The sequence below is a fragment of the Carassius carassius genome, chromosome 13 (assembly GCF_963082965.1).
Source record: "Carassius carassius chromosome 13, fCarCar2.1, whole genome shotgun sequence".
In the NCBI taxonomy this organism is placed as follows: domain Eukaryota; kingdom Metazoa; phylum Chordata; class Actinopteri; order Cypriniformes; family Cyprinidae; genus Carassius; species Carassius carassius.
Window position 1 is genome coordinate 26,262,920 of NC_081767.1, and position 128,206 is coordinate 26,391,125.

The window sequence follows — 128,206 nt, forward strand, 5'->3', positions numbered from 1 at the left end:
CCAAATTTGCCCCTTGGCCTCTGCCCATCATGGCCTCCTAATCATCCCCATATTGGCTTCATCACTTTAATTATTTAATATTTAATTACACTTGAATTATTATTAAAGTAAATCCCGTTAATATATTTTTTTCCCAAGAAGATTGTTTTAAAGCTTAATTAGTCACATATGTACAGATTGATGGGGAAATGTGTGTGTGGGGGAGAGAGAGAGAGAGTGTGTGTGTGTGTGTGTGTGTGTGTGTGTGAATGGATATAAGCTTTGAATAGAGGGTTTTGATTAGTTTTGCTTTCCACAGGTCTTATTGTGTAAATTGATTATTAACCATATTGCCCTCTTGTGTATCAGACACGGGATATTGCTGCGAGGACTGAACCACTACCGTGGCGAGGTCTTCGCCTACCCAATGTTTTTACAGAGGGAATTGTCAGAGAGGGCCAATGTCACTTTCTTCTGCATGGATGTTGTCTGCAGGTAATTTTTCTATTATCATATTGAAACTCGATCAACCTACTGTACATTAAATGACAAATGCCTGTTTTTTTTTTCACTCGTTTTATATTGATGGCCAGGCAAAGTTTTAGTTAATGCCTACTAATGCTGTGCTTCTTTTTAGGTACTGGCCATACCTAAGCAAAGTGACTGAAGAATCATCAGATCTTCAACCGCTGATGGAAATGAGGCCATTTCTCAGTGTGATGCATGCCAAAGCTCATACAGCAAAATGCGAGGTACCTCAAATTGATACTGAAATTCAGATGCGAAAAGTTGAGCAATGATTATTTTTTATTATTTTAACCTGGTATTAGTGGCAATATACTAAATTGTAAGTCTGTGATTATGATATTTTATGTAGTATATTTTGCAGATAAAATATGACACCTTTAATGTGAAAGTGGTTTTAATGTGCACATAATTCATGATTGCATAACATTAGATTTTTAAAGTTATGGTATGAAATTAATCCAACACTATGCTGCAGGTGAGATGGGGTGGCAGGAATCAGGATGGAGCAGAGAACACTGTTGGAGAGGAAGTTGAACAAGTATGTTATTACCGACATTAATTGTAACTATGTAGATATAGGAGACTTCACTGATACATTTATGTGAGAGACAAGCAGAGTGTGAAGGATAAAGTACATCAGGGTATCAAACAAAGATCCATGCTTGCTCGGATGACCATCAGATCACTATCTGAACTGTAGTTGCAACACACATTATGTCTGAGTAAAAAGTGAAGTCAGCAGTGGTGGTTTATGCATGATGCATCACTATTTCAAGCTTCTTTCCCTCTGAGCTGCACTATTTAATTATATACACTCTTTTGATCCTGTTAGGGAAATTCAGTCTCTGCATTTAACCTATCCGTGAATTAGAGACGCACATACACAGCACACAGTGAGGTGGCACAGACTATCTCCTAACCACTTAAAAGCAGTGGTGGACAGTCAGCTGCTGCGGCGCCCGGTGAGCAGTGAAGGGATTAGTGTCTTGCTCAAGGGAATCTTAGCCGTGGATGTGGACGGGACTGCGATGTTCAACAACTTTCCCCACCAACTTTCACTTTTTACACAACCACTTTCCTCTTGGTCGGCATTCGAACAAGTCGAACGCCCAAGGCACTAACCAGTAGGCCATGGTTGACTTTCCAACCTTTCATGGGATTCTATGAAAATGCCGACTGTCACAGCTCTGGCATGCCATTGTGAGGTTTTAAAATGTAGACCCAATTGGCAAGATCCAGCATTGCTCCCAACTTTGAAAAATTGGGCTCGATCTTTCCAATTTGATGTCTATGGCTATGGCTGAAAGGGTGTGGTTGTTTTAGTTTGCATGGCATTCTAAGGTGGAGAGCTAGTTGACGATAAGATATTACTTAAATATTAAGTATGGCTACATGTTCACATATACATATGTTTTGGTTTATTTGTTGTTTGATTTTTTGGTAATGTTATATAGAAATGCATTCATTTCTTTATTGTTTATCTAGGTAAACAGCTTTCTCTCCAGGGCAGCTCTTGTCACAAAGTACATGACAAAGGCAGGTTGGTATGACACATTACAAACCATACGCTGTGATGAGGTATTTCTGACTTCTAAAATGTCATTTTCCTGTTCTCCTTGCACTAAAGTAATTGTTGTGTTAGGTCGTGTCTAACTGCAATGGTCTTTCTCATGTAAATTGATCCAATCACGCATGCAGATTTATTTTTTTAATCAGGGAGAGAGAATATGCTCACTCAACAGGCCATGGGGTGGAACAGAAAAAAGACAGAGAATCTTCACAAAGTCTTGGCCTGCAGATACATCAAAGTAAGGACATTTCCTAATGGTCCTCTTGCCTGACACAACATACATTTTAACAACAAACAGCAGAGCTGTAGTCCATCCATCTGTAATGAGCTCATTCATCCATTCATTTATAAACTGTAGGTGAAGGAATTTCTTGATCCTGGTATTGGCTGAAAGCTTGCATGATATTTTTTTTTATTTTTGTGTGATTTAAAGATCTCCGAGAGGGCAAAGCTGGAAGTTGCCAGCTTCAGTGATTTCCGCCAGAAGAATAACATCACTGAACAAACAGCAAAGCAGTGGGTGTGTGATGTTCAGCAGTGGGCACTCACAGGTAAATCATGCATAGTGCTCAGACTTTACACAAATACAACTGTTAATTACTTTGTTCAAATATGAACTACATAAGGTGATCAGAATTTTTTAAATGAAACAATTGCTTAATTGTGTTACCAATTTAGAGCCAGGGAGCACAACAGAACAGGGAGCAACAGAGGACCTCAGGGCTGAGATAGAGAGCATCATAGTGGCCCTGCTACGCAAGAAGCAGGACCTCTATCGTCAGCATGGTTGGTTGACTGATATTCAAATGGTACATTGCAAATGCAAACAAACAAAAACAGTTTTCCTGATAGTTTTCTTATTTCACTTTGCAGATAGCAACCAGACAAGACAGAGAAAAAGAAGAAAAAGAAGAGAATTAAAAAAAAAATGAAACAAAAGATCCTGCTGTACAATGCTAGTGCAGAGGACACAATTGACGAGGAGTTGGCCTCAAATTTGACAGAGGACTACATCCTGCCTTGGGAGAGACGTGAGGATGGTATGGTAGTCCTGACATGTTCTCTAAAATGTATGCCTGAACATAAACAAAAAAAAAATAACAGTGAAGTGCGCACACTGCATGCTAGATAGATTTATTAAAAGCACAACGTTTCGACCATCAGGTCTTAATCAGGTGCAAATGATGCAACATTTGCACCTGATTAAGACCTGATGGTCGAAATGTAAATCTATCTAGCATGCAGTGTGCGCACTTCACTGGTTTTTTTTTTTTTTTTTTTTTTTTTTGTTATTTTGATGTCCTGCACCTGAGCCCAATTTTGGTGTTTGGGATGTCCATACCAGTTTTGTAATTTTGGGCTTATAACTTAATCATCATAAATACTAAATAACTTTTTCATATTTCCATCAATTCCCTCTACCTAAAGGTCACTCCTTCAGGTTAAAACGGTCTCTTTTTGACCAAATGATGCTTATTAGACGCCTTGAGGAGGAGCAGAGCATCCTGGTGAAGGAGATGTCTCAACACATCACGTCTCTCCGTAAGGAGATAAAGGGAGTGGAGAAACTGAAAGAGAACATCAGAATGGGCTGTAAGTCAAATTTGGATTTTTTTTTTTTCTCACTAACATATGTATAGTCCCTTTTCTACAGACTGGTACCAGTTCACCTCACCACAACACGACTCTACTCGGTTTGGTTTCAAACATTTCGTTTTCCACTGCATGAAAGTACCATTTCATGTAACTGGTTCTTTTAAGTAAACTATCCTAGCATCACCAACGTGGAAAAGATGGTAACAGCAATCACTACAGCAGAACAGATCAAATCAAAAGTATTCTGAATTCATCACAATACACATTTTTGGGGAGATGGCAATATTTACTCTATCAGCGTCCTGTCATGCTAACACTGAGCTGTTGCTGAGGGCATGCTCAGAACGTTAACATTACGATGCTAGCGATAACAATGACCACAGAGCTATCTCCAATATTTACACATCATTGTTGGAACTTCAACAGAAGTGGAACCAAAAGTGCTTGGTACCAGAGTCAAGTGGAGCTGGTACCAGTAGCTATATGCATATGACAATAAAATGGCCTTGAATTCCGTGTTTAAGTTTTCTTGCAACAAATAAACAAAAAACAAAACAAGAAATTGAGTAACATCTTTCTGTCATGTGTGGTTCTACATGCTATAATTTTGGAACAATACTTGTAATTCTTATGTTTATGTATGTTACAGATTTTGGTGACATGTCAGAGGATGCTGCAGCTGGTTTGAAAAGTGTCCTCATGCGGAGGTCCTCTGCACTGGAGAGTTTATGCCAACAAGCTGTGAGCACGTATAGTGCTATAGTTGATGACCTCCAGTTACAGGACACAGAATGCAGAACGGACACTGATGATGAATATGACCTTAGTAGTCCAGAGTCAGAAGAAGATTAGAAAGGAGACCATTCTGTTTTGTTTTTTGTTTTGTTTTGTTTTTAAAATCTGTAAACTTTACATTATCTCTCACCCTCCCTAAATCATAACAACTCCTACCCAGAACAGTGCTTGTTCATTCTTCACACATCAGGCAAAAGATACAGAGGCATCACTAGCAGGAACATTATGATTCAGGGATAGTACCTACCCCAGGTTGCGTGGCCCCGCCTTCCTATGCACATCCGCTCGATTATCATCTCCCTACAGTACTAGTTTGGATTTGATTCTGATTCCATTGAGCTGGGCTGAGTTTCCCGATAACGTTGTCTCTTAGCGCGCTACGAAAACTCTTAAGGTATAACTTAACTGAAAAGGTATACCATTTCTAGGCGTGTTCCCCGAACTATGCCTTAGGAAGCTGTTTAAGATATACCTTCTTACGTGCGACGTTACCCGGCTCTGTCCGTGTCGATGGTGCTGAATCTGCTGATATCGATGCCTCGAGAATCAATTATTCTCTCGTGCAGAGGCTGTTTATGTGAGAAAGCGGTGTTCTTTATAAAAGAAGCACTTCAGAAATAGTTGAAATTGCAATTATTAGGGCTCATGGGATATTATAAAAAATAACCCAAACTATAATAGCCTATTATAGCCAAGCCTACATATTTTAAATAGTATCATGTATTGCTGCCATAATAACCATTTCAATTATTTATGTGCTTTCTTCTCTTTCCCATTTTTGTTCGCTGAGGTGGAGCTGTGGTGAAATATTGTTCTTGTAAATACTTTCCAGCATTTCAGTAATAAAAGTTTAAATCTAACGTAGCCTACGGTGCTCGGCAGTGATCAAAAATGATTTAAACAGTGGATTTTGAATCTCTTCTTGTAAACTCGGACATGTGGATTCAGACGGCAATTAAATTAACGTACGACCTGTTTGTCAAAAAAACAGTAGGTACTAATTTGGCCAGGGTTTTTTACGCGGGTTGGGTGAGGAAAAAACACTGATATTATGGATTATAATAACCGACTTACTGTACGAGACCATGAGAAACAATATTAGCGTCCGAATAGGACTTAACTGACAGTAGCCTATGCTTTCACTGGCCTTTAAAAGTGCTCTTTAATTAAAATAAATGTATAGAATTTTATTATATATAATAATATAATTAAAATTCTATTAACAATCAGTGTAATGACAATTTTATTCTTTGCATGAAAACACTTGAATTAGCCTAATTGAACACTGTCTGGGTGTATTAAAACTTCAGAATTATATTCATATAGACCCACAACAGTGATAAGGTAAAGCTAAGATTGGTCCAGACCAACCTTACGGAAGTATGACTTACAGAAGGTATGCTTAACTAAGAACGTTTCGGGAAACACGTATTAACGATAAGGTACAGCTTAATGTGTAACTTAAGAACGACGTAGCGTTAAGAAGGTTTCGGGAAACCCAGCCCTGGTTGTCTCCGGTGGAAAGGAGTTGTGAACGCTGATTTAGAATGCTATCAGTCAAGGGATGATCCTATCTTTTTAAACTTCAACACCTCCAGCAAGCAATAATTCATCGCTACCGAATGGCCAGACCCAGGCTACCTTTTATTACCAGGCTACCCCCCAGGCTGTCAGACACGTAAATATGCACTAACCCTATGATAATTCAGTTATCAACATTAGGTTTTGTTAAATGTGAAACTATTTTGCACTGCAACTACATGTACTACAATCATGAGTGTGTACACTATATCAATGCAATATCTACTGAATGGATTGGCCCTCTGCATGGACTGTTGGACATGGACTGTTTTATGCATTCTGGACTGTGACTTTTCAACCTCAACTTCAGCACTTAAAGGACAATATGGAGCTCATTAATGCTCTATTGAATTTTCTTGTGTTGGATGTGTGTTGTGGTACATGTGAGCACACAAAGAGAGATTTCTTTCAACTGTGGAAATGGCTACAATAAACTTGAATGTGAATTTGTAAATGTCATAAGTTATTTGTGATTGTAATTGAAGTGCATAAAGTACATAATTGCCTAGTAGTCTTCATTGAAAATCTACATTTTACAGTATACTGTCACATAATAAAAACTCTTCAGGATGCTGAAGTGGCACTGGTGAAATACATCAAAATCATTAATTGTCCATGGGACCTGGTGTCACTTGGCAGTATTTAACACGCTGTGATGGACTTGACAGGTTAGAGCTTTGATAAAAAGCCATGAATCTGTTATTCATATATTCAAAACAAATGTATTTAAGCAGGATAGTATTCAAATTAATATGAAAAAAGTGAACCTTTCATTAAGGGTGCTGATAGGTTCAGAGTTGGAAACAGGACAAGATCGTAGCCAGTGTCTGAAAGTATAATAAAGCTGCATGCCAGATGTCCACCACCACTGTTGTCACTCATGGATCCCTATCAGTTTGCTTACAAGGCTGTGGAAAATACCATCAACCTAGCTGTTTACTCTGCTACGAGTCAATTAACACCTATGCATGCATAACTTAGCATAGAACATGATAGATCCTCTCAATCTGTTCTCCAGCCTGCAAGTCATGAGCAGCAATATAGCTCTGTGTCACTTGATACTTGACTATCAGAGGAATATAATTTAATCAATTTTAACAATACGGAAGCATGCCCTCAACACGGATAGGCCACCACAAGGCTGTAAGGAGGCAGTAGGAGCGAAAACTGTATTCTACTGTCGCTGGTGGCTGGTGCCACTCACCTACTGTCCTGTACACTGTCCTGCGCCACTCACTTATTGTCCTGTGCCACTGGTTTATGGTCCCGCACCACTGTCCCGTGAGACTTACAAATTGTTAAAAACCTAACCCTGAACCCTAAACCTAATCCTAGGACAGTGACAAATGACTAGGGACAGTAGGCACATCAGACGAGACGGGACATTGGGTGAGTGCCATGTGAGAGTAGGCAAGTGTCACAAAACAGCATGAGTTGTGTAGGACAGTGCATGGGACAGCAAGTCAGTGGCACAGTGCACAGGACAGGTGGCATAAGACAGTTGATGAGTGGCGCAGCACAGGTCACGAGGCAGTGGATCAGTGGTGCAAACTACCAGCAACTATTGCTCCTACTGCTGGAGGAGAAACGACCAAGATCAAGTTTGCAGGTGATACCCCCATCATCAGTCCCATCAGAGATGAGTCTAAGTGCTCCATGGAGGTGAATTGGGATGTAGAATGGAGTACCAACAGCAAATTTCATCTTGAGAAGGATGCCAAAGTCCCAGTTATTATAGTTGACTATCCCATAACCCTGATACTCTCTGATACTCCCCCTGATGTCTCACATCAGACATAATTAATTGAATTGAAATGGGATATTAACATCCCACCTTATGAACAGGCACAGAAAAAAAAAAACACATTAAACACAACAAACTCTTCTAAAGCCATATATCTTATTCATCACTGCCTGGTATGGAAGGTCTGACAGACAGTCACACTGAATGGAAATGAGAGAGGATTGACACAAAAGTCCCTGTATTTAGAAATAATGTATATATGCATAATTTCCAGTGAATAAAATAAAATTATGAAAGGATATTTAAAGGTCTTCTTGTTGTAACCCCCCTTCCCCCCTAATTAAGTCTAATTTCATTATATATTATTTTGACCCAGCCCTTCCCTGGATACACATCAGCTTAACCACTATCATGCAAGGACAAATTTAATATTTTGGCAGCATTTACACTACCCATGTTAAAGTGTAGATTTGTCTTTGTGTTTTCTATAAAGATGGTCTGCTCAACATCAAGAGAAAAAAGGACATTACACCTGTGACTGAGCAGTAATAACTACCACTATGATGGGGAAACTGATGGGAGTCATGGGACAGGACAGTGAGGACACTGTAGGAAGGATGAATAAGAACCTGGTCACTGTAAAGGATATACACTATTGTCCATGAGGCAGATTCTGTCCATTATGACTGGTATTAGCAAACATCACTATTTAACAAATGAATGGAGGACATAATCCATATTAATCACATCTAGAGTGCATTCACCTCTAGCAACTACTATAGTGTATTATGGTTAGGAATTAATAGGAAGATTCATTGTATACAACAGCCTGCTTTGTCTTAGTAGATTACTGTAGCCTATGACATTTCATCACATGACCTGGAGCATTTTGCTTTGTTGTTTAAAGTTATTGCAATTCAGCAATGACTGACTGTCATTGAGCTGAGCCCCATTTCATACATAACTTGAACCATGTTTGAGAGACAATGAGCCCTATTTTAACGATCTGAAACGCAAGTATCAAACGTGTAATGCAAGTAACTCTGGGATCTTGGGCGCTATTGCTATTATACCAGCGGGACTCTTGCACCCGACGCAAATCTAAAATGTGTTGGTCTGAAGTAGCTACATTATTCATAGGTGTGGTTTGGGCGTAACGTGAAATAAACCAATCAGAGCGACATCTCACATTCCCTTTAAGAGCAGGCGCGCTTGTTCCATTGATTATAACGGCGGATTTGCCAGACGCGCGCCAGGAGCGGTTCACAGCCGAGGAGACCGACGTTCTCGTCAGGGCCGTAAAAGACGTGACTTTGGGGATGGAGAACACACAGGCGTTTAAACAGGCGTATAAAAATTTGGGTAAATGTGTAAGCTAGATTATGCCTATTTTTTCTCATATTCATGGACACAACAATGATTCCCCTTGTATGTGAATATTTTTTTCTTGTAATAATGTATGGTTTTCTAAAAATGAGAACTGCTGCGTCTGTGTGTAGGCTAGATGAGATAAGCAAAGTGTGCGCGTTGTGCACACTCTACATTGATTGCATTGATGCGCAACGCGCCACTGATTTTAGAACATGTTTTTTTCCTAGTCAGTGGCGAAATTGTTTTCTAAACCTGCATAATAGAACCAGGGAACGTTCGCACCGAAACACGCCTCCTCTTTGCGCTGAACCGCCCCAGGGAGCGCAAGTTCATTCCCTAATTTACCGACGTGCGTCTGTGGAGGAAAAGTCCACTGTGCGCGGGTGCAAAATAGTAATGATACATGTGTCGGTGACGGTGTACAGTCAATTGCGCTGGGTGCAAGATAGGGCCCCGAGTGTCACTTTCTGTCAACTGCCCACAGCCTGGTTGCAGTGTTCTTTTTTTACCTGGCAAAAGAACCGGCCCCCAAGTTCCCATTTTAGAGAATAAAGTAAACGTTTGCTACTTAACAGCCCAGACTCTTCAGCAATGTAACCATTGGTACCACAATGAAGACGTGTGCAAGGTGTGCAACTTGAAAGGGACTATAGTGTGTACCAGTCTTTGACAGCAAGAGGAAGGAATTAAATGAAAAGTAGTTCCAGTACTGACTAAAGACACAGTAGAAATGATCAACATACAAGAGATTAGAAAAAACTAGCATGTGTAATACAAATGGGTCCCCAGTACTATTTACCAACAAGCCCAAATTATGTTAGTATGATGCCTACTAAAGGAAAAGCTTAGTATATTCATTCAAGTCTTCATGTACATCCTAGTATACAAATGACAACAATCTTTGCTAGGTATCACTTACAGTACATGAGTGTGAGTGATGTCTGTTAGACATGACATGGAAAAGCTTAGTAAATACAAATCTTTATTAAATCCATAAAAAACTTACCAAAAATGAACAAATAACATAAAAAACAAAACTTAACATTGTATTTGTGTGTGGGCGTGAGCACCACAGAAATGTTTGTTTTTTTGACAGAAATGTGTGTCTGAACGTTTTCCGAGAGCATGTGAGAAGGACACTTGTGAGGATCAATTAACATATAAGAGCACTGCACTTTTGTGTAGATTTTATGACAGAGCGACAGAGTGTACGCGTCTGAAAGTATCAATCAGTTTCCCAGGTTGGAGGCCAGGTTTTCCCGCTGAAAAATGACAAGAGATAGGTGGTTAGTGAAAAAGGTATGAATAATGACTTCACATTCAATGCTGTAACGTCTACACTAGTAAACTACACTGCTGTAATACTATTACACAATATTAGAGTATTCAATAGGAGTGATTCTAAGATTAACCATAGGCCTAAAAAAATGAAAATAGCATCTAGAGTTTTCAATAAACAAAGGAAAATATCTAGACAACACCGTTTACAACTGGTAACTGTTTACTCATAATCTAATAAAATTAAGATAGTAGTATAGAGTATACAGTAGTATACAGTAGATTGCAAAGACTTGAGAGTGAGAGTAGGGTTGGTAACGAATAGTATAGAATATAGAGTATAGAATAAAATTATAAGCATCATAATCACAGGCTACGGCTATAGGTCAATAGATGTTATTCAGCAGTTCCCCTTGAATCTAAATGTCAAAGTACACTTGAGACATGTTTATTTTCCTTTGATTTGTTTTTTGGCTCAATGTCATCTGTCAAACACAGTAGTTCTAACCAACTGGTTTAGTTGCCATGCAACGTGATTTCTTTGAAGTTGCTGGAAGGTTTGTGTTGTGTCAATGTAAAAAATGGGGTATAGTAAGGGTGAAATGTCCAAGCGAGGGTACCATACCATAGATCGCAGGGCATCCAATCATACAGGAGTTCGGTCTTCCCCTGTGGAAGGCAAAAAAAGACATGGAAATGTGCTACATGAAATATTGCACACAGACTTACAATGCAAACTTAAATTGAATGATTTGCAGTGACATTAGGTGATCAGTTTTCAAATAATTTCAGTAATTTAAAATTTATTGTAAGAGGAAAACCCCTTGAGATGTGACATCTAGTTTTCGAGGGGGCCTCTGATGCATGATTGTTTTAGAGCACAAATAAAAATGTGTTTCCCTCCCTACACAAACAATTTCACACTCACTTTTTAATAATCTAAAAATTATTACATTATTACATTTTGTTTTACTTATTTGGAAATGAGACATTTGTACCACTCACTCTGAGACATTTTAAATTATACTAAACATAATACTCAATGATAATCATTCACATTAAACCATATGTATTCTTGTGTGACTTTTTGGTGTGTATGAGAGAGAGAATTAAATGTAGATTAGGTGAGACTGCATGAGGGGGAGGTCAAATGTTAATTTCCAGCAAGATCCTTTGTCTTATTGAGCAGTGGTCGTTCTTCAACCAGTTTTTCAATTTTTTTTGTCTTACACGATTAAAGATAATAGGAACATGAATATTCCCCAGAACAACACCAATCAGGTCCATATTCTGATTACTTGCAAGCAATAGTCTGTCAGGATAGCAACCATCATATAGTTAACAGGGAAGAGGGTTCCCACCCTTTCTAAGCATCAAATTTAAGGACCTTTCAAGGATAATTCTACACTTTTAAAATGAAAATGTTTAGAGACATAGAGACAAGGCGTAATCTTATCGAAGTGACAACAAATAATTCTCTGGTGATACAATTGGCACTATTGCTATGGACATGCATTCGAAATTTAGCAATAGGACACACTCCACTGTGACTACAGGAGATTCAGTGGTTAGCTTTGCTGACATCTAAGCAGATGATGCGGGTCCCACCAATTATGGTTCGCTTTAGTTTAATTTATGATGCTGAGTAACTTATCACTTATCCCGCTGGGGTACCTGGGCCTTGAGTAGTGTGCCCAAGAAGGCAGTTTTAGGGCGGGCTGAAAGAGAAAACGGTGCATTCCAGCGCGTAACATACATCACGACCAAGCAGTAGCGATTGGTTGAAGCAGAAAGTATCTACCTACCGGGAAGCAAATATCCCAATGGATAGGTTCCAGGCGCTTTGCACAAAGTGAAATAATGTGAAAGCGTTTGGTGCATCAGGCTAAGAATGGACATCATAAGATGGTCAAACCACCAACTAAACCATCAAATCTCATGCAAAAACATGAACTGGTAAAAAAAAATGGCTGATCAAACCAGCTTCAAAACATGCTTAGGCTAGCCAAGATGTATTTTCTGTAGGGAAGGCATCATATCAGATAACACAATCTAACTACCTCTCCAATCCTACCTTTCTCTGCCTTGTCCGGATTATGCCACGGTATGGGTGCACATCCCGATTGTTGTGGGGGCAATCTTTCTGTTTTGTTCTCACTGTACAACATAAGTACATAGAGTAGTGAATGATAAATGATAATCCAAATGCAAATGTAGCCTTGAAAAATACTTGATACTTGAAAAACTTTACGTATCTACAACATGAAGACTGCATACAATTCATAAGGAAATTAATTAAACCAATAATATTAGGAAGACCTGCACAACAAATCAATTCATACTCTGTGTTGATAAGGTAAAAAAGGGCAGAATATCAGATGTCAGATTTTAATTCACCTTTCTTTCTCTGATTTTGTCTTGTCCCTATATAAACAAATAGACTTGGTTCAGTACAGTACAGATATTTGAAGCTTAAGCATATTCTTTCAAAGATAAAGAACAGAAATAAAGCTGAAGAGCTTAAGACCTTGTGCTGTAGGAGGTTGGTTAAAATCCTGTTCCTGATCAGCCATAGTCCCAGCCCCCTGGTCCATGCATATGGTGGCTACTGAATCTGAGGATGAGTGGAGAGATAGTGTTGTCTATCATAATATACAATTAAGTCATAACAGAGATCTGAGAAAAAAGAGCTTAAAGCGATACTCCAGAGTACATCCAATCATAGCCCTGTTGTTTAAGCTTCCCAAGTGCTGTTGGTAGGAAGAAGAATGTGATAATTTGGTACAACATAGACCACATAGAAAACCATCTGTTTACGCTAATACAATGACACTATGAGCTCACTTTCAGTTTATTTTCTCATGGTACCATTCAGAGTAAACTTCCTGTTCTCTGTTTGGTCTATGTTGTACCAAATTCTCTCGTTCTTGTTCCTACTGACAACATACAGTGAGCTAAAATAAGAGGGCTATGGTTGGAGGTTCTCTGGACACTGTAACACCTTGTCCTGTAGGAGGAGGGCTAAGATTCAATTCTGGACCATCCTCAGTTTCAGCCCCCAGGTCCAAATTCATGCTGGCTGTCAAATCTGAGGATGAGAATGAGTGGAAAGAAGATGTTGTCTCTCAAAAGTGTATACACAGATTACATAATATATAGTACAATTAGGGGCTGTATTCACAAAGAATCTTAGGGATGAAAGTATCTCAACATTTTTGGAGAAAATTTAGTGCTAAAACTTGCCTTAGTGAGGAAATTTTAACGTCATTTAGGAATTCTCTTTGTGCTAAAATTAAATTCTTTGTGAATACGGCCCCAGGTCAAAATAGAGATTTGCTGCTAAAGGACATCTCACAAGGATGTAAAGAACAGAAATAAAGCTGAAGAGCTTAAGACCTTGTGCTGTAGGAGGTTGGTTAAAATCCTGTTCCTGATCAGCCATAGTCCCAGCCCCCTGGTCCATGCATATGGTGGCTACTGAATCTGAGGATGAGTGGAGAGATAGTGTTGTCTATCATAATATACAATTAAGTCATAACAGAGATCTGAGAAAAAAGAGCTTAAAGCGATACTCCAGAGTACATCCAATCATAGCCCTGTTGTTTAAGCTTCCCAAGTGCTGTTGTTAGGAAAAAGAATGTGATAATTTGGTACAACATAGACCACATAGAAAACCATCTGTTTACGCTAATACAATGACACTATGAGCTCACTTTCAGTTTATTTTCACATGGTACCATTCAGAGTAAACTTCCTGTTCTCTATTTGCTCTATGTTGTACCAAATTCTCTCGTTCTTGTTCCTACTGACAACATACAGTGAGCTAAAATAGCAGGGCTATGGTTGGAGGTTAGCCTGGGAAAACCCAGACAAACTTCCCGGCAAATTTAGATTTGCTCTGCAAGTAGTCTGGCAAAGAGCTCATTCAAGCCCATTTGTAATTCGTCAAATCGAGGCACCAATCAGAAACATTGAGGTGTGCTTTACACGATGACGATCACTCTGATTGGTTTTAGGTCTAGCCTATCCAATTGCGCCCAGAGGCATTTGAGCGACCTCCGTTGGTGAAGTGCACCAACTTTTAAATGCATTATTATATTCAAATTGCAAACACATGAGGACAGTCTCCATGAAAGACCCACTGGCAGATGAACGTGCTGCTACATTTCTCTCAGAAACGGTAGGAAATTAAATTAGATTTAATAGAGGATTTTAACTGTGACGAGATGATTGACAGGGCAGTTTACGTGACAGGACGCACGTGACAGATCCGTCCGATAAAGATGAAGTAGTATGTCCCAAAGCTTGCCTACTTTTTTCTACACATTCAAAAGTAAATACCTTTCCTTCACAAAAATAGTACATACTTTTATGGCGTAGTGTAACTTAGGCGAATTGGGACGCAGCATATGGCTTTACACATGACGATCGCTCTGATTGGTTTTAGGTCTATCCAATCACGCCCAGAGGCATTTGAGCGCATCCGTTGGTGATGCCCCTTTGAAAATGAGTTATTAATGAAGCTTTGCCAGACCAAAACTCAGTTACTACTGAGAATGGTCTGGTTTTAACCAGGCTAGTTGGAGGTACTCTGGACACTGTAACACCTTGTCCTGTAGGAGGAGGGCTAAGATTCAATTCTGGACCATCCTCAGTTTCAGCCCCCCGGTCCAAATTCATGCTGGCTGTCAAATCTGAGGATGAGAATGAGTGGAAAGAAGATGTTGTCTCTCAAAAGTGTATACACAGATTACACAATATATAGTACAATTAGGGGCTGTATTCACAAAGAATCTTAGGGATGAAAGTATCTCAACATTTTAGGGGAAAATTTAGCGCTAAAATTTGCCTTAGTGAGTAAATTTTAACGTCATTTAGGAATTCTCTTTGTGCTAAAATTAAACTCTTTGTGAATACGGCCCCAGGTCAAAATAGAGATTTGCTGCTAAAGGACATCTCACAAGGATGTAAAGAACAGAAATAAAGCTAAAGAGCTTAAGACCTTGTGCTGTAGGAGGTTGGTTAAAATCCTGTTCCTGATCAGCCATAGTCCCAGCCCCCTGGTCCATGCATATGGTGGCTACTGAATCTGAGGATGAGTGGAGAGATAGCATTGTGCCTCATAAAAGTTTAGTTAGGTGCAGTGAAAAGACATCTGCTGCTAAAGCACATTCTCACAAAAATCTCAAGGAGAACACAAAGCGAAGGCACCAAATCTGGGCCAAACGCACCTTGTACTCCTGTTGATGGGTTGGCTATTGTCTCAAAATGCAGAGTGACAGTAGCCTCCTCAGACTCATGGCTACTGTCTGTTGCCTGGTTTGTATTTGCTAGAAGAGTACAAATACAAAAACATTTACAATATGCAATTAGGTCAAAATGTGAAAGCTAAGGCAAAATAAAACAACACCCACAAGCCTCAGATACTCAGAGAAGCAAAGTTGCCCTTACTATTTCCAGTAATTACTCAACACCATCTACCCCTACATACATAATAATCTAAAAAAAATACACAGATAAATTGTATAGTATACAAATATAATCTTACCTTCAACCATCATTTTAAAAATCTCATGTATGTTTTGCACACACGTCTGTGCATTCTTGCCCAACACCAGATCTTTAGGCAAGATCATTTTGGCCTTCTTGTGTGGATATTCCAGAAGGAGCAAAGGCCTCCAGCCGACTGAGTGCAGCTTCTCTATCTAAAGATGGAAAAAAACAAAAAACAATTACAAGTACTTTGGTGTGGGTGTATATGGATCTTTGTCTGCTTATCAGAATATCACAAAGCTGGGACACAAATGCAGGTCAACACGAAATACTTAGGGTCAAGGCATACTTTTGGAACATTACAAGGAATAGTTGTATTCAAGATCCCAGAAGATCCCAGAAGCCCTTTGCATGGCTGACTAAACAAGCTTGTTCGACTTGGCTGGCTGGCTAGGTGGGTGGGACTTTTTTCGTTGGGCAAAAGTGATATTGCTGAATTTGCATGGGCTTTTGCCCAACAAGTCTCACCCACTTAGCCAGCCAGCCAGCCAAGTCGAACAAGCCCTGCCAGATCTTCTGTGATCTTAAATGCAGCTAGTATATTGACAAATCACAATGACAGAGCAGTGGACAAAGGAAACCCAAGGAAACCCAAGCACATGACAAAACTACAAGACAAGAACAAAAGACCAAAATAGTAAGAGTATGCACATGCATGTGTCGTGTTCATCCTTCATAAACGTGTAAGTTAGCCTGGATGCCAGCCGAACTTAGCCCGGTCCACAAAATTTTTAGGTTGGGAAGTTCGGTCTGGACTCGATCCGTTGAGGAGCTATTATGCTCGAACAAAAATTGTTCTGACCAATCAAATGGTCAGGGCGGGCTTTATACGATGATGGACAGATGAGCAACGTAATCATCCACGTCATCTAAGAGCGCTTGGGTTGAATTCGTTTACAACAAAGATGACTGCCTCTGAAGAATTGTTATTTCACGAGTTCACACTTACAAATAAGTCAGATAGAATAAATGCATGTTTGGCATGCTATCCGAGGAGAGGTTCCGGGCTCGGTATTCGGCCCGAACCCAAAGTACTCCCCCCGTATTCCAGGCTGTGGAAGAACAAACCGAGAGTGAGTGGAGGCATGCTGAAAAATGTCAAGGAATGTTAGGTGAGTTGACTGAGTGAATAAATATATGCTTCCTCTCATGCTGATAGTGTAGACCGTAGACGGTCATTGTTTGATGACAAGTTGATTGGATTGATTATTTGAACGTACTCCTCTCGAACTTTGTTTATAAAACATTATGTGTAGATTCCGCCATCGCGACAGTTATAGATGATATCGACAGCGCATTCGTTTTAAAAAAGAGGAACAGAGAACCACGATCAAGGCATTTGTAGATCAGAAACATGAATGAAAAACATACGTCACTTACTCCGTTGCTCTGATTGGTTGTAGGCAGAGCCGTTGACTATCCAATTGAGTGGAGAGGCATTTTCCTTCCTGGTTCAGTTGAAACGCCCCATAATCAAAGCTCAGTGGAGCAGTATCAGACTCTGAGTATGACGACGTCAGGCAAGTAGCCTGTAGCAATGTAAGTAGCAATGTCGCTTCATATCAAGAACAGTGTTAGTAGTATTACTTTTGGTGAAAACTAAATGCCATTTCGTATGAAATGCAGTCTCACTCACTAACAAGGTCAGATGGTAGCACCATTAGATTTCAGTCTGATATCTAATGCACCTGTGTCTTATTGGCCAAGTTCAGTTCACGTGTCAAATAGCTCACAAAATGTGATGTCAACAGAGCGCCATGTGCTTACATACTGGTGCTTGTTGTGCAAAGGGGAAAGTCAAATGTTCTTCATATGAAGAGCACTGTGAAACATCTTACAGTACTGCAGTGCAGGCTATGACCAAAGTGATCCTGAGAGTCTTTGGTCTGTTTGCAATGTTTTTCAATGACAGTAGAGTAGTTAAGATGCTGAAACTGTTGAATAAATAGCCCACATAAAGATGTTAATGCATTATCTTGTCTAAGAATCAGAAAGTCCCCTCAAGTACCCCAAATAACTGGACTATGGTGACATAGAACAACAAAAGTTACTTACCAAAATGACGGCATCGTCCCATAAGTGTGAGGTCACCTGGTTTTTTTTAGTGTTGGCAACCCATGTCTTTTTTTTTTGCTCAAATTTTTCAATCTTTTTTTTTAGGCGCACATTTTTAGGCTGTGGGGCCTTGCAAATAGGGCACATTTTGAAGCCATTAAAAATTTTATTGTTGCATGCTGTGCAGGTCTTCTTGAGCCCTCCACTTTTTGACATGTTTTGATTCTGTAAACCAGACAGAAGGCATAATGTCTGTTACCATTGTAGAAAACTACAAATTCCTTTATAGTCCAGTAATTTTAAGCCAAAATGGGGGTCAACCTTGAACAAATTGCAACAGAAGCAAACTCAACTGATTTTGTATCCTCAATATGTCCTGAGTAAGGAAAAAAAAACGAAGAATCCCATTAGGGGAAAGTTTAGAAAAAGACCCAAATATACCCTATTCATACGCCTATGCATTTTTTTTCTCACGTGAATAGGGTAACATTTTTAACCTTTAGATATCACCATGAAAATTACTGAGTTGATTACTTATATCAAGACAAACAAAAAATGTGTTAGAAGTTTTTATTATTGTTTGTTAACATGGACAAACGGTGCATAATCTAATTACATATGTGCTAATTTGCATAAATAGCAACAGATCTAAACATTGGGTATAGTTATAGGTGAAAATGTCTTGTTGGATCTTGTTGACATATAACAGTAAAATACTTAATGTTAAGGTCTGAATGGAACCCATTTAGGCTACCCATGAGCATTAATACATAGAGGCAGGAAGAAGTACTTTAGAAACCAGCCTTTATTAATTATTATTGCAGAGATGGGGTTTGGGGCTGGGTCCGTGGGACTGTTTCTGGGGATTCACTTTTTATTTTACTTACCTTTTGTCTTCTGCATTCTCCTTACCATTGTCTCCTGTTCTTCCCTCAGACTCGTCCCCCAGAAACAATCCCCCAAACCCAATCTCTTAAAAATTAATAAAGGCTGGTTTCTAAAGTACTTCTTCCTGCCTCTATGTATTAATGTTCATGGGTAGCCTAAATGGGTTCCATTCAGACCTTCACATTAAGTATTTTACTGTTTTAAGTCAACAAGACATTTTCACCTGGCTTCACCCAATGTTTAGATATATTGTGGTATTTATGCAAATTAGCACATACAGGCCTTCGTAATTAGATTATGCACCGTTTGTCCATGTTAACAAACAATTAAAAAAAAACTAATACATTTAATACATTTTTTGTTTGTCTTGATTTAAGTAATCAACTCAGTAATTTCCATGGTGATATCTAAAGGTTAAAAATTCTACTCTATTCACGTGAGAGAAAGAATGAATAGGCGTATGAATAGGGTATATTTGGGTCTTTTTCGAAACTTTCCCCTAATGGGATTCTTCGGGACTTTTTTTCCCTTACTCAGGACATATTGAGGATACAAAATCAGTTGAGTTTGCTTTTGTTGCAATTTGTTCAACCTTTTTTCATAAAATGACTGGACTATTTTAAGACATTTTAACTAAAAGTTTTAATTTCTGCCCGTTGAGAAACCATTTCATCCTAACCAATAAACATGTGTTTTACAATCCACTTTTGAAACAGTAACGTTGAAACAGTAACGTTAGCCAAAGTTTGCATTATTGCAATTGCAGTGCGGGAATAAACAATAAAGGTGATTTAAATAAATACGTAACGCAGGCTTGATATACATACCGATCTGTAGAGGTGATCCTCGCAATGGCTGTAAAAACCGCGAAATTCTAGGATGCGCGTACGGAAGTGTGACGTGTCGCCGTCATGGCAACAGACTCATCTGATTTAACATTCATTTATTATTAATCTTTATCGTGTTTTGTTGTTTGTATATGCCTATCTGTCAATTCCGTGAACAGTAAAAAAAATAATAATAATAATAATAATAATAATAATAGTAAATTAGTCCAAATAGTATTTAAACTAAGGCTAAGGGGTGGCTGATGGGTGGAGAGGTGGGGAGTTTGATTGATCAAGCCTGCCTCTAGTGATCCGGTTATCCGTGTGTCCACCACGGAATAATCAGTGGTGCCATCACAGAATTTCACAATATGCAAAAGGCTATACAAACTGATCAGGGGGGGATAAGAGGTTCACAGTTTAATTGGGCTACATTGCATCGCAAACACAGACAACTTGAATAGCCTACTTAAAGTGTCAAAATCAGCAATAGGCAATATCGTCCAGTGAAGGTGAAACAATCTACTGCATATTCCGTGGTACCGTCACGGAATGTGGTGACCAGAAGCTATCATAGCGATTAAACGACGACAGAACAATGTAATATCAAGTTAAAATCCCTTTTAAACTAAACATTTAAACTGAAGTACTTTAAGTAAACTCAGAATATTTAAAGCCATACGTTTCCGAATTATAAAACGACGTCAATTGGGGGAGCGCAAGTGATCCGGTTATCCGTGTGTCCACCACGGAATAATCCGTGGTGCCATCACAGAATTTCACAATATGCAAAAGGCTATACAAACTGATCAGGGGGGATAAGAGGTTCACAGTTTAATTGGGCTACATTGCATCGCAAACACAGACAACTTGAATAGCCTACTTAAAGTGTCAAAATCAGCAATAGGCAATATCGTCCAGTGAAGGTGAAACAATCTACTGCATATTCCGTGGTACCGTCACGGAACAGGGTGACCAGAAGTTATCCTAGCGATCAAACGACGACAGAACAATGCAATATCAAGTTAAAATCACTTTAAAACCAAATATTTAAAGTGAAGTACTTTAAGTAAACTCAGAATATTTAAAGCGATACGTTTCCAAATTATAAAACGACGTCAACCGGGGGAGCGCAATTGTTGGAACAGGGAATCCGTGTGTGGACCACGGATGCTGCCTGTCATTGACTTACATAGGGATCACTTCCGTGGGCACATCACGGAATTTTCGGCGATTCCGTGAAACTGTCACGGACTTTGAGTTAAGGGGCCGTGTTCATTTCACGGAATTCTGTGAGACCAGGTTGGCTCTCTCACATCTAGGATTTGAACTTGTACTGCCAGTTCTAACAGGTTTTAAGTGCCGACTTGACGTTGTGCAGCGAAACTAAAGTAAAGTGAAAAAGTAAATATGTTGTAAACAATTTGTGTGTCAATTTCTTTGTGTGAATGTAATTTTACACATTTGTAACTATTAATCTACAACTTCCAATTCAAAACAAGGGTGTTTTGATCATTGTCTGTATGTGCAAATTGAAAGATTCAGCTTTTCACATCAGAGCTGTGAGTGTAAATTTCAACTTGCAAATACAAATATTAATATGACAAGTTCTCACATTCAGATTTCCAACCTCTCAAGTTTAGCTACTGTTTTACCTCCATACACTTCTGCCAGATGCCATGTGTGGAAGAGGATGAATAAATTCTTCAACAAAGTATAACACAGCTCATCTTGATAAAGGGAAGATGCCAGTCACATATAAAAGGATAATTTAAAACAAGATTTATTTGAAATGATTACTTGAATCGAATGTTCAATTCACATTTATTTTTTTCTCATTTAAACTACGTTTAGAAATGTGTGCACATGCAACAGAGAGTGAGGCAGAAAATCACACCATCATGCTGATTGTCAGCTTTTTCCAGCAAGTGTTTGATGTCATTTTTCTTCTCCAAAGATGTTATTACCTTGAGCTTTGGAATTATGGTCGCTTTCCATTTCCGGATGAACAAGTCTTCTTTTCCATCTGTGAGCTTGGAAAATTCGATGTCCATCTTCAATGCAAACCAAAAACAAAACAAAAAACAAACAAAGAAATATTAATATAACATTTATGAAGTACAAGTATGTGTAAAGTTCTCTATTAGCTGAACATGTATATTACCAAGGCTGGCATGTCAAGAAATCTATGATATTCTTGAAGATTTCAGTAACATTTGGGGATTTTGTCGTTGTCCATCTCCCATACTAACTGAAGGTTTGGTCAACTGCAGACTTTATTCATGATGAATTCTCTGATGATGGTTGCATCCTCTTTATTGGGGTCAACCACTCACTTGGCATAGTTTCATCTGGACTTGACAAAGAATGTTGCTGTGTACAATGACGATGTTTCAAACTGTTCTATAAATCCACTGTGTGATGGCCCATCAAAAAAAAAATGCTCCTGACATGGAGAAATGCAGAAATTGAACCAAGTTGGAGTTAAGTATACTTGAGCAGGTTATATACATATTGACAAGTAATTCATTTTATAATGTAAAAACATACGTACTGTACGTGTCCCTCATTTTCACCAAAGGGCACTTGAATCCTTAAAGAGGGGAACAATTAAAAAATCTTCTTTGCTAGTGCCAGCTTTTCTGTACCAGAAGGATAGCTGAAAAAAGGGGGGGAAAATAATTCAATAAAATACAGTTGCAGAAATGGCTCTTACACAAATATTGACAAACAAATGAAAAACTTAACACTAGTACTTTAGACTGTTATTTTTATTTATCGAATTAACTGAAATTATTTATAACTATTTTATTAACTGTGTCATTTATATAAATGCATAACTTTAAATATAATGTCATTTAATTTAAGTTGCAAACAAATACAGCTTACATCTTCTAAACAACCACATATCACAATCCATGTTTCTCCATGAGGTCACTGACAGCAGCTTTAAACAGAAACTTTCTTGAGGAAATCTCTCCGTGTTCTTTCAGGATTGTATTCAAGCTAGTTGTGGTGCCAGTCCGAGTTGCATTTGTTGAATGACACTAAGAAATGACAAAATCATTTTATTTATTTAAATGTTTACTTTGACCACTAGTAATATAAAGATTTAAAGACATTAATAGTTTACCTACAATGGTTGAACATTTCCTTCTAATAAAATCCTGGTTGCTGCTTTTTAATATACTATATTTGAGTTTTGTCAAGCTCCCTCACTCCTGCCTTCACATCAGTGTAAAATGGTTAGATTAACTGTATGTTAATCTATATATATATCTATATATATATAATCTATATAACTGTATGTATGTTAACAATTTGTTCCTCAACACCCATCATCTAAATAAAAGGGGAAAAAATGTCTGTATATACACTGCACAATGAGAAAACAAACAGTGTAACGTTATAACAAAAAAATTTACATTTTAAATAGTAAGTGACTAGTCAGGTAGCACAAAATGGCACACAAGGTTGATTACATTGCGTGCGCTTTGTACATTACATAATAATTGTAAAGGTACGGAAACGTTAATGGGTTCATGCTTAAAGTGCAATACATATTTAAGTCTTTCGCTTAATATGTATTATTAACCATTCTGCCAACACAGTTTTACAAAAACCATGCCAAATGCACTAGCTTGGGGGCCCATAGACGACATTTAGTTAAAAGGCCACCCATGTATTTGGTGTACAAAACAAGGAGACAACATAATAAAAGTAAAAAAAAAACAAAACAAAAAAAACTTCTTTGGCAAATAACACAAAACAATCTTAAGCAAGATGGAATTTTTTTTTAACTATTATAGATGTATTTCAATTATTTTCACTCACCTGAGGCAGAGAGCAGCATTACCTGACAGGGCTATCAGAGCGGCAGTTGAAAAAGAACACCATGGTGCAGACTGGCGCGCCATGCACACAGAAGCTCACAGCACGTACATTTTCGCAATCCAGTATTTTCACCCCACGCATTCAAATGCTTATTTTATATTGGCAACATGATAGATAAACTACATAAATAAAGTAGACAATGCCCTTTGACTACAGTCAAAAGAAATATGCATTTTATTTCAATATGTACTGCTTAAATGTGTTTAACACAGACATTGTGTAAACAGTTAAGCACAATATTTATACACAATCGGCCTCATTCATGAAACACAAGCTGAACAATAGATTACTGTCATAACCCTGGTTCTCTGAAACAGAGAACCACCTATGGGAAGGGCATCCATACCTGACCTCTGCAGAAGCATTCAATTGCACCAAGTCTGGCTTGACAGACAGAAGCGTGCAGCCAATGGCAAGCAACGCCCCACCCTTTACCTGAGATCATATAAGGTCTGCACGCACTGCTATTCTCCAGTAAGTATATTTGCTTCTCATGTGGCAACCAGGGAAAAGCTGGTGGATCTCTCCACTCTATGTTTCAGAGAACAGAGGTTACGACAGTAACCTATTGTTCTCTTTTATCTTCTCGTGTTCGAGATCCACCTATGGGAGAAACATGGACAGCACCCTGATTGCCAAATACACTCACAGTGAGGTTCTGTAAGCCAGAGAAGGAAGACGGTCTACCCATGGGGCGGTGCCTGGCATGTCCCATAATCATATATATGGTAACCCTGATGCACACACATAACTACTGTGCGCATGCAGGAAATGAAACAAGTATATGGCATGCATGTAATAACCAAGAACACAAATATTAACACCCAGGCAGGAATGAAGATGCATGCTTGGTGACATGAATGCGAAAGGCCTGTTGGCACATTCACCCTTAGTACATTTACTACGATGTGTAAATGGGAAGGGAGAAAAGGAAATAATAAGGAGGGGTTATGAAGACTTCACCCCTAAAACGGAATTTGCTTCCGAGGTTTTGGTGACATCCAGTCAATAGTAACGCACAAACGAATGGGGAGGAGCCTAGCTGGCAGCAGAGCAAATGTCCTGTAGTGACACTCCCCTGAACAAGGCCCAAGAGGTGGCTAAGACCCTTGTGGAATGAGCTCTGTTATTTCCTGGGGGCTGCACTCCCTTTGATTCGTATCCCAAAGATATAGCTTCTACAAGCCAATGTGAGAGGCATTGCTTAGATATGGGACTACCCACGAGCACAAGATGTCCTTGCAGGCGAGGCAGAAAACAATTCAGAGCTTTCCATATGATCAAGAGCTCTAAATAATTTGTGTGAGCTGAACGTAGTTTGGTCTGCTACAAACCATTCACCGTTCTGCCCTCCTGGGTGGCACCCCAGCCTGTCAAGGACTCATCTGTCGTCACAACTTTCCGCAACATCACCATCCCTAACGGGGATCCACACCATCCCTGTGAGTAAAAGTCCACACTCCTCCAGTGGCACAGAGCTGCCATACAAATGCATCACTGTAATAGAGAGGCAGAGATTTCTTAGCGGGCTGCAATGAGGAGACAAAACCCATTTCATGAACCCTCTCATTCTCAGAAGTCCCAGAGGCAAAACCTGGATAGATGAAGCCATAAAGGCCCCGATATACTTCAAACGAAGTTTGTTTTTCGTTCTTCATTTTGGGGGATTTTGAAAAGGCGGAGCGACGGTAAACTGTTAACAAACTTTCAAACACCCCCACACTGAAGGTGGAGTGTAAATTAATGTAAACATGTGTCACAATTCATGTCACAGCATGTATCCCATAAATAAAACAACGCCAAAATGAAGTGTAGGCAATCTATGGGTGAGGCAGGCATCAATGGTCAGAATATTATAGACAAAAGAATAATGATTAGCAGCAGTTCAGAGTCAAGTCATGTTTGCAATACAAAAGAACCATTCCCTAATCAGTCCTTTATGGGAAATGTGAATGTTTCATAGTCTGGAAACTTTAGCATGATGTGGGAAAAAATATTGGAATCAGATTGTTGCTTCATTTTATTATTGCTAATTTATTTTATTAAAATGGATAAATTGTATTGATAAAAACAAAGGTTTATTATTGTATATTCGTTTGGCATTTCATTCAAAAAGTTAAACTTTTATATTATATTCATTCATTACACACAGACTGATATATTTCAAATGTTTATTTCTTTTAATTTTGATGATTATAAATAACAACTAAGGAAAATCCCAAATTCAGTATCTCAGAAAATTATAATATTGTGAAAGGGTTCAATATTGAAGACACCTGGTGCCACACTCTAATCAGCTAATTAACTTAAAACACCTGCAAAGGCCGTTAAATGGTTTCTCAGTCTAGTTCTTTAGGCTACACAATCATGGGGAAAGCTACCGACTTGACAGTTGTCCAAAAGATGACCATTGACACCATGCACACGGAGGGCAAGACACAAAAGGTCATTGTAAAAGAGGCTGGCTGTTCACAGAGCTCTGTGTCCAAGCACATTAATAGAGAGGTGAATGGAAGGAAAATATGTGGTTGAAAAAAGTGTAAAAGCAATAGGGATAACCGCACCCTGGAGAGGATTGTGAAACAAAACCCATTCAAAAATGTGGGGGAGATTCACAAAGAGTGGACTGCAGCTGGAGTCAGTGCTTCAAGAACCACTACACACAGACATATGCAAGGTTTCAGCTGTCGCATTCCTTGTATCAAGCCACTCTTGAACAACAGACAGTGTCAGAAGCGTCTAAAGGACTGGACTGCTGCTGAGTGGTCCAAAGTTATGTTCTCTGATGAAAGTAAATTTAGCATTTCCTTTGGAAATCAGGGTCCCAGAGTCTGGAGGAAGAGAGGAGAGGCACACAATCCATGTTGCTTGAGATCCAGTGTAAAGTTTCAACATCAGTGATGGTTTGGGGTGCCATGTCATCTGCTGGTGTTGGTCCACTGTGTTTTCTGAGGTCCAAGGTCAACACAGCAGTATACCAGGAAGTTTTAGAGCACTCCATGCTTCCTGCTGCTGACCAACTTTATGGAGATGCAGATTTCATTTTCCAACAGGACTTGTAACCCCCACACAGTGCCAAAGCTACCAGTACCTCGTTTAAGGACCATGGTATCCCTGCCGGAAAAGGGTAGCATTTCCCCTTCAGGTTGGTGGAGAGCCCCTGCCTCAAGTGGAGGAGTTCAAGTATCTCGGGGTCTTGTTCACGAGTGAGGGAAGGATGGAGCGGGAGATTGACAGGTGGATAGGTGCAGCTTCTGCAGTAATGCGGTCAATGTACCTGTCTGTCGTGGTGAAGAAGGAGCTGAGCTGCAAGGCAAAGCTCTCGATTTACCGAACAATCTACGTTCCTACTCTCACCTATGGTCATGAGCTTTGGGTCAGGACCGAAGGAACAAGATCCCAGATACAGGCGGCCAAAATTAGCTTTCTCCGTAGGGTGGCTGGGTGCTCCCTTAGAGATAGGGTGAGGAGCTCTGCCACTCGGGAGGAGCTCAGAGTAGAGCCGCTGCTCCTCCACATCGAGAGGAGCCAGCTGAGGACAAGCACGAATGGGAGAACTGTGAATTCATAATGTGCCTTGACAGTAGAAAAAAACATCTTTCAGATCGACTGATGTGAACCAGTCATTCCGTTTTATGGCACACTGGGAACTGTGAAGCCACTTTGGACACCAGGTGGGCACTCACTTGAAAAGGGGGGCTGAGTTCGCCAACAGAATCCTTCCATTTCTTTAACAGGGGGATACGAAGGGCAGAACAAGCATCCGGTGGGCAGTCAGACCCCGAACATTGACTCCAAGCCCCCATTGACCGTGCATCAGGCCGACCGCTAGCATTGATCATCAGAGGTAGTGGAATTAGGGGGTCTCCTAGCCGTGGCAAAGGATGTTTTCCCCATGGTTTTGCAGGTGGGGTGGTGGGTGAGGGTGTGTGTGTGTGTGTGTGGGGGGGGGTTTTCCCTTGCTGTGCTGGTAGTTTCTCGCAAGGTTTCAGCCTGACTGGACCCTGGAAATTGGGGCCCGCTGCATATTAGGTTAAGTGGTCGTGGAGAGGGAACCTGGCACAGTGGCAAAGGATGTTTTCCTCACGGTTTTCCCCAGATTTCCAGGGAAGACATAAATGCCTCATCCTCTTTCTTCTTGTCGTCACAGCGCTGCTGCATAAGGCAGACGGCAGGGCCAAAGAGCTGTCATGTCTTTCACCTCTTAGCACAAGCAGGAAGGACAGGAAGAAGCTGCTTCTTTGGACCAGGCGGCAGTCATAGATCATCATAGATCATAGACATCATAGATGTCCCTCTCCTTATCGGAGGCACTTTGTAATGCTGGCCATGCGATATTGAGACGAGTGGATGAGGGATAGATTGTGGTAGAAGAGCAGGCGCATTAGCCTGAGGCGCGAGGATAGCCTCCTCATCTTCAGAGCCTTCCAGAAGGCCTGCGTCTTCCTCGCCCCCGAAGCCGATAGGCTCGTTTGCAAATGAGGGTTCATCCGTTAAGATGTCCTCAAGGAAGGCGGATTTGACTTGGTCAGCCCAATTCAATGCCGGCGCTCCTCTGGAGTTCCCCAGGGGTGTGACATAATTGTCGTTTTCCCCGTCAGAGTCTGGCTGTTTGAGGTCTGCACATTGAGTAGCTGCCACCTTATACCTCCGGCGAAGGAACTTCTTGGGAAGCACCAGGCAGTGGCTAAAATTTTTGGGGCATTCCTCTGCATGTTTAAAGCCCATGCAGACCACGCAGTAAGGGGGAGAATCCCTGGTGGTGATAAGTGCGCCACATGCGATCAGGTAGGCACATTTGGAGAGTGGCATAAAAATGGGCAGTAATCCAACCGGATGCAGCCGAGACAGAGGGAAAAAGCAAGAAAAAAGATGGACAGCCAAAGGAAGCACAGCTTGTGTGGCTTGCAGAGAGACACTGCTGTAATAGAGAGAGAAACTATCACGTCCGGCCGAGGCTGAACTGAATGATATGTCCTCCTAAAGGCAAAGTAAACGTTCCAAAAATACCAACAGCCTTTGAGAATAACCAGAGGTGGTGAGAAGCGAATGTCAACTGGAGAATAGTAGTGGGTGCAGGCCTTACATGCTCTCAGGTAAGGGGTGGGGCCTTACCTGGCATTGGCTGCATGCTTCTGTCTGTCAAGCCAGACTTGGTGGAATTGGATGCTTCTACAGAAGTCAGGTACGAATGTGATCTCGAACATGAGATGATGAAAGAGAACAAATTTGTGTAAATTGTTCGTAAAGCTGTTCTGACGTAAACTTTCAAATTCATGAAAACATTCATATTTTCAAAATGGTATTTAGTAAGAAAGAAATGTACACCTGCTTCCTATCATGTGTAAATGGAGTGTAAAAACTTTTTGTGTTTGTTTTGGTAAACTGATGACACTGAATTTTGATGCACTGCCATAACAATTACAAGTTCATTTGCACTTGCCCTCTTTTTTTTTTTTTTTTTTTAGTTGATAACTGTGGGTCATCACTGTCACTATTTACCCAGCCATAAATAGAGGATGGGTGGGACAGATAGCAACCAACCATCCTGCTTGTACAACGACTGCCTACAACAATGAAGAATTCGATATTACTGGTTACTGCTTTTTTATATTTAGTAAAATTCTTTATAATGAGATACTATAGCAGGGTTTCTCAAATCTTGCCCTGGAGGGCCAATGTGCTGCCAGTGGTGTAGAAAGTACCTGAAAGTCATACTCAAGTAAAAGTACAGATTTTACCAGAAAATGACTTTGATATATATATATATATATATATATATATATATATATATATATATATATATATATATATATGAGTAGCAAGGTTGTGTTCAGTTTTAACTATATCCTCCATTTGTATTTTTGGGTAAGAATAAGAAGCATTTCATCCCATTTTTGGTGTCTTTCATTCCAACATAAGAAAACATTTTTGGAATCTGCATCTGAAATAGCATTTAACCTACAGTTTAATGTATTTCAGTGGGGACATGGATGAATTTAACCTGCAGTTACAGATGCATAAATAGGCTTAATGTTTTGTTTTTAACATAAAATGCTAAATACTGATATTTCAAATAATTTAAAAATGAAAATAACTAGCTGAAATGTGAAATTAAAACCGCCAGTAGGTGACAGCAAGTGAATGTTAACAAGTTCATTTATTTCGGTAATTCAACTCAAATTGTGAAACTCGTGTATTAAATAAATCCAATGCACACAGACTGAAGTAGTTTAATGCTGGGTACACACCAAAAGATAATCGGGCTAATTTTGGGCCAATCTCCCCCTTTTCGACAATCCTAGCTATGTCCCGATTGTCTTGATGGTTCTACAGATAATCTTATCAAATTTTCCCTTGGTGTGAGGTGTGTTAAGAGTGTCCGATCCTGATTGGAAGAACGTCAGAGCCGCCCCGATCACGAATTGTAAATATTCAACGTTTAATATTTACGATCAAAAATTGATGTGTTGGGGGAACCACAAGGACAAACACGTGCACGCCCTGGAGATTATCACATGAAAAGAAAAAGTATACAATCAGAAAACGAGATGATGGAAGTCGGAAGCAGTCATGTCGCAGCACAAAGTGAAACTGATGTGGAGAGCAGAGATGGAGGATCAGCTTGTTGATTTGTGGCAACAGCACAAATTTTCATACAACGTGTCGTGTATAAAATCATTCCAAACACTATCATTGCAATTTCTTTCTGCATATCGTCCGCCATGCTTATTCTGAAGTCTCTTGAGATTTTACAAGATTTCCTGTGTTCACAGTCAAGACTGGTTGAAAATCTGTTCATGTGTGGTGTGCTGTCTTTGTCACATCATAGCACACAACACACTGTCTCATTGCTGGGTATCTGAGTTATGCAAATAAACCATTTTTGCCCTCACACTTGGATCTTGAGACTCGATCATTGTGACACACACTATAGGAGCAAAACGGTTAAATTTTTGGATTTTTGATCCTCATGTTTGTGGTCTGTCACCTTTTGAATCTTATATGATGTAAAAAATCTTTTGGTGTGTACCCAGCATAAGTCTTTGGTTCTTTTTTATTGTGATGATTTTGTCTCACATTTAACAAAAAAACCCTCCAATCCACTATCTCAAAAAATTAGAATATGGTGATATGCCAATCAGCTAATCGACTCAAAACACCTGCAAAGGTTTCCTGAGCCTTCAAAATGGTCTCTCAGTTTGGTTCACTAGGCTACACAATCATGGGAAAGATTGCTGATTTGAGTTGTCCACAAGACAATCATTGACACCTTTCACAAGGAGGGTAAACCACAAACATTCATTGCCAAAGAAGCTGGCTGTTCACAGAGTGCTGTATTCAAGCATGTTAACACAACCAACAGAGAGAACCGCAGCCTTATGAGGATTTTCAAGTAAAATCGATTCAAGAATTTGACTAAGGCTGGGGTAAAGGCCTACATACATGTCAATGCATGGCTAAGGAGAAGAAGAACTGGACTGTTGCCCAGTGGTCCAAAGCCCTTTTTTCAGATGGGAGCGAGTTTTGGGTTTCATTTTGGAATCCAAGGTCCTAGACTCTGGAGGAAGGGTGGAGAAGGGTGAAGAAACCTGGGCTTCCATACCACCTCAGCAGTGGCACAAACTGATCACCTCCATGCCATGCCGAACTGAGGCAGTAATTAAAGCAAAAGGAGCCCCTACAAAGTATTGAATACATGTACAGTAAATGAACATAATTTCCAGAATAAACAATTCACAAAAAAAACTTTTCTATTGGTCTTATGAAGTATTATTATTTGTTAAGATTGTAAATTGGTGGGTATTTGTTAAATGTGAGCCAATATCATCACATCACAATTAAAAGAACCAAAGACTTAAACTACTTCAGTCTGTGTGCACTGCATTTATTTAATACACTAGTTTCACAATATGAATTGAATCACTGAAAGAAATGAACTTTTCCACGACATTCTAATTTATTGAGATGCACCTGTAAGCCCAAAATGAATTATTTTCTGCAGCCCTTTGCTGATGCGTGCATTCAGCTAGAGGAAGAAGGTCTAACAGTAATGCACAGAGGACAAAGTTTGAATGTCAGTGTTTTCAGTCTTGTACAGTATGTGTGTGTGACTCAGTTGCTTGCTGCACTCTCCAAAACATACAACAATTTAATGAGGAACACGGATGTAACTGGTGTTGAAAGAAGGGTGAAACCGTTGCCAAAAAATGGTTTCACTAGAGTACACAGTCCGGAAAGTGGAGATTCAAGCACACGCACTCACAACCAGCATTTCAATGATGCAAGAACAGCAGTTACAAAAGGCACATGTGCTCGTGGAGTTAAAGGTCCATTACCTTTACTGCTATTAATGTTCTTGACTATTTGGTTATTTGGTTTTGACTATATGCATGGAATTTTAACTTGGTGTATGTCGGCAACTGACAACACCATGGTTTGATTCAAAGTATCATGGAGAGAGCTGGAAGCGAAGCCATGGCCATTGATAAACGGCTACTTGAAATAAAGCCACCAGTCAATAATACAAGACCTCCATGATCCATAAAGATGCACAAATTCTGGAAGGCCTTATAATACAGGAATTTTGTTTTGTTTTATTGTCTTCAATGCCTGAGTGGCATTTTACCATGGCACTTCCTCGAACACTTACTTCTACTTTTACAAGGAACTTTCTGTCTGTTGAAATTTATTATTTGTCCACATGACATAGATGTAGCTGAATTTTCGTTCAAAAATGTTGTGAGCCGATTTGAGAGATTATATGGCAAATGTCATTCCAGTTTTAATATGCACATTCTAGAGCATGCTGCACAGTATTAACATGCAGTTCTTACAGAAAATGGGGCAATGGTACTTGTGAGATCTTTTGTCAATGTGGGGCTTGACATAGGCTATGACTTTATCGATCCACTTAGCACTGCTTAATTTAACATGATTAAAGACAGACAAAGAGGGGCTATTGTCTCTGGAATATTCAAGGAGAGCTGTATTTTTAGTGAGAACAACTTGTTTTTACTTAAAAAATGTGTATGGAGTACATCATTTTCTCTGCATTCAACTGAATAAATGGGAGGTTGATTGAATAGCTGTGTTAATGGTAATGCATGTATATAATTTTATATTGTATACTGTGGTACAATAATTTGTAAATATCTGTAATATATTCACATTGTTTATAAGTTAGAACTTTATCTTAGCAAGTACACTACGGTTACTGTATGACTCTGAGGTCACACTTCTTGTGGTTTTGAATGTTTAAGTCTATTCAGTATGTTAAACTCATTTTATTGGTCTGATGATGGCTTTGGTTGTTGATTAGACTGTTAAATGTATTGTTTGCGAAAGTTTAAAATGCACTGTGGATTTAGTTCTTAGTAGTAGTAATAGTACACTGGCACTGGTTCTAATTGGTTCAAATTGAAGCCGCAGGGGGGCACCATTGGTCACGAGCAGGCTGAGGCAGCTGCTCCGGCGGCAGGGTGGAGGCAGCAGTGGGCCGCCGGGGCAGGATGTGTCTGATGGCCTCAGACTGCTTCTGGGCGGCAGAGAACTGCTGGGCAAAGTTCTCTACCGCGTCGCCGAAGAGGCCATCCTGGGAGACCGGGGAGTTGAGGAGCTGAGCCCGATCAGACTCCCTCATGTCTGCTAGGTTCAGCCATAGGTGGCCATGGCATGCAGGGCAGCTCCAAAAAAAACATTTACTCTTATGTGAGAGGAAAAAGCTCTTTTAGAGGTGCTAAAGCGCTCAGAGTAACGCGGGAGCTGACGCAGGAAACCCAAACAAACCGCTGAATTGCGCCGTCACACCAACACCAGTTGATTCGTTTGTAGCACTATTCTTTAAAAAATAGTAGGTAGCAAACACTGTGTACTGGGCAGTAAGCACATATGCCATTTTGAACACAGCCTTGGTCACGGAGCAAATGGGGAATAAAAAACAGTACTGGGGTGTGACACTTACATATTTTGTTATACATTTATATTTTTTAGCACATGCTCAGGTTGAGGTCTGGACTTTTTTGCATGTTAGAAACTAAGTTCTTTCACATCAGACACCAATTCTTCATGCATCTTGGTTGCAAGTGTACTGTCCCACAATAACATAAAATGGCCCAAAGTATTTCTTTTTTTTATTATTATTGTTTTTGATTGAACAAAACAAAATCCATTCAAACAAACAACATAGGGAAGGGGGATCAACAGACATATCAATATTTTTACAATCTGAAACATTTTATATTCTTATTTTTTTAATTTTATTTAATTTTATTTTTTATACCATTTTGGTAGCTCTGGTTGCCAGAATAATTTTGTAAAAAAAAAAAAAAAAATACAGAAAAACTGTAAACACATTTACAGTCAAATACATAAAAGTCACAGTATAAAGCTGTAATTTACAAACAAGAAAATTTGAATGTAAACCAGTAAATTCAACAATGCACACTATTAAAATCTGTTTTGTACCTTTAACATACTGACAACCACCATAAAATTGCAGGTGGTAAACGAGAAAGCCACATGAGGAATCAAAGCTCATCACAAGTAGCTTTGCCAGAAGTATATATTAATATATAGAAGGTGCGCAGAGTCATTCATGCAAACTCAAAACACCATCATGGTATCAAACATGATACTTTAATAATGCAATAAACTTTCATGACACAACAGAAGATGTAACATAAAGCCCAAATGTACATAAATGAAAACAGAAAACTATTAAAAAACATTATTTAAATGAAATACTTTTAAACGTGGAGCATTATGCAGGGAATTCTGGGAATATCAGTTTACAGTTTTTGACTGTAAATTATACATTGATTTGTTTTTTTATTTTATTTTATTGTTTTTTTACTTATAAAAGCTGTAAAATTATCAGCATTTTACTGTAAAATTACATGAAATGTCTGGTTAGATCTCTTACAGTTTTTCCCTGTTACAGTACAGGAACTTACTGTTAACCTATTAACATTTTTTTTTCTGTAGCGTATTTTACAAAGATTTACAGTTAAAATTACACTTATTTTTTTACAGTGTTGTTCATTCGTGCTGTTGTATATTTACAAGTCACTATTTTAGGGAGGATGTGAATCCAAAATGTTTCAAACCAGTTTTGTTTTATTGTCTTTATTGCTGCTATAAAAACATCAAACAACATTCCCTTCTTTAATTAACCTATACAGGAGTTAGAATCGTCGTTGAGAAGACATCGCGTTACCAAGAAAAACAAAACTAGTACCACAAGTTAATTAAAAATGATTGGCAAATATCTGGGCTTGTTTCTGGTGAATCACTAGAAAACAATTTAAGAAAGCTTTTCATCATAAAAGCAAGGAGTATTCATATTTGAAAAAATAAATAAATAAATAAAGTGGAAATAGCATCCATTCATATGAAGAACGTGATTAAATAATGTATAGATCCCTCCCATCTAGTTATAAAGCTCTTGTTTGCTTTACAGATGATTAATCAGATGTTTTTGCTGCTCTGGAAGCATCACTATGGAACAGCAACAGAGACATAAATTCAGGTACTTTTTTAAAGAATATCCTAATTTAAAGATTAAATGTTTAAATTTGAATACTTTATCAAACTTATTAATTTATTAATTCATAATCAATTATAATATTATATTAATATTAAATTTTATTTATTTTATTACTAATAGAAATGTTATTTATTATTTTATTCTTGATTACTTATTTCTGTTACATTGTAATGATTTTAAAGTAAGGTAACCTCACACGGGGCACCACTAAATATATTGGTTTCAATGTCAGATAGCCTGACACGGGCACCATTAAATGTAGTGATTTCAATCTTAGAGGGCATCAAACAGGGCACTATTAAATATGGAGGTTTTAGATCTAAGTAGCACCATGAATGTAATGGTTTTTGGGCTTAAATATTGTTATTAATATTTAATTTTGTTTAGGGATGGGCACAATGTAAAAATAAAAAAATCTGTAAAAAAAAACTGTAATGTGCTGTCAGAAGAGTTGCCAGCAATCTACTTTAATTCTACAATATTCATACTGTGAATTATTTAACAGCTTTTTTCTGAAAAAATACATCAATACATTTCTGTGATATTTACAACATCATTATGGTTACTTTATATTCACTTTTTATTGTATAAAGGTATAAAATAATGGATAGAAATAATTAGATTGAAGACTCATTTACTTATTTAATTTATTTAATCATTACTTATTTAATTTATTTCAAATCTTTTTTTAGATTTATTTTAAAACCAATGTTATTTTATGCCTTTGTAAAGAGTGAATTTAAAGTAACCAATGATGTTATAATTAGATTTACAGTAGAATATTATTGTTCTGTGGGCTACACGCACCCACTTAAAATGCATTATTTTGAAAGATCTGATATGAATCAAAACATTTTATTTAAAAGAGCAGTTAACATTTAACAAGGATTCGAATCTATAAAATGGTAAAAAAAAAAAAAGGAAAAAACTGATTTTGGCTAACAAACAAAAACGTTTTTCTTAAGAAAAAAAAACCAATGGCAATGGCAATAAAAAATAAATAAGACACAAACATAACAAAATAACAAACACAACAAAAATGACAACCTGAGAATAAACACAATGAACATTTCTTTTAACATTTTGGGGTTGTTTTGATCTGCACTTCTTAGAACATGCAACATATTTAGCGAAATATTTTAGTGAAAAATAAATAAATAAAAACCTTGTTTAGAGTTTTTTTCCGTACCTTTTCAAACTTTCCAGTGAGGAGGCATGTGTACCTTTTAAAAGAGTCCTAGTCCTAGGTGAATGACTTTGTCATTTTACACCCACTTAACAATGATGACCTGGCTGCATGCCTTCTCCTAAAGTATTTCAACTGGTACCTCTGTAAAACATCAGCAAACAAAATATTTTATCAAAATAACTCTAGAATTGTCAATGTACAACCCAGATAACAAGGAGACGGCTGATAATGTTGCCTAACAATACGCTTCGTGCATGTCTCAACTCAACTTGTTTTTCCATAACACTGCTAATTCAATAACTTTTTTTTAAACGTTTCTACTGTTCAGATTCATTTTTGTTGAAAATTGCTTTTGTAATTGTATCTACAGTCGTTAGATCTAGATTTCTGAAGTGTAATAAAGTAGCAGGTAAGATTACATTTATTAGAAATAATTTGAATATAATGATAACGAGAGAGTGAGCAAGGGAGAGTAGCCTATCCAGTGAAGCTTTTGGTTTATATAATAAAAAGGAAAAAACTCAAGTGTCTCTTTTAAATTAACCAGGGAGTGGTTGAAATTCAGCTGCTGAATATGTGTGTGTTTGCGTGTGCATGCAATTTCTTTAAAGAAAAAATAGATAGACCTAAAGTTCCCACCTCAGATATAATGCTGCCAATTTTTAGTGCGAGTACATATACAGGCACATCAGCTTCATGATATAACATAGAAGCTATCATTTAGTGAGCAAGCATGCCGTCATCGCCTCGTGATGGCTTGGAATTCCAATAAGAATCGGATATGCGTGTTTAGACATAGGTCGCATGTCCAGATATCAGATAGAATTCTGATTTAAAACCACATTTGGAAGTTTCCCATATTGGATCTGAAAAAATAAATGCAGATTTATGTGTTTAAAGGTATGCAACAAATTCTGATCTGTCAGATGGGAGAAAATAAATCAGGTTTTCTTTTGCCCGTGTAAATGCAGCCCTGAGGGGTATTGCACAAAAATAGAATTAAGAAAGCCAGGATAAAAGAAAAGGCGAAGCTTGACCTAGTTTAATCATCAAATTCTGGCTTAGTCCATTGCATGTTTGCTGATCCAAGATGAGAGCGTGAAGCTATGTCAAGCCAGGTGTAGATAGTTGGGATAAGTGCACGTCAGGGCATTCCAGGATCGGTCACAGAATCAATGATGCAGAAATGGATAAAACTCATGCAGCATACTTCTCACCAAATGAGCAACAGCTTCTAATGGAAACATATGAAAACGTAAAAACATACAGTATATGTAAAAAGGGAAATACAGCTGCTATATTAAAACAAAGCACAAATGCCTAAAAGCAGACCGATTTGATGCATAAGTAGTCCAAATAACCAGTGCTCCACTGAAGCCATCGTAATTACAATTCAAGGAGTTACTTGTCATTTACACAAATTGACAGTTGTACACTTTGCCTTAAAAGGTTAGTTCACCCAATAATCAAAATTATGTCATGAATAACTCACCCTCATGTCATTCCAAACCTGTGAGACCTCCGTTTATCTTCAGAACACAGTTTAAGATATTTTAGATTTAGTCCAAGAGCTCTCAGTCCCTCCATTGAAACTGTGTGTACGGTATACTGTCCATGTACAGAAAGGTAATAAAAACATAATCAAAGTAGTCCATGTGACATCAGAGGGTCAATTAGAATTTTTTGAATCATTGAAAATACATTTTGGTCCAAAAATAGCAAAAACTACGACTTTATTGTCTTCTCTTCCGTGTCTGTTGTGAGAGAGTTCAAAACTCTGCAGTGTAGTGATATCCGGTTTGCGAACGAATCATTCAATGTAACCAGATCTTCTTGAACCAGTTCACCAACTCGAACTGAATCGTTTAAAACGCTTAAACTTTTAACTCCATTAACTTTTTTAATGTGGCTAACACTCCCTCTGAGTTAAAACAAACCAATATCCCGGAGTAATTCATGTACTCAAACAGTATACTGACTGAACTGCTGTGAAGAGAGAACTGAAGATGAACACCAAGCCGAGCCAGATAACGAACAAAAGATTGACTCGTTCTCGAGTCAAGAACCGGTTGCATCAGTTTTCGGATCACCAGTAGTTCTTTCGGACAGTTCGATTCAATACTCCGGTTGAAGAAAATGGTTCCCACATTCTGCCTTTTTGCCCATTTTAATTAAACGGGAGTGACAAATGGTGACACGCTGCCAAGATGGCGGCAACCAGCTCCGCCCACTTTGGCCTTAAAAAATGCTTTTCAGAAACCTGCGGGTGATGTCACAGACACTACGTCCATGTTTTTATTCAGTCTATGGCGGCAGCATCTTCAACTTGTTGATATGCGCCACATTGCAGTGGGAAAAAAAAGAGTTAGATCCGTTTCACAGTCTTGAACATGAAGCACTGGTGAAAGATGAATTCTTGAGCACTGAGAAGGTCCTTGGTCTAGAACAGAGTAATCTTGAGAGTTAAGGTTCTGAAGTCTGAAATGTAGAAGATCCAAACAATCTGGAACATGCAGAAGGAGGATTGCTGAAGATACAATTCTGACATTGGTGGAGAAGATCCGGGCAGTCTGGAACAAAACCATTCTGAGGGAGTCAATGGTTGTTCACACTTAGGTCTTAAGAATGAAGGACTGTGATCAGCAAAAGGGAACATGGTGATTGGATCAGTCTTTGATCAATGGAATGCTGAAGTCCTCATTCTTGCCTTCCACAAATGATAATATTGAGAGAGAACAAATCACCTCCTGTGTGCGGTGTTCTGTTAATGTTGTTGCATGTTAAAGACAAAAGGCATCCTTTCTTGTCTATAACTTAAAATAATTCTATCACATGTAGTCTGGAAAAATATGTATTTTTTCAATTAAGATATTCCTTTTTTTTCCTTCCAAAACAGTCAATCTTGGGATGTGTGCAATGAAGTACCAATCATTCAAGATGAGCAGAAGCCAAAGAAACAAAAACAGTGTTTGAAATGGTTCCTGTATGCTATTGTTGGTGTACTTGTCTTCACCCTTGTGCTGCTCAGTAAGGTGAGCTGCTTTATTAAGCAATCGGTAATCATTTTTATTCATGATGGGTTAACAGTTAAAGGAATAGTTCATATAAAAATTAAAATTTGCTGTTACATTACTCACACTCAGTGTGAATAATTACACACACAGATGTAGTTGATTTTTTTCTTCAGTAGAACAGTAAAGACGATTTTTATCTGAAACTGTGGTTCTTGGTGATTCATAAAATGCAAGTCAGCAAGTACTGGTTTTTGAGAATAACAAAAAAAGCATTTCAAGGAACACAAAATTAATATCCGTCAATCCTGACAATGTATTGATATATTACTTTATATCAAGGAAATGACCACATCCAGAAATGCAGCTAAAGAGACATCTTTAAAAAGGGAAACCCCAAACGTCAGTGTCGATGTGACATTGAATGTGACTGAATGAAATGGGACTTTGAAGATCTGTGCTGCTTGAGTCACAAACTATTCCAGGAGTTCAGTCCTGGAATAATCGGTTCAGCAGAATGATTCGTTCATGAACCAAATGTAACTTACCTGAGGCTTTGGATTATATGGCTATGGATAATAATGTTGTAAAATTATGTTCAGTTTCTTGCACAGACCGATCGTTTTGCTTCATAAGACCTCAATATATCAGCAGGAGCCATGGGTATCAATTTTGTGTTTCCTGATGTCCTTTTTTTTAATTCTCAAAAACCATTAGCTGCTGACTTGCATCTTATAAATCACCAAGGACCTGTTCCAGCTAAAAATCTTCTTTACTGTTTTACTGAATAAAAGCTACATCTTGGATGGCCTGAGGTTACGTAAATTAACAGCAAATTTTCATTTTCCACTTTTTTTTGTCTTTACAGACATCATTTCTGATTTTGATATCATTCGGGAACAATCAAACTGAGATTATATGTTCAGAACAAAAAACGACTGTCCTACTTGGCATTGGCTTCATTCTGGTTGGGCCGAGTGTTCTTCTACTGCTAAAGAGCACATGGAAGTTCATTTTCAAGAGTGCAACCATGCCCTCTAAAAAAACTATTTTTTGGGTAAGCAAACATAAATGTTTAATGAACAGATGTGTACAATAAAGACATTTTTGAAGTTGTAAATAAAAGAGATTATTGGAGTATGTTTCTCTACAAATTTGATGTTTGATTCATTACTTGCCATTTCTTTGTAATTGTTTGTTATACTTACTAGCCATTTCTAAGTGTAAATAATTGTTATTACATCAAGTTTTTTTTTTTCAGTCGAGTAGCATAGAATCTGATTATATTGTCCGTAACCTTTCTGACTTTGATTTGACCTTTCCCTTAGGTTCTGTGTTGTGAGTTCCTGGTAGGACTGGGAGCTGCAATTCTAACAATAGTAGCCATGCCACACTTTGACATCGTCACCAATGTGATGATTCTAAACAGTGTGAACATCCTGTCCGCAGTGTTCCAGGTGGTCGCTGATTGCCTTGCCAAAGAGAGAAAGTGGCTTATAATGGTCCCTGTATGCTCCATTTTCTTAATCGTCACAGGTTATGTGCTCTTTGCGATCAATTATTTGGCATTTGAAAGTTCCTTAGAGATAAAAATATCAGTTGGCCTTGCCATAGGTGGAACCATCTGTGTTTCTGTGAACTGGTGGGAGAGCTATAGCACGCTCTTTAATGTGTCATTTCTAAAGGAAATTTCCAGAGACATCGCTCAGTCCCGTAACATGGTCTGCATCATCTCTAGTTTGATAAGAATCATAATTACATCAGTTGTGATTGGAGCTTATGTTCCTTTATCAGGTCAGGAATGGAAATCAGTAAAACTTGTCTTTGAAACAGTTGTCATTTCATTGGTGGCAATCCAGATTATATCATCTGCCTTGTGCCGCTGGTTTGTGGTTTTGGCTTGTAAAATGCGCGCCCTGCGCTGCAGCTTCATCGTGCCCATGTACCTGGCCTCGATCACAGTTTTGGCTGGGTTTTTGGTTCCACATATAGTCAGGCTCCCAGAGTCCAATCAAACTTCTACATGTTTTGAGAACTTTCAGCTGAACTCAAGTGACGAATGGCTACATTTGATATTGACCGATGTTATAAGAACTCTGAATGCCAGGGACATTGTGGTACACATGAAGACAGGAGGACTGGCCTGTTTGGGCTGCTCTGCTCTGAGCTGGTGGCTTGGACTTGTGCTCAGTACAATTTACATCTGGTACCTGAAGATCCATCGAATAGAAAGAACTCAAGATCTGTTCGTGCGACCTATGTATGAAGGAGCATTTATGGAACAGTCTATGTTGCTAAACACCCGTTTTGAAATCAGAAAGAGAATCAAGGAGAAACGGTGGTAAGTGTTTTAACTTTCTAAATATGGTTGCATATATTGGTGATATATCAGCCATTATAACTTTTTTTTTCTTCTCATTCATCCATATCAATAGTGAATATTTAATGCTGTTATTGTTTTAATTTATTTTTTTTATATTTTATGTTTAGTATATAAAATGTAAAAATAACCATTCATTATCATTTATATATTTTTGTTATCTAATGCTTAGTTGAAGTCCATCTTTATAGACACTATTAATATATATGTATATTTACATTTACATTACATTTATTCATTTAACAGACGCTTTTATCCAAAGCGACTTACAATTGAGGACAGTGGAAGCAATCAAAAACAACAAAAAGAGCAATGATATATAAGTGCTATAACAAATATCAGTTAGGTTAATACAGTACACGTAGCATGGGCTTTTAAATAATATAATAAATAAAAAGAAAACAGAATTAAAAAAAAAAGAATAGAACAAGCTAGTGTTAGAGGTCTTTAGACACACACACACACACACACACACACACACACACACAGACACAAACACACACACATACACAATTGCATAATAAATGAAAAGAAATAGAATACAAAAAGTTTAGAAAGGTAGTTAGATTTTTTTTAAAGAATAGAATTAGAATACTGAGTGTTAAAGTTAGAGGGTCAAATAAAGATAGAAGAGATGGGTTTTAAGCCAATTCTTGAAGATGGCTAAGGATTCAGCTGCTCGGATTGAGTTGGGGAGGTCATTCCACCAGGAGGGAACATTTTAAAAGGTTTGATAGAACTGGCTGGAAGACCTGCCAAGAGGGCATTGCAATAGTCCAGCCTGGACAGAACAAGAGCTTGAACAAGGAGTTGTGCAGCATGTTCCGAAAGAAAGGTCTTGATCTTCTTGATGTTGAATAAAGCAAATCTGCAGGATCTGACAGTTTTAGCAATGTGGTCTGAAAAAGTCAGCTGATCATCAATCATAACTCCAAGGCTTCTAGCTGTTTTTGAAGGAGTTATGGTTGATGTGCCTAACTTGATGGTGAAATTGTGATGAAACGATGGGTTTGCTGGAATCACAAGCAGTTCTGTCTTGGCAAGGTTGAGTTGAAGGTGATGGTCCATCATCCAGCAAGAAATGTCTGTTAGACAAGCTGAGATGCGAATAGCTACCGTCGGATCATCAGAATGGAATGACAGGTAGAGTTGAGTGTCATCAGCATAGCAGTGGTATGAAAAGCCATGTTTCTGAATGACAGAACCTAATGATGCCATGTAGACAGAGAAGAGAAGTGGTCCAAGAACTGAGCCCTGAGGCACCCCAGTAGTTAGATTTTGTGAATTGGACACCTCACCTCTTCAAGATACTTTGAAGGACCTATCTGATAGGTAAGACTCAAACCATTGAAGTGTGGTTCCTGAGATGCCCTTTGCCAGTAGGGTTGATAGGAAGATCTGGTTAACCGTGTCAAAAGCAGCGGACAGATCAAGCAGGATAAGTACTGAAGATTTGGATTCCGCTCTTGCCAGTTGAATGTCCACCTCTGAAGCCAGATTGGTTGCTGTCAAGGAGGTTGTTGTGTGTGAGAAATGTAGAGACTTGTTTGAACACAGCTCGTTCAAGTGTTTTTGCAATGAAAGGAAGAAGGGAAATTGGTCTGTAGTTCTCTAAAAGAGATGGGTTTAGGGTGGGTTTCTTAAGTAGTGGAGTTATTTAAGAAACCTTATGGAGGACAAAGAAGTGAGGAAAATGTTTTAAAAAGCATGTGAGAGTTAGACGAATTGTTAATTTTGTTATGGTAGTATGTCATTTTAGCAGTGGAGACATTAGCAGAGAAGGAAAATAGGAGTGACTGATACACATTAAGGTCAGTAGTATTTTTGGATTTGCGCCACATCCTTTCAGCAGCTCTAAGCTTAGAACGGTGTTCGCGTAGAACATCAGATAACCAAGGGGCAGAAGGGGTGTTACGGGCTGGTCTGGAAGATAAGGAGCAAACAGTGTCTAAACAAGATGTAAGAGTGGACCAGAAAGTATCAGTAGCACTGTTAGCATCAAAAGATGCAAACAGTTTAGGGGAAGGAAGTGAAGATAAAACCATTGCAGATAGCCGGGAGGGTGAAACTGTGCGAAGGTTACGTCGAAAGATGACATGTGGAGGGGTAAGTGATGTGTCAGGGACCATGTTGAGGTTAAGAGTGAGGAGGAAGTGATCCGACGTGTGCAGTGGAGTAACCAGAACATGATCAGTAGAGCAGTGTCGCGTATAAATAAGGTCCACTTGGTTGCCTGATTTGTGAGTAACAGTATTTGACACTCGGTTGAGATAAAAAGAGGCAAGCAGAGTGTGGAAATCAGCATACAGAGGTTTATCTAGGTGGATGTTGAAATCTCCAAGCATAACTAGGGGAGTACCATCCTCAGATAAGGTTGAGAGCAACATTTACTAAAGTACCTGCAATAAAATTTCAGCAATAAAGCCGTTTTTAAAAGAATTGCAAAATGAACTCTTTAAGTATAAGAACTTTAAGTCTGTTCATCTATGAAAGACCAAACTTTTCTTTGAATTTCTTAATATGAAATGACTTCATACATATAATGTACTCCTCAGTGCAAAAGAAACCATCAGAGTGTTTCTGTGTGCAACAATGTGGCATGAGAGCTATGATGAAATGATGAAGATGATCATCTCTATGTTCAGGTAAACAGACTACACTTACTCAATTTGTAAAAATTTCAAATTTATTTGTAATTCCAATACTATTTATTTTACTACCAGACTTGATAACTACAGTCCCAAACACAAAAACAGCGATGTCCAGTTTGAATTCCATATTTATTTTGATGATGCTTTCAAGGATGTTTATAATGGAAGGCATGCAAATGAATATGCTGAAATTCTTGTGGATGTTATTAAAGAAGTCTACACGTATGTATCCTTCTTATATAACTATATCTGTTACTATATATGTTATTATGTGTAAAACTAATCTTCTAATGCTTCACATACATTAGCATTTTCAGTGAAGAAGACCGATCCATATTCAAGCAGAAAGCAGCACTACCACCCCAGAAGATCATAAACACCCCTTATGGGGGGCGGCTGGAATACACCCTCCCTAAAGGCAATCTGATGATAATTCATCTCAAAGACAAGACACTTATCCGTCACAAAAAAAGATGGTCTCAGGTAAGATTCATTAAAGATCCAGTTAAAATGCAGCTACAGATGTTTTGTAACCACAATTTTACTAATAATCTGTGTTTGCAGATAATGTACTTGTATTACATTCTTGGCTGGAGACTTAACAGAAAGTACTTCAAAGAGTTTGAGGAAGGTAAAGAACTGGAATCCATTAAGGAGAGACAGAAGGTTTGAGGATTAAGATTAGATTTCATTACTAATTCTTCTAGAAAGTAATACAATATCAACTAGGCTTTTGATGTTTTACTATGTTTCAATGCTCCTTAGAAAGAAAGGGAGAACATGTATATCTTGGCCCTGGATGGGGACACTGATTTCCAGCCATCTGCAGTAATGCTGTTAATCGACAGACTTAAACTCTACCCAGAGGTTGGGGCTGCCTGTGGCAGGATTCATCCAACAGGCACAGGTTGGGATAGATATTAAGCATTGTTTAGAAATTTTATTGTTTTTGATTATTTGGTAATTTCCATTGTTCAGTAGAGCTAAGTTCACACTGGCAGGATGAGATGACGATTTTTCCTGCATCTATTTTAAAAGCCTCGTCCCATACATGAGTATGCCTACATTGATACCAAAGAAACCCATGCAGATTATTAGTGGATCACACAAAAATAAATGACTTAAAAAAGGAGGTATTAGGCAGAATGATGTGTCAGCCAGTTATTATTTTCACACAGTTAATTAAATGGTGAATGAGAATGTCTATCATCTCATTTTGTGTGCCAAATATATTTATTCATATTGTATTACACAATTATGATATAATTATTCTAATTGTATAATATTAAAATAATTGTTTGACATTTTTAAAAGCTGAAGTGAAACTTAATATTTTTACAAATTCAAAAAGCTGAATAATCAATCAAAGCCACCTGATAAGTGGGTAATTTAGTTGATAAATAGTCAATTATTCTTTGTTAGATTAATCAATAATCAAAATAATTGCTTGTTGCAGTGATAGTTCTAGAATGGTTTAGTATGAAGCAGAGAAGGTGTGAAGAATAATTCACCAAATAAAACAAAAAACAAATTAAATAAGAAAATAAATTAAAATAATGACCAAATATTTCTGATCTGTAGCTCTGTCTTTTGTATAGGGATAAATGCAAGCAAATTTCAGTTACCATATATTCGCTCCTATGTGGACAAAAGAAACAAGCAGAAGCAATTTCATGTTTTGTTGTTGACAAACTGGTATTTTTCAGCAAATTAATTTGTCATTTGGTAAAACTAGTCAATTTCGGTAAATGCCAAGAAAGATATTTTCTTTGAAAACCATGAAAAAAATCTATAGAAGGTAAATAAAATACAGTCTATACGACATTAAATATGGTACAATATTTAACCATTTTGCTGCTACACTACTGTTCTAGAAGTAGATAAAAGATCCATTTAAAAAATTCACTAGTGACTATAAATTATAAAGGTGATAAATTGACTAATGAGATCATTTCTTCACTATGCTTGAAGGGCCCATGGTGTGGTATCAGAAGTTTGAATATGCGGTAGGCCACTGGCTACAAAAGACTGCAGAGCACGTGTTCGGCTGTGTACTGTGCAGTCCTGGATGTTTCAGTCTTTTTAGAGGAGCCGCACTCATGGACGACAACGTCATGAAGAGATACACAACCAAAGCCAATGAAGCCAGCCAATACGTCCAGTGTGATCAAGGTCTGCTTGAAGCTAACAACGGACAAATAATACCAATTAAACCCAGACTAACATAATTCCCCATCCGTTTGGTGTAATGTCAGGTGAGGACCGCTGGTTGTGCACTCTGCTGCTGCAGCAGGGCTGGAGGGTGGAGTATAACGCAGCATCTGATGCATACACCAAAGCTCCACAGGAATTTAAAGAGTTCTACAACCAGCGCAGACGCTGGGGACCCTCTACCTTGGCCAACACCATTGACCTCTTGGGTTCAGGAGAACTGACCTCTCAGAGGAACAGCTCTATCTCAAAACCTTACATCTTGTACCAGATTATCAACACGGCCGCTTCCATCCTGGGCCCTGCCACTGTCTGTCTCATGATATCAGGTAAAGTTTTGCATTAAAAAAATTAGAGATAAACGGACCATAAATTGGAACTGGCTGCTGTTTTTTTTTTTTTTTTTTGCTACAAACACATGATCATCAAACAAACATTTTTTTTTTTTTTTTTCGGCTGATCTCTGTTCCAGAAATGCATACAAACTGCATTGCAATCATTTCCCAAAATGTAATTTGTGTGGAAATATTATGAAGTCTGTAAACGGCCAAAAACAGAGGCCAGAGATGCTGTAGATGGATGCAAAGAGGAAAAAATACTGTCGCTTGCAGAGCAAGATCACTGTTCATGATGCACAAAATATTGGAAGAAAAATATAAATAATGAATTGGGGGTAGGGAGGTTATATGAATATCACTCAAGGGAACTGATAGTCTTCAAAAAAAGTTTCGATTGGCATTTTATTTTCCTTATACCTCCATATAAAGTATTGTTTATAAGCGCATTACTGCTTTGTTTACAGCAGTAACCAAGGAAAGGCTATGGAGCAAATGAACAACATATAAATAAGCTTAAATAAAGATAAAAATCTGCCAAACAGGGTTCACTGGATTTATTGTCCTGTTTTTGAAGTATGCCAACAAGATTTAACTTTTCAGTTACACTTTTCCAAAATCTATTTTAAAGTGCTTTGTTTCTCTTGCAGGAAGCTTTGTGTTCATCTTTAATATGAATGCAAATATAGCCCTTATTTTGGGCATAGTTCCCCCTACTGTCTACCTCATCCTGTGCTTCAAACTGAAATCTGACACACAGATTACAATTGCAGCAATCATGAGTGTACTCTATGCATTTCTCATGGTGGGAACAATTCTCTCAATCATAGGTAATGGTTGTTTTTTGTTGTGGTTGTTTTTTTTATATTTAAAAAACAATTGTGATTTTATTTAAACAGCTTTTTGTCTTTTGTCTTCCCAATGTCAGTATATTTCCTACTGACACAATGTTTTTTTTTGGAAAGAAATAAAAACTTCTCTACAGTACAGTTAACAAAAATGAAAACTGATACTAAAATTAAATTAAAAAAAAACATTTTGTTACCTGAAATAAAATGAGTTAACTGAAATAAAATGAAGCATAAAAAGGTTCAGCTAGTTTTAGCTACAGTAGTTGCCAAAGCAAAACTTCAAATTTTAGCACAAATGTTTTAATATCAACACTGATAATCAAAATAAATTATTATTAAAGCAATAATGCAACATATTAGAATAAATTCTGAAGACCGAATTAATGGCTGCTGAAAACTCAGCTTTCTCCCCAAAAAATAAATTATATTTTAAAATATATTAAAATAGAAGACAGTTATTTTAAATTGTAATAATATTTCAAAATAGCCTTTTAGTCCATCAATATTTTTAGACTGTTTAAAGATGGCAGTACTATCTAAACTTGGACATTGATTAAAAGCCACAAAAACTCTAATTTTGCTTCTAAATACCCAAAGGAGAAAACATGTCAGTTAGCGGAAGGACTTGAAAAGTAACAAATGGGTGAAATATCTATCTATAAAACTTTTTATCCTCATGTCAACTTTCATAGGTGATCTATTGAGACAACAGACTTTTGTGACTCCCAGTGGTATGTTCCTCATTGGCATAGTGGCTATGTACCTCATCACGGCAGCTTTACACCCTCAGGAGTTCTCACTGGTCATCTATGGACTGGTATATTTCCTCTGCATTCCCAGTGGGTATCTACTCTTAATTATTTACTCCATAGTCAACATGAACAATGTCACATGGGGCACCCGTGAATCCGGCAGCAAGGCTAAAGCTACAGCAGTCAATACCATCAAGCAGAAGTTCATGAATGCCACATGCTGCAAATGTCCATGCTTGGAATCTGAAGATCAGATTGAGGAGATACTGCCAACAGAAACCATAACACAGAGGTAAAAACATGTCCACACTATAGGATCGTTTCACACTGACACTTTTATTATAGCGTTTTATTTTTTAACTATTTTTATATATGGGTTTGTTTTTAATACTACTACTAAAACTTATATTGCATTCCTACTACACAGGGAACATGAGTTTCAGCTCAGTCCTCATCAAAGTAAGTATGACTTCCATTCTTAAAGGGATAGTTCACCCAAAAATGAACATTCTGTCATTTACTCACCCTCAAGATCTTTCAAACCTGTACGAGTTTATTTCTTCTGTTGGACATAAAAGAAGAATAAAGAAGAAATATAAATTTTATGGAAGTAATCCAGAAAATGATTGGTTACCCTCAATATTCAAAATATATTATTTTGTGTTCAGAAGAAGAAGAAAATTCATAGAGCTTTGGAACAACTTAAGGGTGAGTAGGCCTAAGTGATCGACAGAATTTTCTTTTTTGGGTGAACTATCCCTTTAGTATCCTAATATTCTACGTAGAATCCCTGAATTTGACTACCATTAATACTAATGTGTGTTTAATTCCAAAAGCTTGGATTGAACGACTGCAGATGAACTGTAACGAATTTCTCTTGGATGAATCTGAACTCCCTTTGGTAAGTCTAACTGGTTTAGGATTGCTCATGATTCCTCAGCAATGGCATACACCACTGGAGAGTGAGCTCCTGAGCACTTTTGAAAGTGGCGTGCCGGCATTTTTCCATTCTTTTTTAGACAAGACATGTGAATCGATTGCAGATGGTTTCATCATCTTGGGTGAAAAAAAATAATAAGAGGATAAAAATAATGAAAAGCAAAAAATGTACTACCAGATATGCTTGGGTGGACATAGTGTTGTGAAAAGACCCAGTACTTCGGTACCAAGTCGCTACAAAAAAAAATTAAAATGTCATGGTACCAGGTTTCTTTATGTACTGGTGGTACCGAGTACCCGATCAACCCTGTTCTTGATGCATACAGCGCTATTATTTCCACAAAGCAGAAAACGCGGACGGAATCTTAAAATCCAGTCATGAAAATGAAACTTACATTTTAATATGATAATTTCTCAAAGTTCGCATAAATTAATCAAATCAAATCTCCATATGGACCAGTACCTGTAAATGTTAAGCCGCAAAAGTTGGTTGAAATATGAATCCTGCATGTTCTGCACGTCTCTGTGTGAATGAATGAATGGCAGAGACGTGCGCTTTTGTTGACTACATAGAATGAAGCACGTGACGCTTGCAGTAATTTCAGCATCTGCCGTCTCAATGAGGACATAAATACATAACCAACATCACCAGAACTGTTCTGAGTCACTTCGCAAGCATTTTACCGTTTCATTTGAGTAAAACCAGTCTCAATTTAAAGGTATTCATGGTAGCCCATCAAAATAAAAGTTTATTTTTACATAAAGAAATTGTGCTAGAAATATTATTATTATTTATTAGAATGTATGTGATACTGCTACTACTGTTGATAAAAAAACAACTTTACTTTTTTTAAGAAATAAATAACACAATTTATCTTCCATGTTTTAATTTTAATAGCAAATCCCCTTTATTTACCAAAAAATAAAATGTTTAAATTTCACTTATTAAAAGACATATTAAAATTGGGTGACAATTGTTTACTTAATTATATTACTTGTAGAAAAACTTTAATCACAATTGTAAATAAGTATAAAGAATGGTATTGGTTTTATTTTAGTGATAAAAAGTGTCGTTGTTTTTTTTAATTAGCATATTTTTGTGTTTTGCTTTGGTACCGAAATTGGTACTGAGAACCATGGATTTTAACTGGTTTCGGTACCGAATACTGAAATTTTGGTACTGTGACAACACTAGGTGGACATTTAATATAATTTGGCAGCAGGCCCAGGTAAAGTCTGTTTGCGGGAAGCACTGTTGTGGTAACTGTAGAATAAGCAGAATAATTTACTCTTGTCCACTGATATATAATATGATATAATAAAATAAAATATATATTAAATTATTAGAAAATAATGCACACCTGCCTCGCATCATTACCACCTCTGGTGTTTTTTCTAATAATTCAATGGCCCTGTTGCTGGTTAGATATTAGCATTATGTAAATTTACTCTGATATGCTTTAATGCCTCTTTTTCTCTTGCAGGATGAAATCGATTTCTGGAGAGAACTTCAGAAAAAATATCTGGAACCTCTTAAAGAGAATAAAGAGCATCAGGAAAAAATTGCTAATGATCTGAAAGATCTTCGAAATAAAGTAAGCCAGTTTGCCAGCATGCAAAAAGTGCTTTTTATGTGGTTTTGTCTCTAATATTTGCTGTGGAACAGTAATATTAGTTTTTTTCTTTTCTATATAGGCTACATTTGTCTTTTTCTTCTGCAATGCACTTTGGCTGGTGGCAACTTTCTTCCTTCAGGCAATTGGCAGCACAGTCTCCATAAAGATCCCAAAAGTCTATCCAAATGGGACTCATGCCATGTCAGAAGACTTTTCTATAGATCCAATCGCACTGATGTTTCTACTGAGCTTTGCATCATTGCTGTTAATTCAGTTTTTTGCAATGCTTTACCACAGGTAACTAAACATGCACAGAAAAATAAAATAATGATTACTGATAAAGAGACATGTTTGTTTTATGTGCAAAAAAAATTATCAGACCAATTTTATTTTAGTATTTCAATAAAAAAGTAGAAAATCGAGTATATTATTCATTATACTATTAATGTATATTATAAATTATAAATGTAAAAGCAGTTTTAATATGGGTATATATCATACTGATTTAATGCTATTTCATATATTGTATATATAAGTAATGGATTATGTTTTTTTGTTTGTTTCAGAATCTACACATTAATCCATTTTGTGGCATATGCGGACACAGAAATTAAATCTTATAGAAAGCAGTCACATCAGGTGAGCCAACAAATCACACACAAAATTATGATGTATAAAATGTTATATATACATTTATGAACCATGTCCACCATGTTGCACAGATCCCGGACTCAAACCACCAGCCTGAGATGAATGACCCAGACACAGCCTTATTTTTTGAGAACCCCTCTGCTATGCCTACAAATGCAGTATAATGTTTTGTATTTAATAATATTAATTTTTATAGTCTGGTGGATACTAATATAGAGCAAATATAATGTTCTGAATATTTATTTAGTGTATAAACCTGAATGTTCTGTTGTAAAGTAAAAAATCATGCCAGCCAATTAACTGATTAATTTTTTTTTATTGTATTAATTACATGAGATGCCAAGTAATAATAAAATAATCACAATAAATCACATATTGAATATTAGCATTACATATTATACACAATACAAGAAATGGCCAATTATGTATTGTTTGTTAGTCATTATATTATTTACTTTCACTTTATTATTATTTCCATTCCATATACCATGACACTATATTTATTCTTTCTTTTTAAAAAATAACCACACTAAAATAACATGTTAAACTGACAGTCATATAGAAATACTTTAAGTTTAGTTTATACACATTTACTTTAGAGTGTAAGTAGGAAAACATTAAATCTATTAAAATGATATATGCTCTTTAGAAAATGTCTCTCACTGTGACTCAGGAAGTTTTAATGTTATTAAACAGAAGTTCCGTTTCTGTGAATACTTGTATACTTGCTTTTCTGTCTGAGAAGACAAACAGACCTCCATCCATTGGTTAGGTTTTTTTAATGCTACAAATAATTATTTTATTGTTTTATGTGATGTAAAAAAAAAAAAAAAAAAAAGATGTTACGGGCGGACGGACACCACCCTTAACATCAAGGAGAGACGCACACAGATCAGCTCGTGTCAAAGGTAGGTTTAATAGAAAGGTTAACAAATGATAGATATGGTAACACACACACACACACACACACACACACACACACACATACAACAACAACTACAAAGGCGGAACGTTTTCTACAACTGGGTGGACGGCAATCATTATAAAGTTAGACAGCACGGCAGTGCATCGGCTCTGTTCTCTGGCTCTCTGTGTGCGCACTCAGGTGTGGTTTCGGAAACTCTTTATGGGCTCCACACAGGTGTGGATCATAATTAAGAGAAGAGGAAGAGACACTGCTTTCAAACACATGTACAGGAACAAACAGAACTGGAGGATGTAACACCCCCACCCGGAAATGGTGACCTGTCACCATACTTTGGACACGAGTAATACTCATTTTACTCATGAATTCTGTGTTCAGCTTAATGTTCGAACTAACCCAGATAGAGTTCTGACTAAAAAAATCTACCTCGTTTCAGGCATGCCTATATGAAAAGGTAGAATTACACAGGAGTGTAGTATTTTGTCACATCACAGGCAATACACAATGATACGCGACGCAATACCTAGAGACTTACCTTAGATTAGCAAGCCAAACAAAAAGTAAAAACAACTGCATGGGCAGTCCTAATGTTTTTTTTAATGCTTTTTTTATACACATAAATAAATAAATAAATAAATAAATAAATATATATATATATATATATATATATATATATATATATATATATATATATATATATAGAGAGAGAGAGAGAGAGAGAGAGAGAGAGAGAGAGAGAGAGAGAGAGCGAGAGAGCATTGTTTTATTATTAACCATAACCTTGAGAATGAGTCAGTCTTTTGTTCGTTGTCTAGCTTGGCTCGGTGTTCATCTTCAGTTCTCTCTTCACAGCAGTTCAGTCAGTGTACTTTTTGAGTACATGAATTAATCCGCGATATTGGTTTGTTTTAACTCAGAGGGAGTGTCAGCCACATTAAAAAAGTTAACAGCTTAAGTCATTTGTGGATTAATGGGTATTGGAGACGCGAACCGTTTAAAATGAAAACGAAATTCTAACTGACCCTCTGATGTCACATGGACTACTTTGATGATGTTTTTCTACCTTTCTGGACATTGACAGTAGACAATACACACAGTTTCAATGGAGGGACTTAGAGCTCTCGGACTAAATCTAAAATATCTTAAACTGTATTCCAAAGATAAACGGAGGTCTCACTGGTTTGAAACGACATGAGGTTATTAATTACAAAATTTGTATTATTGGGTGAACTAACCCTTTAAGCCTACTGCGTGTTTTTTACCGCAGAACTGTTCAGCTGTGCTGCTACTGCGGGACTGTAAACAACATCAAGTCGCTCTTGACAGTCGAGGTAGCACGGTCTCGCATTGTTTCCACCAGCGCAGCAATTATTATTATTTTTTTCATCACTAATAGATGGAAGTCTAAAATATACAAATAAGACGAAGACGAAGCCCCATACAGACCCGACCCACATCTGAACACCGCCCCTGGAGGAGGGGGATCCGCCCAAATGAGGTGCCGGATCCGGATCCGGTGTTGTTCCCAATTCTGACCCCCCGCCAAATTATTACCCACCTAGGTAGGTTTAGGCATAGACATCATATAGGTAGACGCCCTATTGGCCGCTGGGCGACGAGATTTGCGGCCGCCATCTTGAACCGGTCGTACTCCTAGTTTCGTTGCGTAGCAGCAGTTAAAATGCCAGAGCACTGTGCAGCATTTTCCTGTTCTAATCGCCGGATTATCGCAAGTACGGCTCGGGATTACTTTTCACAAGTAAGATTTAACATTACTATTGTACTATTGGTTGTAGTTTGTCCTTAAATCCAGAGAATTGAGAAGGAGCAAGGATCTTTGATAGTAGCTACTGTACTGAAATCGTAGCTAGCTAACGTTAGTTAGACTATGTATCTCCCTCCCTCAACTCAAGTGTTTCTCACATAACTTACTATTCAGATCAGAAAGAAGATCGAAAAAGCACTTGTTAGACGCACGAAACTTACTTTCAGCGTTAGGTAACGTTAAGTGCCTATTACCAACACAATCCAATCTGAAGTTAATACATACATTGTTCGACAGAACATAATAACTGTTATTTGAGTTTGCGCACGTGATATCAGGAAGTAAAGTATATTAAGGTTGCTTTTATCATATTTTCTCTGTTCTGTAAAGTGTATTTGAGTACTGTGTAAAGCGCTATATAAATATGTTTTATTTGTATTCTTATTATAAGAATGCACAAGGTGCACAAGATGGCGCCGATGAGCTTCAGCGACGCGAGTGTGTGCATACTTACTTCCGGTCTTGCGACGCTCGCATTGACTGTAAGGGAAACTTACATACGAAACTTGGCTAGATGTATATAATTAATGTTTTTCAAATTTAACAGCGGATAGTGGTATATCAAAAACATGGGGAAACATCCTCCCTACATTTTGCGTACCTCTGTGTGGAAATTCATCAAGATACAACGTGGAGATTGCTTTATTCTTCTGTTTCTCTGATTATGCGATCAGCGTCAGGTCAGGTCCACAGGGATTTCTTCTTTCAAACACAAACCACTCAAATATGCAATTCTTTTCATTTTCGAAGAGCTGGTTTTGTTCTGACTGTTATGTAAGATCAATGTTTCAGACTGTCAAACAAGACTGCACAGAGATTTCTGATAAAGCATGTTTTATCAACTTTATTTGTTAACAATTTATAACTAACGATACAATTAAACGTAATAAAATTATGGTAGGTTTGCATTAAATAAAAGATCGCTGTTTGCATTCATGTGTATTTTTATCTACGTTTATATTTGTTTTGTGAAAGATCTGCAGCATAAATCATTATCTGTCTATGAGCAGCCATGTATATTGTTATTCTTTTGCATTAATTATCAGATTAAACACATATTAAAAATTAGTCATGTATTTTTTACTGTGTAAATAAAATATGTTGTGAAAATAACGATGAAACAGACTGATGTAGGCCTATGTGTACAATTGAGAAATGGATACCTCTGAAGATACATTGTAGCCCACGTCTCACGAGGTAAATATTTCATTAAAAAATAAATAATAATAAATAATGCAAACATTTTTCGAGAAATAGGTAATTTGTACATTTACATATTTGGTAAGAAAAAAATACAGTCGTGGCCAAAAGTTTTGAGAATTACATAAATATTAGTTTTACAAAAGTTTGCTGCTAAACTGCTTTTAGATCTTTGTTTCAGTTGTTTCTGTGATGTACTGAAATATAATTACAAGCACTTCATACGTTTCAAAGGCTTTTATCGACAATTACATGACATTTATGCAAAGAGTCAGTATTTGCAGTGTTGGCCCTTCTTTTTCAGGACCTCTGCAATTCGACTGGGCATGCTCTCAATCAACTTCTGGGCCAAATCCTGACTGATAGCAACCCATTCTTTCATAATCACTTCTTAGAGTTTGTCAGAATTAGTGGGTTTTTGTTTGTCCACCTGCCTCTTGAGGATTGACCACAAGTTCTCAATGGGATTAAGATCTGGGGAGTTTCCAGGCCATGGACCCAAAATTTCAACATTCTGGTCCCCGAGCCACTTAATTATCACTTTTGCCTTATGGCACGGTGCTCCATCGTGCTGGAAAATGCATTGTTCTTCACCAAACTGTTGTTGGATTGTTGGAAGAAGTTGCTGTTGGAGGGTGTTTTGGTACCATTCTTTATTCATGGCTGTGTTTTTGGGCAGAATTGTGAGTGATCCCTCTCCCTTGGATGAGAAGCAACCCCACACATGAATGGTGTCAGGATGCTTTACTGTTGGCATGACACAGGACTGATGGTAGCGATCACCTTTTCTTCTCTGGACAAGCCTTTTTCCAGATGCCCCAAACAATCGGAAAGGGGCTTCATCGGAGAATATGACTTTGCCCCAGTCCTCAGCAGTCCATTCACTATACTTTCTGCAGAAGATCAATCTGTCCCTGATGTTTTTTTTGGAGAGAAGTGGCTTCTTTGCTGCCCTTCTTGACACCAGGCCATCTTCCAAAAGTCTTCGCCTCACTTTGCGTGCAGATGCGCTCACACCTGCCTTCTGCCATTCCTGAGCAAGCTCTGCACTGGTGGCACTCCGATTCCCGCAGCTGAATCCTCTTTAGGAGACTATCCTGGCGCTTGCTGGACTTTTTTGGACGCCCTGAAGCCTTCTTTACAAGAATTGAACCTCTTTCCTTGAAGTTCTTGATGATCCTATCAATTATTGATTTAGGTGCAATCTTAGTAGCCACAATATCCTTGCCTGTGAAGTCATTTTTATGCAACACAATGATGGCTGCACGCATTTCTTTGCAGGTCACCATGGTTAACAATGGAAGAACAATGATTTCAAGCATCACCCTCCTTTTAACATGTCAAGTCTGCCATTCTAACCCAATCAGCCTGACATAATGATCTCCAGTCTTGTGCTCGTCAACATTCTCACCTGAGTTAACAAGACGATTACTGAAATGATCTCAGCAGGTCCTTTAATGACAGCAATTAAATGCAGTGGAAAGGTTTTTTTGGGATTAAGTTAATTTTCATGGCAAAGAAGGACTATGCAATTCATCTGATCACTCTTCATAACATTCTGGAGTATATGCAAATTGCTATTATAAAAACTTAAGCAGCAACTTTTCCAATTTCCAATATTTATGTAATTCTCAAAACTTTTGGCCACGACTGTACATTTTGTAGCTGTGTATACACACCATGAATTCAACTTTCATCTCGTGAACAGTAGTGAACATTAGTGTATTTAATTCATTCACAAGTCCCAAACATACACAAGTTTCAAATCCACTGGTTCAGTTAACATTTATAGTATAGTAATAATAGCAGTGTATATCTTATTTGCATTTGAAGTGATATTATAAATCCTGTAAACATATAGAAAGTAATATTTGGACTTCTCCGTTTCTCTGCACTGATGTTTAGCACAACCGGAAATATCTACGCACACACTCGCAAGACCGGAAATCCAAGATGGCGGAGATATGCAACTAGCCCATAGGCAGTAGCGTTCGATGGGGCGTCTACCTATATGATGTCTATGGGTCTAGGAGTAGAGCTGTAATCGGGCCTTAAAAGTTATGCCCAACAGGACCCGAGCCCGACAAGTACATTTTGATTGACAGCTTTTTTAAAGCCCTAACCCGTTTACAGCCCGACATTATTCAAATGCGCGCACACACAGCTCTTTTTCTTTTTGTCAAGAATGAGTCATTTATAAGTGTTTTAACATAATTTATTAATAACTAGACAATAGGCCACTTGGAAGTTGGAATAAAAAAATAAAATAAGTCCTCTGTAACATCGTAACATCTCAGCGCTCTAAATAGGCATAGGCTCATTTAGCCTATAAATAGACCAACGCACCAATAAAAATTAGTTTTTTTAAAACAAATTAAATTAAGATAAATTTTAAATTAAGATTGGTATTTGGCAATAACGAAATTAAGATAAAGGCTCCGCCGGATTTGCTTCGCCACTAGCAGCTGACATTTAATAAAAGAATAATGCCAACATTAGCGTAAATACTCTGTCCACATTATGCATTTAAGACTCAATGAATATTTAGTTATCATTTGAAAAACCTTTACTCACAGCGATTAGGCTAAGCCTGCATGTTTTTGTTGAGGAAAATTATTGAATCTACTGTAGATGTCTTCAGCGCGTTCCTGCGCTCACTGATGGTGCGTCCTTATTCACTCATTATTCTCATTATAAACATGGTCAAAACTTTTCCAAACCTCAGACTTTGCTTTAGTTGCTGGTGCAACCAAAACGTAATCGCCAGAGGCAAACCTCCGTTACACCTACTCAGCATCCATTTTCGCATCCTTCTCGCGCTAATCGAAACAAATTGCATGACCGCTCGTTTACCTCACAAACCGAAGCGCAAACCCGAGCCCGACCCGAGCCCGCATAAGATTATATAAATTAAGCCCGAACCCGACGGGACTTCAGCTCTATTTAGGAGTAGGGGTGGGGTTAGGATTAGGCAATCAGGTAACGATTTGAACGAGGGGGGTAATAATTTGGCAGGGGGGCAAAATTGGGCACAACACTGGCACAAATTAAGCCCTGATTATCTTATATAATACATATCGTAATGAGGTAAATCACTTAACTGTTACGGTGTTTTTGCTTGTTAAAACCAACTTTCCTGTCTACTTCGCATCACTTGTTAAAAGAAATATCGCTCTGAAAAGATTTAGGAGTGTACACCACATAATTATTACCTTAAATCAATGTGATGTTATAAAATACATATTTTAAATGAGATAAAAACACTTACTTTCGGATTTTCCAGTTTTGAATAAAAGTCATCGTCTGTTCCGCATCGCGAGTGAAAGGAAATGTCTCTGAGAAACGTATATCCGGTGTCCTGACATTTTATCCATAGACAGTAAAAGAAATGGACACAGCGACCCCATTGGAACTCAATTGAGACAAGTGAAACCCATTTTTAGCGATTTTTAGCACTTCTGTTTCTGACGCGCAGACTCAAACTAAGCGTGATGACGTCAGCAACCTGTCTGACAGATGTAAATCTTCTAGTAGCTGTGTGTGCAAACTGCTATCGTTAATCTTGCAGAGACGGCGAGCTTGACCGGGTAGTTCTTTGGCGTGAGTGAGCAGGAGTAAGTATTCTGATTAATTATTTTGTATAGTATTTTAAAATGTAACGCCAGTACGCCATATTAAGTTAATGCATACTATTAAGAAGTTATGTAAAATTATGTTCAAGAACTGATATGAATTCATACCCAATAGTTATTTAACCGCCCAGGGATTGAATATTTTAAATAGAATTACATTTTTGATGCACATGATGTTGTATAACGTTAATGGGCGCCGAATATAACCACAAAATGGCGTTAAGTGTTATCTACACATCTACATCGCAAGAGAAATGGACGAATCAGTCATATAAAAAAGTTATTCAGCAAATCGCTTGGACAAAGGCGTCTGCTTTGGCCTGTTAAATAACATATAGATAATAAATGGACAATAACGAATGTCACCAATAACATCTGGTTGCCTTTTTCATTTTTCTTTCCTCATAGGTAAAAATACAAACTTTTCTTCTGCTAACACCAGAAAAAGAAGAAAGAAAAAAAACTAAAACCAAGGCTAACTACGCTACCAACAAAGGTAAGCCATATAAATTTTGTATCATTTAGAATATATAGTATAAAATATGGAAAGCAACACTGTAAGAGAGAATAAAATAATAAATTAACCTTGTGTAATGCCTATTGTTATTATTATTTCAATGAACAGATAAGAGCAATTAATTTGTGTTTTATTGTATATTTGCATAGACTTTTTTTCTGTTTTGTTCGGATATAAATAAATCAATGGCCAGAGACAAGTTACTTGTGTGTTAAAATCTGTTTACTCATACTGACAAAACAGTGTTTTGATTGTGAATGCTGTATGCTATTAACAGGTCCAGTGATTTGGATCATCGGGAGTAGCTACATTCGTCGTGGGGAAGAGAGGGCCAGAGAGACCATCGGGGCCAGTCTTGGCCTAGCGGCCAAGGTTTACTGGTTTGGCTGGGGTGGACTTCGATGGCACGGACTCCTTCCTTTCTTCTACCGGTCCCTCAGAGGAAGAGCAGCCCCGGATGTCCTGCTGATTCACTGCGGCGGGAATGACTTGGGATGCAGGAAGAGCATCGATCTCGTCGCAGCGATGAAGCAGGATCTGCAACATCTCTATCGGCGTTTCCCTCAGATGACCATTGTGCCTGACATCACTCAGAGACGTCGGTGGAGATCGGGCCTTCCGGGGATAATTGACAAGTTCCGTAAATGGGTGAACAGTGTCATGGCTACCTTTGTCTTGGGAATGCAGGGGGGTATTGTGCATCACCCTCAAATTGTATTTAACAAGCCTCAACTGTTTCTAAGGGACGAATTTCATTTATCACCTAGGGGTAATGATATTTTTTTAAATAATTTAGCTGAAGGCTTGAGAGTCTTAATCCAGTAGGGGTGATGCTGGATTAAACCTCTCAGCATGTTTTTAACTTGAAACAGTTGAAGATTGTTAAATTGTTTTGGGGTTGTGTATGTGCCTTTTGTCTTTAGTTTAATACATGTTCACATTGGTAGACATAACACTGTTCAATAGTCACTGCTCTTTCTCCCCCCACCCTTCTTAATCCCCTCAGTGCCATTCATGTATCACCCTAGCCATCCACCCCCATGGCCTCTCACTTTTCTTCCCCATGACGAATGTAGTTAGAGAGGGGATCAGGATTTAAAAAAAAAAAGTATTACTTTTTTAAAATTGTTTTTGTGTTTCAATAAATAAATATTTATTAACGAAATGATTGAATATTTATTATCAAAACACACAGTAGACACTTCAAGTAGACATACTTTGACAGAAATGTCATGTGGTTTTATTATTTATGGTTTAGAACAGTGATCCTCACTATTTTTTTCACAAGAGCCACATTGGCAGAGCAAAATCAAAAGGCGAGCCACTTTTACGACAACATACTAAGTCACATTTGCAAATGTGCATTTCTACATATAAATTGGACATCCCACAAAAAAGAAATAACACGGCCAATACATTTTAGTTTAAGAACAGATTTACCTTAATAGTGGGATGAGCGAAAGCTGGCATGCATGTCAAACAAAATGCCCCCAAAAGAAAAAAAAATATCTGTTTTCAGTGCTGATGCATTCATGTAACATTTAAGGGCACCTAAAAGCTGTCACAACGAACCGGCAAAATTAATGATTATGAATATGTAAAATATAGCAGAAGACATTTTTTTTTTTTTATGTCTGTCGGCTAGAAAGATGCTGACTCGTGATCTTCGCAGTAGCCTAGTGAACGCGCCTGAGAGAAATGCACATTTCATACGGGAGGGAGAGCAGTCTGTTTTCTTTCGTTTTGAATTGTTTTGTTTAAAAGTAGACATTTCAAGCTTTATATATAGCCTATTTGTCGGGTCTGTGAGGCAAGTAGGCTATACGCTGAGTGTGCAAAAGGCGATAAAGAGAGCAACAGAATGCTGCTGCATTGAATCTGTTGAGGACTTTGATTTTGAAATACGCGCATCACGTATCGGTACGAGTGCCAGAAACGTTCATTATCATTTATCAGCCTCAGCTTGACTGTATTTGTGCCGTGTGCGTCCTGTAGGAGTGAGTAACGATCGTTTTACACTGTTGTTTGGTTTATAGTTGTTTGTTAGTTGTGACGCAGTTATTGCACGAGATGTGCTGCGTCTGAGGTAGTTATGATTGCAGTTGAAGTTACAATGTTAACACCCATATTATAGATCATGTAGATATCAGTGAATGTGTTGTTATATTCAGTGTTTCTACTATTGTATTACAGCCTGAGGGTAGCAGCCTATAATGTATGTCAATATGTTAGTTTATTATGTTAATTACTGATGTTAGATTCCTGTTCTTTGTGTTTGTAGGAATAAACCACACACATCCACAAACTTGTATGCATATGTCCAGCACATATCTACAATACATCAAGCTCTCATCCTTTGATAATCATTCAGCCTGTCGTGAGTCAAACCAACTGCAGTAAAGATCACACAGTGGATAGCCTGTACATTTCATTCCCTTCTGGAAGTATATATCTTGCACTTGATTCAGCTCCATCATCTCGATGTTCTCAGATGCTGCCATTACAGAGATTGAACAGAGCTAAGAATATTCATCTAATCTGAGTATTATACAGCAGCCCGTTGACTGAACAAAATACCCAAACCTCTCATCGTGACCAAGCTCATATTACAGTATCCTGACATTTAACAACTGCAGTTTATGTAAAGGCTGTCTCCCTCACTAATGTTAATCATCATACTTTATGATTATTAAACATATTGAAACTGATGCTCTGCTCTGCGTGTTCTGACCGACACACCTGGTTCACTACTATACCTTGCTAGCCTTAGTAATTCAGATAGCTCTTTGCTACACTGAGTTTCGGTTCATTCATGAGACAAACTCCAGGTTCACACCGGCTCCTTCGTATCGTGGTTATCTATTTCCTATTTAGCTACTTCTTATTAAATCCAGACAATTGGTTGATGAAACCTTGATTAAAATTAAGATACAATTAATACAAAACGAAATAAAATTTAAAAACAGGCTTTGTGCTTTCTGTTTGAGGTCTCAGTGAAAGTTTTAAAGCAGTCTTAGTACCGCTGTCAGAGCGCTCACGTCCGTAACGGAGAACTGTCCCGTCCATAAGATTCTTTTTTATTTTTTTTATACATTTCTCAATAAATTCGACTTATAGTCCAGTGCGAGGCTAGGCCTATATGTTTCTTCTTCGTGGTGCATTTTTTGACTGATGCGTGCTTCACCTGTATGAATTCTCATTTTACTTTTTGAACTCCATTATTGAGCCGAGTTTTGCTTGAAAATAGTCTACTGTTGATGACTGCGCAAGACTAATGGATTCAGGGTCAGGCTTGAATGAGCATGCTTCAGACTCGTGGTGTGAGCAGAGCGAAATTGGAGCGGGAAATGCGACGCTCCGTCCACCATCCTTTTGAAATTGCCGCTCTGCGCTCTGTCCAAGATCCGCCCGCTCGCGCTCCCCGCTCGCTCCCGCCTCACATGCTCTGAAGGCAAGTGGCAGTGTGATACTGTAAGATACTATGCGAGCCGCCAGTTATAGCTTGACGAGCCGCATGCGGCTCGCGAGCCGCGCAATGAGTAACTGTGGTTTAGAACTTCGTAATGATACATATTCAGTCAGTAGCCTTCACAGTGAATATTGATAAGGGAGATGTCAAGACACCTTTAGATTACTTTAGATTTATCTTTATTGTCAATGTGTAGAGTCCAAATACAGAGACAATTCAATGCAGTTAGTGTCTAACCAGAAGTGCAAAAAAAAGTGTGGTATAGACGTAGTGTAGCCTATTATAAACAGTAAATGACATGAAAGTAGTGTACAGTTAACCTAGTGGTAGTTTAGTTAGCTTATTTTGAACACACACACACACACACACACACACACACACACACACACACACACACAATATATATATATACTGTAGAAACATAATTAACGTTATAGCATAATAGATTTGAGCTCTCATTAATGAAAGTTTGGGCTTTTAATGACATCTTATGCGTAAAGGATCGGTTTTGATTGCTTTGCAAATGTTTTTGATGGTAATTTTTCAATAGATAAATGAAGTAATGTTAAGCTAATTAATTTAACCTAAAAGTCTGCACTGTAGAGTCTATCAGTGACGTCACTTGCGGTCTAAAATGGGCTGAAACTATTTCAAATCACTGTTTCAAGCTTGTTCTGATTCTTTATTGTAAATAAATATTGATAAAAAAATTGTAGAGTGATTTCAGGAGTGTCTTAAAAACCCTCTAAAACAGAGGGGAAGTTCCAAGAAAATTTCGAATGGGAGCTGCTGACAGAGATAGAAAACACAGGTGAACCGAGAAAGCTTATTAAATAACTTCATATTTATTTTTTACAATATATCATCATGCATCTGTAAAATATAAACATGTGAATTCTGGTATCTTAAGATATGTTTGTATGTTTTCCATATTACTATTTTTCTTTTCTGCATTTCCCCTATTCTCTAGTTTGTTTATTTCTAATAAGGAGCTGGAGGCCGTGAAGAAACAGATCCACGATATCGTGGAGAAGCAGGCCCAGCTGAGCGAGTGGAGAGCTGTGTTGGAAACATTCAGGGGTTGATGCTCATAAGTCCAGGGTAAGTATACAGCTAACCCTCCTACCATCTCTACTCTGTGTGGTTCTCTGCAAAGGCCCGGTGTACCCAGGACGCGATCTTCCCAGATGTCCTTCACCCTATTTCACAGTGTAAGACATGAGCGTCCTAGGCTTTTTAGATATCCTGTTTGACAACATCTCCAGGACACTCTGCTCCATAGTAAGCCAATTCTCAAATAACTGCTATGATGACTTTTGTTCTACCCACTTAAATAGAAGTACTTGTGCGGTCCAATCAATAAAGACTGTGTCTGTTCCAGTGTTCATTTTGACAGGCATTTTTGATTTAGCATTAGTCTTTACCTTGAGATGAAAATGCTTAAAAGTCTTAGTCACATTTTAGTCATTTGAGTCTTTCATAGATTTGTTCTAGTTTTAGTCGATGAAAAGTCATTGTATTTTTTTTTCAACTTTTAGTCATTACGTTTAGTTTTTACTTTTAGTCATACTGCAGTTAATATTTATTTTGATAGCTATTTTATATGTAGTCTTCAAACAAAAAAAAAATAATTCTTCTCTCTTTAGACCAAATCAATTAAGCTTATGAGAAATTTGAATCTGAATTTGAATTTGGAAAAACTTGAATAAATGACAATTTTCATTTTTGGGTGAACTGTCCTTTTAACAGTAGTGAAAAGAGAGCAACTTATAAAAAATTACAGTTGTTCATATATAACATATATAGTTTATAATTTTTGAAAGAAGCAGAAATAGACAATAAGACAAATACGACAGAGAAACAAATTAAAAATTTTTTTTCAGATACAGTAGATTCACTGTACATATTTATTTAACATCTTTTGTTGGTTAACATTAATGACTCGGATAGATACTTTATTAGGAGGGTGATAAAAAGTGATGTGACATGTGGCCAAGTATTTTGACCTATAATCGGAATTCGTGCTCTGCATTTATACCATCCAAAGTGCACATACACAGAAGTGAACACACACACTGTGTGAGCTGCCATTTTTTGATGTTGGGGGTTCGGTGCCTTGTTCAAGGGCATCTCAGTTTTGGTATTGAAGGTGGGAGGGAGCGCTGTACATTCACTCCCCCCTCCTACAATCCCTGCCAGTATGAGACTCGAACCTGTAGCCTTTTTTTGGGTTACGAGTCCGACTATATTTTGAATATCCGGTAGACCTGAAATAATATTATAGTCCCATCTAGTCTTATTGACATAGACGAAGCACAAAGTTTTTATCATCAGATATTAGTTTTAGTTTATCAACGTCTCATCTTAGTTACAGAAAAATGTTTGTTAACGAATATTTTTTGTCATCGTCTTTGTTGAAAAAATTCACACTGGTTTATTCCCCAAATAGTGAGGTCAAAATATAAATTTAATGCTCTAGAAAAAAATCTGATTGTGATTAAACCAGAAAAATGCTAAATTAATAAACAAAAAATCATTAGATCACTCGCACCGGAGCAGTTATTGTAAATCAAATGATCACAGATAATAGTTTTGATGTACTCTGCTTGACTGAAACCTGGCTAAAACCAAATGATTATATTGGTTTAAATGAGTCCACTCCAGTTATAATCTACTACTGTTATAAACATGAGCCCCGTCAGACTGGTCGTGGTGGAGGTGTTGCAACAATATATAGTGATATTCTCCCAGAAATGTTACCCAGAAAACAGGATACAGGTTTAACTCATTAGAAATACTTCTGCTTAATGTTACACTGTCAGACATGCAAAAGAAATCTAATGTATCTCTTGGTGAAGATAACTTTATGAAATTTTATAACTTTATAACATCTATTTTAATACATTTTATGTAGGTATAAACAACATGTTAATACTGCAAAAGGTTTTGCCACAAACTCAATTGACAGGGAAGTAAAAAATTATATAGTATACATAAAAATAAATAATAAACACAAATAATATCCTTTTAAAGTAGCAGTCAGTCAGGTTTTTTTATTTAGTAAACTGATTTCCACTTTAATAAAAAAAAATTTTTTTTCCAATTTAATTTTTCTCAACTCCTTTTTAATAGTATATACATTTTCACGTCAATTTATTAAAAGTAAAAAGAAAAAATCTTATTATTGTTACAAAATTCGGTGTTTTAGCATATCTAACTATTTGAATCCATAACACAACTTAATTTATTCATTTTATTTTTTCATAAAGAAGCCTTACTGATATAGATATCATATCTCAAAGTGATGATGTTACTGACCACTTCCTTGTATCGTGCATGCTGCATATTACCGATATAACTACAACCCGAATTCCGGAAAAGTTGGGACGTTTTTTAAATTTTAATAAAATGAAAACTAAAGGAATTTCAAATCACATGAGCCAATATTTTATTCACAATAGAACATAGATAACGTAGCAAATGTTTAAACTGAGAAATTTTACACTTTTATCCACTTAATTAGCTCATTTAAAATTTAATGCCTGCTACAGGTCTCAAAAAAGTTGGCACGGGGGCAACAAATGGCTAAAAAAGCAAGCAGTTTTGAAAAGATTCAGCTGGGAGAACATCTAGTGATTAATTAAGTTAATTGATATCAGGTCTGTAACATGATTAGCTATAAAAGCTTTGTCTTAGAGAAGCAGAGTCTCTCAGAAGTAAAGATGGGCAGATGCTCTCCAATCTGTGAAAGACTGCGTAAAAAAATTGTGGAAAACTTTAAAAACAATGTTCCTCAATGTCAAATTGCAAAGGCTTTGCAAATCTCATCATCTACAGTGCATAACATCATCAAAAGATTCAGAGAAACTGGAGAAATCTCTGTGCATAAGGGACAAGGCCGGAGACCTTTATTGGATGCCCGTGGTCTTCGGGCTCTCAGACGACACTGCATCACTCATCGGCATGATTGTGTCAATGACATTACTAAATGGGCCCAGGAATACTTTCAGAAACCACTGTCGGTAAACACAATCCGCCGTGCCATCAGCAGATGCCAACTAAAGCTCTATCATGCAAAAAGGAAGCCATATGTGAACATGGTCCAGAAGCACCGTCGTGTCCTGTGGGCCAAGGCTCATTTAAAATGGACTCTTTCAAAGTGGAATAGTGTTTTATGGTCAGACGAGTCCAAATTTGACATTCTTGTTGGAAATCATGGATGCCGTGTCCTCCGGGCTAAAGAGGAGGGAGACCTTCCAGCATGTTATCAGCGTTCAGTTGAAAAGCCAGCATCTCTGATGGTATGGGGGTGCATAAGTGCATACGGTATGGGCAGCTTGCATGTTTTGGAAGGCTCTGTGAATGCTGAAAGGTATATAAAGGTTTTAGAGCAACATATGCTTCCCTCCAAACAACGTCTATTTCAGGGATGGCCTTGTTTATTTCAGCAGGACAATGCAAAACCACATACTGCAGCTATAACAACAGCATGGCTTCGTCGTAGAAGAGTCCGGGTGCTAACCTGGCCTGCCTGCAGTCCAGATCTTTCACCTATAGAGAACATTTGGCGCATCATTAAACGAAAAATACGTCAAAGACGACCACGAACTCTTCAGCAGCTGGAAATCTATATAAGGCAAGAATGGGACCAAATTCCAACAGCAAAACTCCAGCAACTCATAGCCTCAATGCCCAGACGTCTTCAAACTGTTTTGAAAAGAAAAGGAGATGCTACACCATGGTAAACATGCCCCGTCCCAACTATTTTGAGACCTGTAGCAGAAATCAAAATTGAAATGAGCTCATTTTGTGCATAAAATTGTTAACTTTCTCAGTTTAAACATTTGCTATGTTATCTATGTTCTATTGTGAATAAAATATTGGCTCATGTGATTTGAAAGTCTTTTAGTTTTCATTTTATTCAAATTTAAAAAACGTCCCAACTTTTCCAGAATTCGGGTTGTATATTTCCAAAATGAGCTGTAGAATCCAAAATGAGCTTTATGAATTTAAGAGCCTTACGTTACATTTATAACAATCATTGTTAATGTTTGAATTGTATTTCAGGGCAGTTTGTGAAGACAGATAATCAAGAGAAGTCAGTTCCAGATCCACCTCCACACCAGACCTCTCTCTCATATGAATGGCTGTCTACTAGCATATTGTGTTCTCTTCAGACTTCGGTGGATGCAGATATTATTCGGGGACATGAACACTTGAATATTGCAAGAATAGAGAAAGTAAGAATTACTTAAGATTTAAGAATTTAATGTTAATTGCTTAAACATTTTCAAAATATCAGGTTTTTTTTTTTCAAAGCACCTAAAGGCCAATTCACACTGCCATACTCCAACAGGCTAAACACAGTTCAAACAAAACAAGCATGTGAAGCTTACACTGTGATGTACCTGAGAGAAAGCAGAGTTGACCATCTGATTTTCACCAGTAAGAAAATATAATTATATTTTCATAATGATTTTTTCCTTCTCAAACCTTGTCTGTGGTGTAAAAACACCCCTGGCCAAACGGGGTGCATCTCTTCCCACTTTGATAATTACTGTAGTTACCATGTTCTGAACATCACATCCTTTCTTTTCTCCCCAGATGATTAAATGCCCAATCCTAAATACCAAATTCCCAATCCTAAATCCCCAAATGCCCAAACCTAAATCCTAAATGGCTAAATGACCAAATGCCCAACCCTAAATAGAAAATGCCCAATCCTAAATACAAAATGCCCTATCCTAAATACCAAATGTCCAATCCTAAATACCAAATTAATTTTAGTTTTGGTTTAAAAAGAGTGTTGCACTTCTGAAGAAGGAAAACTCAAAAACAAAATTATGTTTGAAGAGATTTTTTTTACCACTTTGCAAGCCTGCAAAGCTCTGTTTTCAAAGTTTCAAAACTTTTTTTCACACATTCGCACACCAGTTTTCAGATCACCATTTACAAGGTTTCAAACCTGGAAAACAATCTAATACTGTAACGTATGACAGACACAGGATGTAAACGCAAGGCGTATTTATTGACAAACAGCACAAAGGTCAGGTAATGAGCAAGATCACAGGAGACACAGGCGGGCGGACACAAGGCTGATGGACAGATGACGCAGGGACTTCGGTGGACAACAGGTGGTGGTGCTCAGTCCAGTGACTATCCCTTGAATCCCGGTGAGTGAGTAATCCTCGTGAAGAAGCTGTAATCCAGTGTTGAGTGACGATCCAGGAACGAACGACGAAGACAGGAAGACTAGGCAGGAACAAAGGACACAGGAACAGCACGGGAGCACACCGGGGAGAAACAACGATCTGACAACATGAAACACCAGTTACTGAACTTATATAGGAACAAACAATTGAAACCAGCTGGCGCTACTGATCATCGCTGATCAGTGACCACGCCCACACACACACACACACACACACACACAACAGCACGCTAGACGAAAGAGAGAGTGAATTCATGAACCGTGACAGTACCCCCTCCCCTAAGAACGCCTCCTGGCGTTCCCTGGTGGACTTACCTGACGATTGTAATCATCGATCAGAGAGTGATCCAGAATGTCTCTAGCGGGAACCCAACTTCTCTCCTCCGGACCGTAACCCTCCCAGTCCACCAGGTACTGAAATCCGCGTCCCCTCCTTCTCGAGTCCAGAATACGACTAACCAAATAAGTAGGTTCCCATCTACGAGACGCGGCGGGGGAGGAACCGGGACCGGCGGATTAATTGGTTGCCCAAAACACGGGTTTGATTTTGGATACATGGAAGGCGGGGTGAATTCTCCTGTACGTAGGAGGAAGTTTGAGGCGGACTGTCACCGGACTAATGATCTTGGTGACAGGAAACGGGCCAATAAATTTTGGGGCAAGCTTATTAGAGACGGAGCGGAGAGGAATATTCTTAGTAGAAAGCCACACTTTTTGACCGACGACATATACGGGAGGCGATCGGCCATTTGCCTTGGTGCGCGCCCCCACTTGGAGGAGAATCTCACGGGCTCTAGTCCAAGTGTGGTGACAACTCTGGACGAAGGCGTGAGCGGAGGGGACCGCGACTTCGGATTCCGTACTGGCAAAAACTGGTGACTGGTAACCTAAACTACACTCAAACAGAGTAAGGCCCGTAGCTGACACTGGTAACGAGTTATGGGCGTACTCCACCATAGAAAGTTGTTGGCTCCAAGAGGAAGGATTCTTGGAAACCAAACATCGCAACACTCTCTCCAGATCTTGGTTGGCTCTCTCTGATTGACCATTGCTTTGGGGATGAAACCCCGAAGAGAGACTAACCGTTGCCCCCAATAATCTACAAAACTCTTGCCAAAATTTGGACACAAATTGGGGACCCCTGTGGGAGACCACGTCCATCGGGAAGCCATGTAAACGAAAGACGTGATCTATGACAGCAACCGCTGTCTCCTTGGCTGAAGGTAATTTGGGCAAGACGATAAAATGAGCCGCCTTCGAGAACCGGTCCACGACCGTCAAAACGACAGTCTTGCCCTGAGAGGGCGGGAGGGCGGTGACAAAATCTAGCGCGATGTTGGACCAGGGTCTCGAAGGGACTGACAGCGGTCGTAGTAACCCATCAGGGGGTCGGTTGGACGTCTTACCAGTGGCACAAACCGAGCAAGCCAAAACACAACTACGGATATCACGAGCCATTAACGGCCACCAGAATCGTTGCTTAACCAAAAAACTGTTACGATTGAATCCTGGATGACAAGCTATACTGGAGCAATGACCCCACTGAATGACTTCAGACCGATACTTCTCAGGCACAAATAACCGGTTCGGTGGGCAATCGGGCGGAGGTGTTACCCCTTCTAAGGCCTTCATGACCCTCGATTTGACCTCACATCTGAGAGTGGAGACCACTAATGTCTCGGGTAAAATACACTTGGGAGTAGACGGGCGTTCGGAATGGTCAAAAATACAAGATAAAGAATCGGGTTTGATGTTTTTGGAACCCGGGCGGTACGAAAGAAAAAAGTCAAAACGACCGAAAAAAAGTGCCCACCGAGCCTGCCTAGAGTTGAGTCTTTTAGCAGTTCTAATGTATTCTAGGTTCTTGTGAACGGTCTAAACGATAAAACGTACCCCAGAACCTTCTAACCAGTGCCGCCATTCCTCCAGTGCTAACTTGACAGCCAAAAACTCCCGGTTACCAATGTCATAATTACGTTCGGCAGGTGAAAAACGATGAGAAAAAAACGCGCAAGGGTGAACCTTATCGTCTGTGGCAGAACGTTGAGAAAGAACTGCTCCTACCCCCACCTCTGACGCATCGACCTCCACCACGAACTGCCGTGATGGATCAGGGGCAACGAGGATGGGAGCCGAAACGAAGCGGCTCTTGAGTTTGGCAAATACAGCTTCCGCTGTATCGGACCACCTGAATGTCGTTCTGGGTGAGGTCAAGGCGGTCAGAGGAGCGACTAGTTGGCTGAAGTTACGAATAAAACGTCAATAAAAATTGGCGAATCCCAGAAACCTCTGTAGGGCCTTACGGGAATCTAGACTTGGCCAATCTATCACAGCCTTAATCTTGTCAGGATCCATACGCACTCCCTCAGACGAGACGATGTACCCTAAAAAGGGGACGGACTGTGCATGAAATACGCATTTCTCCGCCTTGACAAAAAGCCCATTCTCTAGCAACCTCTGAAGCACTCGTCTGACGTGCTGAACTTGCTCCTGGAGAGAGGAGGAAAAGATCAATATGTCATCCAGGTAAACATATATGAATTGATCAACCATATCTCTCAACACGTCATTGACGAGTGCTTGGAAGACCGCGGGCGAGTTGGAGAGCCTTCCTTCCTTATGCGAACCAAATGATAAGCGTTACGTAAATTCAATTTTGTAAAGATTGATGCTCCCTGCAATCGTTCGAAAGCTGAAGACATCAACAATAAAAGGATAAGTATTCTTTACCGTGATGTTGTTCAACCCTCGATAATCAATGCACGGTCGCAGAGACCCATCCTTCTTCCCCACAAAAAAGAACCCCGCCCCCGCTGGAGATGAGGAAGGTCTAATGAATTTGGATGCTATAGAATCAGAAATATATTTCACCATAGCCTTATATGTAAAAATATATAACATAGTAAAATATTACTAATGCATGTTTAATAAATGTATTAGAATACATGACTATTAAGTGAATAATATTTAAAAACAATGTTTATAAACCAGTTATAATTAAGTTGCTTAAACCACTATAAACAAAACAGCATCATGTATACATGCATAGTTTAATACAGAGCGCGAAAAGCCAATCACAGAGTCCATTTTACATTTAAAAACATGAGATGCAGTGGGATGGGAAAAACCCACCATAAATTCTCGAGATAAGTTTTTAAAAAGTTAATTTTAATTTTACATGGCTTTCTAAATATCCGGCTCTCTTGTGAGAGACGCGAGTGTGCGAAATGCATTCTATGTGAACAGCTTGATTTAGGTTTTGATGTAAACAACGTCTTCTCCACATTGTTGTTCTTTTTTCCGCAATATTTTGAAAGAACGTCGCTGCAGCACTGCATCTAGTGGCTTTAACTGGAAAGGCTAAAAAGAAAATTATAATGCAATGAAACTTACATTGTCATCGCATCTCGAGCTGCACTGATAAAGGCCAAAATATACTTGGGCCGTCCGCATCCATGCTGCAATATGTCCTTTTCATCAAGAGGGCTCGCGGACAGCTGCACATCCCGCCCGCGGCGCGTGTAGGCAATTTATGAGACGTACAACAGTGCATGCACGAGGTGAATGATGAGACAGAAGTGGTGAGTGGGCCTTCACGCACACCTAAAAATGTGGATTTTTATTTAAAATTTGACGAATATTCGAAAATATTTTTTTATTTTTTATTTTTTGACAGTCCTAACGTTACTAGGCATGTCCAGATACTGTTTTTTATGATAAAGTTATGTAAAATAACTGCTCAGTGCTGCAGCAACAAACAACTCTGCTAATGCTAACTTAATTCTATATAAACTATATAACCGCATAGGCCTATTAGTTACTAGCCTAAACTGGACGGAGACAAGAAGCGCTCTGTAACTCACTGACCTGCCAGCATTCACAATTCACACGGTTCAGATGGGAGGGAGAACGGCTGACTACACAGTTTATGGGAATAAATTGTGTATTTCCCTTTACAATTGTCAAAAAAAAAAAAATAACTAGACTGTCTGTCTGGTCTCTCTGTGAGTTGCTTTGCGAGATTATGCGGCCCAATTCTTTTCCTCACTGCTGCATGAGTCTGCGTGAGAATATGGGGGTGTGGCGTGAGAGCGTGAGAATTGGGTCAATTGCGTGAGTCTCATGCTGAATGCGTGAGAGTTGGCAGCTATGTCTATGTTGTTCATACACACTAAAAAATGTTGGGTTAAAAATAACCCAACCTGTAACCCAACTATGGGTTGGTATAACAACCCGAAGGTCGCCGGTTTGAGTCTCTGTGCTGGCAGGAGTTGTAGGTGGAGGGAGTGAATGAACAGCGCTCTCTTCCACCCTCAATACTCATGGCTGAAGTGCATTTGAGCAAGGCACTGAACCCCCAGTTGCTCCCTTGGCGCTGGAAATGGCTGCCCACTGCTCCGGGTGTGTGTTCACTTCTCACTGCTGTGTGTGTGCACTTGGATGGGTTAAATGCAGAGCACCAGTTCCGAATATGGGTTACCATACTTGGCAAATATTACGACTTTCAAATAAAATGAACCTAACATATAATAATAAAACAAAAAATAATCATAATATCAAGTAATAATAATAAAAATATACCAGCTGCTGGACCTACTGATGATCAATAAAATAAAAGTTTTTTACTGATTACAAAATACAAAGTTTTTAAGGAGGAGACAGTGTGCAAAAAAACTATTAAAGACTGTGTGTTCCAAAAACTCTCAAATATGAGCAGAGGGCTTTGGGTAGTAGATGTCATATTCAAAGAAAAATTTGAAACACAGATCAACTGCTTGTAGTATCGTCTTCTGTTCCATCGCCTCCCCGTTTAAAATAATAAAAACTTGGGAGGAGTTTTCCTTGTCACCAAGCACCAAGACATGTGGATTCTGGCTTGTCTCATGATTCAAGTACAGCACTAATTAGTGCCAACCTTAAAAGAATTTTAAAAAAAAGTTCATTTAACATGCATTGTGATTATATTTCATTGATACACTCACTTTACAAATGAGTGAATTTAAATGAGTTAAAAGCTACAGCGAATTTAAATTGGTTAAAGTGATAATTCACCCATAAATTAAAATTCTGTCATTTTTTTTTTAAATATCTTCTTGGAACGATTTGTATTGTATAACGTGTGTCTTATACAAAATAAATAAAGTGACTTGACTACACAGGGCACTGTAATTTTAAGTGTTGCTTTTACTTACAGGTTGAATGTCAATGAAGGACCGCTTCATTTCCGTGTATGATGTGCCAACGTGATCTCATGAGAATACGTGTGTATTTTTACGTTAAATGTGGTTCTACCACACGTACATTTACTTACGTTTTCATGCACATAAAAACTTACAACTTTGACTTATTTATAGCAGTAAAACGTACAAATACTTACGTGTTAGCAGCTAAAAAAACTTAAATAATCTAACGTAAAGTGTGAATGTATATGAATTCCCATGTATTAATATTAAAATCGCGGCTTTAATGATTTAAATCTGTTGTATTTAATGGCCATATCAATACATGTTTCTATTGAATTTTTTGAAAGCAGTTTACTCATCTACTTAATAGGAAATAACATTTCTGTGCATGCTGCAAACTCGTTTCGGGGGATTACATAATGTTAAACGAGACTACACTTTGAAACCTTAAAATGAATACAATTTATGTAATTGTTTAACCATTTTGTAATATTTTGCTGTGCGATTTTCTCCTATCCAATGACTGACAATACAACCATAGATACACAAAAGCACAGCATAAAATTACAAATCACATCCATTTTATTTGTTTGCTGTACTCCATATCTTTAGAATCCAGATTTTTGCAAGGAACATATCCAAATTCATCCCTTTATCAATCGATCTTCATCTTCATTCTCAGCAACAGCGACCGTCACAGTCAAAGCCCACGCTTGTTATGATTCGAATTTGAAAATAGCGCCACCACCCTCGAGAAACGTTGCGACATGGTTTACGGCACAGATATCAAATGCTCATTGGTTCTCACATAATTCGTCACAGATTGCGACATGCCGTGTTTCAGTTGGTAGACATTCAGTACTGAGCCAGTTCACGGAGAGAAGACAGATACATAATTTCACGGGTTAATAAATTAAATTCTGCTCTGTACCCTGTAAAAACTATTACCTCCAGAGAGGACTGCGACTGGAACTCATTATCATTTGAACTACTTTTGGTACCACTTTTGATATTTTCACAAAAAATAAATGATTAACGTTATGTTTGTTTGTCTGTTATTTGTTTATTTATTACAGTAACGTTATGGTATTTTAAGAAATGGTTATGGGTAGGTTTAGGGGTAGGTGTAGGATTAACGTTAGTGGCTCAAAATAACGTTTTAATGTTATATTTTTGCTAAAATTGTGTTTTATGTTTTATTCTTTTAACATTCTGTATAAAATGGGTAGGTTTAGGTTCGGGTGGGGTTTAGGGATCTTACATTTATCAAAAAATATATATAAAAAGGGAAAATATGCATAAATATAAAAAACATTATCAGATACGCATTGAAAAGCAGCTTCATGAGCCAATTTCTATGGATAACTGACTGGTCAGAGAACACGTTCTATCTGTACGTATTTGAGGTTGTTTTCACGTAAATTTAGATATGTATTGAACCTGTAATTACTTCCAGATAATATGCAAACGAAACTGTAAATACGTAAAGGCACATACGTATTGGACAGTTTTAATTTACGTCTAAATATGTACGTTTTGATTGTGAGATCAGGCTGGATGTGCACACCATTTTTCCATTTGTATGGTATGGTGCAGACAGCAGGAAGGGTTTTAAAGACAATTTCTGCACGAAGGCCTTTAAATGACAAAAGTACAGAGAAAGCACAAGTGAAAAAAACAAAAACTAAGCTTACAGTTTAAATTTTTACAGTCTTTGTGGGGATCTACTATCATTTGCACTAAGAGACAGACTGAACCAGTTTTCACTCCCTCCAGAAAATTTGTGGCAATATTTGCAGCTAATGTGAGTAAATCTTACCACCCTTTACCCTTTGAAAACTGAAAATTTAAAACTTATGTATCATTAATACATACTTATGTATCAATAATTATCATTAACCTAATTTAAATAGGTTACTTACCTTGAAATGTTTCAATTAACAGGCAGAAATTCTATTGTTGCAATTTTTCCTTCACAAAAAATTCCATTGTCTAAAACATAAGTATAAACACATTTAGTACAACACATTTAAAAACATGTCAATCAATCTACACTGTAAAACATTTCACGTTGGTTAAACTTATAAACGAAAGTTCACCTGCTGCCTTAAAAATGTGAGTTAACTCAACTTACAGATACCCTTTGTTTCAACTCAAGAAGTTAAGTTTTACAATTTTTTAAACTAACGGTCATTTGTTGTTTCAACTTGATGCTCTGAGTTAAAACAACTTACTATGTTACATTATTAGTTCATGAAAACTCAAATCAGCTCATAATAAATAGACTTGTAACTGGTCTGCTCAAAAATGTAAAAAATGTATTGAAATAAATTCAAGTAATGTACAAGCTTTAACATTGGTTTGAAAATACAAATTCTTGTAAGAAAACCGGTTTTAAAAAGCCATTTAAGAACACAAGTGCTTAAACATCCATTTCATCAAAACATCAAAGATTCTCTAATAATATACAGAACTAGAAGAAAGGTAGATGAGTGGTATAAAAGAGGTATAGAAAATGTAACTGAGGGGGAAAGAAAAAGGCATGAATTGGGGAAAAATGAGGAGTGGCAGGCCGTGTGTAATGATACAAAATAACGGCTCATCAATCACTTTAAAGATTGTAAGTGTTCTATATAAACAAGTACATGTAGCTTTCTGACCTTTGAATGATTTGCACAATACATGGTCATTGACTGTGTTGAATAATACTCATGTAGTAAACTCTCACTAAAAGCAATAAGAACACACATGTGAAATTGGTCTATTACCAATAAATGCTCAAAGGTTTTTCCTTATAGTAAACACTTGACCAACATTCAGCATTTGAGATTCCAGATAAAGCAAAAAAAAAAAAAAAAAGGAAAAAAAAAACCTTTAATATTTTGTTATATTTGTACATTATATTATTGATGACATGTTTAGGCACAATATATAGTGTAGTACTTAGATTAACTGACAGTCAAAAAAGCATTTTAGCATAAATTATTACTGATTCTGGGATAAAATAATAAATATATTGAAATAGTTAAGCTGATTTACTTTTTCCCTACACATACTGCTCTACAATGAATTCAGTATCATCAGTACATTCACAAGATTTAAATATATTTTCTTACATCACACATCTTGAATATTTCAGAAGTCTCCTCTGACAGGAAGTGTAGAAGTCCAAGTAAGGCAGCTTTTCTTCTGTTCCAATTTGTGTCCTACATACAATCATAAACAAGACTGAGTGACTCCAATATATATATATATATATATATATATATATATATATATATCATACATTACAACACTTATATTAGTGCAAACTGATCAAATTGGGTTCATTTTTATTCATACCTCCGTATCAAGGCACTGTATAACTGCTAAGGCTCAAGCTCCTGCTTGATGTTACAGCTGCTTTGTACAGCTCTAAAAGACAACAAGGCATCTAGTCCATCCAAGAATGACTGCAGACGATCGATGGTGAACTCTTTGCTCATCTGAAACAGACACAAGACAGGAGGAAAAATGGAGCCAAAGAGATTAATAGTGGGCAGCAAGTACAGATGAAAAATAATCACATATGTAAATCACATGCCATCTTATAACATAAATGATTAAAGAGGCCATATATAGAGGTCATGTCACAAGTAATAAACCAAGGATAAAGAATGTTTTAAAAATAAGAAAGTTCACAATTACCTTATTGTAAAATGAACATCCGTCACACAGCTTCTTGAAAACTTTGTAGGGTGACACTTTATATCTTGAGGTGACAATAACTTTGAAGAGGAATCAACAGCTGTAACGGTGCAGAAAAGCAGTAGCATATCAGCAGAAGCAATATAGACTAAGCATATGAAATTGTACAAAAAGAATTGCATGGTCTGCATTAAATATGTTGTGTGACTGCATTAGGCCTGCAACAAATATACAAGTAAAACAGCAAAAGATTTTAATATCAGTAAGGATGTGTTAACTGTACCTCATTGTAACATGAATGTCCTTAAAATCAGCTTCTTGAAAACTCTGCAGGGTGACAACCTTATCTTGAGCTGACAATAACTTTGAAGAGGAAGAGCTGTAATGGAGTGAAAAAGCAGTAGCATATCAGTAGAAGCAATATAAACTAAGCATATGAAATTGTGCTATACAAAAATTAGTAGACGAACAGCTGTCAGAAACGTTTAAAAGTAACTAAAATATAAGCACTGAAAACCGAAGTTAAATGTTAAGCTATTTTAGCATTTGAGGCTCTAGGAAACTATCAAATTAGCGAGGGAAAACCCTGTGTCTTTATATTGCCCCAGTCAAGTGAGTCTTTATCTGTGTAACGTACACCCGGTCAAGCAAGCGCTGCCTGGATTTGAACATGTCTATTTTTTTATTACCGTACAAATGCGTGGCGTGGCCAAAAAGCTGAGGAAGACGTTTTTTGTAAGCGACACCTTACATCCACAAACAGATGTGCAGCAAAATGCGGGCGGCGACAGGCTTGACCGGGTGTTCACAGATGGCGGCTCAACTGACCACGGTCACTCACGGAGCACGGTCAATGCAATAAAAAATAATACCTGCAGACTTCAGGCCGAAGACCAATTAAAATATAAGCACTGTGAACCGAAGTGATATAAATATTTTAGCGTTTGAGGCTCTGGAAAACAGTAAATTAACGAGGGAAAAACTTGTGTTGTCGTATTACATTCGCAAAGCATAGTCAAATTGGCTAACATGCAATAAATCGCAACATTATTAATTTATCATTACAAATAAAAAAACAAAAATTCACCTTCCTCGAATTCTTTGTGTTCCCGACATGAATTGGTGTAAGGTCTCCAGGCAGCTGCATTAACTCAAAATGGCGATGGCTTCTCTCTGTATTTCGCGCTCTCCGTGTATCGACCCTCCCCCAACATATAACTTACAGACACGAGTTAAATGAACTTTTACAAGCCAGACAAAACTCAGAAGAAGTCAAGACAACACATTACTTTACATTTAAATTTTCAATAACTTATAAACATAAGTTCAGTATCCAAAACTTAAAATGACAATTTAATTTAAAGAGGAAAAGTAAGTTCATATAACTTATTTGGGCTGTGATGTTTTACAGTGTAGCTACATAAGAGAAATTGCTGTAATTATAGGGTATTCTGATAGATGCATAACAATATTCAATATGAATAAACCATAAAAACACTATTACTGTACAATTAATTAGTGCTGGTGCGCTAAGACGAATATGGCTTCTGTTTTACGCTCCCCTCTTAACGTTATGTAATACCAGTGTAAATTTGGGGCACTGGTATAAATTTCCGCTGAAAGAGCAGATTGCCTCATGACTGCGCGCTTTTCTTTCGTCTGGGTTTTGAACTTTTATAACAGAAAATTGCAGGTTCATTTAAACGATTCTCGCAGAGTCTGTTTTATGTTGCATGACTGATGTGTGAGCTCAGCTCACAAGTCGCTCGAGCTGCTTCTTTCACTGGTCCGATCCGATAAATGGTCTGTGCTGCTTTTCTAGCTTAATTCTAATGATTTCGTCAAACTTTCACATTTCACCAGGCATTTTTATCAACTTCAAGTAATACTTGTCTAAAAAGTTTTGCAGCTAATCTTTTAATGTATTAATGATGGCGAACAAACAGGAATAGGATTCCTCTCTGGGGGAAACAAACGGACTAAAGGGAATAAAAACTTTTTTAACGTATAAAAAAAGAATAATTAACGTATCAGACACATTACTTAATGTTATAACAGTTATATGCATCATACAAATATATTAACAGTTAATTACCCTTCATAATCATGCAGGCTGCCGTTAATGTCCGTGCTGATTGCTGACTGGATCGTTAAAATTTGAGCGGAGTGAAGCGGTAAACAACCTTTTTTACTGTGTACAGACACAATTTTGCCACATTATGATTACAGTGAAACCTGAAAATTACATTTAAACTCTTAAAAACTAGTTTAATCATTAAATTTTAGTCTGTGTGTCTGTCTGTCAGCCTATTCTCCATTTAAGATGTGTTTGAATGTCATCCATACATCCAGGTTGGCAGAGACCACCCCAAAGGCCTAAACTGCTTAAACCCCGATAAATGCTGCTTGCAGCTTTAATTTATTTTTATTTTATTAATTTTTTTCATTTTTTTTAAACATTCTCAGACGCATGGACTATATCATGGAATATCTCGATTATCACCTTCATAGATTGTTATAATATGCAATGGAAGTAGCCTAATAATGTAATCTATTACTATGCTTAAAAACCTGTCTGTTTTCTTAAGTAACAGATATGGGTGTCATGCCATATCATATTTTTAACACGACTGACTTTAGGCTATATTAAATGTGAATTTAACATTGAAAGTTAATAAGATATAAAAACCGCTACTAATCGTTCATTGTACAGAAAGAGAGCAAAGCACATTTATCGAAGAACATTTTCACTGACATTCTAGAGTCACTCTCAAAATCTCCCATTAAAATCACTGAAACTGTTTACACTGTGAAATCAGTATCTTATTTAAAGATTCGTAAACACATCTGCACTTTGTTTCTGACATGAGAATTCACCAGAAAGAGGTATTCATTCAGAGAGTAATGTAAGTAATGTAAAAATATACTCTATAGTTATTTGAGTATTTTTTGCCATAATTACTTTTATTAGATGTTTCCATTTAGATGTATTTTTATACATTATTAAAGATTACTTTATCATGGCTGATTACACTGTACACCAGAAAATTGCTCTGTATTTCCTTGTATATCTATATCTGTATTTTTATATTTCTCATTTCCTGTGGTGGTCATTTTTGAATATGAATATCTAAGACCAATTAACCTTTTCTAATCATGTCCAAATTTTTGTATGTGTGTGTATGTTCACATAGCAAGGGCCACAGAAGTCACCAAGTTTGGTCTTAATCAGTACCGTTCTAATGAAATAAAATGTAAAAAGTCAGAACATAACATTTTTCAGTCTAAAATTGACTGAAGACCACCAGAGGGGTTAAAACATTAATGGTCAAAAATCACATAATAAAAATAATTCAATGACAATGTTTGTTATTAAAATGTTATACAGAAATAAAAAGGATTAATTCGGCATGTGTGATGCAGAATATTAATTTAAAGACTGATACATTTTTTTTACAATTAGTTGGGGTTTTTGAGAACTATTTTTTACATTTTTAATAGTGCCAAAAAGTGACACAAAACACCTTTGATGACAATGTCTTTTTATGTCTACAGCTTGTGTGACATTATGGAGACCAAACAGATTTGTGTTTCCTGTTTACTTGGGCTGGTCATCTATCTGGGCTCTGTGGTGTCCTTCAACATCAGTTGACACAATAAATAAAATTTATGAATAATGCAGTGCTAATTGACATAATTTATTACAGTACAGAAACTATAATGTATATGTATAATGTATATTTTATACCTTATTCTACCTTATTCTTATAATTATGATAATATATACACTCTAAAAAGAGTTTTTTCAACCCAAATGCTGGGTTGAGACCGCTGCGTAGGACATTGGGTTGTTTTAACCCAAGTTTGGGTTGAAAATTGGTCTGGATTATAACCCAGCGGCGCTGGGTTGGGAACGTGGACATGAAGGAGAACATGCACATCACGTTAAGATCGTACGTCTCCAGTGCGAGCAGCCGCCATTTTCTCAGCGTAAAAGAAGCGAGAAGCGATTGAAAGACATTATGGTAAGTAAAGATTCAAAATGTAATGTTATCGTTTATTGTTTACCCGGTTTTATGAAAGGCGGAAACAATGTTATATAGAAAAATACGTGAATGTGGTTTTCGCCTCAGAAACGGAGGTCTTAATGGCCTCCTTTAAAGTTACTGAACGGAAGAGGTACTTTTAATATAACTTCTGTGAGTGTCTTATGTCATATTTACATAAGATTTTGCAATATCTGCACTTTTTGAGGTGTTAATAGATGGTTATGGTTACGGTTACGCTCATATTAATTTGTTATCTTATCGCGTTTAAACTGAATGTACGTCAGTCTCCTAAAGGAAACGCCATTATATAAAAAAGACTAGCATAATTATTTTGAGGCTTTTGAAGTGGTAATTGTTAAAACTATGTTTCACATGTAATATTTTAGAGTTGTTGAGCTCGTGTCTTCATTGTCCCCGCCCTGAGAGTTAAAGACACAGAAGCTGTTTGTGTGAGGAGTCACAGACTGTGTGAGGAGGAGGCGGTGTTCTCAGCTTCTTCTGAAGAGAGGGACAGACGGGTTTAAGGCTAGTAAACTAAAGAATTCCTTCATGTTATCTTTTTTTTTTTACTAAGACTAAAATAATGTTTGTTTTTGTAGATGTTGAAATCCAGAGCCAAGATAACTTCATTCTTTTGAGAGTGATGTGAGTTTTTTTTATTTTTTTTTATTTATGTTTCTGTTGTGTCCTGCCTGTTTACTTCACATTTTGATGCAACAACAGTGTGATTATATGTTCATATTTTATTGAAACCATTGATGTCCCTTTTTTCTTTGCAGAACTCAAACTAACTTTGGAGTTAAGGACACAGAAGTCTGCTTGTATGAGGAGGAGGCAATTTTTCTCAGCTTCTTCAGAAGACAGGGAAATAAATTTTAAGGCAAGTTAAGGGCAAACTTCATAATTTCATGTTATCTGTTATAAGTTGTTTTTTTTTTACTAAGAGTAAAATAATGTTGTTGTTTTTTTTTTTTGTAGATGTTAAAAGCCAAAGACACAGGAGAGCATCATTCTTTTGAGATTTATGCAAGTAATTTTTAGACAAATAAATGTTTCTGTTGTCTTCTGCCTGTTTACTTCACATTTTGATGCAACAACAGTGTGATTACGTGTTCATATTTCATTAAAACCATTGTCTGTGTTTTTCATTGCAGAACTCAAACCATATTTGGAGTTGTCTGATTTGGAGAGTCATCATTCCTGGTCTTCCCTCTTAAAGTGTTCCTGTAGCTCAATTGGTAGAGCTTTGCCTTAGCAAGCACGAGGTTGGGGGTTTGATTCCCTGGGAACACATGATACGTAAAAATTGGTAGCCTGAATGCACTGTAAGTCGCTTTGGATAAAAGCGTCTGCTAAATGCATAAATTTTAATTAAATTTAATTTAAATTTAAAGGAATAGTTCACAAAAAAAATAACTGACTTGCCGTTCCAAACCTATAAGACTTTTGACTGACTTTACAACACAAATAAATCTAATTTTAATTTTCTCATTTTTTTTGTTAATCCATTTATAATCAAGATCAGTGGTTCCCAACCTTTGTCAACTCGCGGCCCACACAACCACACACATATGTTTGCACAGCCCACTTCAAAAAAATTAACTGACCCCGCTATTTGTTGGGTTAATAACTTCACTCAGAAGCTAGATTGTTAACTGTATTTATTGAATGAACTAGGGCTGTGCAATAAAAAAAAAAAAAAAAAAAAACTATCCCGATTTCTTTGATCAATTTTGCGATTGTGACACACACCGATATGCTTTTACAGTCATAAATGCATTCAGGATTAATTTGAATCATATTTCCAAAAGAAAACCAATTAGAGCTTTATCAAAAAGTTGTAATGTCTCTAGAACAGACATAAGTCAAAATTATCACTATAGTAAAGATGTAACAAAATTTATAGACTTATGGCAAAAAAAATAAAAAATCCTGTGTACAGGGACTTTTTTTTTTCTTTTTTGCCATGCATTGTTCATAGAGCTCATTAATTGTAATAACTCTAGGACCGAACTTGCCTAATCCTGGTCTGGACCAACATGGAGAGAGTAAATTATAACCATTTCTATTTTTTGGTGAACTAACCCTTTAAAGAGCAGCCCTCCACGTACATGGACATTTGTGAGGTATGTGAATGTCATGTTTCTTTTAATGTTTCAGTAAAGAAGTAGCTTTCTGAAAGCAATATTTATTCAAACAATATCGCATGCCCTCACACTAGTGCTGCCATTATAGCATTCTAGAGCACTGTGGTAGACAGAGACATTAAACAACCACTCAAAGTGTTAAAACTATAAAAACAGGTTATTTACCTATCCTTACTGATGTGAATACACCTCTACCTTAAAATGGATATAGTTTAATTAAATGTTTTCTCTTTTTCAGATGTGTTTCTCTTTTTAGGCCACTGATGAAGAGCAGGCAGTGACTGGGATGAATGCTGGTCAAAGAAGTGATTGTTCTTTCCCCTTAAATGATGCAACAGTGGTTTTAAAGGAGGACGCTGCCCTGGATGATGGAAAAGATGTCACATGTGCTGATGGGACTTCATGACTACATCAATTATGCTAAAGAGATCATTAAAGTTGACAGTGATGCATGATCTGTATTCATGGACTATTAAACAAACTGTAAGTGTGTAATTTGTAAAAACAATGTTAAATGCTTGTTCTGTGTTGTTTAGTAGAAGAGTTTACACTGTCATTCATACACATGCTCACATTCTTTCACACACACGTCTTAAATGTTATAATATCAGTGTTAATGTTATGGTTTATTTGTGTACTGTCATGCTAGAATAGTTTAAGAACTTAACTAATTGTAAATTTATTGTATAATAGTGTGTTCGTATATTTTTATTCAATATATAAAATGTAACAAAGTTAAATTTGATCTTAATGTATATTCAAGAAATTTTCAATACTTTGAGCTCTGTAGCTGTTAATGCCATACTTTTTGCATTTCTTCTTACATGCATGTTAGTTTTTTCTTGTTTTTTTTACTTTTCCTCTTACCTTTTGATAGTTATTATTTGTGTGTATAAATGATTTTTAAAATGAACAAGATTTGTAGGTATAATGCCTAGCTCAATTTGGGTTCATTTTAGCCTAACAATGCAGTGTTTCCCACATCCTTTCACTCAATTCATGGCAGCACTCTGAAAATTCATTTTCTGCCAGCAGGACGTGCTTTAAGAGCAGGAGAGGTGGAGGTTTCTCCGGTAACTGCTGCAAAGCAGCGCTGAGCTCACAAACGCTGCCTTATCAAGCATTACATGCAAAATGAAAAAGAACATTTTCTAAATACAGTCGGTTTCCTTCTGAAATACAGTGATTTAAAAAAACACCCTCTCTGTTTTTTTTAACCCTGCAATGTAGTAATTTTAAACCATAAAAAAGCAACCCAGCATGCTGGGTTAAACATAATAACCCAACTGGTTGGGTTTGTCCCTTTTTGACCTAGCACTGGGTTGCCAAAATAACCCAAATTAGGTTGTTTACAACCCAGGAGTTTTTAGAGTGTAGGCTAGGCTACATACATAAAATTATTGTATTTGACATTTCTGTCACTTCTGAAATGATGGCTATGCATAATACTCTTAAAGCTCTTTTTTTTTTTTTTTTGGCTTACATACATTTTTACGTATGCCTTGTCATACTATAGCATCATTAAACTAGCATCTAACAATGGACCAAGGCTTTTTTTTTTAACCTATGGTTCTCTAACCATAAAGTTTGCTGTAATCTGCTCCCTGACTAAGCATTTAAAGAATTAAGGGGAGGACAGATATGCGATTTACAGCAAAGAGGGACGATACACAACTTGGTTTCCTGGTCTACACTGATGGTGAATCCCTTAACACAGACAGAACTTTCCCATGAGAACCAAAGCCAGCTGCAGTACTGATTAATTCATAGTTATGCCATGTACTAAATGTTTGTTTTTGTACCCCTTAACATAGTACTATTATTATGTGCTTTTACACATCACAATCATAATGTAAATACATATTGTATCTTTTTTTTAAGTCATTGTTAATGACTTAACAAGCCTTTGGGCTTTTTACACTTGAAAGAGTTAACCCTGGTTCATTCTAAACCCAGGTTAAACAGACTCCTGTTTTAAAAATAATCATGGGCATCTAATCCGCTATCTAACCCTGTGTAACAGTTCTTTTTTTACATATTTGTGGTGTCAGTTTTATTGATTGGATGACTTCAGCATGTGACCTGTTCACATAAAGGCTCTTGCTATGAAGTTTTAATATCAAGTTTTTTTTTCTTGAATATACCTTTTTTCGAACTATACAGGTAAAACAGTCTCCTATCACTTCAAGTCAGGTGTTTTCCATCACCAATTGATATTTTTCCTCAGACATCAAAAGCACTGTTTACTACCTGCATATGATTGGCTGTCTGTTTTAAACCCCAGCCGTAACATCATACTTACACTGTTTCAATCTGTTTGACACTACAATGTGGGGTTAACACCTGCTCCAGAGCATGAATTATAACTCTGGGAAAAAGCAGTGCTTACCCCACTTCTAAATTACAAGTTTGAAACATACTTTCACCTGGGGTTTAGAATAATGATAACCTTGGAGCAATGCAAAAAAGCCCTTACATATGGTTACCAGATCATTAGTTAATGTACGAATTGTATTCAAATATATTCATATTTAAATGTAAATGTACATAAATATGTAATGTCTCATAAAGTTAAAAGAAGAATCTACATAGGCACAGTTGATGCTGAGTTTATTGTCCCATTGTTTTTACTATTGTTAACAAGTAGTACTTCAACAAATAATAAATGTGTCTGAAATCTTCCTCATGGTTTATTGTTTTATTTTAGCACAAAACATCTATACGTTTTTTGTTTCATAGCATTCAAGGATTCATAATATAATGCTTATGTTTTTCCTCTTTATTAATTTTATGTTACACCAAAAAACAATAAAATAATTATTTATAGCATTAAAAAACCCAACCAATGGATGGCGCTCCATTTATCTTCTCAGACAGAAAAGCAAGTATACATGGATTCACAGAAACTGAACTTCTGTTTAATAACATTAAAACTTTGAGAGACATTTGCAAGAATATATATCATTTTAACATATTAAATATTTTTGTACTAACTCTACAGCAGAGGTGGGTAGTAACGAGTTACATTTACTTCGTTACATTTACTTGAGTAATTTTTTGGGGTAACGAATACTTTTCGGAGTATATTTAAAGATGGGTACTTTATACTCTTACTTGAGTAAATTTTTGGGGGAAAATCTGTACTTTTACTTCGTTACTTTGGGCGACGCTCCTCTCGTTACTTTATCTTAATGCAATAAATGTTAGGTGCTTCAGTTTATTCCAAACGCGCCGTCTACTTTTCTCTGGGCAATGAGCGATGCCCTTTCGCGGATAATTCTTTCTTTTGAGTCAATTCTGTTCAACGGCTTGATCAAACCAATTGGCAAACGAGTGAATTGGTTCATGAATCAGTTTGAATGAGTCGTTCAGTTCCCTGCCGCACGCGCTGAGCGTCTGAAGTGGTTCACTCGGAGTTGTAACGTTTAACTACAGAAAGAGCGTTGAAAACGTGGCTGGAACTGCACTGAATTGAAATCTGCAAAGGCTATTATTTGCTAGCGATGGAGATCCTTATTAGATGAACACCGCGTGTGCTGTCTACTGTTTAACAGGTAATAACTTGGGCTACATTCGATTACAGTACACGATACCACTGACATTAGTTTGTTGTACGTGTGTGGCTTATAACAGAGGGGAGTCAAGTTGAATGCAGCTTCCAAAAGACAAAAAATAGCCGATTAAGATTTTATTAATTTTAATACAATCACACCGGCGTGAGTACGTTCAGCAAGTCATATAATCAGCTGCTAAATTCAGATCTGTGATCGCTTGCTGGCGCTGAGCCAGAGATAGATGCGTTCATGCAGCACTGCGCATTATAACCAATCACACATGATTCTTTTGAGCTTATTAAAGCATTGGCCAATCAGAGGTGTTCCGATGAGTCATCGCTAAAATGCCGGTGCTTCCTTCACTCGCTCACTGACTGAATACCTCTTTCTGGCGAATTCTCTCGTCAGAAACAACAAAGTGCAGATGTTTGTACGAATCTTTAATTAAATATTGATTTCACAGTGTTAACAGTTTCAGTGATTTTAATGGGAGTTTCTGAGAGTGATTGAAATCTAGACTGTCTGTGAAAATTATCTTTAATAATGTAAATGTTATTTGCTCTCTTTCTGAACAATGAAAGATTAGTAGCAATATTTATATCACATTAACTTTCAATGTTAAATTCACATTTAATATAAAGTCAGTCATATTAAAAATATGTTATGGTATGACACCTATATCTGTTACTTAAGTAAACAGACAGGGTTTTATAATAAATTACATAAATTGGAGTAAAGGCTGATGAAATATATACATTTATACACGCACACATACATTACATACATTTTATCTATATATCTAAATAAAAATAGGCTCAGTATATATGACCCAAAGTAACTAGTAACTAACTACTTGAGTAGATTTTTTATCCTATACTCTTTTACTCTTACTCAAGTAACTATTCAAGACTAGTACTTTTACTTTTACTTGAGTAAATATTTCTAGAAGTACTTTTACTTTTACTTGAGTACAGTTTTTGGGTACTCTACCCACCTCTGCTCTACAGTAAATTAGTACACACTAGATTTAAAATATTTCTATATGACTGTCAGTTTAACATGTTATTTTAGTGTGGTTAATTTTTAAAAAGAAAGTAAGAAATATAGTGTCATGGTATATGGAATGGAAATAATAAAGTGGAAGTAAATAATATAATGACTAACAAACAATACATAATTGGCAATTTCTTGTATTGTGCATAATATTCAATGCTAATATTCAATATGTGATTGATTGTGATTATTTTATTATTTCTTGGCATCTCATGTAATTAATACAATAAAAAATAATCAGTTAATTGGCAGGCATGATTTTTTTACTCTACAACAGAAAATTCTGGTTTATACACACACACACACACACACACACAAAATATTCAGAACATTATATTTGCACTATATTAGTATCCACTAGACTATAAATATTAATTATTAAATACAAAACTTTATACTGCATTTGTAGGCATAGCAGAGGGGTTCTCAAAACATAAGGCTGTGTCTGGGTCATTCATCTCAGGCTGGTGGTTTGAGTCCGGGATCTGTGCAACATGGTGGACATGGTTCATAAATATATATATATAAAATTTAATACATCAGCATTTTGTGTCTGATTTTTTGGCTCACCTGACGTGACTGCATTCTATAAGATTTAATTTCTGTGTCAGCATATGCCACGAAATGGATTAATGTGTAGATTCTGAAACAAAAGAACATAATCCATTACTTATATATACTTTATATAAAATAGGTTTAAATCTGTATGAAATATACCTATATTAAAACTGGTTTTACATTTACATTGTATAATATACATTATACATTAATAGTATGATGAATAATACACTTGATTTTCTACCTTTTTATTGAAATACTAAAATAAAATAGGTTTGATCATTTTTGTGTATAAAAGAAAAATGTCTCTTTATCAGTAATCATTATTTTATTCTTGTGTGCATGTTTAGCTACCTGTGGTAAAGCATTGCAACAAACTGAATTAACAGCAATGATGCAAAGCTCAGTAGAAACATCAGTGCGATTGGATCTATAGAAAAGTCTTCTGACGTGAAACGAGTCCCATTTGGATAGACTTTTGGGATCTTTATGGAGATTGTGCTGCCAATTGCCTGAAGGAAGAAAGTTGCCACCAGCCAAAGTGCATTACAGAAGAAAAAGACAAATGTAACCTGTATAGAAAAGAAAAAAAATATTTACTGTTCCACAGCAAATATTTTAGACAAAACCACATAAAAAGTTTTTTGCATGCTGGCATACTTTATTACGAAGATCTTTCAGATCATTAGCAATTTTTTCCTGTTGCTCTTTATTCTCTTTAAGAGGTTCCAGATATTTCTTCTGCAGTTCTCTCCAGAAATCGCTTTCATCCTGCAACAGAAAGAGAGGTATTAAAACATATCAGTCTACATTTACATAATGCTAATATCTAATCAGCAACACAATGCATAGAGTAAACGCATGACAAAACTCAGTTGTTGTCGTAGTTTAGTTTATTGAAATGGTATTTTAGTGTGGTCAAATTATACATTTAAAGTATTAATATGCAAACTACATATCTGACATATAAAAAAAAGCTGCAAGATGTATTATGCCACAATAATACATGGCTACTTTAGAAAAATACAATTAAAAAACAACAATTAAAATAATATTTAAATTAAAATAATATTTAAATTAAATTATAATATAATATAATGAATAATTGATTATGGCCATTTAATTATTAGAAAAAAAAATTACACCCGAGGTGGTAATGATGCGAAGTGGGTGTGCATTATTTTCTAATAATTCAACGGCCCATAATCAATTATTTATTATATTATATTATATTATATTATATTATATTATATTATATTATATTATATTATATTATATTATATTATATTATATTATATTATATTATATTATATTTTATAGACCGGAATCAATTATTGTGATTATATTACAGTTACCACACCACTGCTTCCCACACACAGACTTAACCTGAGCCTATAAGTATATTAATGGCCACCCAAGTATATTTGGTAGCACATTTTTTGCTTTTCATTATTTTATCCTCTTATAATTTTTATCCACCCAAGATGATGAAACCATCTGCAATCGATTTAGAGGCCATTCACATTCTTGTCTAAAAACACATGGAAAACACACCACTTTCTCCTCTTTTCAAAAGCGTTCAGGAGCTCACTCATGAGCAATCCTTAAGTTAGACTTACATAAGGGAGTTCAGATTCATCCAAGAGAAAGTCATTAGATTGCACCTGCAGTCGTTCAATCCAAGCTTTTGGAATTAAACACACATTAGTATTAATGGTAGTCAAATTCAATGACTTTATGTAGAATTTTAGGTTATTAAAGGGATAATTCAACCAAAAAAGAAAATTCTGTCGATCACTTAGGCCTACTCACCCTTAAGTTGTTCCAAAGCTCTATGCATTTCTTTCTTCTTCTGAACACAAAAGAAGGTATTTTTAATATTGAGGGTAACCAATCAGTTTCTGGATGACTTCCATAAAATTTATATTTCTTCTTCATTCTTCTTCTTTTATGTTCAGCAGAAGAAAAAAACTCATACAGGTTTGGAACAACTTTGGAGGGCGAGTAAATGATGACAGAATTGTCATTTTTGGGTGAACTATCCATTTAAGTATGAAAGTCATACTTACTTTGATGAGGACTAAGCTGGAACTCATGTTCCCTGTGTAGTAGGAATGCAATATAAGTTTTAGTAGTAGTATTAAAAACAAACCCATATATAAAAATAGTTACAAAATATAATAGAATAAAAGTGCCAGTGTGAAACTATCCTATAGTGTGGATATGTTTTTACCTTTGTGTTATGGTTTCTGCTGGCAGTATCTCCTCAAACTGATCTTCAGATTCCAAGCATGGACATTTGCAGCATGTGGCATTCATGAACTTCTGCTTGATGGTATTGACTGCTGTAGCTTTAGCCTTGCTGCCGGATTCACGGGTGCCCCATGTGACATTGTTCATGTTGACTATGGAGTAAATAATTAAGAGTAGATACCCACTGGGAATGCAGAGGAAATATACCAGTCCATAGATGACCAGTGAGAACTCCTGAGGGTGTAAAGCTGCCGTGATGAGGTACATAGCCACTATGCCAATGAGGAACAGACCACTGGGAGTCATAAAAGTCTGTTGCCTCACTAGATCACCTATGAAAGTTGACATTAGGAGAAAAAGTTTTATAGATAGATATTTCACCCATTTGTCACCTGTCCTTCAGCTAATTGATATGTTTTTTTTTTGTGGCTATCCAAGGTTAGATATTACTGCCATCTTTAAACAGTCTAAAATATGGATGGACTAAAAGGCTATTTTGAAATATTATTACAATTTAAAATAACTGTCTTCTGTTTTAAGATATTTTTACATTTCATTTATTTCTTTGAGGGGAAAGTTTTCTACAAAATTCAGTCTTCAGAATTTATTCTAATATGTTGACTTAGTGCTTTAATAAACATTTCTTATGATTATCAGTGTTGATACCAAAACATGTGTGCTTTAATTAGAAAATTAGGTAAATTTCAGGTAACATTTTTTTTATGGTTTAATTATAGTATCAGTTTTAATTTTTGTTAACTGTAATAACCCTAATTCTTCCTAAAGAGAAGTACTCATTTCTTTCCAAAACAAATCATTGTGTCAGTAGGAAATATATTGACATTGGGAAGAAAAAAGACAAAAAGCAGTTTAAATAAAATAAGACAAAACTAAACACAAAAACAAAAAAACAACCACATTAAAAAACAACCATTACCTATGATTGAGAGAATTGTTCCCACCATGAGAAATGCATAGAAAACACTCATGATTGCTGCGATTGTAATCTGTGTGTCAGATTTCAGTTTGAAGCACAGGATGAGGTAGACAGTAGGGGGAACTATGCCCAAAATAAGGGCTACATTCACATCCATATTAAAGACGAACACAAAGCTTCCTGCAAGAGAAACAAAGCACTTTAAAATAGATTTTGGACAAATCTAACTGAAAAGTTAAATCTTTTTGGCATACTGCAAAAACAGGACAATAAATCCAGAGAACCCTGTCTCTTAAAATTTTTTTTAGTGATACACCCATAATTTTTCATGGCTGATTTTTAGATTTTTTTAAAGCTAATTTATAAGTTTTTTTATTTGCTCCATAGCCTTTCCTTGGTTACTGCTGTAAACAAAGCAGTAATGCGCTTATAAACACTACTTTATATGGAGGTATAAGGGAAAAAAAATGCCATTCGAAACTTTTCTGAAGACGGTCAGTTCCTTTGAGTGATATATTCATATAACCTCCCTACCCCCAATTCATTATTTATATTCTTCTTCCAATATTTTGTGCATCGTGAACAGTGATCTTGCTCTGCAAGCGACAGTATTTTTTCCTCTTTGCATCCATCTACAGCCTCTCTGGCCTCTGTTTTTGGCCATTTACAGACTTCATAATATTTCCACACAAATTACCTTTTGGGAAATGATTGCAATGCAGTTTGTATGCATTTCTGGAACAGAGATCAACCAAAAAAAGTAAAAAAAAAAAAACAAACTGTTTGCTGATCATGTGTTTGGAGCAAAAAAAAAAAAAAAAAAAAAAAAAAAAAACCAGTTCCAATTTATGGTCGGTGTATCTCTAATCTTAATTTTTTTAATGAAAAACTTTACCTGCAATCATGAGACAGATAGTGGCAGGGCTCAGAATGGAAGCACCCATGCTGATAATCTGGTACAAGATGTAAGGTTTTGAGATAGAGCTGTTCCTCTGAGAGGTCAGTTCTCCTGAACCCAAGAGGTCAATGGTGTTGGCCATGGTAGAGGGTCCCCAGCGTCTGCGCTGGTTGTAGAACTCTTTAAATTCCTGTGGAGCATTGGTGTATGCATCAGATGCTGCGTTATACTCCACCCTCCAGCCCTGCTGCAGCAGCAGAGTGCACAACCAGCGGTCCTCACCTGACATTACACCAAACGGATGGGGAATTATGTTAGTCTAGGTTTAATTGGTATTATTTGTCCGTTATTAGCTTCAAGCAGACCTTGATCATACTGGACGTATTGGCTGGCTTCATTGGCTTTGGTTGTGTATCTCTTCATGACGTTGTCGTCCATGAGTGCGGCTCCTCTAAAAAGACTGAAACATCCAGGACTGCACAGTACACAGCCGAACACGTGCTCTGCAGTCTTTTGTAGCCAGTGGCCTACTGCATATTCAAACTTCTGATACCACACCATGGGCCCTTCAAGCATAGTGAAGAAATGATCTCATTAGTCAATTTATCACCTTTATAATTTATAGTCACTAGTGATTTTTTCTAGAGCAGTGGTTCTCAGATTTTAAAATATAATTCAATCAGCAAAATGGTTAAATATTGTACTTGTTTTTTCATGGTTTTCAAAGAAAAGTTCATGTCTTTCTTGGCTTTTACCTAATTTGACTAGTTTCTACCAAATGATAAATGAATTTGCTGAAAAATACCAGTTTGTCAACAACAAAAAATATGAAATTGCTTGTGCTCGTTTCTTTTGTCCCCATAGGAGCGAATGTATGGTAACTGAAATTTGCTTGCGTATATCCCTATACAAAGGACAGTGCTACAGATCAGAAATATTTGGTCATTATTTTAATTTATTTTCTTATTTAATTTATTTTTTGTTTTATTTGGTGAATTATTCTTCACACCTATCACTATCACTATCACTGTAACAAGCAATTATTTTGATTATTGATTAATCTAACAAAGAATAATTGACTATTTGTCAACTAAATTACCCACTTATCAGGTGGCTTTGATTGATTATTCAGCTTTTTGAATTTGTAAAATATTAAGTTTTACATATTCTAAATAATAAATAAAACAAGATAATGACGAGGCTTTTAAAATAGATGCAGGAAAAATTGTCATCTCATCCTGTCAGTGTGAACTTAGCTTTACTGAACAATGTAAATGACCAAACAATGGAATGACCAAATAATCAAAAACAATACAATTTCTAAACAATGCTTAATATCTATCCCAACCTGTGCCTGTTGGATGAATCCTGCCACAGGCAGCCCCAACCTCTGGGTAGAGTTTAAGTCTGTCGATTAACAGCATGACTGCAGATGGCTGGAAATCAGTGTCCCCATCCAGGGCCAAGATATACGTGTTCTCCCTTTCTTTCTAAGGAGCATTGAAAACATAGTAAAACATCAAAAGCCTAGCTGATATTGTATTACTTTCTAGAAGAACTAGTAATGGAGTGTAATGTTAATCCTCTAACCTTCTGTCTCTGCTTAATGGATTCCAGTTCTTTACCTTCCTCAAACTCTTTGAAGTACTGTCTGTTAAGTCTCCAGCCAAGAATGTAATACAAGTACATTATCTGCAAACACAGATTATTAGTAAAATTGTGGTTACAAAACATCTGTAGCTGCATTTTAACTGGATCTTAAATTAATCTTACCTGAGACCATCTTTTTTTGTGACGGATAAGTGTCTTGTCTTTCAGATGAATCATCATCAGATTGCCTTTAGGGAGGGTGTATTCCAGCCGCCCCCCATAAGGGGTTTTTATGATCTTCTGGGGTGGTAGTGCTGCCTTCTGCTTGAATATGGATCGGTCTTCTTCACTGAAAATGCTAATGTATTTGAAGTATTAGAATATTAGTTTTGCACATAATAACATATATAGTTATATAAGAAGGATACATACATGTAGACTTCTTTGATTACATCCACAATACTTTCAGCATATTCATTTGCATGCCTTCCATTATCAACATCCTTGAAAGCGTCATCAAAATAAATATGGAATTCAAACTGGACTTCGCTGTTTTTGTGTTTGGGACTGTAATTATCAAGTCTGGAAGTAAAATAAAAACTATTGGAATTACAATTAAATAAAAAAAAAATTACAAATTGAGTGGGTGTAGTCTGTTTACCTGAACATAGAGATGATCATCTTCATCATTTCATCGTAGCTCTCATGCCACATCGTTGCACACAGAAACACTCTGATGATATCTTTTGCACTGAGGAGTACATTATATGTATGAAGTCATTTAATATTAAGAAATTCAAAGAAAAGGTAGGTATTTTATAGATTAAAAGACTTAAAGTTCTCAGACTTAAAGACTTAAAGAGTTTATATTAGAAAATAAAGGCTTTATTGCAGAAAGTTTATACTTTATGGGGAAGGTATTATGGGGAAGTCGTGGCCTAATGGTTAGAGAGTCGGACTCCCAATCGAAAGGTTGTGAGTTCGAGTCCCGGGAATTGTGGGTGGGGGGAGTGCATGTACAGTTCTCTCTCCACCTTCAATACCATGACTTAGGTGCCCTTGAGCAAGGCATCGAACCCCCAACTGCTCCCTGGGCGCCGCAGCATAAATGGCTGCCCACTGCTCTGGGTGTGTGCTCACAGTGTGTGTGTGTTCACTGCTCTGTGTGTGTGCACTTTGGATGGGTTAAATGCAGAGCACAAATTCCGAGTATGGGTCACCATACTTGGCTGAATGTCACTTCACTTTAGTAAATGTAGGCACAGTTTGAGATGCTGAAGTGATAAAAAAGAAATTCTAGAGGAGATACATGTGAAATTACAGGGGTCTTTTTCTCAGATGAAACATCTTAAAAATTGGTGATTTAATCTCCTTTCAATCTCACTAACATCTCGGAAAAAGAACTAAGACATTAAACATATCCCTTTTGTAATTTTTAATGGGAACACATTTAATGAGAGGATGATTTAAAGGGATGCTCTCATAGTAAATATCTGATTCATACCAATAAGCCAATAAGTAGTCAGGTGAGAGTAACGAATATATGGTTGTTATTATTATTTGTTTTTTATTATCTAAATACAGAAAAAATAAACATTAAAAATAAATAATTATATAACTTTTAAATGTCATATGTGAATTTAGGCATCACAACACTATAATGTACAGTACAGTGTTAAAATGGATATTTAATGTAAGTTTTAAATGAAATTAAATATAATATAATACATACAGTATATATATATATATATATATATATATATATATATATATATATATATATATATATATATATATATATATATATAATTATTATTATTTTTTTTTTTTTTTTTTTTTTAATTATTAGTGTTTATAAAGATGGACTTGAACTAAGCATTAGATAACAACAAAAAATAAAAATGGTAAAAAATGGTTATATTTGCATTTTATATACTATATATAGAATATAAAAAAATGTAAAACAATACCATTCATCATAAAATATTCAATATTGATATGGATGAATACAAAAATATCTATTATACTTGGAAAGTTAAAACACTTACCACCGGTTCTCCTTGATTCTCTTTCTGATTTCAAAACGAGTGTTTAGCAACAAAGACTGTTCCATAAATGCTCCTTCATACATAGGTCGCACAAACAGATCTTGGGTTCTTTCTATTCGATGGATCTTCAGGTACCAGATGTAAATTGTACTGAGTATGAGTCCCAGCCACCAGCTCAGAGCAGAGCAGCCCAAACAGGCCAGTCCTCCTGTCTTCATGTGTACCACAATGTCCCTGGCATTCAGAGTTCTTATAACATCAGTCAATATCAAATGTAACCATTCGTCACTGGATTTCGGCTGAAAGTTATCAAAACAGGTAGAAGTTTGATTGGACTCTGGAAGCCTGACCATAACTGGAACCAAAAACCCAGCTAAAACTGTGATCGAGGCCAGGTACATGGGCACGATGAAGCTGCAGCGCAGGGCGCGCATCTTACAAGCCAAAACCACAAACCAGCGGCATAAGGCAGAGGATATAATCTGGATTGCCACCAATGCAATGACAACTGTTTCAAAGACAAGTTTTACTGATTTCCATTCCTGACCTGATAGAGGAACATAAGCTCCAATCACAGCTGACGTAATCAGGATTCTTATCAAACTAGAGATGATACCGACCATGTTACGGGACTGAGCAATGTCTCTGGAAATTTCCTTTAGAAATGACACATTAAAGAGCGTACTATAGCTCTCCCACCAGTTCACAGAAACACAGATGGTTCCAACGATGGCAAGGCCAACTGATATTTTTATCTCTAAGGAACTTTCGAATGCCAAATAATTGATCGCAAAAAGCACATAACCTGTGACGATTAAGAAAATGGAGCATACAGGGACCATAAGCCACTTTCTCTCTCTGGCAAGACAATTAGCGACCACCTGGAACACTGCGGACAGGATGCTCACACTGTTTAGAATCATCACATTGGTGACAATGTCAAAGTGTGGCATGGCTACTATTGTTAGAACTGCAGCTCCCAGTCCTACCAGGAACTCACAACACAGAACCTAAGGGAAAGGTCAAATCAAAGTCAGAAAGGTTACGGACAATATAATCAGATTCTATGCTACTCGACTAAAAAAAAAAAAAAAAAAACCTGGATGCAGAAACATTTTTCACTTAGAAATTGCTAGTAAGTATAACAAACAATTACAAAGAAATGGCAAGTAATACTCTTTATCAAACATCAAATTTGTAGAGAAACATACTCCAATAATCTCTTTTATTTACAACTTCAAAAATGTCTTTATTGTACACATCTGTTCATTAAACACTTATGTTTGCTTACCCAAAAAATTGTTTTTTTAGAGGGCATGGTTGCACTCTTGAAAATGAACTTCCATGTGCTCTTTAGCAGTAGAAGAACACTCGGCCCAACCAGAATGAAGCCAATGCCAAGTAGGACGGTTGTTTTTTGTTCCGAACATATAATCTCAGTTTGATTGTTCCCAAATGATATCAAAATCAAAAGTGATGTCTGTAAAAAAAATAAAAAAAATAAAAATTCTGAACATATAATCTCAATTTGATTGTTCCCAAATGATATCAAAATCAGAAAATATGTCTGTAAAAAAAAAAAAAATCTCTCTGGTCTTCTAACCAGAGACTCTTATCTATCCCCAAGACAAGGGGGAAGTGCAGGGGTGATCGCGCTTTCTCTATAATTGTCCCAAGACTCTGGATTGACTTCCCAATTTCTGTTAGAATGGCTTCTTCTGTGTCTATTGTTAAGTCTAAGATAAAACCTATCTGTTAGATAAGACTTTTAATTCTGGTTGAGGCACTCTTGTCTTTGTCTTGTGTTAATTGCACGTTTACTATTTACTTTATTTAAATTTTTTGGTTTAATTCTGCTGTCACCAAGCTGCTGCGGGCTGGCCTCTTGTCTGTTCATCATCAAGGGCATCCCCGTGTTGCTGAGGGTAAAGGTGGCCTTCACTGGAGCAGATGTCATTGCCACAGGCAGGAAGGTGACACAGCCCGTGCCCCAGGCAGCCACTAAGCCCTCCAAGCAGACAGCTAAGCTTCCCTGACCCAGGCAACCTGGAGATGGAAGGGACTGCTCTTTTCCAGAAGGTGGTGACAGGACCATTACTTACCCTGAAGGAGGACCGGGCAGAGAATCTTTTTCTGAGTTTATAATCTGTTGCACCTAAGGGATGCTTTGCTCCCTCACACATCTTTAGCTGACCCTGTTGTGGGTAGCCGGATAAGTGCCACTTGTAATGAGTCTGGGAGCCTAGCTGGCTCTTTCCAGCCAGTCCTGTTGGCTTATTCAGACAATCAGACTCTATGCAGTTTAGTTCACCAGGAATTTCCCCAGGTTCAGCGGCATCCTCTTTAGCTTAGTGGCAGCCAAGGAAGCTCCTGTCCTGTGGACAGAGATTGTGGTCTTCCTGGAGAAAGACACAATAGAGCCTACCCTGCCAGCCGATATGAGGTTGGTGTTTTACAGTCTCTGCTTAATGGTGAATCATGGCCAATCTTGGATCTTCAAGTCATGAATCAGGCCCTGCACAAGCACCCTTTAAAAATGTAGATGCAGAAGTGCATTCTCACGTCCCACATCTCAATTTTGCCTCGAAACAGACATTTTTTGTGTTTAGCTTTCAAGGTTCAGGTGTACCAGTACAAAGTTCTCCTTTTCAGGCTGTCCCTGTCTCCTGTGTCCAAAGTCACCGAGGGTGCCCATGCCTTGCTAAGAAGGTGTGCATTCCTATCCTCAACTATCTTGATGACTAGCTCATTCTGGCTCACTCTCGTGATCTGATGTGCAAACAGAGGGACCTGGTGCTCTGGCACCTCAGTCAGTTGGGGCTTTGGGTCAAATGGGAAAGGGCAAGCTCTCCCCTGTGCAGAGCATCTCTTTGCTCTGGATGGAGTTGGACATAGTCAACATGATAGCTCAGCTCACGAATGAGAATCCACCTCCCTGGAGAATCCCCCTGAGGAAGGACCTTCTTTCTCTCCTTCTCAGGGGAAGGGCACAATTTGATATCTGGGTATAAATCGTGGAACCTCCACCTGTGGCTCCTGGATGAGACACGGAGGACATAAATGTTCTTCCAAAGGCAGTATTATTATATTATACTTATTACCAGGTAGGCTTATGCCCTGAAGTAGAGTCTTTTCACTAGTTTGTGCTCTTCTCGTTGAGAAGACCCCTGGAGATGCCTGATCAGCCTTATGCTTTCATTTCTGCAAGATGGGTTAGAGAGGAGTCTTTCCCCTTCTACCCTGAAAGATTATGCTGCTGCCATCGCAGTGCATCATGATGCAGTGGATGGCTGGTCCATGGCATGGTCTCCATGGTCCTGGCTCGACTCTGAACAGAGATTCTTTTGAGCCAGTGGAGTCAGGTGAGCTAAAGTTCCTGTCTCTGAAGACAGTGCTCCTGACTGTGCTCACTTCAATCAAAAGGGTTAGGGATCTGCAGGCATGTTCAGTCAGAGAAACATGCCTTGAATTCTGGCTTACTGACCCTCATGTTGTCCCGAGATGGCCTGGATACTTAACCAAAGTTTCCACTACTCCTTTCCGGGACCAGGTGGTGAACTTGCAAGCACTGCCCCTAGAGGAGGCAGAACCAACCTTTGCACTGCTGTGGTCTGTTTGAGCCCTTTATGCTTGTGTGCAGCGCACACAGAGCTTCATATACTCTGAACAGCTCTTTATTTGCTTTGGAGGTTAGCAGTAGGGGAAGGTTATCTCCAAGCAGAGGCTTGCCTACTGGCTAGTGGATGCCATCACCTTGGCATACCAAAAGGTGAGCCATGTTACCTAGGAGTTAGAGCTCACTCCACTCAGATCGTTGCCTTGTCTTAGGGCGTTGATGCAATAGCACCTTTCATAGCAGAAATCTGCAGAGCTGCGGGCTTGGCACAAAGTTGTACAATCTCCATGCTGAGCTGGTCTCTTCCCATGTGTTGGATACAAGCAGGTAAGTGACAGGGTGACTGGCTCGGTGTCTCACTTCTGCACCATTCCCCTTCAACAGGGGTTGTGAGCACCATTTCATCTCTCCGGTTTTTGCTAAACTGAGGAAACTGTTCTGACTCGGACCAAAGATAGATGTACTGGTGATATTGTTTATGTAACAAGGTGAGCTGATGAAGACATGCTTTAGACATCCAGGTTTTCCATAATTATTCGGTGCTTTAATAATATAATTAATGTAATACCGTTATGTCACTGCATCATTACGTAAACAAACTAGTAAACAAGCTAGTAAATTAATATATGAATACATCGTCAGGAGCCACGGGTATTATTTTTTGTTCCTTGATATACTTTTTTTATATTATTATTATTCTCAGAAACCAGTAGCCGCTGAATTGCATTTTATGAATCACCAAGGACCACGGTTAATTACATTTAATTACATATGGTGCATAATTACATAAACTAGTAAATTAATATATCAATACATGATCATGTATTGATCATCAACATCATCAATAAAAATTGAAATTGATTAGCCAATGCTTAATAAAGCAGCTCACCTTACTAAGCAGCACAAGGGTGAAGACAAGTACACCAACAATAGCATACAAGAACCATTTCAAACAATGCTTTTTTTTCTTTCCCCTCTGCTCATCTTGAATGATCGGCACTTCACTGCACACATCCCAAGATTGGCTGTTTTGGAAGAAAAAAGGGAATATCTTAATGGAAAATTCACAAATTCACTTGACTGAATAGTGTTAAAGATGTTCAATGATAACTAAAGTGTGGTATTTATCAAGCGAGAGGTTGAAAGAAAATATTTGTTGTATCTGGGTCAAAGACGTTAAAATGTCCGCATCAAAAGAAATGTACAAAAGTGATTTTGTGTCCATAGAAAGAACATTAAATGTAATTAAAATGTCTACTTTTAAGGTTTCAAATAAGTTTTTGGAGAATAAAATGTCAACATTTGGTTGAAATAATGTTACATTGTCATTCAGTGTAACACAATATTTATGCAAAAATTCAAACAACATGCTTATTCTGACGTGTACATATTAAAATATCTAAAAGAATAATGGAGCATACTAAATTTTATTTTGTTTTAAATTAGTAAAAAATTCTTACTGACAAATGGGCAAAACCTAGGATAGTGGCAAATGTTAGAAATGTAAATTTACAACTCATTAGTATTTGGGGTGAAAGTAATTAGTCTTTTAATTAGTCATAAATATATGTATGTATATGTGTGTATATATATATATATATATATATATATATATATATATATATATACAGTACAGACTAAAAGTTTGGACACACCTTCTCATTCAAAGAGTTTTATTTATTTTCATGACTATGAAAATTGTAGAGTCACACTGAAGGCATCAAAGGCTATTTGACCAAGAAGGAGAGTGATGGGTGCTGCGCCAGATGAGCTGCCCTTCACAGTCACCGGACTTGAACCCAATCAAGATGGTTTAGGGGTGAGCTGGACCGCAGACAGAAGGCAAAAGGGCCAACAAGTGCTAAGCATCTCTCGGGGAACTCCTTCAAGACTGTTGGAAGACCATTTCAGGTGACTACCTCTTGAAGCTCATCAAGAGAATGCCAAGAGTGTGAAAGCAGTATTCAAAGCAAAAGGTGGCTACTTTGAAGAACCTAGAATATGACATATTTTCAGTTGTTTCACACTTTTTTGTTATGTATATAATTCCATATATAATTCCACATGTGTTAATTCATAGTTTTGATGCCTTCAGTGTGAATCTACAATTTTCATAGTCATGAAAATAAAGAAAACTCTTTGAATGAGAAGGTGTGTCCAAACTTTTGGTCTGTACTGTATATATATATATATATATATATATATATATATATAAATAAAACATACAAACACATTTTATATTGTAGTGGACAACAGTCAAGACAGTAACCCCCTTTCCACTTCATTCTGAAGCACACAGGAGCTGCATTGTTCTCTCTCAAGGTTATCATTTGTGGACGGTAAGAATGAGGACTTCAGCATTCCATTGATCAGTGCTCAAGAATTGATCTTTCACCAGTGCTTCGTGTTCAAGTGATCTAACTCATCTTTCTGCAAGTGAATGTTGCTTAATTGTGCCATCCCAAATAAGCACAAAGTCACTTTTATGGACTTTTAAGTTAAATGTTGAGGTTGCCACTCAGACTCAGCACATGACCAGGCGGAACGTAAATAAAACTTTTTCTTAACCTCTTTCTCGTTTAAATTTATCTGACACTTTTATCCAAAGCAACTTACAATTGCTATATATGTCAGAGGTCACACGACTCTGGAGCAACTAGGGGTTAAGTGTCATGCTCAGGGACACATTGGTGTTTCACAGTGGATTCAAACCCGGGTCTCTCACACCAAAGGCATATGTCTTATCCACTGCGCCAACACCACACACATTCTCAGAGACCATTGGCATTAGTGTGTATTTTCAATGTATGATTATATCATTTGCATTAGATTTTATACAGCTGATTTAAGTAAATAAAAAATAATCTCTCATCTTATTTGTTGAATTCAAAAAAAGGTTTACTTTATTATCTCCAAAGGAACTACAGTTTATCTTTCCATAAAATAACATGCAACATCCATAGTAACATCCAATTCAATCACTTGCATTTTTCAATCTTTTGCGCTTTAGTTAACAATCTGTTGCACGTTGTTAATGGGTTCAAATTTCACACAAATTACTAATTTGATGTAAAAAATGTCAATTATTTAATTTAAGTATAAAGGTGGCATATGTTTAAAAGGAGAATAGTTTTAATATTTAATATCTAGAGCAAAAACATATTTTGATAACTTGATTTGCGGTTAGAAATTTAGGTGCGGGAACCAAATTCAGCCTTTATACTTGTCTTCGTTCAGACGTATTTTAGTCGAATTTCAAAGGATGTTTCGTGTAAACACTTATTTAAAATGTTGATTCCATGGAATTGACTGCCTTGAGCAATTATATAGAAATGGCATATGCGGCTTTATTTTTATTTTTTCATCAAATTGTCAGCAGAAATGTTCTCCTGTGGGACTGTGGTCAAAATGGTGCAATAGTATTGGCTTATGCAAGGCACCTGATTTAATTTTTAAGTGTGTTTTGCCAGATTGCAGTGTGGTTAAGTCTATTGTGTCATGCAGTTGAACTGACATGTCATGACATGAAGTGGAGCTGATTATCAAGTCACAAATCACACTGCATATAAGCTTGAATAGAGGCATAATACGTGAACTGTTTCCTGTGCATAGAAATAAATTTTTTTAACAAGAAAATTACTTCCAAGATATAGAAAAACAGGCCGCAATATTTAACAAAATACCACATGATGTCAATACTAGTTATTAACAATGTGCAAAACCCAAACTACCCTTTTAAGTTTTCATTTAGTCTCTGATGATTGTTTTTTCAGGCACTTCATTTGCATCAATCTCGAAAAACGGACAAAGGCCAACCTGGGAAAGGTCGAAGAGGACAGGGGCGATTATCCAGCAAAAAACTCTCCAAATTGAATGCACATCTCCATACTATTGAAGAACCTGATCGACTTTCAGTGGGACTTCACATAGGTCAGTGAGCTGTCCTCTTGTTTCTGTCTTTGTTGTTGTGACAGACTGATGTTGCCACATTTAAACCACAAAATTCATTTAAAAAAGTAAAATAGTGCTAAAAAGAACAAAAGCTATATAACATTTAAAAATGTTTCAGAGTGTAAAGGAATGAAAATTAAAAAAATTAAATACTGTCAAATCAAACTGACCAGTGATTCTCAAACCTGTCCTTGAGTACCACTAGCACTGCACATTTTGTATATTTCCCCAATCTATCACACCTAATTGAACTCATTAGTGATTTATGTGTTTAAGTGTTTAAGTGTTAAGTATGTTGCATCATTTTAATTATCCTGCATTGAAATACTAGATATACTGTCATTCATATAATCAGCCTATTTTAGCATTATTATGAAGAATTCATATTGCTGTCAGAGGTTTGATGAATACATATATTATTGCAGTTGTTTAGTTTTAAATAAATGGCAAATGAAGTTGCAAAACTGGTTTAATCAATGACGGTTTCAAGTCTATGACGAGGTCAACATTTAGTATATATATAGGCTAAAGTCAGATTCAGTGTGTCCTCTTAACAATGGCGTGCCCTTTTTTAAATGATGTACTAGACGTAGACTAGAAGTGTTTATACTCAGATGAGCATTCTGGCATGAAAGAGTCTTCTGGGACACATCAGATTTGTTGGCCTTTGCAGACGAATATCTGACTGAGAGGTACAGATTCTCAGGTGATGGCATCCGATATCTGTGTAGCACTGCGATTCTTAGTAAGTGGAATGTTCCTTTATTCTGAAATGCTGAAAACCTCAATAAAGGCACTATTTGCCACACAGTATTTTGCACACACATTCATCACCTTCCCTGGCCACAAAAGATTCCTCCACATCAAGAAGGAATTCTACAATATTGCAGGCAAAACAAATAACAGATTACAACAAAAAAAGTGTTACGTTAACACAGTCACAGTATGACATGCATTATTTTGTTACAGCTTTCCCAAATGTCATTGGTGCAGTGGATTGCACCCATATCTGTATCAAATGCCCCTCAGGGGCACGTGAGGGAGATGAAGTTAATAGGAAATCATTCCACAGGACTGTATCAACGTTCAGGTAAGAATGATTTATGGTTACTGTCAGCTACATAAATTAGATCTAATCTATGAATTAGATAAAATCAATAAGATAAAAAAAACTAAATAAAATAGATAACAGTAGATAGATGACATAGATTAAATAGACAGATAAAATGAACAAAATAGATAAAATAGGTGCGCATAGTGGATAAGTGTTTGCAGTTAATCATACATGTGTTTGCATGAGTAACATGCATATTATATGTTTCACTTCTTCATATGTTTCCATTAGAAGCTGTTGCTCATTTGGTGAGAAGTATGCTGCATGGGTTTTATGCATTATTGCATCATTGATTCTGTAATCAATCCCTTGAATGCCATGAACGTGCACTTATCCCAATTATCTACACCTGGCTTGACATAGCTTCACGCTCTCATCTTGGCTCATCAAACGTGCAATGGACTAAGCCAGGATTTGCTGATTAAACTTGTTCAAGCCGCGCCTTTTCTTTTATCCTGGCTTTCTTAATTCTACTTTTGTGCAATCACCCTCAGGGCTGCATTTACACAGGCACAAAAAAAAATCGGATTTTTTTACTCACATCTGACAGATCAGAATTTGTTGCACACCTGTAAACACATAAATCTGCACAAGATATTATTTTTTTCACATCCAATCTGGGCCACTTCCAAATATGGTTTTAAATCAGATTTATATCTGATATCTGGACATGCGACCTATGTCTAAACACGCATATCTGAGTCCTATTGGAATTCCAAGCCATCACAAGGCAATTACAGCACGTTTGCTCACAAAAGATAGCTTTTATGTTGTATTATGAAGCTGATGTGCCTGTATATGCACTCGCACTAAAAATTGGCAGCATTATAACTGAGGTGGGAACTTTAGGTTATCTATTTTTTCCTTTAAAGAAATTGCACGCACACACAAACAAACACATATTCAGCAGCTGAATTTCAACCACTGCCTGGGTCAAGAGACACAGAGTTTTTTTTTTGTGTGTGTTTTTTTTTTTTATATAGAAACCAAAAGCTTCACTGGATAGGCTCCTCTCTATTTCTGTGTGCTCTCTTCCTCGCTTGCTCTCTTGTTATCATTATATTCTAATTAATTCAAATAAATGTAATCTTACCTGCTACTATATTTTACTTCAGATTTCTAGATCTAACGAGTGTAGATACAACAACAAAAGCAATTTTCAACACAAGTGAACCTGAACAGTAGAAGCATGTAAAAAAAAGTTGTTGAAGTAGCAATGTTATGGAAAAACAAATTGAGTTGAGTCATGCACGAAGCGTTTTGGCAACACTATCAGCTGTCTCCTTATTATCTGGGTTGTTCTCTACAATTACAATTCTAGAGTTATTTTGCTAAAATATTTTGTTTGCTGATGTTTTACAGAGGTACCAGTTGGAATACTTTACGAGACAACATGCAGCCAGGTCATAATGGTTAAGTGGGTGTAAAATGACAAAGTCATTCACCTAGGACTAAGACTCTTTTGAAAAGGTACACATGCCTCCTCACTGGAAAGTTTGAAAAAGGTTTGGAAAAAACTCTAAACAAATGTTTTTTTTTTTCTTTTTTTTCACTAAAATGTTTTTCACTAAATGTTTCGCTAAATTTGTTGCATGTTCTTGGAAGTGCAGATCAAAAAAATTCCCAAAACATTCAAAACATTTTCATTGTGTTTAATCTCAGGTTGTCATGTCACTTATTTTGTTATGTTGGTCTTATTTTTATTTTTTTATTGCCATTACCATTGTCATTGTTTTTTGTTTTTGTTTTTATGTTAGCCAAAATCAGTTTTCTCCAGTTTGTTACCATTTTATAGTTTTGAATCCTTGTTAAATGTTGACTGCTCTTTTAAATAAAACTTTTTTATTTATTTATATCTATCAAGTGTTTGCTTGTTTTTTTTTTTTTTTAGATCTTTAAAAATAATATATTTTAAGTAGATGTGTGTAGCCCACAGAACAATAATGTTCTACTGTAAATCTAATTCTAACATCATTGATGACTTTAAATTCACTCTCATAGGCATAAAATAGCATTGGATTTAAAATAAATCTAAAAAAGGTTATAATAAAATTAAATATGTCTTCAATCTATCCATTATTTTATGCCTTTGTACAATAAAGAGTGTATATAAAGTAACCATGATGTTGTAAATTGAATATCACAGAAATGCACTGCATTTAATTTTTACAGAAAAAAGCTGTTAAATCATAGTATGAATACTGTAGAATTACAGTAAACTGCTGGTGACTGCTGCCAGCACATTACCGTTTTTTTTTTTTTTTTTACTTTTTACAGAATTTGTTTTACATTGTGCCCATCTCTTACCAAAATGAAATATTAATATCAATATTTAAGCCCAAAAACCATTACTTTCATGGTGCTACTTAGGTCTAAAACCTCCACAATTAATGTTGCCCTGTTTGATGCCCTCTAAGATTGAAATCACTACATTTAATGGTGCCTGTGTGAGGTTACCTTACTTTAAAATCATTACAGTGTAACAGAAATAATTCATTAATAATTATTTTTCAAAATAAATAAAGTTTGGGGAAAATAGAATATTACAATTTATTATGAATTAATAAATTAATAAGTTTGATAAATAAAACAGTATTCAAATTTAAACATTTAATCTTTAAATTAGTGTATTATTTAAAAAAGTTTTTAAGTATCTGAATTCATGTCTCTGTTGTTCCATAGTGATGCTTCCAGAGCAGCAAAAACATTTGATTAATCATCTGTAAAACAAACATGACCTTTATAATTAGATGGGAGGGATCAATACATTATTTAATCACACTCTTCATATAAAGTGATGCTATTTCTGATTTATGATGAAAAGATTTCTCAAATTGTTTCCTTATGATTCACCAAAAACATGGCCAAATATGTGGCCAATCATTTTTTAATTAACTCTTGATACTAGTAGGGTTTTTCTTGGTAATGCTATGCCAACTGCAACATTCTAGAAAATTCTGTGCTTCCTTATGTTTTCTTAATGACGATTCTAACTCCTGTTTAGGTTAATTAAAGAAGGGAATGTTGTTTGATGTTTTTTTAGCTGCAAAGAAGACAAAAGAAAACTAGTTTACTCCTGACATGCACATGTGTGCAAAAACATTTTGGATTCATATCTTCCTTAATATAGTGACTTGTGAATATACAACAGCACGAATGAACAACACTGTAAAAAATAAGTGTAATTTTTACTGTAAAACTGTTAAAAGGTTAACAGTAAGTGTGGCGGGGGGGGGGGGGGGGGGGCGTGGTTTAGCGAACCCAGGTGGGAGCTTTAGGTCTATCTATTTTTTCCTTTAAAGAAATTGCACGCACACGCAAACGCACATATATTCAGCAGCTGAATTTCAACCACTCCCTGGGTCAAGAGAAACCAAGTTTTTTTTTGTGTGTGTGTGTTTTTTTTTTTTTATATAGAAACCAAAAGCTTCACTGGATAGGCTCCTCTCTATCTCTGTGTGCTCTCTCCCTCGCTTGCTCTCTCGTTATCATTATATTCTAATTAATTCAAATAAATGTAATCTTACCTACTACTTTATTTCACTTCAGATTTCTAGATCTAACGAGTGTAGATACAACAACAAAAGCAATTTTCAACCCAAGTGAATCTGAACAGTAGAAGCATGTAAAAAAAAGTTGTTGAAGTAGCAATGTTATGGAAAAAAAATTGAGTTGAGACATGCACGAAGCGTTTTGGCAACACTATCAGCTGTCTCCTTATTATCTGGGTTGTTCTCTACAATTACAATTCTCAAATTATTTTGATAAAATATTTTGTTTGCTGATGTTTTACAGCGGTACCAGTTGGAATACTTTACGAGACAACATGCAGCCAGGTCATAATGGTTAAGTGGGTGTAAAATGACAAAGTCATTCACCTAGGACTAAGACTCTTTTAAAAAAGGTACACATGCCTCCTCACTGGAAAGTTTAAAAAAGGTGTGGAAAAAAACTCTAAACAAATTGTTTTTTTCTTCTTTTTTTCACTAAATTTTTTTTTCACTAAAATGTTTCACTAAATTTGTTGCATGTTCTTAGAAGTGCAGATCAAAAAAAATCCCAAAACATTTTCATTGTGTTTAATCTCAGGTTGTCATGTTTGTAACATATTTTGTTATGTTTGTCTTATTTATTTATTTTTTATTGCCATTGCCATTTTTTTTTTTTTTTTTTGTTAGCCAAAATCAGTTTTCTTCAGTTTGTTACCATTTTATAGTTTTGTATACTTGTTAAATGTTGACTGCTCTTTTAAATAAAACCTTTTTTATTTATATCTATCAAGTGTTTGCTTGTTTTTTTTTTGGATCTTTCTTTTTTTTTGAGATCTTTCAAAATAATATATTTTAATTAGATGTGTGTAGCCCACAGAACAATAATGTTCTACTTTAAATCTAATTATAACATCATTGATGACTTTAAATTCAATCTCATAGGCATAAAATAGCATTGGATTTAAAATAAATCTATAAAAGGTTATAAATAAATTAAATAAGTAATGAGTCTTCAATCTAACTGAGTCTTTAATCTATCCATTATTTTATGCCTTTGTACAATAAAGAGTGTATATAAACTAACCATAATGATGTTGTAAATTGAATATCACAGAAATATACTGCAATTATTTTTTACAGAAAAAAGCTGTTATATAAATCACAGTATGAATACTGTAGAATTACAGTAAACCGCTGGTGACTGCTGCCAGCACATTACTGTTTTTTTTTTTTTTACATAATTTGTTTAACATTGTGCCCATCCCTTACCAAAAGCAAATATTAACATCAATATTTAAGCCCAAAAACCATTACTTTCATGGTGCTACTCTAAAACCTCCACAATTAATGGTGCCCTGTTTGATGCCCTCTAAGATTGAAATCACTACATTTAATGGTGCCTGTGTGAGGCTATCTTACATTGAAACCACTACATTTAGTGGTGTCTCGTGTGAGGTTACCTTACTTTAAAATCATTACAATGTAACAGAAATAAGTAAGTAAGAATTATTTTTCAAAAATAAATAAAGTTTGGGGAAAATAAAATATTACAATTTATTATGAATTAATAAATTAATAAGTTTGATAAATAAAACAGTATTCAAATGTAAAAATTTAATCTTTAATTTAGGGTATTATTTAAAAAAAGTTTTTAAGTACCTGAATTCATGTCTCTGTTGCTGTTCCATAGTGATGCTTCCAGAGCAGCAAAAACATTTGATTAATCATCTGTAAAGCAAACATGAGCTTTATAACTAGTTGGGAGGGATCAATACATATTTAATCACACTCTTCATATAAAGTGACGCTATTTCTGATTTATGATGAAAAGATTTCTCAAATTGTTTCCTTATGATTCACCAAAAACATGGCCAAATATGTGGCCAATCATTTTTTAATTAACTCTTGATACTAGTAGGGTTTTTCTTGGTAATGCTATGCCAACTGCATCATTCTAGAAAATTATGTGCTTCCTTATGTTTTCTTAATGACGATTCTAACTCCTGTTTAGGTTAATTAAAGAAGGGAATGTTGTTTGATGTTTTTGTAGCTGCAAAAAATACAAAAGAAAACTGGTTTACATCCTGACATACACATGTGTGCAAAAACATTTTGGATTCATATCTTCCTTAATATAGTGACTTGTGAATATACAACAGCACGAATGAACAACACTGTAAAAAATAAGTGTAATTTTAACTGTAAAATTTTGTAAAAATGCTATGAAAAAAAAACTGTTAATAGGTTAACAGTAAGTGTGGCAAGGGGGGCGTGGTATAGCGAACCCTGCAGCGGGGGAGAGCATCAGGAGACGCGCAGTGAGTGAGTAGGTTAAGCGCAAATAACGAACACCTGTCTCTTATTGCAGTAATTGGCGTGGAGAGAGTATAAAACACCAAGAGAAATGGGAGCAGGGAGAGAGAGAAGGACTGCTGGCTGCCACACTCCTAGACTTTGCTGATATTTTTGTTGGAGTGAATTTATGCAGATTTTTGACTGTTTTGTGCATGTTTGCACACCTTTTGTTTTAAGTTGCGAATAAAAGCAGCCAGTAGTCAAAGTCGACCCTGCCGTCTTCCCTCCTATACAACGAACATTGTTACACTGGTGCCGAAAACCCGGGAGGGAAGATGGATGGCATCGCCGTGCCAATGCCCTCCGCTGCACCATTTGCAGTTGATTACACTGTAAAAAGTTTAACTATTATTTACTCAATTTTATTGGTGAAACATTTTTACACTCAAAACAATTTAGTACATTTTAAAGCTGCGAAATCAATGAAATATACTGTATGAATTGAGTAAATGCAAGTAAAAAATTTAAGTAAATCTGAGTAACTGCATCTGGTACATTAACAAATAAAATTGAGTAGAAATAATTGAACATTTAAACATTTAAAAACAATATTTATGAGTAATATTAACTGTTTTTATTAATGAGTAATATTAACTTTTTATTTTCTCTAAACCTTTGTAAAATAGTACTCCACACAACCACCAGTATACATGACATTGGCCTTTATTGTCAATGAGTACAGCAATACAGCACATTTTACACTGTATACAATATTGCCTACATTTAAACTCATTGTAATGAATTAAACCTTCCTAGTCATCGGGAAGAAGGAGGCGGGAACCGGCGGACAATCCAATAACATTTTAATTACAACAAATAAACACAAAACAGCGCACCAGCCCCTCACGGATGACTAGTGCGCATAAAATGAAACCAAAACACAACTAAAAGCCCAGGCCTGGTCCTCTCTCGTCCTTCACTGTCGTCGCTCCAGTTTTATATCCTTCCATCTCCTACGTGGGACTCGAGACCGACAGTGGGTCGCAGGTGTCACTGATTTCCCAATCATTGCCGGCCTCCCTCCTTGTTCCCACGTCACTCGGCCCCGCCCCACTCGCCACACTCATTTAACAAACATTTTATAAGTAAAAATTAAATATTTAAAAATTCAGGTAGCCTAATTCAAGTGTAATCAAATCAACCCAATATCCACCGGATCAGCGCAGGTCCTCGTGCCGGAGACGGACTCGCCTCTGCGGGTGAACTTTGAACTTCATACCGCCGTCCTGCGTTTCACTCACAGCCGATAGATACTGTGAGTGACTGACATAACCTGCCAATAAACAAACAGTGACAGTTCTGAGGACAATTTATCATCCAAATGATAATAATTATATGTATTATCATTAGGAATGAAGTCATGTGTTTATGCAAAGCGTTTCAATCATGCAAAAAGACAGGCGCGACTCTCGTTTAGGTGTCGAATTACGCCTCTGTATGTTGTTTTGCATTAAAGGAGCATTTCACCCGTGGGAACATTGATCTTCATTGAAAGTGGGTCATATATGTAGTCGAAATCTATTAAAATTTTCGAATTTGGTGCCTTTTTGACCGAGTTATTACAGAAAGTAACTTTAGGGCTCATTTGTATGGAAAACCACAACTCCCACAATGCAACACATTTGCACAGCTCCACAAGCCACTCCCACTCCCAAGACATTGAGGACACAGTTAGCGATAATAAAAACACTTACTTTACAGTTAGACGTCCATTTGTCCCTGCAGGCTTCGGTTGGCGTTTCCAGTTTACCTTCGGAATTCTGAAATATGTCTCCAGGACGCCTCTGTCCATATGCGGGGCGAAACTAGGATGGTTCACAACGCAAACATCCGTGTCCTTGTCTGCTTCGGACATTTCTTCGAGGAGAAATTGGCATCTTTGAAATTCTTGGCAGCAGACGGACTCTAACTCTGTGTCCTTAGGCGCACAACGAGAGCACAGGCACCACCAGTCCGCGCCAGCTCGAGCACGCCCGGGCTCCTCGGACGCGACAGGCAGGTCTCCGGCCTCGGCTGCAGCCGCCGCCTCCTGTTCCTCCTCTGCGCTATATTGTGGCTCGTATAGATAGCCACGAACATATGTTTCGAGCAACAGACTTTGAAAATCCTCTTCTTCCATATCATGAGTTGTTCCTCCAGCCATTCTCGTAAATCTGACTCCATAAGCGCTTGTTAGCTTAGCTACATAGCTTCCAAACAAGATGGCGGATTTTCATTTTCGTTTCTGTAAGTTTAGTCCCACCCACTGATCTGTAATAGGCCTGTAGGGTGAGTGGGTCCCACCCCCTGGAATAATAATAAGCTAGTGTCTGTAGTCTATACACTTTTCAATGAATTTTGACTTCCTGCTTATTATGACGCAAAATGACGATTTTTACGTCATAATAAGCAGGAAGTAAAACACTTAAATCCTTATTTCTCCCATCTCAGGGAAAAATAAAGGAAAAATCCATGATCATTATAATATATGACTGGGTTTCTAACAATACAAAGCTAAATGCAAATGGGTGAAGTGTTCCTTTAAATATGATTTAAAGCACAGTAAAGATTTTATAGATAAAATAAAACATACACAAACCTGAATTTCACAGAGGAAATGCACCAAATCTGCGACGCTGAGAAGAGAGCTGTTGTCTGGAGACTGGAGAGTTCAAACTGCCCGCGCTCACTGACTCAACCAACCGTCGAGTTGTTGTCACGTCAGAGGGTGGGGGAGGGGTGCATTGTTTTAATTGAGTAAACTTACTCAAATTTTAAGAGTGTGTTAAATATATTAATAATATTGATTTGAATTAAGTAATATTTTTGTTTCTTGAAACAGATCAGTTTAATTCAACATTCTCAAATATTTTGATAGAAATTTCACAAATATATTAAGTATATTATAAAGAAATAATTGGTTAGTCAAATACTAAATAATTTTATTGAAAACAACTTAAATATATCTGTAAATTTTAGATAAAATGAACTGTTGGATTTTTACTCAAATATTTTGGTATGTTTAACTCAAACAATCAAGTACACGATATTCAGAGATTTTATTAAGTTAATAAAGTTAAAAATTTCTGTAATATTTACTAAGCCACAGAATTATTTTTTACAGTGTACATCCCTCACGGTCATGCAACATGATCAACACCAGGCCCTGCTGGAGTTACATCACGATCAGGAGAGGCGGTTTTTATTATTTATTATTTTTATTATTATTTTATTATTTATTTGAGAAGTCGGCCGAGGTCCATGGCTGGCCGCGGGACCAGTGGCCAATGCGTCTGGTCCCGTTGCTCTCCAGGGAGTCCCAGGTAGCTGCACAGTGCAGAGCCTCCTGGTTTTTGACGAACTGAAGAGGACCATCATCCAGCCGACCCTTCGTGATGGCCCAACAGCTCCGGGACTCTTGCCGCAAATGGTTTCTGGCCGACGGAAGCGATGTGGAGAAGATAAACGATCGTGTGGTGCTGGAGCAGTTCGTCACTCGGCTACCAAGAAGAACTGCCGAGTGGGTCCAGTGCCACCTGCCCACGTCGCTGGAGTCGGCTATTGATCTCACGGAGGACCATATGGTGGCGTGCCCCGGGTTCGGCGAACCTCTCCCATCAGCTTCTCTCTCTCCTTCTTTTTCTGCTCCTTCTCTCTCTCGGCCTGTCCCTTTACCCAGGTCCCGTCCGCCCGGCCCTCCTCGAATCACTATGCTGCTCCCCGAGTCCCGCCCAGGGGGTGGCATTGGCCAGATTGGACCCCGACTCTGTTTCCCCGCTCTCTCCATGCCACCCGCTTAACCCATTTCCTGCCACTGGAGCGGCGGGGAGGTCTGGGCCCGCCTGCTGGCTTTGCGGGGATCTGGACCATTTTGTGGACAGGTACGGATGCCTCTTGGGGAAAGAATGCACCAGAGGGGAATGCGAGTGTGCAGGCAGGAGAGACTGAACCGGGACCACTGAGTACTGCCTCAGGGGAACAGAGCAAAATTGAGAGAATTATTCTCTCGGAGAGCGATGATTTTCCCCTGGAGCAATCTCAGGATGAGACGCTAAAATGTGCGTTTGAACATGTTAGGAACATCGACAGTCAGCCTCTCCATCCTGGACAGCCGCTTACCTTTCCATATTTTGCAATAATTAAAGATAGATTGTATCGAGTGACCCAAAACGCTCAGACAAAAGAAGATACAACCCAGTTATTAGTTCCTAGGAGCCGCCGGGAAATGCTTTTTCAGGCGGCTCATTCTAATCCAATGGCTGATCATTTAAGACAAGGAATGACACTAAATCGCCTCATGAGCCGATTTTTTTGGCCGGGCATTCACGAGAATGTGCACAGGTGGTGCCCTGCTTGTCGTGAATTTCAGTTGGTAAACCCACCAGTCACCCCAAAAGCGCCTTTGTGTCCCCTCCCATTAATGCAAGTCCCCTTCGAGAGAATTGGCATGGACCTCATCAGGCCATTAGAGGGATCAGCACGAGGACATCGTTTTGCATTAGTCATTGTTGATTATGCAACACGATATCCAGAAGCAGTGGCTCTCCACAACATTTCCGCTAAGAGTGTTGCTAACACACTGTTTTCTCCCGAGTGGGGATTCCTAAGGAAATCCTCACTGATCAGGGCACGGCGTTTATGTCACGGACGTTATGCGAACTTTATGAATTATTGGGCATTAAATCGATTTGGACGAGCATCTTTCACCCACAAACGAACGGGCTGGTCAAACGTTTTAATCGCATGCTTAAGACAATGATTCGTAAATTCGTTCAAGAAGACGCCAAAAATTGGGACAGATGGAACCCCTGTTGTTCGCTGTGCAAGAGGTCCCGCAAGCCTCCATTGGGTTTTCCCCCTTCGAGTTGCTCTATGGTCGCAAGCCCAGGGGGGTGCTGGACGTCATAAGAGAGACTTGGGAGGATGGACCTTCTCAATCTAAAAATGAAATTCAGTTTGTGATGGAAAATATTGCATGTACTTTTCAATGTATATGTACAATGTACAAATCAATGTATAATTTACAGTCAAAAACTGTAAAGTGATATTCCCAGAATTCCCTGCAGGACACTCCACGTTTAAAATTATTCTGTTTAAATAATCATGTTTTTAAATAGTTTTATGTTATCAGAAAATGTACATTGGGCTTTATGTTACATCTTCTGTTGTTTAATGAAAGTTTATTGCATTATTTAAGTACCATCAAAGCATAGCAATGTTTTTCTTCCAAAATTTTGGATTATATAAAGGAATGTGTAACACACAGACTCTGAGACAGAAGGTAAGAATTGGTAAGTTTTATTTTAAGTTGGATGTTATTGGGCACGGGAGATCTGCAAGTGAGACTGTTCGGTGAGATTGCTGAATCAGGCTTGAATGACAGGATGGGGTATTGGGTATTTCCAGAGCCGACGATGGGGTGACCAGGATAGCAGACACGTTGCACACACCTCAGGGTTCACACTGGAGAGGAGAGCTTGGAGAAGGGATTGTAGGATACACTTGGGAGCAATGATGGAGGGACACCGGAGAAACACAGGAGTCTAGGAGAATGGATCAATAAGAGGTAAGTAGCGAGGTTAGTAGAGAGTCAATGCAGGTAGTTAAGCAACAGGAATGGTTCCGCTTTGCAGCTATGAGATCGGACAAACTGGGTGACTGAGGTGTGTGCTTTTATGTGGAGGTGAGCTGATCGTACCTGAAGACCTGAGGGTCGAAACGTTGCTTGTTTTTTAATAAATTATGGGAGTTAGCAGTGTTGCGGACATTACATTTCTTCGTCCTAAATTAATCACCATGGCGGCCTTTTGTCCAGCCGGCTCTGTGCATTGGCATTTCAACTCTTGGAATGGGCATTACCCAGGCTGCGATCACTCTATGTGACACATATACCTGGCAAGACAAATCTGGGGGAGCGGACATGCTATCTCAGATCAATGTCCCTTCGGATGAGTGGATGCTCCATCCCCAGACGGTTCTCAATATCTGGGAGATCTTCGGGAAGGCATGTCGACCTCTATGCCCCAGAAAGCAACTCGCATTGCCCAACCTATTTTTGCTCTCACCTGAGCAATGCTGTGTAGCACATCCCTGGGGAGGCTTAAAGTCCATAAGTGCAAAGCCCAGAGTTCTGGTTGTGGATGCCAGATTGTCCTGTTTGCCTGAGAGAGGAGGTCCCACTTCAGGGGGATTGGCCATGGGGCTTTCGTGGAAAGCCTCAATAGCTCCGAGGACCAAACTTGGTTCCTCCAGAGTGGGGCCACCAGGAGGTCTCTTTGCTTGTCTTCCCTGACTCGTCTGATGACCTGAAGGATCGGAGTGATGAGGGGAAAAGCGTAATGAAGGAGGCTGGGCCAGTTGTGGGCCAGCACATCTGTGTCCTTCAAAAAATAGGTTGGGCAATGAGAGTTGTGTAAATAGTAGTTAGGTGGTAGATATTTATATTTCAGTACTGCAGTACATTATAAAACAGAATGCAATTACAAAGTGTGTTTAAATGATCATACCTAAAAATTGAATGCAAATTTATTGGGACAAAAACCTAATTAAGATCTTTCATCACATGTCTTTTACCCACCATGCTACTGATATAACAGGCATCTTTTGCAGTGTTGTTTATCACAGCAAATCACCGTAAGTGATTCTCTATATTTACTCAATAAAATTGTCAACAGATTACAAGCAATATTAATAATAAAATTTAACACAATAGAATTAATTAGAAATAATCTAATTAGATGCTTACAAGCAACTGTGGGTGTCGCTGTTGGACAGTGTTGTCTCTGCTTCCTGTTGGCCTGCTGGCCTTGCTGCAGCTGATCGTAGCTCAGTGTAGCTGTTTTTTCTCTAGAATCTTTATCTTACTATCACTCTCTGTTGTTTAAAGTGATAAAATATAACTTAATTCACACCATATTTTTGATATTATTGATTAATCTTATCAGATTAATTTTAATCTTTCACTTTTATATCCGTGGGTGCAGTGCACCTGCATTGCGTTGGCACTCGTTAGCTTGTCATTAACATTTTCATTCGAACCTATCGCTGTTTTCTTTTCTCCTCTCCTCTCTCTCGCTCCAGTTTTTCACAAGTACTTCAAAACAACTGTGGTAAGAATATTTCATCAAGCACGGTGAGTAATGGCTTCTCCTGCTATTGTTATTTGCACCTCTTGCCACATGTACAGTTTATCTATCTCTGTCGCTGATGAGGGATTCACATGTGATAAATGCAGGGAAATAGTTAGGCTGACAGAGAAGATTTCAGAATTAGAGACACGCATCCAAACTTTAATTGAGGACAGTAAGAATGTTAGGGCTCTAAATACGGCTTTGGATGCGTCTAGCTCAGGGATTCCTGTACATTGTTCGGTTCCAACAACAGAGCCCCTGCAGCAGGGCAACTGGGTGACAGTGAGGCAGCATAGTCGTGGGTCAAAACACTGCTCTTCTGTTCCGATCAAAACATTAAACAGGTTCTCCCCACTCAGTGATGCACCCACTGAGAAACCTGATGAAAGTGCTCTAGTTATTGGCGATTCTATTGTACAGAACGTGAATATAGAGACACCAGCCACCATAGTCAAATGTTTACCGGGAGCCAGAGCGCCTGACATTTTGGCAAATTTAAAAGTGCTGGCTAATGCTAAACATAAAGACAGTAAGATTGTTATTCATGCCGGCACTAATGATGTTCGACTTCACCAGTCGGAGATCACTAAAAATAACTTTAAAGAGGTGTGTGAACTTGCAAGTACAATGTCAGACACTGTAATTTGCTCTGGTCCCCTCCCTGCTCACCGTGGTGATGAGATGCATAGCAGATTGTCATCACTCAATGGCTGGATGTCTAAGTGGTGCCCGCAGAATAACATAGGTTTCATAGACAATTGGACGAGCTTTTGGGGCAGACCTGACCTGTTGAAAAGAGATGGCCTTCATTCCTCCTGGGGTGGCGCCGCTCTTCTCTCTACAAATATGGCAAATAGTCTTAGAGTTTATACTTGACTAACTGGGGTCCAGGTCAAGAAGCAGACAAACTGGCTAAACCGACCGTCTGCTAGCTGCCTCACGTCACAGAGGTCAGTTAATTCTCAGCACATAGAAACTCTTTCACCTAGATAGATACATACATACATAGGCCGTAATTTAGATTTATTTTTGAGATGGAAAAATGCAGTTTTACAAATGCTAGAAACATGGCTTTCTAAGGAAAGATTGCTATCAAATAGCACACCTAGGTTTCTAACTGATGACGAAGAATTGACAGAGTAGCCATTAAGTCTTAGACAGTGTTCTAGGTTAGTTAGGTAAACCGGAACCGGGAACACTTCCCATAATGCCCAAAGTACTTGCTACATAATTAGAAGAATGGCATCTACGCTAATATTAGTCTGTTTCTCTCTTATTCCGAGGTCACAGTAACCACCAGATCCAGTCTGTATCCAGATCAGAGGGTTACTGGAGTCACCCGGATCCAGTACGTATCCAGACCAGATGGTGGATCAGCACTTAGAAAGGACCTCTACAGCCCTGAAAGACAGCGGAGACCAGGACATCTAGAGTCCCAGATACAGATCCCCTGTAAAGACCTTGTCTCAGATGAACACCAGGACAAGACCACAAGAAACAGATGATTCTTCTGCACAATCTGACTTTGCTGCAGCCTGGAATTGAACTGCTGGTTTCGTCTGGTCAGAGGAGAACTGCCCCCCCCCCCCCCCCCAACTGAGCCTGGTTTCTCTCAAGGTTTTTTTCTCCATTCTGTCACCGATGGAGCTTTGGTTCCTTGCTGCTGTCACCTCTAGCTTGCTTAGTTGGGGTCACTTCATCTACATTGATATCTTTGACTTGATTGCAAATAAATGCATAGACACTATTTAAACTGAACACACTTGACACACTGTTTTCCTAATAAGTGTTGTTCAGTTGCTTTGACACAATGTATTTTGTTTAAAGCACTATATAAATAAAGGTGACTTGACTTGACAAGTAACCATTAAGTATCTTATATCGTTTTCTTATATAGAAAATCAATCTTTATTTTATGATTTTTTTTTATATTGTACTTGGGGAAAGAAAAGAAGAAGAAAAAAACTACTTAGTAAGAAGAGCATTTTTCCAGCGTGCATCAATGAAGTGTTTAAAAAATGGGAGGAGACCGAAAGAAACTCTGGGTTTATCGAAGAAAACCTGTTCCTGACCAGGTTAGATTCATAGAGTAAGTTACCATGGTAACTGACTCTGAGTATAAGTTAGCTCTCTTTCAGAAACGGACTTGACTTACCCTGCTTTCTCGTGTTTGACAAACCTCCCATTCTGAAACAGAAAACCTAGTGTTTCCCTTATTTCAGGGTTAACATACTCAGAGTTTTCACTTAACCTCCTTTGTGAAACGGGCCCCTGATCTCATTTCTTGGCGTTTCTAGCTGTATCATAACTAAAGCAACCAAAAAAATATCTGTTTAAAAGTTTAAGGGTCAAGAGCCCAAACAAAGCTAACACTGATCACCGTAATGGTAACCAAAATTTAGATTTTTCTCCTTCAGTGATTCTGTTTGTTAACATCAGGTGTCTTCAATAACTCTGTTTTGGGGGCTTGAAAACATAAGCGTTTGAACACGATGCCTGTATCATTTCCATGTAATCAACAAAAACATGAATTTGTGAAAAAGGCATGTTCATGTGTATTATGTTTTTGCACTGTGTTTCTTTCTATATCTGTGTTTCTTTCTATATCACCAACTATAGGTATGTGGTGGTGTGACACGTGCAACCCCACCTCTATCTGCAGGCTGCAGCCAGGTCCTTCTTGATTTTTGTCCAACGAAACCAACATTTTTGTGTAAAATGTTATTTTTCTCATTTTGAATAGTTGCTTGTAAGCATCTCATTTGATTAATTCTAATTAGTTTGAATGTGTTAAATGTAATTAATAATATTGCTTGTAATCTGTTGACAATTTTATTGAGTAAATATAGAGAATTAATTTTTACAGTGAAGGCATTGGTGGGCAGACTTATTGTAGATAGTCTCTGCCAACAAATTGTTTATAATAATAATTTATATATATATATAATATATACATTATTTATATACATCAATATTATTATTATTCAATATCGTTAAAATAAGCTATACTGCATAAAGCACTGTAGAATGTTGTTATCCGGAGATCACTTGATTGCTCTGAATGTATTCACCTGTGGACACATCAAAGGACTCATTAAAAATAGGTGTACAAGATGAAGCAGTGTCTTCGAGGTGGGTGACTTGTGGGGTTACGTTTTGCTGTCTATTGGGCCTCTCCAGAGATGGAGATAGATAGATAGACAGACAGTTTTTTAGACTCCCGTGTGTTTGTGTGTGTGAGTTTAGTTAGAAGGGGGTGTTAACTATTAGAGTCACCATTACCTCATGGCATTGTTTGTTTGGTGGTTTGTTCGACTGCCATGCTAATTTAGGAAGATGTGTAGCTCTATATATTTGGACTTGAGTGCTTTCCCCGTTTCCGAATGTGCATGGACTTGAAATAACTGTGAACCTCATCTCCACCTCCTTATTGTGTTTCTCTCCTGATGGTCTGCTATGGATGCTCTACACCCCACAGCTGGGTCCTGCAAGCCGGGGGAGAGGGAAGTGTTTTAGCTTTATTCCTGTGTGGATGAGAGAATGAATGACGTGGGTGTGTTAAGGCCGATCTGTATAAGAGGGGGAGTCGGGGAGTATAGGAACGGAGTAATACGCCTTAATTATGTGTCCTGTGTAGGTTGATGTGATGTTTTCAACAGGGGGCACCGCTGTATTAATGTACTGAATTTGAAGACTCACGGTGTGTGTTTTGTGGAGATGAATTGACGTGGGGGGGGGGGTTGTGTTTTTTCCAGTGCCTTTTTCCTCTGTCCTCATACTCGCACCTGTGCCTTTTTTTAGAAGCTTTATTTATTCCAATTGTAATAAAGGAAGTGTTCTTTTCTTTGGTACAACGACTGGTTATGGAGTTCTATTTTGACGGACATAGATTTCAATAATGTTTGTTACAGCACTATAGAGATAAAGGTGATGTCATTTGACTTGATCGTAAAGGTGCTGTAGAGATTAAAGTACAATTTATGTCCTACTTACGATATTGTTTTTAGATACACAGCGATAGTTTGTAGTTTACAGTAACATGTATGTTGAAGGTGTTTTATAATTACCATTCCCCGCCTCCAGTTCACTTACTCGTTTGCAGATGAAACATTACACGGAGTACCTTGCGTTCTGGAAAACAGTATCCCATGCAGTGTCTTCATACATCAAATTTCACCAAATGTAGCAGGTAATCCGGGCATTTCATGCATACAGAACATACACCATATACATGAAGCATACTGCAATATAGCAGGAGCTGTGTGGTAGTATGCCATTCTGAACACAGCTACTGGGGCGGCAGTGGCTCAGTGGTTCATGTAGGTTGTCTACAAACCGGAAGGTTGGTGGTTCAATCCCCGGCTCCACCTGACCAAGTGTCGAGGTGTCCTTGAGCAAGACACCTAACCCCAGCTGCTCCCGACGAGCTGGATGGCGCCTTGAATGGCTGACACTGCAGTCGGTGTGTGAATGGGTGAATGTGAGGCAAATTGTAAAGCGCTTTGGATGGCCATGTGGTCTGTTGAAAGCGCTATATAAATGCAGTCCATTTACCATTTACCATTCTGTACTGATTTCAGTGTACTTGAGTTATATTTAGCAGATTCTTGTAAATATAGTATGTCATCTGGGTATTTGATGGTTCTTCTTGTGGTTGAGGGCAGTTGTGGCTTAGGGGTTAGAGAGTTTGATTCCTAACCCTAAAGTTGTGGGTTTAAGCCTTGGGCTGGCAATACCATGACTTAGGAGCCCTTGAGCAAGGCACTGAGCCCCCAACTGCTCCCCAGGTGCCGCAGCATAAATGGTTGCTCTGGGTGTGCGCTTTGGATGGGTTAAATGCAGAGCATGAATTCTGATTATGGGTCACCATACTTGGCTATATGTCATGTCACTTTCAAAGTCATACAGTAACTGTAGTGTACTTGCTAAAAGTTATAACTTATAAACAATATGAATATATGACAAATTATTGTACCACAGTATACAATATAAAATTATATACATGCATTACCATTCACACCGCTATTCAATCAACCTCCAATTTCTTCGGTTGAATGCAGAGCAAATTATGTACTTCATGCACATTTTTAAGTAAACACAAGTTGTTTTATTTCAGTGCATTTAATTAATTAGCCCCTTTTTGTCTGTATTTAATCATGGTAACTTTGGCAGTACTAACTGGATCAATAAAGCTTTAGCCTATGTCAAGCCCCACATCGACAAATGATCTCACAAGTACCACTGCCCATTTTCTGTAAGAATTGCATGGTTAATACTGTGCAGCATGCTCTAGAATGTGCATATTGAAACTAGCATGACATTTGTCATATAATCTCACAAAATGGCTCACAAAGTTTTTGAACAGAAATTCAGCTACATCTATGTCATGTGAGCAAATACTATATTTCAACAGACAGAAAGTTCATTGTAAAAGTAGCAGTAAGTGTTCAAGGAAGTGGTGTGGTAAAATGTCACTCAGGCATTGAAGACAATAAAACAACACAAAATTCCTGTATTTTGAGGCTTTCCAGAACTTGCACATCTTTATAGATCATGGAGGTCTTGTATTATTGACTGGTGGCTTGATTTCAAGTAGCCGTTTATCAATTGCCATGGCTTTGCTTCCAATATACCAGTTATCTCAATTATACTTTGAATTAAACCATAGTGTTGTCAGTTGCCGACATACATCAAGTAAAATCCCATGCATGTAGTCAAAACTAAATCCCAGTATGATATGAAATTTTTTTATAGCATTAAAGGCGATGGACCTTTAACTCCACGAGCACATGTGCCTGTTGTAATTGCTGTTCTGACATAATTGAAATGCTGGTTGTGGGTGTGTCTGCTTGAATCTCCACTTTCCAGAATGTGTGCTCTTGTGAAACTATTTCTTTTGGCAACAGTTTCACCCTTCTTTCAACACCAGTTACATCTGTGTTCCTCATTAAATTGTTTATGTTTTGAATAATGCAGCGGTCAACTAGCAAGTCACACACACATACTGTACAAGATTTAAAACAAGGACATTCAAACTTTGTCCTCGGTACATAACTGTTGGACCTTCTTCCTCTAGCTGAGGGCTCCTTCCTCTACAGGTGGACTTACAGGTGCATCTCAATAAATTAGAATGTCGTGGAAAATTTCATTTCTTTCAGTAATTCAACTCAAATTGTGAAACTAGTGCATTAAATAAATTCAGAAGTAGTTTAAGTCTTTGGTTCTTTTAATTTTGATGATATTGGCTCACATTTAACAAAAACCCACCAATTCACTATCTCAACAAATAAAAATACTTCATAAGACCACTAATTTTTTTTGTGAATTGAGGGCTTCAGACGAAGAACCATATAAGTCCATATTTTCAATTTTTGAATAATACATTTTTTTTTAATTTGGACTCTGATTATTATATTACTTTTTTTTTTTTAATTGAAGATAGACAACAAAAGCTTCCCAATTCTAATGAGATAGGATTTTTTAGTATCAATCTTAAAAATAAAAAGTTAGAGTAATTTACATTTCTGGAATGTGGAAGAACAGTATATGTCCAGTTAATGTGGAATAACAGTATAAGTCCAATTAATCATATCAATTTAAACCACTGGAGATTTAATTCTTTTATCTTAGTTTTAATACAGTAACAGAACCTTAAAGAAAATATTAAGCATTTATTTCTTTCAATTTCTTTTATTTTTTGCCAACGTAAATCACAGAACAAAAACGCGGACAATACGGTACAAACAATGAACAATACATAGGCCTACTTATAGTACAGAAAATAAACGTCAGTACAAACAAACCGTACATACTTACAATAAACAATACATACAAACAATAAACAGTAATAACGGTAAACAATACATATTTACAATACAGACATACATCATCTTCATTCCATGCTGGTTCCATATGCTAGTTTACCATATATGTCTTCCTTTTTTTGGTTCTAAATAAAATAAAATAAATACCTATATATTACTATTATACAACATAAGATAAAGCATACAAGATAAGCTACAGCTACTTTTATGATTCATTTCACACAATATACACAATATATCCCACCTTTCCCTGCACATGACCTACACATACCAGGCTACTCTTCACATTCTAGTGTCCCATAAAATGCTTGGGCCTCCGCTGGCATGTAGGCTAGCATTTTCATAAGGTCACGGTGCTTCTCCTTCTTGATGGGCAGAGGGTCCTCGTAAGCACGAGCATACGTGGTGGAAAACAAGGGAGCTGGAGGTGGTTGATTCTTCCTCTGTTTGGTGATCAGCCAATGCTTCCATCCCTCGTAGAGGCTGTGGCTCCCTTTTGTGTGGACACACCATGGATCAGTAGCTGAAATCATGATTCAACAAGAAATTCAATAAAGATTCTTCCTTCACGCACATATCCCCAACACTGTTAATCTCAGAAAACCAGTTTAGTTTTAGTCTAGTTCTTTAGTTCTTTAGTTTTTTACCTGTCACTTTCAACCACATCATGGATGCTTTAATGTTGCATCAGGGAGCTGCCTGAAGTCCGCACATTTCATCTCAATTACTTTAAATGGATGCAGCTGCCTGGCTCCACGGATCATCTCGGCGACATCGCTGGGGGTGTGGAGTGTGGACACCTTACGCCTCTTGTCCAGCGTGGCAAATGAACGGTCACAGGGAAGGAAGGAGTGACCAGACACCATGAACTTCTGCTCTATCTGACTGAAGTACCCTCTAGATACGAGTAGGGCCATGAGGTTTAGGACTCGCCAGTTGTTGTTCTGCCCACAGCATCGGTCACTATAGATGATGAGCTTCCGTTCCTTTGCCTGGACTAGGGGAGCGAAAGATGTTTCTGCCCACTTCAAAAGACAGCTTGCCACCTCGATGGAACCTCTGGGAGCGATGCCCTCATGCCAGAGGCACATTGTAGGAGGTTTGTCAATGCCCATCTCCTGGATACAGAGGTTGTAGTTGGCCAGCTGCCGTTGATAGTACACGTTGGAGTGTGTCAGGTTTGGCGTGAACACTACCCCCTGCATGTCAATGCAAATGACATGGCAGTCATCATTGGTTTTGGCCAACTCTGTGTCAGCCTGCAACTGGGTGTACGCTTTTTCGGCTTTCCGGTGGTGAAGCTCACTCTCGGCTGCGATCTTCAACCTTTCTCCATCTGTTGTAGCAGCTACTAATTTTGAGAACAGGGCGTCACATTTTGCACAAGTATCACTTCTTGGCTGCCCAAAACTGAGGTTTTGCTGCTTGAAGATGTCCCTATAGAGCCAGAACTTTGCAGTGGATGCTGGATTGTTTTCCTTGTATAGGCGGAACATGCGGAGCAGGTTTAAATCAGGGCTCAGGTACTCCCTCTCCACATCTCCCTTCATCTGTGAGTAGTGGTTCAGTTGGCGTGGGAAGCTCAGGATGTGCTCTCTTATCCCCTCTCTCACTGCAGGATGAATGCTATGAGGCCTAAAAAATAAACAACACAACTCATGAACAAGGGAAATATAATAAACTGGTCTGTTTTGCACAACTGCATTGTTTCTGTGACAATAAAATTTAATATAATTGTAAACTTTTCTCTAAACTATAGGATTTTGTTTTTCACAAACAATCATTAAAGGGATACTTCAGGATTTAGCATTTAGCTTTGTATTAGTAGAAAACCAGTAGTATTTTCGAATTACCATGCTTTCCTCCCTCATATCCCCCTGAGATGAGAGATTTATGTATTTTTTGTCTGGAAAAAACCTCAGATGATGCAAAAATTGTCATTGTTTACATGCACACCTTTTGTTTCAATCTAACTAAATTCATTCTGATTGGTGAATCTAAATGTAATGTTTACATGAACGCTAAACATGTGATTGATTGATGTGTGCGTTTTAGCATTGCTAAGAAAATTCCCGCTCCTCCGTGAGAGACACGAGACCGGTGCGTCTCACAGCTGTTGCTCACCAGTAATCACGCCACCGGCCTCGCGCCGTTCTCCCGAGGCCCTCAGTCTCGTCCTGCTCGCCACAGTAAACACAGTGAATGGCAACTGTAGAA

At 37.4% G+C, this 128,206-nt stretch overlaps 3 protein-coding genes and 2 long non-coding RNA genes across 6 annotated transcripts; 4 read left to right on the plus strand and 1 right to left on the minus strand.

Moving 5' to 3' along the window:
- The first annotated feature begins 35,125 nt into the window (after positions 1–35,125).
- On the plus strand, positions 35,126–49,017 carry LOC132156230 (chitin synthase chs-2-like). Its single transcript, XM_059565139.1, has 13 exons — positions 35,126–35,189; positions 39,293–39,428; positions 40,276–40,464; positions 40,736–41,748; positions 44,343–44,432; positions 44,511–44,660; positions 44,747–44,921; positions 45,003–45,104; positions 45,204–45,345; positions 46,410–46,610; positions 46,694–46,978; positions 47,635–47,814; positions 48,528–49,017. Exons 1-13 carry the CDS (start codon positions 35,161–35,163, stop codon positions 48,881–48,883), a joined length of 3,048 nt encoding a protein of 1,015 aa, XP_059421122.1. The 5' UTR covers positions 35,126–35,160; the 3' UTR covers positions 48,884–49,017.
- Positions 49,018–49,114: 97 nt separating this feature from the next.
- On the plus strand, positions 49,115–52,545 carry LOC132156231 (chitin synthase chs-2-like). The gene is made up of 5 exons (XM_059565140.1): positions 49,115–49,488; positions 51,011–51,121; positions 51,222–51,439; positions 51,709–51,781; positions 51,865–52,545. The coding sequence occupies exons 1-5, from the start codon at positions 49,444–49,446 to the stop codon at positions 51,955–51,957; spliced, it is 540 nt and encodes a 179-aa protein (XP_059421123.1). The 5' UTR covers positions 49,115–49,443; the 3' UTR covers positions 51,958–52,545.
- An 11,236-nt stretch (positions 52,546–63,781) lies between these two features.
- Positions 63,782–64,456, plus strand: LOC132155700 (uncharacterized). The gene is made up of 2 exons (XR_009437342.1): positions 63,782–64,172; positions 64,332–64,456. It is a non-coding gene; the product is annotated as an uncharacterized LOC132155700 (long non-coding RNA).
- Positions 64,457–89,579: 25,123 nt separating this feature from the next.
- Positions 89,580–111,404, minus strand: LOC132156233 (chitin synthase-like). The gene is made up of 19 exons (XM_059565141.1): positions 111,361–111,404; positions 102,035–102,170; positions 98,821–99,009; positions 97,530–98,539; positions 96,143–96,232; positions 95,914–96,063; positions 95,665–95,839; positions 95,482–95,583; positions 95,240–95,381; positions 94,257–94,457; positions 93,889–94,173; positions 92,994–93,173; positions 92,037–92,388; positions 91,873–91,904; positions 91,423–91,487; positions 90,464–90,574; positions 90,158–90,375; positions 89,816–89,888; positions 89,580–89,730 (listed from the first exon to the last, which is right to left on the minus strand). The coding sequence occupies exons 1-19, from the start codon at positions 111,387–111,389 to the stop codon at positions 89,638–89,640; spliced, it is 3,633 nt and encodes a 1,210-aa protein (XP_059421124.1). The 5' UTR covers positions 111,390–111,404; the 3' UTR covers positions 89,580–89,637.
- Positions 104,906–115,868, plus strand: LOC132156234 (uncharacterized). Of its 2 annotated transcripts, none has more exons than XR_009437394.1 (3): positions 104,906–105,075; positions 107,573–107,680; positions 115,715–115,868. It is a non-coding gene; the product is annotated as an uncharacterized LOC132156234 (long non-coding RNA). The 2 variants fall into 2 exon arrangements; XR_009437393.1 differs by lacking the exon at positions 104,906–105,075 and adding an exon at positions 106,071–106,186.
- The last annotated feature ends 12,338 nt before the right edge of the window (positions 115,869–128,206 follow it).

What these genes read in the sequence shown, in the direction of transcription:
- LOC132156230 (XM_059565139.1), top strand. Translation starts at nt 35,161, where the DNA reads ATGGAACAGCAACAGAGACATAAATTCAG. An exon ending in ATGATCATCTCTATGTTCAG is followed by an intron (nt 44,433 to 44,510) that starts GTAAACAGACTA and finishes TTTTACTACCAG; the next exon opens with ACTTGATAACTACAGTCCCA. An exon ending in CCATTAAGGAGAGACAGAAG is followed by an intron (nt 45,105 to 45,203) that starts GTTTGAGGATTA and finishes AATGCTCCTTAG; the next exon opens with AAAGAAAGGGAGAACATGTA.
- LOC132156231 (XM_059565140.1), top strand. Translation starts at nt 49,444, where the DNA reads ATGAACTGTAACGAATTTCTCTTGGATGAATCTGAACTCCCTTTG. An exon ending in TGAAAGATCTTCGAAATAAA is followed by an intron (nt 51,122 to 51,221) that starts GTAAGCCAGTTT and finishes TTTTCTATATAG; the next exon opens with GCTACATTTGTCTTTTTCTT. An exon ending in TTTGCAATGCTTTACCACAG is followed by an intron (nt 51,440 to 51,708) that starts GTAACTAAACAT and finishes TGTTTGTTTCAG; the next exon opens with AATCTACACATTAATCCATT.
- LOC132156233 (XM_059565141.1), bottom strand. Translation starts at nt 111,389, where the DNA reads ATGGAACAGCAACAGAGACATGAATTCAG. An exon ending in CAACAGAGACATGAATTCAG is followed by an intron (nt 102,171 to 111,360) that starts GTACTTAAAAAC and finishes CTTCCAAAACAG; the next exon opens with CCAATCTTGGGATGTGTGCA. An exon ending in TATCTGTCTCATGATTGCAG is followed by an intron (nt 93,174 to 93,888) that starts GTAAAGTTTTTC and finishes TTTCTCTTGCAG; the next exon opens with GAAGCTTTGTGTTCGTCTTT.